This window comes from Capsicum annuum, chromosome 3, assembly GCF_002878395.1.
Source record: "Capsicum annuum cultivar UCD-10X-F1 chromosome 3, UCD10Xv1.1, whole genome shotgun sequence".
Classification (NCBI taxonomy): Eukaryota; Viridiplantae; Streptophyta; class Magnoliopsida; order Solanales; family Solanaceae; genus Capsicum; species Capsicum annuum.
In genome coordinates this window covers 119,828,822-119,973,000 of record NC_061113.1, presented here as the reverse complement: position 1 = coordinate 119,973,000, position 144,179 = coordinate 119,828,822, and positions in this window count along the sequence as shown.

The window sequence follows — 144,179 nt, the reverse complement described above, 5'->3', positions numbered from 1 at the left end:
ACTGTAATATCCTTCTACTACTATCTTCATTAATACATATATCTTCATTTCATGTTAAGGCTCTTCTTAAGAATAACTTTTCTTTGTTATATGTTAAGGTTAATTGTGTATGTTCTATATTATATTGTTTTACTTGTTCTAACCATTTTATTCCTAATATTATATCTGCTTTTTGCATTTCTTCCTTTACTTCGAATTTTATTTTTATTTTTCTAACTCCTATTATTATTTCTTTTTCTGCTATATTTTTACTATTTATTAAACTTCTTGGTAGATCTGGGCACATATCATTATCAGTCTTTATTTCTTCATTTTTTACTAGATATTTTGCTATATAATTTTCTTCTTGTCCTGTATTCAAAAGTATTAGATATTCTTTTTCATTTATTTTTCCTGTTATATAATATTGGTTTAAATTACTTATTGAATTTGTTTCATAACTTGTTCTTTTTTATGAGCCTGATGATTCTGGTTTTTCATTAGTTATTCTTTTCGTTGTACTTACTCTATCATTTACTATTTCTAAATTTTCTTCTATATCTATGTCTCTATAGCTATAATCATTATAATCTATTGTTTTTACAATTTGTTCGAATGGGCTTTCTATTTGTATTTTGTTAATCTTATTTTTTCCTGTTATTTTATGTTTTGTTGTTAATACATATAAATTTTTGCATCTTGCTGTAAATATTTTACTTCCTGGGGTTAATTCTGTTCCTGATATTTTCCAATCTAATACGAGTGATTTATCTATATTTTTATCTGTTACTACTACTGAATAATTTGCACTTATTATAAATTTAAATTTTTGATATATTAGATTTCCTTTTCCGACAGTTATTATGCTTTTTTCTATAGGTTTTATGATTCTATCATCTGCTAAATATAATTTTATTGGTGTATCTATTCCTTCTCTAAAACATGCTTTTATTAGTATCTCTGTACCTCCAAGGTGTACATATTTTATTGGATCTCCTTTTCTTTTTATATCATTTATCTCTTTATTAATTATTCTTTTTGTTACTAGGGGTATACTAGCTTTGCCTTTTGCATATCTGCAGTCTATTACATGTTCTTTTTGGTATACTACATAATATTCATCCTTTTTCCTAGTAAAAATATTTTTTATTGTTGGTATTTTAAATTTTTTCTCTACACTTAAATCTAATTCTTTTCCTTTTATTTCATCAAATATGTTACTGTCAAATATTATTTTTTGTTCCGTTCCTTCATCATTTAAATATTCTTCCTTTGTTATTATTTTTATATCTTCTTCAGTCATTTGATTCATCTATTTCACTATCTATTTCATTATCTGTTTCATTTTCTGAAATTTCATATATACTATCCTCACTTTCTAATTCATAATCTATATAATCTATCTGCATATATTCGGTATTATCTATTTTTATTTCTGATATTTGTTTATTTTTCGGATTTTTAGGTAATTTACAATTTCTAGCTAAATGTCCTAACTTTTCACAATTATAACAAGTACATTCTTTTATAGATTTCTTCTTTCTATATGGTCTTTTATATTTATAATTTTTTACATAATATCTTTTTCTTGGTTTCCTATATTTATATTTTGATTTTTTATATTTCTTATATTTCTTATGTCTTTTTTTTTTCTTATAATATCTCTCTTCACATCCAAATTGGGGTGCTATTTTATTTTTGCAACATGCTAAATTTCTTATTAATGTTTTTTTCATTTTTAATTCTTCTCTATATTTTTCACATAAGTTTGTATACCATTATTGTAAAAATTTTATTCTTGCTCCTAACGTATCTACTATTTTTGCTTCTTCCCAACTTTTTATTATTTTTGAACTAAATGGCTCGGGTAATTTATTAAAATATAATTTTCTTATCTCTTTACATTCTTCTATACTATATGCTCCTTTATAATAATATTCTTTAAACGCGCAAGTATATTCATCTATATAACACATATTACATATTGCTAATTTTAACATTAAATTTCTATTTGTATCTTTTTCTTCATCTTGTTCTTCTTCTATTGTTGTCGTACTACCAAATTCATCTTTTATAGTTGTTTCATATTTTTTTAATAGTTCTATAGGTATTAGTTTAGTTGTTGTTGATGATGTTCCTTCTATAGGTTTATTAGTTCTTAATACTTTCTTGCTATTTTCAGTTAAATTTGAAAACCATAATTTTACTGATCCTATTAGTGTTCTTTCTACATATTTCGGTGCATCTGTTATGTTTATATTATTATCTAATAATTGTTTTGTCATATATCCTATCCATAATTGTATTATTTTTTCTGTATCTATTACACAGTCTAGGTCTAAAAAGTTATAATTTTTATTAACTATTTGTTTTGGTATCCATTTGTCATATTCATTATATTTTTTAAACTTATTCTTATAATATATAGGTTTTCTTATTTCTGTTGTTTTAGGTATTATATTTTCATCTTCTTTTTTATCAAGAGTATTTATTTCTGTGTGGGTACTTTCTAAGTTTTCCTCATTAATTTCTTTTTGTTTTTCATTGATTTCTAAATTTTTTGTATTTGTTAATATTTCTGTATATGTTTCACTATCTTCTGAATCATAATTATCTGTCTTTGTCTCTTCAACATCTATATTATTTATTTCTAATTCTTTGTTTTTTATTTTCAATTTTTCCTTAAATTGATTTATCTCGTTCAGTAATTTTTGTTCTCTATCTTTTTCTTCTTTTTCTTTTTGCCTCTGTTCATACAGCTCTTTTAACATTTGTAGTTCTTTTTCTAATTCAGCAATCCTACTATTTTTAATTTCTTCTATTTTTCGTATTTCTTCCGTAGTTTGTTGTTTTATTTTTTCTATTTTCTTTTTTCTATCTATCTCTTCATTTTCTTTTTCTATTCTTACCATTGCTGTCAATTTATCTTCTAATTTTAATTCTTCTTTTTCTAACATTAGATATAAATGTTCACATATTTTCTTATATCTTCTTCCTAAATTAGAAAATACTATTTTTATTTTTGATCTTTCGTGGTTTTCATATATTTTTTCATCTATTATAAATTCTTCTTTGTTCATTTTATTGTGAATAGTTCATGTTGATATATATATATTCTAAACTATCTATTTGTGATTCTAATTTTGATATTTCATCTTTTTGTGTATTTATTGAGTTTTTACTAACTCCGGCAAATATATTATAATGTAGTCTTTTTATTCTTATTTTTAATTCTTTACTTTTTTTAGAAATAATTTATTTTAATTCTTTGTATTGTTGTACTTTATTCATTTTAAATTATATTTATAATATCTTGGCGGATATCTAAATCTAATTTTATTATAATTAGGTGGTATGTGTTTCATTCTCCTAGATTTTAAATAGATTATTAATTTTGATTCAATACTAGATATTAATGTAATTAAGCAGGCTAATCTTTGTGGGTTTTCTTTTGTTTTATTTAGACTTATATATTCTGAATAATTACTAATTAAAGATTCTTTAATTTTTCTAAAAGCTTCTCTATTTTTAAAAGGTCTTCGCATGATTAATTTAATAATTTATAGGTTAATTCTAATAATAACTCTAACATAAGATATTCACCACCTACAAAAGAATAACAAAAGGAAATCTATTTTACATAAAGTGTTATACTGCACCGGCAGAGATACTATATGACGAAAGGTTTGTACTCTGTAGATATTTTCTATGTATTTCTGGGCTGTGTAGTTGTAAACTTTTTTATCTTGGTTTAGGCTATCTCGGTATGTGCTAACTTGTGGGGGTATGAACAAGTGGTCTTTTTGTGTTTTTGGTGTAAATGGTTATTCAAATATTTTATTCATATTCATATTCTGGTATCTTGGTCGATTAACTCCTTTGCTTGTACCTGCAGAAGTAGATTGATAAATGTTATGGGTTTTATGGAGTGTCCCAACGTCTCCTTCTAGCTCTGGAACTTTGATGTCTTCTGATCGACATAGCTCTGCACACTGCTGAGTTAGCTGATTTGTAGCTATAGACTTCAATTTATCTTCATTAGTCTTTAGCTTTTCTATCTCATTACCCATACTGTCCACTTTCATTGAAAGCGTAGTTAGGGTATTAAATATTTTTTCTAGAGTATCTTCTTCTATTATTTCAGTCTGTATAGCTTTGTCTTGATATGTAATCTGCAATAACATTTTTGTTAGTACTGATCACTTCAATTGTAAATGTAAAATTTAATATATTCAAGACTAGTCTCCGAATTTCTTTTGTTGTAACTGAATTTTGTATTTTCTTTGTTAACCACCAGCGTACCTGTGTATTATATGTTCGTACAATAAATTTGTTATATACAATATATGGCTCAAATACTAACAAACATTTATATAATGAGCATAATTCTTTTCTATTTATTTCCCATTTTATTTCTGTCTCGTTGAACGTACCTGAGTAGTATCTACAATGGTGTTCTATTTTTTTTGCTTCATATTGATATTTAAGTACTCCTCCATAACTATATTCACTAGCATCTGCTTCTACTATATATATAAATTTTCTATTTTCATCTGAAAAATTGTAATTTTGATAATTCTTTACAAAGTAATTTTATTTTTTGAACTTGTTTTTTATCTTCTTAATTATAGTTATATTCTACATCCTTTTTTAATTTTTTCTGTAGTGGTTTTAAAGTTTCTGTTAATTTTGGAATATATTCTCTTACTTAGTTTACTAATCCTAAAAATGATTGTAATTTCTTCTTTGTATCTAATTCTTCTTTCGAATTTATTATTTTTTGTACTATATGTTGTTGCATTTTTACTCCATTTTTATCTATTTGTATTCCTAAAAATTCTATCTGATTTTTCATAATTTCAGCTTTCTTTTCGCTTAGACTTATTCCTGATTTTTCTATTATATCTGTAAACTATTCTAATAATTTTAAATGTTCTTCTTTGGTTTTTGTATATAATAATATATCATCTATGTATACTATACAATTAGATAATTGTTTAAAGTAACTATCCATAAAATGTTGATATCTACCTGGTGTATTTTTATATCCAAATGGTAATACGTTCCATTTATAAAATCCTTGTGGTACTGTAAATGCGGTTAATTCTTTAGATTCTTCTTCTAGCTTTAGGTGGTAAAATCCTGATTTACAATCGAATTTGCTAAAATAATTATATCCTTGTATTAGGGCATTCCATTGCACAACTATCACCTTCATTTTGCAGTTAATTTTATCAAATTCTTCCAGAATCTGTGGCCATTCCATGGGAAAATCCACATCTGGCTTTCTGACTTTCAGTAACAACCTCAAGTTCCTTGTAATATTATAGATTATTCTAAACTCAAAGGTATACTTATTATCATGTTTTCTGTTATTTCTTCTCTTCCAAATCTCCTATAGGATGATACTGGGTAAAGCTTGGAAGTAAGGTAACTCTCTCATATTAACTCTTGTATTCCACAATTTAAGGATAGTACTCTTTAGTGTTAGCCCTTGGATAGATATACCTGCAAAAGAAGAAAAATAGGACCAGGTCCTGTTAACACAAAATGATCTTCTGAATACATGAGACATTGTCTCCATTGTTGGTTTAACACAGCACCAACACTTTGATGAACCCTGCAACCCCCATATTTTAGCATTGTCATCAACTGAGATTTTTACTCTTCCATAGCCTCCACATGAAGAAACCAATTTTAAAATACAAACCCTTAACCCGTATGCAACTGTATATATCACTGTTTTGACCTTTATCTCTGATATATTGCCATATTGAACTCACAGTGAAACCACCTTTAGCTTCCAAAGATCACACTGGTCTATCATCTTCATTTTCTGTTGGTGGTTTTACTTTAGCTATTATATGGTCAACCAAATCTGAGTTGAACATTCTTGTAAGAGTTTGTTCATCCCACCTTCCCTCAATCACTAAATCTCTGACCTGCTGATACTTGTCTGTCATCTCACATGAACCTTCTATCAGAGCATAAAGTTCACCTTATCCTGTCCAATTATCTAGCCATATATCTGAATTTCCACCCCTTATCTACCATACAATAAGATGTTCCACTAAGTCTCTAGTAATCAGTATTTTCTTCCAGATCCATGACCCTCCTGAACCTATTCTCCACATAATCATTGTTGGATGCTCCTTTTTACAATATTTATTCTTCATGTACCTACTCCACATAGAATTAGTTGTCCTAAAGTTCCACCAAAGTTTGGAAAATAGTGCCATTGAAATATCAGTCATTTTTCTAAACCCAAGCCCTCCTTCATCCTTAGGCATACACATATCTTTCCATCTCACCCAATATTTGCCTTTTCTCCTATTTTGCTGCTCCAGAAAAACTGTGCTAATGCTCTTTCAATAGTGTTCAATACATTTAGAGGTGGATTTATTACTGATAAGCAGTAAATTGGTATACTCTGTAGCACATGTTGGATCAACACAGCTCTACCCCCATAAGATAACAGTTTGCCTTTCCATGCCTGAATTTTATTTGTTATCTTCCTCATCAATTGCTGGTAATAATATTTCTTCTTCCTCATATAGAAAATAGGACAACCTAGGTAATTAAAAGGAAATTCACCTCTTAAAATACCTGTAGCTACTTCAGACATCACCATTATTCCATTTGATACTCCTTTATGCAAGTATATTGCACTTTTTCCTTTGTTAATCTTCTGCCCTGAGATTTCTTCATATCTTTCTAGAGTTGTTGTAACCAGCTGCAGATTTTTCAACTTAGCTTTGCATAATATAATCATGTCATCAGCAAAGGCTAAGTGATTTAGTTTTGGACTCCCTCTAGGCATTCCAAATAGCTTAAACTCTTTATTCACCATTAATTTCTTCATATTTCTTGATAGAACTTCAGCAGCAATGATGAACAAAGTTGGTGATAAAGGATCACCTTGCTTTAAACCTCTTGAAGATTTTAAAAATCCCTTAGGCTGCCCGTTGATTAGAATAGAGTACCAGTTGTTTTCCACCAGCCTGAACACCATGTCTATTAGTATTTCAGAAAAACCCATCTTCCTCAGTACCTTTGTCAAGAACAACCATTCTACCCTATCATAAGCCTTCATCATGACCATATTAGGCGGCTTTCCTCTTCTGATTTCTGATACTATTTCTTGTACTATCAGCACATTCTCAGCAATACCCCCCTGTACAAAACCAGTTTGCTCTGGTGAGATCAACTTAGGAAGTAGACCCTTTAATCTTTCATGAACTATTCTTGAAAAAATTTTGTTGACAAAATTTCTCAAAGAGATAGGTCTCAGGTCTGAAAAGGAATTCACCACCAGTTTTTTTGGTAATAAAATTAAATTGGTGTGAGTAATAAATCTTGGCAAATTATGACCACAAAAAAAAGCTACCACTATATTTTGAATGTCCATCTTTATGATTTCCTATGCATCTTGAAAAAATGCACCAGTCATTCCATTTGGTCCTCCAACACTATTCCTATTCAACCCCATAACAGCTCCTTTAATCTCCTCTTCTGAGCGCATTTTCAATATCTTCATATTCTGTTCTCCAATTACCATTTTTGGTATTTCTTCAAGCATTGAAAAATCCTCTGCATTCCTTTATTTGGTAAATTGATTCTGCAAAAAATCAACAGCTGATTGTACAATCTTATTTGCCTCTTTCATCCATTCCCCATCTTTATTTTGTATTCTTAATGTTGAGTCTGTTTCTCCTTCCTTTAACAATATTATGGAAAAATTTGGTATTCCTTTCACCATCTAAAACCAATCATACCCAGCTTTCTGCCTCCAATATTCTTCTTCTCTTTTCAGTTGCATATTCAACTCATCATGTGCCTTAAAAAGCTGTTCTCTATTAAATCCATTTGGATTTTGTTCAAACTGCCTTTCCCTAACCTTAATAATATCTTCCATTGTTGCAATTTCCTGGAAAATATTACCAAAGGGTTCCCTACTCCACTTTGTCAATGCAGACTTAGTATTCTTCAATTTCTGATGAAAAACTATGAAAGGGATCTCCTGTTAGCTCAGTTACCCAGTTTTCCTTGATAACATTTAAGCATGATTCTTCTTTTAACCAAAGATTCAGGAATCTGAATACTTTGATTACTTGCACCTTTTCCCTTCTGCATTATATAAATAATGGTGCATGATTCGACCCACTCCTAGGAAGATGTTCAACTTCCATTATCTGGAAAACGCTGCGCATTCTATCATTGCAGAAGATTCTATCAAGACTTGAAAATACAACCATCATCAGTTCTTCCATTTCACCAAGTATATTTGCTCCCCTTAAATTGAAGTTCTTCCAAATTACATAAACTAATACACTGATTGAAATCATGTATTTCAGTTAGTGTAACTGGTAAACCCTCTAATTTCCCCTCTTCATTTCTTATCACATTGAAATCACTCCCTATTAACCATGGAAGCTGATAGGTATCTGCCATGTCCACTAAGGAATCCCATAAACCTTGTCTTTCTGTGGTATTACATTTTGCATATATGAGAGTAACTATCAATGATACTTCAACACTATCTAGTTTTACTGATAATTGTTGCTCGTCATCCTTGAGAATATTCACTTTCATTGCCTCATGTATAAATGCCCATATTTTACCAGAAACATTCACCAAAGAATGCTTCAATCCTAATCTCCTCTTATAATCATCAATTTGTTGTCTATCCTAGAAAGGTTCCATGAGCCCTATGAAATAAAATTGATATCTCCTCTGCATTGTGACTAATCTTGTGAAGGCTTGTTGAGTGTTAACTGACCTTATATTCCATATTATTGCATTCATACTGATCTGATCTTAGCTGCCTGACTTCTAGTATTCATTGTTACTGAACTTACACTAGTGCCTTTGGTTTTCTTTTTTTGTTTTTTTCTATTTATCTTTTAAAGCTTCTAGTTGTTTTGGAGATGAATCAGCTTCCTTAGCTAACTGATCAATGTTAGCTAACTGATCAATGTTCTTCTCCAATTCATTCACATCTAAATCTTTCTTTTCTTTATTATATACTTCCATCAAACTATGAGATTGTATTGCCAGTGGTACAATCCCTTCCAACACCATCAGCTCCCTATTCTCTGCCTCATACACTTGCATTTGCTGATCTGCATCTTTTTGTTCCTCTTGCTTTCTATTTTGCTGAGTTTGTTATTCTCCCCTGTTATTCTGGATTTCTTCTGATATGGCCTTCTCATTTTGTCCCTCCATGCTATGTGTTGATTTTACTGCTTGCTGAACCTCTGCTTGTTCTGTATCTGAATGAGATATTTCTGAATTTGTGCCAAATGTTTGATTGACCCATTCCTTTGTACTGATTTTTTGATTGTCTGCTTGTTTATTAATCTTCTCATGTTGTTCTCCTCCATTAGTACGCAACTCCTCCACATTTTCTTCTAGTTCTCCAAAGGAATTGGAAATTTTCAACTGTTCCTCCTTATTTTCTTTCACTTCTCCCAGAACATGACCATATCTGTCTCTCCTATACCTATTTCTTCTTTGCATCCATTGTTAATTATCAGTTGTTCCTTTTTTATCTGTGTAATTGTTGTGGTAATTGCTCCTTTGTTTAGCTTTTGCAATGTCTTCTGCCTTTGATAACTCTTTCTTCTTTTCCTCTCTTTGCTTTTCATATAATTCTGGATGCGTAGTCCAGTAATTGTCTGCATTATAACCTTGTAAACAACAATCTTTACAATATTTGGGCATATAGTCATACTGAATTTGTACCCATTTTGATTTTATTTCTCCTGTCTTATCATTCTCCTCATTTATTCTTATTCTTTGTGGCAGCTCAGCAACAAAATCTACCTCCACCTTCACACGAGCGCAGCTAGGTCTTATATGGTTCTTAGTTTCCAGATCAACAGTAAGTGGTTTCCCAACTGCTGATGCAATGAAGAAGCTTGCATCCATTGCGAAGAAATTTGGTGGTAGATTCGGTAGAGATATCCATGCAACTCCAATTGTGGTTTCTACGTCTGGCTCAAACCACGGATCCCACTTCAGCATCCTCATCGTCCAATACCTAACATTTGCATTGATGTAAAAAGCTGCTGAGGATAGGAGTTGAACATAATCTTCTAAATTTTCTAATCTTATCAACACGTCTCTCATCCAACACCTCGATATATTACATTGGCCTTTAATACTACATTGATTTGGAATAACTTTTCGCAAAATATCAATATGAGGCTTCCCATATGAGAACTTGACTACTATAGCAAATTGTAGCTTTTTTTTGCATGATAAGATTCTGAATTTTTGATGACTTCCATTTAATTGTTGGTTCTCCATGCAACAGTATCACGGGTTTACGCGGAACCCTTATGCTACTATTGTCCATTGCTTTTGGTTACACAATATCGACGTACTTCATGTTACCACTACTCTTTTGTTCCTCCGTAATCTGAACGTTACTGTTCCCGTTACTGTTACTGTTATCCGGTGGGATATTCCCACCGAAATTGGTGACCATATTGGCCGGAATTAAAGATTAGACGGCGGCTAGGTTGCTTTTATAAGATTTAAGATTAAAGTCCTAAGATATGTTAAGAGGTATTAAAAGATTTAATAATTCAGTAGTATTAAAATGAAGGTAAAAAATATATATGGTAAGAGTTCTAAAATTTCTTGGAGATGAATACTATTATTACTATGTATAAGAAGTTGTTGACACTTCTAAATAAACTAGACACAAAAGCCCGTGCTTACATGGACCCAACTTATAAATTTTTGAAAGTCAGTTAAATTTTTTTTCATGGTTTTAAAATGTTTTTAATTATTAATTATAATGATATATAATACTCTTTTTTATAGGTTTTATATAATGAATGTTACTCTCATCGTTTCAATTTATGTAACACTGATAAAATTTGGAGTGTCAACCAAATTTTTTATATAATTTTAAGATTTTTGTATGATTTTAAATATTTAAAGTTGTTAATGATTGTGATTTATAATATTTCTACATAACTTTCAAATAATTTATGACACTCTGTTTCTCCCAATTTGTGTGACACTGAGAGAATTGTACATAACTATATAAAAATATATATATGTAGTTTTTACATATTTTCAATTGTTAATTATTGTGATTTATAGTACTTGCTACTAATTAATTTTCAAAAAATATATGTTACTTCCTCTATCTTATATAACTGTGATAGTATTTAAAGAATAAATTAAAAATTTTATAAGTTGTTAAACATTTTAAGCCATTAATTATTGTAATTTAAAATAATTTTACGTAGTTTTTAAATACATATCAAATTAAAAATAAAATAAATAAATTAAAATGGAGAAAATAAGAAATTAATTATAAAGAAGAGACGACGGAAGCTAGCAGGAAGACCTCTACCTGCTTCCACCCTCTTCTATATAAGGAATAAATTTAAATATCACCTTAAATAAATATTTATTTAAAAAATATAATAAATAAAAGTCTAACGAATATTTTACCTTCTTAGATGTTGTGTCATCATTCTTCTGTGCTGGAAGAGTCTCTTTATGATTTTCTTTTTTAGCTTCTTATTTCTTTATCGTTTATTTAGTTTTTGATTCATGTGTTTTTTCTGATGTAACATATTTTTTTCGGTTTTGAATTTCATCTAAAGAGTTAGACTACTGTGTTTTTGCTTTTACTTCGAATAGTTATGAACCTTTTTTCTACTTTGAGTTATTAATAATATATACATATTGTTATTAATATATGAATAAATCTGTATAATTCAATAGTTATTGATTTTTCAATATTTTGTGCAGGAGATGAAGATTCATGTACAACATGTACTTGAGACTTAATGTTGATTAAGCGCGAATCTGAAGACATGTGTTTCTGAGTTTTATTTCTCATTCAGATTGATCTATTTAAGTTGAACAATGTTTATTATATATTTGTACACTATTTTTCTCCAATTATTGGCATTTAATAATTCTCCTAATATTTAAAAATATGAAATTAATTAAAATCCTTATTTGATCTGAATAAGAAATCATAATATTTAATAATTCTATATCAATTAGAATTTTACCTTATGTATAAAAATATTCTACTGAAATTTTATCTTACTAGTTTAGTGTACGCGTTTTGCGCGTGTACCTACTTCAATAAATAGATAATTAATAAAAAACTAATAAATAGATTAAATAATCTATTTAAATTAAATGAAAAGTGCTCAATCTTGAAAATGGTAAAAGGTGATCTTAGCTAGATAAATTTTGAAATTTTTCCATAAGATAATGAAGTTTTGTTAAAATAATACACTCGAAAATTCGAATGGGAATTTCCTTTTTTTTTAACTACAATAAAACTAAGAAAAGAAAAGGTTGATTGGTCATATATAAATCTATCCCAACTTTGACTTCTTCTATAATAGGTTGTGTGTCCTAAAATATATGAGTCTCCTAAAATATATGAAAGGAGAATCAATTAATATTTTTCTTTATACTGCTCAATTAGAAAAATAATCTTAAAATAAGACCCCATTAAGAAAATACTTCTATGAATATTGAGATGTACGTAATTATTTTGACCTTTGATAATTCTCACATAGATAGTCACAATTTTGGTGCAGGAACACTGTCTAAGACTCAAGACTTTTAGAACTCTTCGCACCATGTATTTTAGGACTCTTTAATTTTTTTAAAACTCCTTTATTTATTTTCTTAATAATTCTTACCATAAAGTACCTATTGAATGAGTATATGATTAAAAAATAAATATATATTATTAATAATGCATCTAAGTTATGAAATTAAAAAAAGATTTTTTTTTTAAATGAATAATATTGATCATATTTAGTTAGCGCCTCTATTCTGTTTACTCTCCTATCACGACTTCTTTGCCTCACCGATTTCACCTTTGTCTCTTTCGTTCTTGTCATTGGTCCATCTAGGATGTAGAAATAGTAGATATAAGGAAAATTATACACGAAAAGGTATTTCATTTTAATGAAGAGTTATTAAGTTCATCTTGCTGTAAATATTTTACTTCCTGGGGTTAGTTCTATTCCTGATATCTGGATATTTGTGTCCTATCATTTTGCAATATCTTGTTAATAATTCTTCTGAAATAAATTCATTCTTAATTGCTCTTACAGTTGGTTGTTTTTCAAGATTGAGTAGTGTCAAAATCCATTGTCAAGCTTCTTCCATATCTGACTGTCGTAGCTCCCTTGAATTTGAATAAATCATTTGATAATCTCTTGAATAATAACTCTATATTGGGTTCCCATTTAGATAGTAATTTGCTAATAAGTACATTTCTTTCTCCTAGATGGTCTTTTATATTTATAATTTTTTACATAATATCTTTTTCTTGGTTTCTTATACTTATATTTTGATTTTTTGTATTTCTTATATTTCTTATGTCTTTTTCTTTTCTTATAATATTTTTCTTCACATCCAAATTGAGGTGCTATTTTATCTTTGCAGCATGCTAAATTTCTTATTAATGTTTTTTCCATTTTCATTTCTTCTCTATATTTTTCACATATATTCCTATGCCATTGTTGTAGAAATTTTATTCTTGCTCCTAGAGTATCTACTATGTTTGCTTCATCCCAACTCTTTATTATTTTTGAACTAAATGATTCAGGTAATTTACTAAAATATAATCTTCTCACTTCTTTACTTTCTTTTGTATTATATGCTCCCTTATAGTAGTATTCTTAAAATGCACATGTATATTCATCTATATAGCACATATTACATATTGCTAGTTCTAACATTAAATTTCTATTTGTATCTTTTTCTTTGTTTTGTTCTTCTTCTTCTTCTTCTTCTTCTTCTTCTGTTGCCATACTGCTAAATTCATCTCTTATAGCCATTTCATATTTTTTCAATATGTCTATAGGTGTTAGTTTAGTTATTGTTGTTCCTTCTGTTTCTTTATCATTTCTTAATACCTTTTTACTATTTTCAGTTAAATTTAAAAACCATAATTTTGCTGTTCCTAAAGACCCAAAAAAGAAACAAATATCAGAAATAAAGATAGAAAATGCAGAATATATGCAAATAGATTATATAGATTATAAATTAGAAAGTGAAGATAGTATATATGAAATTTCAGATAATGAAACAGATAATGAAATAGATAGTGAATTAGATGAATCAAATGACTGAAGAAGATATAAAAATAATAACAAAGAAAGAATATTTAAATGAAGAAGGAACAAATCAGAAAATAATATCTGGTAATAATATATTTGACGAGATTAAAGGAAAAGAATTAGATTTAAGTGTAGAAAAAATATTTAAAATACCAACAATAAAAAACATATTTAGTAGACGAAAAGAAGAATACTACGTAGTAAGCCAGAAAGAACATGTAATAGACTGTAGATATGCAAAAGGTAGAGCTAGTATACCACTAGTAACAAAAAGAATAATTAATAGAGAAATAAACGATATAAAAAGTAAAGACCCAATAAAATACGTACATCTTGGAGGAACAGAAATATTAATAAAAGCATGTTAGATTTTTATTGTAGACTTGGACACTGATTTTTCTAATAGTGTTTACCATATATTTCTCTTTGCAATACCATATATTTTAGGAGTCCTTTAAGTTCTTTCCATATATTTTAGGATACAATATTATTAAAAAATATTATAAATATAATTAATTAATAATTTGAGAAAATAAGTCAAAAAGACGATTTTATCTATTGCGAAGATTTTTAATGAAGGACAAAAAGTTCAAATCACTCTTCCAAGGGTCTTCACACTTTTAATATATTATAGATTATAGATATAGATTATAGATATATTAAAACAACGAATTCTAGAATTCTATTTAACTATACAACTTCTTCTACCTAGAAACATATGCCTTCATCTGATTTTTCGGTTTTCTTCTTTACTTTTGCTTTTGATTCAAGTCATTTTCTTACATTTACTATCATCATTCTTTCTTTCTGTCTTTGTTTATTTTATCTTAAAAGAAATTCCCGTGTCTAGTCGATTTCTTTGACAAAGCCAAGGTTCAGCACCCAGGAAAAAAAACTTATATACAATACATTACGGACCTCTAAATATTCTCATTTTTCTAGCTTTTGGGAGGTATTGACACAATTTTTTGTCTCATTGAGTCGCAATGAACGGTCCAAGAAAAACAATAATACTATTGCTTTTTTGAATCTAGAACTCTTCCCGAAATATTAAGAACCAAAATTGCAAGAAAAGAACAATAGTTATAATATAGAACAAGATAACAAGAGAACAATATAAGATAAATTTCTTTAAAGCATGTAAAACATCTTCCTCAAGACCTCTATTTATATTATTACATAGAGAGACTTCAAGAGGTGTCATAAACATGACATTAACTCATGAGAAGATGGGGAAGAATGTGGGGGAGTGGATGATCAATGGGGAGGTAGTGCCAGTGTGAGAATTACTATACTTAAAGAAGGAACTACACCAAGAAGCTATGGACATTCACAATTAATATAATTATTTACAACGCTCCCCCTTAAATGTCAATTGATAGACAGTTTGCCTCATTAAAACCTTACTAGCAAAAAACTCTGTGAAAAAAAAATTCTAATGAAGGAAAAAGAGTACACATATATTCTGATACACATTATTTCCTGCCTCGTTACAAATCTAGCTAGGAAAAATCCATTGGGATAAAACCTAGGCCAAGAAAAAAAGTGTAGTGTGTACTTTACTCTCCTTAATGCAACCATCATTTCATTTCTCGGAGACAATGCATCCCAATCTTGAATACCAGCTTCTCAAATGTTGAGGTTGAGAATGTTTTACTAAACAGATCCACCAAAATTATCGACCGAGTGAATTTGTTGAAGATCAATTTCATATTTCTTCTCAAGATCATAAGTGAAAAAGAATTTTGGTGAACTGTGTTGTAACCTCCCTTCAACTGAGCTATACATCCAACATTATCTTCATACAATGTAGATGGAATAACCTTATTAAAAGAAAATCCACGCATTTCCTGAATATGTTGAGTCATTGATCTTAACCAAACACACTCTCGGCTTGCTTCATGAATGACAATGATTTCTTGCATGATTTAAAGAAGTTGCAGCTAATATTTGCTTCATTGAACGTCATGACATAGTTGTGCCACCATATGTAAATAAATAACCCGTCTGAGACTAAGTCTTATATAGATCAGACAAGTATCCTGCGTCTGGATAATCAATCATATCTGACTTGGATTCATTAGAATAAAATAATTCCAAGTCAGTGATTCTCAAAGATATCTGAATATATGCTTGACACTATTTTAATGTCTTTTTGTCACAACCCAAAATTCAAAAATAATGATGGCACTTGTCGCGACAAATCTTGACAAGTAATCCTATCACCCATATCGATACACGAAGGGTAAAAGACAATCATAACCCCACGGTAAGACTTCTAGAACGAAGTCGAATCATACAAGTATAATAAATGTGGAAGAAAACATAACAATGCATACATAACTCCCAAAACTAGGTGTCAACAGTATAAGAATGTATCTGGTACAACTCGAATTCAAGGAAATACATAAGATATCCAAATACAAGAGAAATTCTATCTATGAATTAAAATAAATACATAGTTTATAAAGAAAGGTAATAGAAGACATCCGGATACAAGAACGTTGATCACTACCTCGACAGCTCCAGATATTGCCTGAATCAAGCAATGTGGGGCACTCCTAAACTTGAATCTACACCAGAAGGGTATAGTAGGGGTGAGTGCAGTCTACTTGTACTCAATAAGTATCATAGGCCGAACAAACAAATTAGAAAATAAATCATACAAAATATATACTAAGGGAATGTCATCTGCAAGCAGAAAATGTCCCACAATGGTAGCTCACACCACTTTCACTAACAGTTCTAACACATATGTAGCAACACCACCACCAGGGAGAAAACAAATACACATTTTATCATATACAAGTAGGAACAAGGGAGAACATGCATATACAAGATAGTTAGGTACAATTAATGAAAAATAGAACAAATAAATGTATGACAAGTCAATATGGCAGTTCAGCCATAACACAAATACAATAAAGAAGTGCAATGTATAAGATGATGATGCACGATGCTATCACACAAACTCCTTATACACCCACGGAGGTAAACCTCCCGATGTGGGATCTATGGGGGTTCATCAACCCATATACAATCCATATATCCATATCTCCATATCTCCTTTCCAGCACATCCCTTGGGAAGAGTTTTATAAGGTGTTACAATTTCTCCTCCTCGGCACATACCTCAGGAAGGGTTTTAAAAAGGTGTTACCAGTGTTTCTCAGATATTACCATGACGGTATCAATATTTCATGAATGAGTATGATATGAGGATATAATACTCACAACCAATCACATGATATAATTTCACAACCAACTACAATGATATATTTTCACAACCACATGAGCCAATATTCACTCATTATTTACACCATCCATGAATTTTCACATGTTTCATAAGCCAATAAAGTATGAATATAATCACAATACACCAATATTACCACATTAGGCATTTTCAACAACACATATAATTATTCACACGTATTCAAGGCTATCAATATTGCATGGAACCCCACACGGTCACACATATCACATAATATCTCAATTTCAATAATTACATCACATATAGCCCCCCACACGGCACAACATATAGATAGTCATTTTTCATGATTAGTTCTCATCCTTAAAATACATTTTGTACCAATATTTACTACTTAGACCAGTCTAAAAAAGTTAAGCCATAATCTACATCAAAAGTCGAAATCGATCTGCTACACTTCAAACCCACGACCTTACTTTCCAAGAACGATCTCGAAATCAACTAAAATTAAGAAATATAGAATCTACACGTCAAAACAAAGCCAGTGATACACATATTGCCTACATATGGTTTGGGGTCAAAAAGAATCCCCAAAATAGATTTTTGAAAAAGAAGAGCAAAATTAAAACTTCATTGTAAAAACGTATTATCTATATTTTAGAAATCTACAACTGAAAACCCAAGTCAAATCAAGTCAAAAACTAGGTTCAAATTAAAGAAAAACTATTTTTGAGCTATACTGGGTAGAATCTTTGAAATCTGTGTTAAAATCAAGGGTCGAAGTTGTTTCGAAGGTTAAGTTGATGAAACATTGGTAATTATGAGATTAAGACATTATTCAAGTGAAGAGGAGAAAAATTGATGTTAAAAATCAAGCTCTAAGATTTTTTGGGTTTTTGAGAAATTAATCAAGGAATTAGAGTAAGAAAAAGATGAAATCTCACCTTAAATCCGTAACGAAATCAAGAAATAGATGTTAATCTAGCTTCCCAAGCTCCCACAGACTTCACTTTTAAGCTCTCACACTATTTTAGGGTTTAACTCTCAAGAGTCAAGGTGGAGAATGAGCAAATAGGGTAAAAGGGCTACTTCTATACTGCACCAGGTTACTTGGTACAAAAGGACATAAATCACACCTCCCAAATGCAATTTACCCTTGTGCACTAGTTAACCTGGTGCACCAGATTATTAAGTCTTAAACGAACTTCGACGGAGTTTTCGAGATTCATTAAGAGTTTGATATGCACAAATAAACTATGTAATCACACAAAATTCAATGCTCTGGACTCAATAGCGGTATCAAATTTTTTTAAAAATATCATTTTCACAGAGTTGACCCCCGAAATAAAAATTTTTTAAACCGAGGGTCGAAATGAGATTTAGAAGTCGTAAAACCCAACCAAACATGTTACCACCCTAAAATTGATGTTTTGGATGTTGGAAAAGCCAGATTTTCTATCCAAGATCATTTCAATCAAATGTGGGTCCCATACCCATATGTTTAATTTTCTAACTTTTCAACCAACAGGTTGAAATGAGCTCGGGTGCATTAGAACCCAAACTAAAGGTCTACCTAGCCTAAAATCGATATTCTGGAGCTACTAGCACCGTCCATTCAACTATCCATCGTACGGATCAAAAAATAACCAACAGCTTAATAATAAGGTTCTCGAAGACTCCCCAAAACCACAATGTCACACAAATGGTATCAAAATGCATCGAGAACTGTGCCAATCACTCCCACACCTAAAAAATACCCCAATGCAATTATGGGGAAGGGTGAAATAGTCAAATCACACAAAATCACAAATTTCACATATTTCATCAAATTTTCAGGTTGTTACATCATCCACCACTAAAAATCTAGTTTATCCTCAAACTAAGGCAAAGAAATACCTGAATTAATAAAGATCTGGAGATAAGAAATACGCATATTAGCCTCGATCTCCTAAGTAGCCTCATCTACTGGTCGATGTCTCCACTAAACCTTAATCACAGAGGTAACTCTAGAGCACAACTATCTAACATCCTTAGCCAAAATGGAGACTGGCTACTCAACGAATGAAAACCGCCCATCTAACTGAATCGACTCCCAACAGATGACATGAGACTCATAAAAAATGTAATGGTGAAGCATAAAAATGTGAAAAAATGGATGAACAATTGGCAAATCTGGGGGCAAAGCAAACTATAGGCCATATCACCAATCGTCCAAAAAATCTCAAATGGACCAATTTACCTGGGGCTAAGCTTGCCTCTTTTCTCAAATCTCATCACACCCTTCATGGATGAAACTCGAAGTAAAACACGATCACTAATGCCAAAACTCAAGGACCGAAGCCTAAAATCTGGATAGCACTTCCTCCTACTCTGAGCCATCCTAAATCTATCCTGAATAACTCAAACTCTATCCAAAATCAAGTAAGGCTTTCTTAGCCTCGCCATTCAACACCTTATCTCGAATCAACCTTAATCAAACATCATCAAACTAATGAGCTCGAATCTTCTCCATCAAAGAAGATCTAGCCTCCACAAATGTCAAAATACGCTCAGGTGTCAAAATATCAAGCCTAACTATCTGGTTAGCTAAAGACTGAACCTCTAAGGCTAAAGGCTTTTCTTAGGTCAAAAGATGCGCCAAGATACCCATGCTAGTCGACTTCTCGCTTAAGGCATTCACAACTATATTAGCCTTGCTCGGATGATAGAGAATAGTCAAGTCATAATACTTAAGCAACTCAAGCCAACGCCGCTGCCTCATATTAAGATCTCGCTAGGTGAAGAAGTACTGAAGGATATAATGATTCGAGAAAATCTCACAATGGACTCCATACAAGTAGTACCTCTATAACTTCAAAGCAAAAATAACCGTGCACAACTCTAAATCATGGGTAGGATAGTTCCACTCATGAGATTTCAACTGACGAGATGCATACGTAATCACCTTACCCTCCTACATCAATATATCACCTAACCCAATAATTGAAGCATCATAAAAGATGACAAACCCGATGCCCTCCTTGGACAAAGTCAAGATTGGAGTTGAAGTCAACAAATCCTTGAGCTTTTGAAAGCTCGCCTCACAAGTATCAAACCATTGAAAGGAAATCTTCTTCTAAGTTAATTTAGTTAAACAAGTTGTAATAGAAGAGACCCTCAGCAAAACGCTGATAATACCTGATCAAGCCAATAAAACTCTGAATCTCGGTGGGCGAAATAGGTCTAGCCCAGTCACGAATTGCTGCAATCTTGGCTGGATAAACTATAATACCTTTTTCAGTCACTACATGACCTAAGAAAGAAATAGACTCTAACCAAAATTCTCATTTAGAGAACGTGGTATACAATTTCTCATCCCTAAATCTCTGAAGCAAAATCCACAAATGCTCCTTATGCTCAGCCTCACTCTTGGAATACACCAAGATATCATCTATAAATACAATAAAAAAAGAGTTGAGTTATGGTCGAAAAACCTAATTCATCAACTCCATTAATGCGATAGGGGGATTGGTCAACCTAAAGGACATGACTAAGAACTCATAATGACCATACCGAGCTTGAAAAACTATCTTTGAAATATATGACGCTCTAATCCTTAATTGGTGATAACCAGACATCAAATCAATCTTTGAAAACATCACAATACCTTGAAGTTGATCAAATAAATTATCAATGCAAGGAAGAGGATACTTATTCTTAACCTTCACCTTGTTCAACTGCCGATAATTAATACACATATGTATAGACCCATCTTTGTTCTTCACAAACAATACAGGCGTACCCTAAGGTGATATACTAGGTCGAATAAATCCCTTATCCAATAACTCTTACAACTGATCATTTAATTTCTTCAACTCGGCTGAGTCCACCCTATAAGGAAGAATAGAAATAGGCTTGGTGCCCGACTCAATATCAATAGCAAAATCAACATCATGATCTGAAGGCATACTAGGCAAATCCGTAGAAAACACATCCATAAATTCATAAACAAGACGAACAAAATCCAAGGAAGGAGGTAAAACAACACCAGTATTGTAAATATAATCCAAATAAGATAAACATCCCCTCTCAACCAATCTATGAGCCTGAACATAAGATATGACTATCTTGGGTCCGAAATAAAGCGCACCCTTCCAAGATATCTATGGCACACACGGCAAAGCTAAAGTCACAGTCTTAGCAAAATAATCTAAGAAAAATGATAGGGAGCCAATCAATCCATACCCAAAACAACATCAAAGTTCAACCATATCTAACACAAATAAGTCTACCCCAGTCTTACGGCCAGAGAAGGTCACAACACAAGATCGAAAAACTCGATCCACCACCAAGGAATCACCTACTGGGGTAGATACATGATTATACATAGCAAGAGGCTCACTAATAGAATAAAAAACCAAAGATAAATACATAGTCGCATATGAGAAAGTCGATCTGGGATCAAATAACACAGATGCAGGTCTGAAACAAATAGGGACAATACCTATGATCACAAAGTCAGAAGTCTTTGCCTCAGGTCTGGCTGGTATAGTATAATAGTACCCATAACTACTAACTGCTTGAGTGACCCCACAACCACCCCCACGAGCTCCACTACCTCTATTCCTCATACCTTTGGTAGCACCCCTACCCCCACAGCTAAAATAGAAGTAGCCCTAATGACACAATAAAGACAGTCCTTGGCAAAATAGACAACCTCATCACACACAAAGAAACCTCTATTATCTGACTCCATCAAAAAAGGTATAATTGGGCTCGTACAGCCACCCTAAATGGCTGAACCAAAAGATCCACCACCATAAATCTGCAAATCCATTTGCACCAGCCTACCCTGATATCTATGAGATCTCTACCATGAGAAGCATGACCTCTGAACTCACCAAAATGGCATACCTTTTTGGTGACATCGTGAGATACTTAAAGAATACCCTCTATCATCATGGCATAATCCATAATACTTTTAAAAAATGCCTCGATTACAACCATCTGAGGTGTAGACAACTTAAGGGAAACGTCTAAACCCTTCACAAACTTTTGAATCTTCTTAAATTTAGTGGAAATACTAGCATAGGAATATCTAGGCAAGGCATGAAAGTATGCCTCATACTTTGCTACAGTCATGGAGTGCTGCTCCAGATGGTCAAACTCATCATGCGTCTAATCTCTTAAACTATAAGGCACAAATCTCTCTAAAAAGGCATCAAAAAACTGATCCCAAGATATCTTAGGAGTATCAATAGGTCGATAAACAACAATAAATCTTCACCAATCTCTAGCCACATCTCTCAACTGCTAGGTAGCATAAGCCACTACATGCGACTCCAGCAAACCCAAATTATACAACTTCTCTAAAAAATCAATCAAAACCTCATAGGCATCCTCGTCTACAACATCACTGAACCTAGGAGAACCTAAATAAGTAAATCTCTCAAACCTTTTCTGATCCTCAAAAGACATCATAGAACTAGCGATAAGAAGAGACATGATAAATCTAACAAGTTGAGATCTCGACTGAGGAGGTAATATGGATAAAGGCTAAACCCTTGATCCCAATGCTAAATACTCAGGTGTCGACACTGATGGAGGAATAGTCTTGGGGTTTGAAGAGTACCTAAAATAGAAGCAGGTGCAACAGGAAGATCCGCACTCTAAATTAGAGGAACACCCGGCATAACCAAAGGAGAACCCTCTAAATGGGTCAACAAATGCACCAACAATTTCTCCAACACGAGGGTAGATGAACTCTAAAGAACTGGGGTAGAACCTACACCTCTAACTTGCTCAACACGAGGTTCAAAGAAGAATCCCATAGAACTCTTCATAGACGGGGATAAACCATGGACCTGTCCTCTCCCTCAAGTCCGTCCATAACTCGAGGATCTCCCTCTGGGAGAAGGCTCTATATCTCTACTCTTATGGGACCTATTCAACACCATCTATGTAGAAAGAGTAAAAAATAACTCAGAACATAAGATATGAGAGAAATTCACATGGTAAGAAATTAAATAAGGAAAGTTTCCTAAAGACATCTTGTAGCCTATAGAAGATAGATATAGACGTCTACATACTGATCCAAGAGACCCTATCAGACATTTTATTCTTACATCATTGAGACCAATGAACCTTGGTTGCTTTGATATCAAATTATCATGACCCAAAATCCATAGGGCATGATGGCATTTGTCGCGGTGAACCTTGACAAGTAAGACTATCACCCAAATCGATACACAAAGGGTAAAAGACAATCATAACCCTACGGTAAGGCCTCAAGAACGAGGCCGAAGCTTACAAGTATAATAAATGCGAAAGAAAACATAACAATGCAGCCATAACTCCCAAAACTAGGTGTCAATAGCATAAGAACGTATCTAGTATAACTAGAACCCAAGAAAATGCATAAGATATCCAAATATAAGAAAAAATCTATCCGTGAAGTGAAAATAGTGACATAGTTATAAAGAAAGGTAATAGAAGACATCCGAACGCCAGAACATCGACCACCACCTTGAAAGACCCAGATATCACTCGAATTAAGTAGGCACACAAACCTGAATATGCACTAGAAGGGTATGGTAGGGGTGAGTATGATCCACTTGTACTTAGTACGTATCATAGGCCGATCGAGCAAAGTAGAAATTAAAGCATACAAAATATATACTAAGGGCATGTCACTTGCAATCAGAAAATATCCCACAATAGTAGCTCACATCGCTTGCACTAACAATTCTAACATATATATAACACATATATAGCAACAACAACACCAGGTAGAACACAAGTAAATATTTTATCACATACAAGTACGAACAAGGGAGATCATGCATATACAAGATAGTTATGTACAATTAATGAAAAATAGAACAAATAAATGTATGACAAGTTAATATGTTAATTCAACCACAACACAAAAACAATAAAGAAGTGCAATATATAAGATGATGATGATGATGCACGGGGCTGTCACACAACCTCCGTATACACGCATGGAGGCAAGCCTCCCAACGTGGGACTCATGGGGGACTCGTCAACCCATATAAAAATCATATATTCATATCTCCATATCTCATTCTCGGCACATCCCTCAGGAAGGATTTTATAAAATGTTACAATATCTCCTTCCCGACATATTTCTCCGAGAGGATTTTAAAAAGGTATTGCTAGTATTTCTCTCAGATGTTGCCACAGTGGTACTAATATTTCATGAGTGAGTATGATTTGAGGATGTAATTCTCACAAACAATCACATGATGTATTTTCTCAACAAACCACAATGGTATATTTCCACAACAACGTGAGCTAAATTCACTCACTATATCCACTATTCATGAATTTTCACATGTTTCATATGCCAATAAAGTATGAATATGATCATAATACACCAATGATACGACATTAGATATTTTCAACAACACATACAATTATTCACACGTATTTAAGGCTATCAATATCGTATGAGACCCCACATGGTCACGCATACCACATAACATCTGATTTCAATAATTACATCACATATAAGCCCCCGCCCAAGCACAATACATAGATAGCCATTTTTCATGATTACTTCTCACCTTTTACATACATTTTGTATCAATATTTACTATCTATCTCAATCTAAAAGAGTTAACCTATAACCTACCTCAAAAGTTAAATTCGTATGCTAAACTTTAAACCTACGCCCTTACTTTTCGTGAATGATTCTAAAATCAACTAAAACTAAGAAATATATAATCTATGCATTAAAACAAAATCAATGATATCCATATTATCTACTTTTGATTCGGGATCAAAATGGACGCTCGAAACAAGTTCTTGAAAAAGAAGGGCAACATAGGAACTTTATTGCAAAAATGTATTCCACATATTTTTTAAGAATCTACAACTAAAAACCCAAGCAAATCGAGTAAAAACGAGGTCCAAATTGAAGAAAAATTATTTTTGAGATATCCCAATTAAAATCTTTGAAATTCGAGTTAAAATCAATAATCAAAGTTGTTTTGAAGGTTAAATTGATAAAAAAAACTTTATGAGATTAAAATATTATTCAAGTGAAGAGGAGTCAAATTGAGGTTAAAATCACGCCCTAAAATTTTTTGGGGTTTTGAGAAATTAATCAAGGAATTAGAGTAAGAAACAGATGAAATCTTACTTAAATCCGTAGTGGAATCAATAAATAGATATTAATCTAGCTTTCCAATCTCCTATAGGCTTTACTTTTAAGCTTTCACACAATTTTAGGATTTAAATCTCAAGAGACAAGGTGGAGAATGAGCAAATTGGGTAAAAGAGCTATTTTTATACTTCACCGGGTCCCTAGCCAAAAGGTCATAAATCGCACCTGCAAAATATGATTTACCCTTTTTGCAACGTTAACCTGGTGCACCAGATTATTAAGTCCCCAACAGACTTCGATGAGGTGCCCAAAATTCGTTCGAAGTTCAATACTTGCAAATAAACTATGTAGCCATACTAAATTCGATGCTACGGACTCAATGGAATTATCAAATTTTTGAACAAATTTCATTTTCAGCGAGTTGACCCTCGAAATTTGAAATTACTATTTTTTAAACCGTGGGGCAAAATAAGATTTAGAAGTCGTAAAACCCAACCAAATATGTTACCATCCTAAAATCGACATTCCAGACATGTTGGCAGAGTTGAATTTTCCATTTGAGGTTGTTTTGACCAAATATAGGTCCCACACTCATATTTTTTATTTTTTAACTTTTCGATCAATTGGTCGAAATAAGCTCAGGTGTATTGGGACTAGAATCAAAGGTCTAACTAGCCTATAATCGATATTCTAGAGCTGTTGGCATAGTCCATTTAACCATTCATCACACAAATCAAAAGATAACCACACAGGTCCATAATAAGACTCTTGAAGCCACCATTAACCACAATATCACACAAGTGGTACCAAAATTCATCAGGAATCGTGTCAATCACTCCAACACCCCAAAAATATCATAATGCAATTATGGATAGAGTTAAAATAGTCAAATCATATAAAATCATAAATTTCACATATTTTATCAAATTTTTAGGTCATTATACTTTTTATTGGGAAAGAGCTAAATCTTACCAATAAACTTACCCTAAAACAATTATTTAGTCATGTATTATTGGAAAGATACATTAGTGCCCCGATTTTACTAAGATATGGAGTTTCATCACCAAGAAGCCCATCATTATTTTCTTAAGGTCTGAATAGATCTTTATTTATATCAAGCAACCTCACAATCATTGGGGTACTCAATGGATGTGATTTATTCATATAAAATCACTTTAAAATCTTTTCAATGTTTGTTGATTGATGGAAAAAAAATTATTTTTTAAATGCTCAATCTATAGGCTGAGACAAAATTTTATCTTTCTCAGATCTTTCATTTCAAATTCTTTCTTCGAACACTCAACAACTTTTGAAAGCTGTTTAGGAGTGCTAGTGATACTCAAGTCATCAACGTACACCATTATTATAGAAAATTAAGATCCAGATCTTCTTATAAAAATATAAGGACAAATAGGGTCATTTTTGTATTATTTTTTTAGCAAATATTAGCTAAGATAATTGTACCACATCTACCCTGATTATTTCATCCATATAAGGATTTTTGAAGCTTTATTGAGCAAGTTTCTTGCGACCTATTTTTATGCTTAGGCACTTTGAAGGCTTCTAGAGTTTTTATAAAAATATTATTGTTCAATGAGCCATACAACTAGTTTGTGACAATATTCATTAGGTTCATATGAAGCTTTTTATGAACTGTAATATTTATTATATGTTTGAAGGTAATTTTAGACACCATGGGAGAATATGTGTTCGTATAGTCAATGTCAGGCCTTTACAAAAAACCATATGCCAAAAGTCATGCTTTATATCTTACGATGTCACCTTTTTTATTTTGTTTTTGCAAAAATTCCCCCCTTTTTACCGCACTATCTTGACACCTCAGGTGTTCGAACTATTGGTTCAAAAACTTCACATGTTTCAAGGAAGTCAATTCAGCTTGAACTACATCCTTCTATTTTGGTCAATTATTTTTTTGTTTACATTCATTGATAGATTTTGGTTTCAAATCCTCATGTTGTTGCATTATTTTAGTAGTAACATTGTAAGTAGAAATATTGTCAACTACAATATTATTTTGATTCCACTTGTTTCTCATTGAGACATAACTTATTGCTATTTCTTCATTCTTATTAGTTTCAGGTATTTTAACCTCCTCAGTTGTCTTTATCATTTATTAGATATCGATCTTTTTTTGTGCAATTGCCACCATATCGTGATCATTCTGATCATTTATTTCTTTTCTTATTTAAGGATTTTTATTCTTGGAATCAATTGGTCTACCACATTTCAAATGTGGCCTAGACTCATTTGAATTAATCACTTGTCCTATCGATACATCAACTCGAACTGAAGCATTTGTAGCTAGAATATAAGATTTAGTGATCCTTGAAAGGTTAGTAAATGCATCTGGCAGCTGATTTGCAATATTTTGCAAGCAAATCATCTTCTAAACCCTTGATCACATTGATTTGTGTAAGGATCTAAATGATATAGTGATAATGCATTTTAATCTATCTCATATTTCAGTTGCTTATGTTCTCTCCTAATATTGGGTATACTGATTCATCAAAATGACAATCAACAAATCTTGTCGTAAATAAATCTCCTGTCATAGATTCCAAATATTTTATAATGGAAGGGATTCATATCCAATATATATCCCTAACCTTCTTTGGAATCCCATCTTTATGCGTTATGATGGAGAAATTAGAACATATACCGCACACTCAAAAATTTTAAGATGAAAAATATTTGGTTCTTGACCAAAAACCAATTGTAATGGGGAGAATTCATAATAACTGGCTGACCTTATATGCGCAAGTGCTGCTGCATGCAAAATAGCATGCCTCCATATTGAAACAGAAAGTTTTCCTTATTAACATTGGTTTAGCTATCAATTGAAGACATTTGATCAATAATTCTGCTAGACCATTTTGAGTATGAACATGAGCAATTGAATGTTCAACTTTTATTCCAGTAAACATACAATAGTCATTCGAGGACTGAGATGCAAATTCACCAGCATTATCAAGATGAATAGTCTTTATCGCATAATCTAAAAATTATGCTCTTAAATTTATTATTTGAGCTAACAATCTCACCAAAGCCATATTGCGAATTGATAATAAGCACATATGCGATCATTTTGTAGATGCATCTATCAAGATCATATAATATTTGAAAGTTCTATATGGAGGGTAAATTGATTCACATATATCACCCTGTATACATTCAAGAAATGCAGGGGATTCAATCCCAATCTTAGCTACTGATGGTTTAATAATCAACTTTTTGTGAGAACAAGCAGTACAAATGAATTCCTTTGGTTGAAGAATATTTTTATTCTTCAAAATATGTCCATGTGAATTCTCAATAATTCTGCATATTATATTAAAATTGGGATGACCCAACCGGTCATGCTGAATAATAAAATCATTAGAACCTTTAAACTTTTTGTTTACTACGACATGTGATTCAACCATACAAATACTTGTATAGTACAATCCATAAGAAAGTGCAGATAGTTTTTCATGCATAAATTTTTCTTCCGCCTTTATTGTAGTAATATAATGGTATTCAACTTTTCGTATATTTGCAGTCTCAATATGATAGTCATTTTGGCAAATAACCTTAAAACTTAACAAGTTTCTTTGAGACTTACTACAATATAATGAATTATCAGTGGTCAATATTATTCCTCGTGTAGTAATAAGATCGCTCGTCCTGAGTTCTCAATTAAATTTATACCACTGGATATTGTATTAACATTAGCCTTTTTCATAGCCAAATTAAAGAAATATTTCTTTTCTCTTAATATAGTGTGAGTTGTATTACTATCAAGAAGACACATATCTCAATTACTCATCTTGGATCCAATTAAAGATTAGAAAATTTTTATTATATTCATAAAATAAAAATACATGATAAGAAATGTGAAATCTCATAATCTTACAATGAAACTTAAATACTCTTTTCCTTAAAAATAAAACAACATAATGGAAAAATATGATACCTAAAAAAAACTACATAAATAAAACAACATAATTTATTTCTCCAATAAATTAATGATGATATAATTTTGATCTCCAAAGAACTCTTCAACTTCCAAACGAGTAATATCATCAAGGCCATCAAAATCATCATCTTTCAAAATCAAGTTTTCCTCAATATTATCATCATATTTTTGTGAAAGTCCTGCCTCATCATCATTTTGAAAGTCAAGTATGACTCCATTCAGACATTAGGAGAGGTCTAACCTTCATTTCTCTTTCTTTTGAAAGAATCTTGATAAAGCGTAGCAAAATGCTTTGGCGATCAACATTCATTCTTCCAATGGCCTTTCATTCCACAATGATGACAATTGCCTCTTGAAGGATTATTTTGAGAACCCATTTGGTTCTTCCTTTTCTAATTATTAACACCACGATGATTGTAATATCTTTCCTTGGCATTGTTAAGCCCAGACATATTATTATGACCTCGATATTTACGTTCTTCAGGCGGGCCATATGATTATACCACATTTACTTCCGGTAATGAAGCAACTCCAGTGGCACGAGCTTCATGATTTTTTATAAAAAAGGACATTATGTTGCTAACCACCAGAAGGCATGAGACTAATTTAGAATACTTCTGAAAGCCATTTTCATTGTATTGCTTCTACAATATCACATTTGAGGCATAAAAAGTAGTAAGTGTCTTTTTCATCATGTCCTCGTCATTATAGATTTCCCACATAATTTTAATTGGGAAATGATCCTGAATATAGCAGAGTTATATTCAACAACGATTTTAAAAATTTGAAATTATCGTGCATCCACTTATAACGAGCTCTAGACAGTACCGTGGCCTTTAGGTGGCCATTTTTTTCCTTCAAATCAGTCCACAATTCAAGTGAATCTTTCACTATCAAGTATTCAAACTTCAGTCCTTTACCCAGATGATGACGAAGATAAATCATATCCTTGGCCTTGGCATGGATTGACGTTGCATTATCCTAAGTAATAGTAGAACTAAGACCCTTAGTAGGTAGGTGAATTTTATCATCGAGAATCCATGACAAATAATTTTTTCGGAGATGTCAAATGCCACAAACTCAAGCTTTGACAAATTCAATATGATGAAAAGTATCATAAAAATAATGACTTTAGACAAAAATACAATAACATAATCTCAAAATAATGGTGTAATTAAATAATCCAAACAAATTGTGTTAGGGTTTTTGCCCTGATTTTCTTACCAAAATTAAGTTTTACTTTTTCTTAGAAAGAAAATAAAAGTAATACCATAATTACTTTTATTTTTTTAAAAGAAAAATATAAAACACTTTCATATTTGGCAAACCTCATTCTTAGAGGAAAGGTTTTAGAACTCTATAAATAGAAGACCCCCTTCTCATACCATAACATAGTAGCATCCACAATGTAGTCCTGAAAAGAGTCTTGTTTAGGGGGAGATTTCTCCCTATAGGTTTTATATTTTTCAATTTTAGCTTTGTAACATGTAGGTCTTTTGACCAAACAATATCAATAATATATTTTTAGTATTTGTTTTTCATTGTCATCTGAATTATCATCACGATGGTTTGCAACTAATAGCTTCTGCATGACACACTCTCGATTTCGAATCCAACAAGTGGTATCAGAGCTCATGGTCCTACGGTTCAATAATCCAATGGTGTAATGAGACATGATTAAACAGGTTTGATAGTGGTTTCAAATCAAGATGCAACCAATTTGATGATAATGAAGATATATGTGTAGACACGTGATTTTTTACCCTCTCTGAGTATAATATATATATTTTTTAATATTAAATATTTATATTTGATCTGATATTATTTTAAATTTTATTTCATTTTTAATAAGTTTTAGTTGAAAATAAATAAATAAATAAAGTTACATTTTAAGTTATTTTATTTTTTATTTTTAAAATAATATGAATTTTTTTTAAAAAAATATTTTTTTTTAATTTAGATTTTTATAAATAAGTTAGTGATTTTATTTTCTCTTAATTATATTTTATTTTATTATAAGTTAGTTATATATTTATTTATATTTTTCTTAAGTATAAAAATTAATTAGTTAATATTTTATTATTATTATTATTATTATTATTATTATTATTTATTTTATATATAATTTATTTATTTATTATAAAAAAAGAAAGGGATTATTATCATAAAAAAAATTTATTTCAAAATTTGAATCCTAAACTACCCTAACTACTCCCCCCAAATCCCCCTATTTAAGGACTCTTCCCCACCCCCAAAACCGGCGTACATTCTGCCTACATTATCAGACACAGAGAACAAACGTACACTATCATAAGACACTACAACATCAATATTGCATCAGTTAAAAAAAAATCAGAGTGAACATCAAAGAGAGTGAAAATCAATCAGAGAAGAAAATCAGAGAACACCCTAAAAAAGGGAAGAGAATCAAGTTTGGTTTTCATTGAGTTTCCGGTGAAGGCATCCTTATTTCTACTTTAGTTATTCTACCACACAGGTTTTTATCCAATCTTGTACTGCTATTTTTATAAACGTTATTGTGAATAGAAATAGGAACAAAATGTTGTTTGAAATGATTTTATTTTATTTTTTATTTAGAATATGTTTTGGATTACTTTTGTTGGATCTTGGTTTGAAGTAGTGTTATTTTTTTTATCCCGTTTAGTACATCTTATAAGTATATCGTTGTGTTTCTTGGCACTCCATATAGTATTTTGAAACTTAATCAATTTTAGTTGAAACTTAATCAGTTTGGTTGAATGATTAAGTGAGTATGGTGTTTTCTCGGCACTTCACATAGTGTGTTCTTAAAATAATTTTTATTCATGAATTAAGCATTCTAAAAATCATGAAAAATAAGTAGTATCTTAGGCAAAACATTCATGTATAGCTTTGGGTAATTTGATTTTTAATATGTTAGTCTTTAGTGCTTGTTAATAATTGAATAACTGAAGGTTGATATTTTATCTTATTAGTTACATTAAATTTTATATGGATTTAAGTTAGTCACTAGTAGCATAATTTGGGATTAAACTAAATGAATCATTTCTCATAGCAAAAAATAATTTATTTTCCATTAGGTAGTGTATTTAAGGTTCTTTCTACATGAATTTAATGCTAATTTCAAGTTTGGTGCATACTGTACATATCTATTAGAAAAAATGTGTTTTATGAATTCATTAATTACGCCACGGTTTAGTAATGTTACTAGTGATGGTCATAATTTTTTTTTTCTGTTAGAATTGTTTGAAGATACTCCAAACATTTTTTTATTATTTATTTTATTTTATTTAAGTAAGACTTGGCTCATCAAACATATATTTAACTTTGATAAAGATAACCCGGGCTTCTAATTGTTTGGACTTTAATATTATTCTATAAATTAACTACGCTTAAGGTCTAAATAAATTAACTAGATGGAGTTTAATTAAGATGAGTTGTGGATTTTTTCAAAACCCATCGCAGAAAAGAAAAGCAAAAAAAGAGAGAAACTCATTTGTAAGGGAGCAAGACGAGTTGCAGAACAATCCAAAATTCATTGCAAAATAAAGAGAGAAAAGGAATAAAAATAGATAATGTAAAATTGTTTCGAGTTTACAAGAGACGAAATAAATGTCTTCTAACGCTAGATAAAATTTACGCATGTTTGATATTTTTATCTCAATGGAGAATGCGGTATACGTATCTTTTCGAGTCATTTTAAAATTCAAGGATGCTATAATGTAACTTGGCTTATATTTTCTAAAAATTTATTTTCACGGTTTATTTAATATAAGATAATACACAAGTTTTTGGTATAATAAAAATGAGCGATTTTAGGTATTAACATAATTTATCAAAATAGTTTAAGTTGAGATAAGTCAATAAAAGCGACCTTACTAAAACCGCGGGACTCGAGGGGTGCCTCACACCTTCCCCTCAGTCAACAGAATTCCTTACTCGATCTTTTATTTTTGCAAACCAATAAAAGAGTTATATCCTTTTGATTAGGGATTTAAAAAGGTGACTTGGAACACCATAACTCAATTTCAAGTGACGACTCTGTAAATAAAATAATACTTTTTCAAAACCGTCACTTTAATTGGAAAAATCCTTCAACCTCGATCTCCTCGAGCGAAAAAGGGGTGTGACATCTTTGGCGACTCTACTGGGGAGTAATAAGAATTTGAGCTTTTTATATTAACTTATACTTGCTTTAATTATTGTTGATATTGTGTTTGTTGGCCTTATGTGATACTTGTATCTTATTTACCGCTTTGATATTGATTGAACTGTATTATATACTGTCTTCTCTTGCGCACCCCCTCTGAGTTTTTGAAATAGGATAGAAGGAATGCAGCGCATGCATCCTACTTTCTTTTTGAGATAGCCGGAGTGTCAAGGAACCTGGTGAAGGATTATAGTCACACATGTTAGGAGGGGTTCGGATCGGAAACAAAGGCGCTGTTGCCCTGCTACCGACCATATTGTCCCTCCCCGGCTCGATTGTCCGCTCAGGTAAGCTAGTCTAGATACCTATCCCTATTAGGCTTAAACTTAGAAGAACTGAAAACTCAGAATTTGGTTATCCCTATTAGGTGTCACTTTATTTGCATCATATGCATTTGACTTAGCGGGACTCGGCACAGGGGCTGGGTCTGTCTAGGACAGATGACCTACTTTATAAAGACCAACATGTGCATCCTATGTGCTCTTTGACATTTGTTTGGAAGGCTGTTTGTTTGTTGACCGGCTTTAGACAACTTTAAAATGCAAGAGATTATATTATCCTCAAATTTAGTGAATTATTTTTCAAAAAAAAAAAAATATTTTTAAAAGAAAGAAATCTTTTTAAATATATAGTCATATAATTTTATGGTTTTCATGAACTACAAGGGTCTGATTCTCACTCTTAATTGAGATACGTAGAAAACCCTTTTTTGGGGTACGACCCTATCTTTTGAAAAATTATTCATAGATTTATTGGGAAATATTTTGAAAATATGATTACTTTCATAAATATTTTTCTAATTCTCGGGTCTAATTTTTATATATATATCTTAATAACCCTGAATCTTTAGGGATCATGAGACTAATGTTTTCCAAAAAAAATAATAATAAAAATATATATTTCAATAGCCTAGAATCTTTAAGAATCATGAGGCTAAGTTTTTACAAAATAAATAAAAATATATAAATCTTAACAGCCCTAAATCTTTAGGGATCATGAGGCTAAGTTTTTACAAAATAAATAAAAATATATAAATCTTAACAGCCCTAAATCTTTAGGGATCATGAGGCTAAGTTTTTACAAATATATATATATATATATATATATACATATACATATATATATATATATATATATATATCTAAACCTTTAGGGGTCTTAAGGCTGAATTTTGTATGGCGTATATTTCAAGAACTATGCACACCTGATTCTCATTTTATTGAGATACGTAGGCAGTCCTTAATGGATTCGATGATCTTTTACAAAATGGTTGTCTTTCCTTTTAAACTAAAAATAATAAAAAAAGTTATTTTCAAAAATGAAAAAAATATATTATTTAATAAATAAATAAATTTCTCATTATTCTAAAAAAAAGAAAAGAAAAAATAGGTATATTTCTTTGTATCTCCAATTTTCAAGAACTACGCACACCTGATTCTCATTTTATTGAGATACGTAGGCAGTCCTTAATGGATTCGGTGATCTTTTAAAAAAATGGTTGTCTTTCCTTTTAAACTAAAATAAAAAGTTGTTTTCAAAAATGAAAAAAAAAGTATTTAATAAATAAATAAATTTCTCATTATTAAAAAAAGAAAAGAAAAGAAAAGGTATATTTCTTCGTATCTCTAATTTTCGAGAACTACGCACACCTGATTCTCATTTTAGTGAGATACGTAGGCAAACCTTAGAGGGTTCGGTGATCTTTTCAAAAAGAAGATAAAAGAAAAAGAGTTTTTGAAAAAATATTGCATTCTGACGCCTTTGTTATTTCTTACCCAGTTAGTTTAAGGTAGTTGATTTGTGGTATTTTGGCTGGTCCTCCGCATCATACCAAATCTAAAGAAGGTTTAACTTTGCCCAATAAGGATATAGAGAGTGACCTTATGGATCAAACAAAGAGTTATGAAAATGAGAGTTTAAAGGAAGAGAATTTGAGTCTAAGGCAACAAATGATGGAAATGTATCGAGCTTGGGCCAGTGGGCATCCTCCTCCTCCGTTCCTTACTATTAAAGACTGGGGCATGTCTTCAAGTGTCAATCTTCTTCAAAGCTTTGAGATATTGAAATTTAAGGAACATGATGGACATGAGGATTATGTGAAGCATTTGGGATGATACTGCAATCGATCAAGGAAAATTGAAAAAGGAAAGAAGAAGGAAAACACATTTACTGTCATGTCAGGGAAAAAGCAGAATTTGAGAGGTCCAACCCACCAATACTGACAGTATCAATCTCGATCTTACATATTAGATCCACACAACCACATGCAACAAGGTTCCTTTCTCCAAAATCCAAGAAATCCCATTCCACTTCCTCGATATCCTTTGAACAATATAAAGTCGTATGCTCATCCATCTTCCTATCCACAATGGCATTCTCTGGTCCCTCAACTTCGTCCTCGACCCTCAAAAATTTACCAAGAAACCTTTAAATCCAAGTTTCATCCGAGGCCAGAGTTTGCAATGAGGAGAAAGGCAAAAGATAATTTCACGTCAATTAGCGAGTCCTATACCAGTTTGTTCTAGACATTGAGGCTATGGGGCATGATTACTCCCATCCCTGGGTATATTGCCGATCCACATTCAAAATATTTTGATCCTAATGTACAATGTGCTTATCATTTTAATATGCAAGGTCACAGTGCTGAAGATTATCGTATTTTGAAAAGAGAAATAGATAAAATAATTCAAAAAAAAATTGATTGTGGTGCAAAACATTGGCACCACAACCATCCCACAGAGTTCTTCACCAGCACATGGTACTGCACGATATGTGGGAAACAATGAGTCAAGTATGGGGACCCAGAACTTATTTGTTGAAGGAAATGTGTCTGATCATGGTGGAAGCTCTAGTCATGTTGATATGCAAATTAGTGGCTAAATTGTTAGGCTAAGAAATTGAGAAGTCACCCCTCTTCCTACTAGGAATAGGTCTAGTAGTTTGTTTTATTTTCTTTTCTGTTATCCGAATTATTTTAGGGTTGTAGTTTAGGATCTATCTTTTCTGATTTTCTTATCGTTTTTGTTCAAACCCTTCTATCTTTCTATCAACAAAATGTGTGTCCCTTTTGTTTTATTTCTCAATATATATTTTTTTTTCTCTTTTCTTCTTCAAAGAGCTCTTTCTATAGTGATTCTGGTAATATAATAAGTATGTTGAATTTTCAGTCATATCTTAAAACCCAATCTAATGCTGAAACATTCGATCAAGAACCGAGAGTTGAAAAAAATGTAAGAAAAATAAGTAAAGTGTTGAGATGTTTTGGGGGACCTAGTTACATCCTCACTTGAATGTTTTGAGGCAATCACTTTGCAAATTAAAAATGACTTGATCTTCAAGGAGAGGGTTCAACTCAAGCATTTTTGAATGAGATCAACCAGAGGATATATAGTTTCTATTGTCAGAAGAAGCAAAAGGAAGTTAGCTAAAAAAAAGAGTCATCTGTTATGAGGAAAGTACAGTACAAGGACCTGTATGGTTTACAAGTTTAAAAGAAGTGACACACGTGCATGTGTTTAGTCACGGTCAATATTGAAATGATGCGTATGATTTTCATGTTTCATTCCTAGATTGTATGTTATGTACTTGTATTTTTAAGGATTGATATGACGTAGGCATTTTATTTTGCTATCCAAATATTGTGTCATCCTTTGTTATCCCTTTTGAGATTTTATTTTATTTCTTTTATATCCCTCTTTTGGAATCGAAATAGAGTATGAAAAAAATTCAAAAAAAATAGTGTCAAGAAAAAAATAGAGTTAGAAAAGTGTCAAGAAAAAATAGATTCGGAAAAAATATCTCTCTCTAAAAAAAGAAGAAGAAAAAGAGAGAAAATTCAAGAAAAAAATTAAAAAAAGGCAAAAGAATGATATTTCGAAACTACATTTGACCTGATTCTTGCTATGACAAGATACGTAGGCAGCCTTACTCTGGGGTTCGGTCCAACTAAAAAAAAATTCAAGTTACCCAGAATGAAATAAAACTAGGGAAAAATTTATTTTCTTAAAAGAGTCAATTCCAAAAGTTGTATTCTTCACCAAATGTTATGTAAATTTTTGAGCCTCATGCCTCCCTTTCTTTATAACCTTTTCGAAAAGCCAAGTTACAACCAAAGAAAGACCTTCAGATCGTTCTTTGAGAATGTCAAGGCTAAACATGTTATGAGTGCATGATGTTTCGTATGTTGGGCATTATTTTCAAAAAAAATTATGAAAAAATGAATGAGTAAAAATGAGAGTCTTATTGGTGAAAACCCTTTTGGGCACCATAAGGCAACAGTGAGTTAAGAAAGAAATGAAAATGAGATAGCCGTTGGCAAAAATCCATTGAGGTGCCACTAGCCAAAGGAGGATTGTGATGTAGAGGGAACATATTCAAGATTGATTCCATTTCAAACTCAATAAGTGGATAAGAGCTGTAATGATTAGTGTGGGTAGATCAGGTTGTTTAATTCAAAATGCATGTCATGATTTCTGGAATCGGCTACCACACCCAAATAAGTTTACTTCTGTCTTTTCAAAAAAAATGCCAATTGTTTTTTTCCTTTTTTTCTTTTTCTATTTTTGATTTTGGTATCTTTGTCATCAAATAAAAATTATTGTCATTTTTATCGTGTCTCTGAGTTGAGTCCGTGTCATAACAAGTGAGAAAAGATTTCAAAACTGGCTACCAGCTTCTTCAATTGCACAAAACAAAACAAAAAGCCAACATATGAAAGAGACATGATTGTGAGCCAAAATAAGGCATGCAGAAAAGTTTTGTCAACAGACGAGTCTGGAAACTCATGAAAATACCAAGGTTTAAAGGGTTTATTTGACGAGCATGGCAAAGCAAAGATACTGTGTTTATTTCAGAGTCACTTCTAATAATCTGAGTTTGGGTCAACGATGTAGCAAGTCGGTGACATATGCTAATGGTTGGAAATAAGGTTAAATATGACAAGAGCAAGAGTTATTGCCACGGAAGCTAAAGCCACAAACCTGCCACCATATTTTTGAACTCACAAGTTTTCTTTGATGAAACAGGAAACATGTTACCTTCAAATTAAGGACTTCAAAGCATAAATATCAAGGGCTGCAATGCCTCATTTCTACAGATGCAGGAAGCAGTGTTGCTGCACAGGTTTGATAATCAAATTATGGTAAAAATTCAACCCCTAGGAGATGAACTTCCTAATCTGGATAATTCAAGTTTCATTTGTTAGGTGAAGCACTTCCTAATTTGAACCATCACTCCTAGAAGAAGTACTTTCTAGTCGAGTAATTTCATTCAACCCCTAAAAGACACACTTCCTAGTCTAAATAAGTCAGTTTTCATTTGTTAGGTGAAGCACTTCCTAAATTGAATATTCACTCCTAGATGATATACCTTTTAGTCGAGTCATTCCCCTTGATTCCTATAAGATGAACCTTTTAGTCGAGTCATCCCCTTGATTCCTATAAGACGTACCTTTTAGTCGAGTCATCCTCCGCGATTCCTATAAGATGAACATTTTATTTGAGTCACTCCTTGTGATTTCTATAAGACTTACCTTTTAGTCGAGTCATCCCATTGATTCCTATAAGATGAACCTTTAAGTCGAGTCACTCCCCGTGATTCCTATATGACGTACCTTTTAGTCGAGTCATCCCCTTGATTCCTATAAAATGAACCTTTTAGTTGAGTCACTCCCTTGATTCCTATAATACGTACCTTTTAGTCGAGTCATCCCCTTGATTCCTATAAGACGTACCTTTTAGTCGAGTCATGTCCCTTGATTCCTATAATACGTACCTTTTAGTCGAGTCATTCCCCTTGATTCCTATAAGACGTACCTTTTAGTCGAGTCATTCCCCTTGATTCCTATAAGACATACCTTTTAGTCGAGTTAACCTCCTTGATTCCTATAAGACATACCTTTTAGTCGAGTTAATCCCCTTGATTCCTATAAGGCGTACCTTTTAGTCGAGTCATTTTCCTTGATTCCTATAAGATGTACCTTCTAGTCATGTCATCCCCCTTGATTCCTATTAGATGTACCTTTTGGTCGAGTCATCCCCTTGATTCCTATAAGACATACCTTTTAGTCGAGTTATTCCCCTTGATTACTATAAGGCGTACCTTTTAGTCGAGTCATTTTCCTTTATTCTTATAAGACGTACCTTATAGTCATGTCATCCCCCTTGATTCCTATTAGACGTACCTTTTAGTCGAGTCATCCCCCTTGATTCCTATAAGACGTACCTTTTAGTCAAGTCACTCCTCGTGATTTTTATAAGATGTATCTTTTAGTCAAGTCATCCCCGTGATTCCTATAAGACGTACCTTTTAGTCGAGTCATTCCCCTTGATTCTTATAAGATGTACCTTTTAGTCGAGTCATCCCCCTTGATTCCTATAAGACTTACTTTTTAGTCGAGTCATCCCCTTGATTCCTATAAGACGTACCTTTTAGTCGAGTCATCCCCTTGATTCCTATAAGATGTACCTTTTAGTCAAGTCATCCCCTTGATTGCTATAAGATGTACCTTTTAGTCGAGTCATCCCTTGATTCCTATAAGACGTACCTTTTAGTCGAGTCATCCCCTTGATTCTTACAAGACGTACCTTTTACTCGAGTCATTCCTCTTGATTCCTGTGAGACATACCTTTTAGTCGAGTCATCCCTCTTGATTCCTATAAGATGTATCTTTTAGTCGAGTTATTTTCTAAGTATAAACTGGGGCAAAAATTTTGTTTGTGTTCATTGAATTTTATGTTCTGCTCAGGACCCTCCTGAAGAATGGGATGTTATTTTTCTGTTTGACCTTTTATTTTGAGTTTAGGAACATATTTTGAAAAATCAGAAATTATTAATCCAGGAGACCGCCTGAAGAATAGGGTGAAGAAAAGAGAAAGTACAGGAGGCGGCTGAAGAACAATGTGAAGATATTGTAAGCCTAGGAGCCCACCTGAAGAACAGGGTGAAAAAATTATAAGTCTAGGAGCCCCCTGAAGAACAGGGTGAAGAAAAAAGAAAGTCCAGGAGCCCGCCTAAAGAACAGAGTAAAGAATGTCAGGAGCCCGCCTGAATAAAAGGGTGAAAAAATTAGAAGTCCAGGAGCCCACCTGAAGAACAGGGTGAAGAAAAAAGGAAGTCTAGGAACCCGCCTAAAGAACAGGGTGAAGAAAAAGAGAAGTCTTGGAGCCCGCCTAAAGAACAGGGTGAAGAAAAATGGAAGTCCAGGAGCCTGCACAAAGAACAGGGTGAAGAAAATCAAGTTCAAGAGTCCACTTGAAGAACAGGGCGAAGGAAAAGCAAGCCAGGAGCCTGCCTAAAGAATAAAATGAAGATTTTCAAGTTCAAACCAGAATAAAATCTGAAAAATAAATCAATTGTCAAGTTCCTCTCTAATGTCAAAAATCAACGAGGAGGCATATTTTATGTTTCAAGTTCAACTCAGAATAAATACTATCTCACCATTTGAGAAGTCATGAAGATTCAAGTCAAGATTCCAGAATAGCTGAATAGATATGATCTTTCACTTTTATCTTCAAATTTATATATTTTATTGATGTAAATGTAAAAGGAGAAGTCGTCAACCGGAAACTCGATGGAACCTCACTTGATATCTAACTCTTTCTCTCACCATTTTACCTTTGAACTACACGTGTCCTGATTCTCTTATAACCCGAAATATGTAGGCGGTCCAAAACCAGGACTCGGTCACATCTCTTTTTTCTTTTTATATTCTTTTTGAATAATCGGAGGATCAAAAATCATATCTTTGTCTACTTCTTTGTATGAAAATTCTTTGAGGTTTCAAACAAAGAGGGGAAAAATGTAGACACGTGATTTTTGACCATCCCCGAGTGTAATATATATATTTTTTGATATTAAATATTTATAATTGATCCGATATTATTTTAACTCTTATTTCATTTTTAATAAGTTTTAGTTGAAAATAAATAAATAAACTTACATTTTAAGATATTTTATTTTTTATTTTCAAAATAATATGAATTTTTTTTTAAAAAATATTTTCTTTTAATTTAGATTTTTATAAATAAGTTAGTTATTTTATTTTCTCTTAATTATATTTTATTTTAATTTAAGTTATTTATATTTTTCTTAAGTATAAAAATTAATTCGTTAATATTCTTTTATTATTATTATTTATTTTATATATAATTTATTTATTTATTTTAAAAAAAGAAGAAGGAGATCATTATCGTAAAAAGAAAAAAAAATTATTTCAAAATTTGAATCCTAAACTACCCTAACTACTCCCCCAAATCCCCCTATTTAAGGACTCTTCCCCACCCCCAAAATAGACGTACATTCTGCCTACATTATCAGACATAAAGAACAAACGTACAATATCATCAGACACTACAACATCGATATTGCATCAGTAAAAAAAATAATCAGAGTGAACATCAAAGAGAGCGAAAATCAATCAGAGAAGAAAATCAGAGAACACCCTAAAAAGGGGAAGAGAATCAAGTTTGGTTTCCGTTGAGTTTCCGGTGAAGGCATCTTTATTTCTACTTTAGTTATTCTACCATACAGGTTTTTATCCAATCTTGTACTGCTATTTTTATAAATGTTATTGTGAATAGGAGCAGGAACAAAATGTTGTTTGAAACGTTTTTATTTTATTTTTTATTTAGAATATGTTTTGGATTACTTTTGTTGGATCTTGGTTTGAAGTAGTGTTATTTTTTCATCTCGTTTAGTACATCTTATAAGTATATCGTTGTATTTCTTGGCATTCCATATAGTATTTTGAAACTTAATCAGTTTTAGTTGAAACTTAATCATTTTGGTTGAATGATTAAGTGAGTATGGTGTTTTCTCGGCACTTCACATAGTGTGTTCTTAAAATAATTTTTATTCATGAATTAAGCATTCTAAAAATCATGGGAAATAAGTAGTATCTCAGGCAAAACATTCATATATAGCTTTGGGTAATTTGATTTTTAATATGTTAGTCTTTAGTGCTTGTTAATAATTCAATAGCTGAAGGTTGATATTTTATCTTGTTAGTTACATTAAATTTTATATGGATTTAAGTTAGTCACTAGAAGTGCAATTTGAGATTAAACTAATTGAATCATTGCTCATAGCAAAAAATGCAATTTATTTTCCGTTAGGTAGAGTATTTAAGGTTCTTTCTACATGAATTTAATGCTAATTTCAAGTTTGGTGCATACTGTACATATCAATTAGAAAAATTGTGTTTTATGAATTCATTAATTATGCCACGGTTTAGTAACGTTACTAGTGATGGTAATAATTTCTTTTTCTGTTAGAACTTTTTGAAGATACTCCAAATATTTTTTTTATTATTTATTTTATTTTATTTAAGTAAGACTTGGCTCATCAAACGTATATTTAACTTTGATAAAGATAACCCTAGCTTCTAATTATTTGGACTTTAATATTATTCTATAAATTAACTACACTTAAGGTCTAAATGAATTAACTAGATGGAGTTTAATTGAGATGAGTTGTGGATTTATTCAAAACCCATCGCGGAAAAGAAAAACAAAAAAAGAGAGAAACTCATTTGTAAGGGAAAGAGATGAGTTGCGGAATAATCCAAAATTCATTGTACAATAAAGAGAGAAAAAGAATAAAAATAGATAATGTAAAATTATTTCGAGTTTACAAGAGACGAAATAAGTGTCTTTTAACGCTAGATAAACTTCACGCACGTTTGATATTCTTATCTCTATTAAGAATGTGGTATACACATCTTTTCGAGTCATTTTAAAATTCAAGGATGCTATAATGTAACTTGGCTTATATTTTCTAAAAATTTATTTTCACGGTTTATTTAATATAAGATAATACACAAGTTTTTGGTATAATAAAAATGAGCGATTTTAGGTATTAACATAATTTATCAAAATAGTTTAAGTTGAGATAAGTCAATAAAAGCGACCTTACTAAAACCGCGGGACTCGAGGGGTGCCTCACACCTTCCCCTCAGTCAACAGAATTCCTTACTCGATCTTTTATTTTTGCAAACCAATAAAAGAGTTATATCCTTTTGATTAGGGATTTAAAAAGGTGACTTGGAACACCATAACTCAATTTCAAGTGGCGACTCTGTAAATAAAATAATCCCTTTTCAAAACCATCACTTTAATTGGAAAAATCCTTCGACCTCGATCTCCTCGAGCGAAAAAGGGGTGTGACAATATGTCCAAAAGCTACATGTGGAGACAATTGTCAATCATATTTTCAACCTGAAAAGGGCTGCTATATTTTAACCTCAGAAGGCTCAATTTTTAAAGCATGTCAAACAACAGTGATATATGAAGAATATGTGAAGAATGAAGATCATGCACAAGGAGAAGGAGGATCATGAATATTTTGTAGAAAATCAGGCCAAAATGGAGAGATTTGTTAGGGTTTTTGCCCTGATTTTCTTACCAAAATGAAGTTTTAGTTTTTCTTAGAAGGAAAATAAAAGCAATACCATAATTACTTTTATTTTTTCTAAAAGGAAAATATAAAACTCTTTCATATTTGGCAAACTTCTTTTTTAGAGGAAAGGTTTTGGAACTCTATAAATAGAAGACCCCCTTCTCATACCATAACACAGTAGCATCCACACTGTAGTCCTGAAATGAGTCTTGTTTAGGAGGAGATTTCTCCCAATAGGTTTTATGTTTTTCAATTTTTGTTTGTTAACATGTAGGCCGTTTGACCAAACAATATCAATAATATGTTTTTAGAATTTATTTTTCATTGTCATCTGAATTATCATCACGATGGTTTGCAACTAATAGCTTCCGCATGACAACCTTTCGATTTTTAACCCAACAAATTGCACATTAACAGGAACCCAAACCCGTGGTCTTATTAAAATATTTAACAAATCCAAAGTTTAAGCTGCTATTTCTGGTATCTTACTATTAAGGGTCGTTTGGTTTGAAAACAAGTTATACCGGGATTAGTTATGTTGGGATAAGTTATGCTGGGATTAGTTGTGCTGGGATAAGTTATGCTGGTATTATTTTTTAGTGATTGTTTGGTTTATGGTACTAAAAATAATATATAGTGCATTGTTCGTAAAAATATATTGTTTGTTTACAAAAATAACCCTCACTTTAGTTAATTATTTTTATGTTTGTATTTATATGGTTTTTGTTTATATTTATATGATTCTTTTTTCTCATCAAATTAGAAATTCATATGTCTCTTTTACATAGCTAGAATATGTCTCTTTTACATAGCTAGAAATTCATATGTCTCTTTTCCCATCAATATATTGTTTGTATATATATATATATATTTTATTTTTTTTTTCTCTTTTTCCCATCCGTAACTATGGCCATTGGTTCTCATCGCCTATCTTAGCTGGTGTGTTGAGTCCATGATTCAGTCTATCAATTTAGTAGATATCAAGAGCCTAGCAGCAGCAAGCAGAAGCGACATAAATTTTACTGCATTATATATATATATATATATAATCTATATCTATATCTATAATCTATAATCTATATCTATAATATATTAAAAGTGTAAAAACCCTTAGAAAAGTGATTTGAACTTTTTACCCTTCATTAAAAGATTGTCCTTTAGATAAAAAAGTCTTTTTACTATTTACCTAATAATATTTAATTAATTTTAGGACTTCAAACCCAACTAAAATCGAATTCTCCCCCCCCCCCCCCCCCCTCTTTTTTAGGACTACGCATATTTTTTTTTTTTAAAAATGAACTCTATTTTGTATTAAATAAAAGGAAAGTAAAAGTCTATTAAAAATTAAAAAGGGTTTAAAAAAATCACTCTTATTTGTGTTAGTTTAGTTTATTTAAAATTTAAAATATTCTATTATTGATAAATAATTAATGAAAAAAGTAAAAATCAATCATAGTTATATAATTTATTTATTGAAGAAAAAAGTTTTGAACTTCTATAAATTGAGAATTCTTTTAGAAAAATACAATAATATCTAATATGAACATATGGAACAAGATATATTTATTTTTGTTCTTAAATGATTCTTTATTATTTGATTTGAATTTTTTTCTTTTTTTTGGTCGCCAAGATACTAATAACAATATAGAACAAGATATCAATAGAACAATATAAGATAAATTTCTTTCAAGTGTGTAAAACATCTTCTCCAAAACCTCTTTTTATGCTATTTCATAGAGGGACTTCAAGAGGCGTTATAAACATGACATTAACTCATGAGAAGGTGGGTAAGAATATGAAGGAGTGGATGATCAATGAGGAGGTAGTAGAGGTGTGAGAATCACTACACTTAAAGGAGAAATTACACCAAGAAGTTATGGACATCCACAATTAATATAATATATTTACAACAAATTTATTTATTAAAATATGGGAGATAAGTGTAACATTATAAAATATTAGAATGATTAGTATTACGAACTCAAATCTGAGAAGACATCTCTAAAATTATTTTTTAACTTTAATTATAAATAATTTGAATAATTTTTGAAATTAAACGTGAGGAAGAAACTCACAAGAAGAGATATCATGACTTCAATTGTTGTACCTTTTTTTCAAAATTAGTTGTGTTTTATGCATAAAATATATTTCTTTGAAAAACACTCTCTAATATCTTCTTTAATAAAAACCTTAAATAACATACTATCTTCTGTGTTAGTGTTTCTAATATTTAAAATTTTTAAATCAATGAAAAATTATATATTAAAATACAGGAGGTAAGTGTAACATTATAAAACATTTGAAAGATTAGTATTATGAAGTCAACCTAAGAAGACATTTCTAAATTAATTTTGACTTTATTATAAATAATTTGAACAATTTTTGAAATTAAACGCGAGGAAGAAACTCACGAAAAGAGAGATCATAACTTCAATTGTTGTACCTTTTATCAAGATTTGTGTGTTTTATGCATAAATTTATTTCTTTGAAAAACAATCGCTGATGTCTTCTTAAATAAATTTCCTTTATCTTTATTTTTCGCATAATGTTTCTTACTCTTTTTTAAAAGTTAAACATATATGAATTGGCGACTATAATTTGGCCTCTTTTAAAGATATTTTAGGAATTTTAATGTGAAAATTTTGTAGAAAAAAATATGTGGTGTGGGTATATGTTTCTCAAGTTATTTACTTTTGATTTTGTACTATTCGATTATCAATTTAATTTTATTATACCATGTATATTTTGCTAACTAATTTTCAAAGAAGAGGGAAGATAATCGGATAAATTTAGTAATTGAACACAAAATCAAAAACCATAAAATAGTTGATTCTAAGACTCCGGTTAGATTGATTATGTTTTATGGGACGACATGATATCGAGGACATGACCTTAACAGAAAATTATGGAGGACTCGGATTAGTGTATAAAGGTAGATAGTTAAACTGGCCTTCTCTCGTTTATTCTTATTACTATTAGTTGTACTATATATTAATCATAGTATTACTCTTGTTGATTTTGTACCTTTGAGTTTGGTTATTATAAATTATTTTTGTACTTCGATCATCGTTTGTCTAAAGTATCTATAATAAACACCTTTTCCAATAACATAGGAAAATGTACTCACTTATGTTGTCTATTCTCTTACACTGGAATTATTTGGAATATCTCAAAACTAAGTTCAGTATAAATTAGTCTCGGAATAAACTTATACCAACAATCAAATATGGTATAATTTTAATATCGAACTTAATTATGGGATTCCCACCTTATGCCACATACCAAATAATAAAGAACTTAGTATGATTGGCAAAAAGGGCAAGTAACAAGTTGATGTTTAAGAGGTACATGAAACAACTTGAACAATATGATGGAGATACAAGAAAATGATTTGATCATCCTAAAAGGTTTTTTTAGTCATGAACCAGAGTCTAGAGCACTGTTCGAGATACATAGCAAATGTGATATACTCTTGAATAACCTTTTGTGAAAGTTTCAATAGATACTTATTAACTTGAATATTTTATTTAATGACTTAGCCATTATTACTATTGACAGTGTTACAATTTACATGTACATGATTTAAGAGACAAAGCAATTATAGCTATGCTTGAAATGATAAACAAAAACTTCATGAAAATTTTGTACAACAAGGAATGAATTGGTAAGTATCCAAAAATTATATAGAATGCACAAAATAGGATTGTAAGCAATATTTTTCAAACATAATTATTCTAATAGATCAAAGGTGTCCATTGACAATAGGACAAGAGAGCCTTATATCATGAATATGTTAAAAAAGAGTTGCACTTGTAGGAGATGGGATCTAACAGGACTACCTTATCCTTGTGCTATGGTGAGTATTCATGGCAATAATGAAATGATGAAAGCTTATTTCCATTAAACACAACCAACTCGGACGATCTTTGGTCAGAAGTTCTGTATGGTGGTGAGGTGTTCCTACCTCAAGTAGTAAAGGAGAAGATGGGGAGGAAACCTAAAGCAAGTCAAAAGAAGGCTGATGGATTGAATGTTGTAGTTACGTGTAAAAAATCTATATTTAATTCACAAGAGCTTCAAGTACAAGTTCAACAAACTTATGAACTCTCAAAATGAAGTTTCAATAACTTCAACCACAAGTTAAAACAGTTGAAGAACTATCAATATGAAGCTCAAACTATTTTTCGAAAAAATATTAAAACCAACTTTATGTAAGAGATGAAAACAGAAAGAATCAAGTCCACCAAATTTACGTTGTATCCTTAAGGAATTTATTCCCCTTAAGTACCCAAAGTTAATGAAATATATCCTCCCAGTATAAAATAATTCACTTCAGCAAATAGTGGTACCTCAAATTTGCTGAACAATAATCTCACTTAATAGTTTGTTAATCACACTAGATGTCACGACTCGATCCTGAACCCATTCATGATAGATATCTCGAGTCCATCGAGGACCAGAGACCACTCCCATAGCTTGTTCAACCGATAAAAATACAACTAACAATAAAACAGAAGACAACTAGAAAATAAAGATAAAACAGTTAATACAACTCAAGGACAAGCTCTAAGAGTCAACAACTCTATCCAACCCACATATGCTCACAAAATCCTCTAAACCAGTTCGAACATCTAACTAGGTCAGAACATGCACCCAACCATGAGAGTAACAATGACAATGACAATGTTGATGTTAACACTTCAATTCTAAAATACGGAAGAAAACTGATGTAATGACCAAACTTTCTAAAAGATGGAAGCTCATCTCTTCACCGCAAACTCGATAGATGACTGCACCACCTAACACTAAACAAGCCAATAGAAAAAACTCCTACGGCCCTACATCATGAAAGGATGTAACGTCCGGGGATGGTTAGCAGGGTGAGCGCTAGCATATAACTCAGGAAAGGGATAAAATAATGTCATTTCAAAATCAAATCCAAACTCAATGTACATGTTCATATATATGTGTGTGTATATATATATATATAAATATTTAATGTTGGGACATGGAACAAGGTTTATCATGAGATTTAAAACCATTAACCTAGAATGTGTAGCATCAAACCATCCTAAGGACACTGCGGGCTATATGAGTCTGACTTCCCCTACCAAACGAGCTCCAGTGCGAGTTAGCCACACGAACTAGAGAAATCCATGGAAAGGCCAGAGAATGCCTCGACCCCAGCCAAACCAAAGTATGTATAAAGTGTGAACTATACACACTATCATAAAGACCCCCACACCAGCAAATATAGTTTCCAGTATTGGTACCCCCGGGACCTAACCTTATATGGCAAGCTACACAACTCTCTTTAAGTCCAATTAAAATATTTACACATAACCCTTTTTATTAAATCAAGGAACCTTCCATTAAGGCATCACCAAATGGCATCGTTATACTAATATGCTTGCAAGCATATAGAATTATGCCATTCCAATTATCCACCAACCCGGGTAAATCTTGACCCCAAGTTCTAATTTAAAAGTCATACCACGGCCACCAAGGCCTTATAAAACCATTTAAAATCAATCTATGGACACCAAGGCCTTTTCAGAACCATTTATGTCCCATTAACCTTTTAGACAATGCAATAGTTTAAAAGTGTGTTAAAGCATGCATATTTCCATGTTCCAAAGCCAATTTACAGAGTGGGTTGAGGTTAATGCCAATTCCAAACCAAATTCAACAATTTTAGGGGAATGCCATGACTTCCTTTCCTTTCACCATACCCATGCACAAATTTAGTTTCAAGACCATGAGATAAAGCATGAATTACAGTTCTAAAACTATAGGGAAAATAAACAAGTAATAACCCATCATTCAAATCCTAATAATTAAATTCACATAAACCATGATTAAATACATTCTTTTATATAAAACCAATTAGGAAAGAGATACATGCCTGAAAATACCATGAATTTGGAGAAGAAACCATACTTTGAGTCCTAGATGACTAACCCTTAGAAACCCTAGCTTTGTTCTTAACTTGGGAATTTTAGAGAGAAGAGAGTGTTTATGTTATGTTAAATAGGTGGAAATAGGGCTAAGGGAATATTCTATGTCATAGAATAGTAGTGGGGTAAGAGGAAAAGACCACCAAGCGGTTAATGAAATTGTGTAGGAATTTTAACTCCTAGTCGCTACGGGTCGCGTAACGACTCGTGGTCACTGGCCACAAGTCATCACCACTACTTATAGTCTGAGCAGTGAATCAGGGCCACCTCACTAGTTTGGTCATGAGTCCTACCTACGATTCATAAGGTCCTAGTCGTACTCAAGACAGAAACATAGATAATCCTTACTGGTTTGACTATGACAGGCATTGGACGACTTATATAGAGTGACTATGACTCGTAGGGTCTTATTCATTGCCTAAATAGTGAGCTCAAGACACATGGAAATTTTCAAAGTCTAAACCCTGGGGTATTATATTAACCCTCTGCCCTAGGATCATTTGTCCTTGAATGAGGAGTTAAGGCACCCATTAGCACAAGTACAAGCTATTACGCAACCACAAAACCATACACAAATGCTAAAAGCGACAAAAAGAAAGGGAATCCATAACTCAAACACTTGTATCCAACGCGGGGAATAAGAATAAATATTTGGACTTCGTGTCCTCTTCGGCTTCTCAAGTAGCTTCCTCTACCTTTTGATTCCTCCAAAGGACTTGTACAGAAACCACATCCCTTGTCCTCAATCTACGAACTTGCCTATCCAAAATCTCAAATGGGTCCTTATAAGACAATGAAGTCGAAATACCAACATCTTTCACAGGAATAACTTAAGAAGGATCACCTCCACACTTCTTTAACATTAGTATATGGAAAACCAGATGAATAGAACCCAAGCTCGCAGGCAACTCCAACTCATATGAAATATTTCCAACTCTTCTAAAAAATTAATATGGACTAACATAATGGGGACTGAGCTTCCCCTTCTTCTCAAACCGCATCACTTCCTTTAGAAAGGAGACTTTCAAAAACACCCAATCTCCTACATCAAACTCTAACTCTCTTTGCCTTACATCTGCATAATACTTTTGACAACTCTGAGAAGTCTCTTTCTCTAATCACCTTCACCTTCTCACATGGCTTAGTGAACCAAGTCAAGACTAAACAACCGAATCTCACCAACCTTAAACCCCCCAATAGGAGACCTACACCTCCTACTATAAAAAGCCTGAAAAGGAGCCATTTGAATACTTTAATAATATCTATTATTTTAGACGAACTCTATGAAAGGAAAATAATTCACCCAACTATCTCTAAAATCAATCACATAAGCTCTTAGCATATTCTCCAAGGTCTGAATAGTACACTTTGCTTATCCATCCATTTAAGAATGAAAGTGGTAATAAGGTTCACCTTTGTCCCCAAACCTTTCTGAAATAAACGCTAAAAATGAGTAGAGAATTGCATACCTCAATCTAAAATAATGGAAATAGGAGCAACATGTAATCTAACTATCTCCTCAATAAATAATTTGGCATAGTCTTTGCCAGAATAAGTAGTCCTCACAGGCAAAAAGTGAGCAGACTTAATCATCCTATCCACAATGACCCAAATTGAATTTTACTATTACAAGACCATGGAGGACCCATACTGAAATCCGTATTGATCATCTCCTACTTTCATATGGGCAACTCAATATCTTGAGACATGCCACCATGCCTCAAGTTCTCAACCTTTACTTGCTGACAAACTATACTCTTAGCCACGAAGTTAGATAGATATCTCTTCATTTTGTTCCACCAATAAATCTCTTTCAAATCATGATGCATCTTTCTCAAACCTGGATAAACTATATACCTAGACTCATGCACTTCAGTTAAAATCCTTTCCCACAGACCATAAATATAAAGAATACACAACCTACCATGATACTTCAGAATACCATCACCAGCAATCTAAAAGGCCATTACCCTTTGTTGACCTACATAATTCTCAATCTACATAAGGATGAGATCTAAAACCTGCTTCTCTTTTACCTCAGCACCAAAATATTATTTGACCATTTCTTAAACAATTAACCCTCCATCCTTGGAATCCAAAAGATAGACTCCCAAGTTACCCATCCAATGAATATCCTTCACCAATCCTCTCGTCTCCTCATCTACATGAGATAAGCTCCCCATGAATAATTTTCTAAGAGCATCAACAACCATATTAGATTTACCTGGATGGTTGTGAATACTTATACCATAATCCTTGAGCAACTCAAGCCACCTCCTTTATCGGAGATTCAACTTCTTCTGGGTATACACATACTGCAAGCTCTTATGATCAAAATAAATATCCACATGTACCCCATACAAATAATGGCACCAAATTTTCAAAGAAAAAATCACAGCCGCCAACTCTAAATAGTGAGTCAAATACTTCTTCTCATGGACCTTAAGCTGCCTCGAAGCATAGGACACAACCTTACCTTGCTGTATCAAGACATAACCCAGTTTTATGTGGGATGCATCACAATCAACATCAAACCTATCAGTACCCTCGGGTAGGGTCAAGACCAGAGCAGAAGTCAACTTATCCTTCAACTTCACAAAAATAACCCTCATAAGCATCTGACCACAAAAACTTCCCCATTTTCTAAGTCAACTTAGTCAATAGAGCAATAATAGAAGAGAAACTTTCCATAAACCTCCTATAATACTCATCCAAGACCAAGAAGCTCCTAATGTCGATTGGAGTCGTGGGTTTAGGCCATTTCTTATTTGCCTCAACCTTCTGTGGATCCATCTTAATCCCCGCACTAGAAACAACATACCCCAAAAATGTCATAACATTCAACCAGAACTCACACTTAGAAAATTTTACATACAACGTCTGATCCTTAAGGGTCTCCAACATAATTCGGAGGTTACTGGCATGATACTCCTCACTCTTAGAATACACTAAAATATCATCAATGAAGACAATAACAAACAAGTCCAAAAACTACCTAAAAACCTAATTCATAAGATCCTTAAAGGCAGTCAGAGCATTAGTCAACCCAAATGACATAACCAAAAACTCATAGTGACTATACCAGGTTCAAAAAGTAGTCTTAGGGATATCAGTCTCCCTAATATTAAACTGATGATAAACCAAATGAAGATCAATCTTAGAGAAACATCTAGCATCTCGAAGACAATCCATCACCAAGATCAACTGAAATCTACCATATAAAGCTCTACCAAATACACCAATGTATCCCTATGAAATATAGGCACCACACCCCCGATAGATCTTCTTAGTTATTAAAAAGTCACCCACCAAAGTAAACACGAAGAAGGGATCAAAATAATTTTAACCAAAACCAAAGTACACAACCACATAACAGGTTACATAAGAGAGGGTAAACCCCGAATCAAGCAAGCAATACACATCATAAGAGAAGAGTTGTAATATACCAGTAACAATGTCAGGAGATGGATGAGATTCCTAAAGGTGGCAAGAGCATAAAGATGATTTTGGTAGTGTCGGTACCATAAGTAACACTCTTTAGTACAGTAGCCAAAAATATAGCAATCAGAACCTCATTAGATCCAGTAGCCACTTTAGCTAAAGGGAAGTTCCTCTGAATATGACCTGGCTAGACATATTTAAAACAGAAGTTCCTCCCCACATCATAATACCTATGGTAAAGCTAACCATAAAATTAATATAGAGGTTAGGGTGGGGCTAACTGAGCTCCACTAGATTGAGATTGGGTGCCCTGTGTCATATGGCCAACTCTAGTCTAAAAATGACGATCACCAGATGACTTAAGAAAAGGAGCACTAGCCGAAGAATATGAACTAGAATTTCCCTAAGTCTTCTTCCTACTCCACTACCGACCATCTCTTCCGCTAGCTTGTGGACCTCTACCCTGTTCTGAATACCTGAACTTCTTATTCTACCTCTCCTCTATCTCCACATATCTCTTATTTTTATCCTCTGCCTATTGCATATAAACTACAAGCCTGGAGATATCATTATTATTATTCAACATTGCAGCCTTGCACTCCAACACTAAGTCACAAGACAAACCCAAACAAATTTCTCATTCTAGTCCGTATACTAGACACCAACTCCAAAGCATAACGAGACAACTGATGGAACTTCAAGGCATATTCCTTCACACTCATCTTGCCTTGCCTCAGGTTCGGAAATTCTTCTGCCTTAGCTTCCCTCAACTCCCGAGGAAAGAAATGATTAAGAAAGGCACCAAAAAACTCCTCCCACATAGCCTGCTCAGTATTTTCACCCCTCGACTACTCCTACTCCTCATAATACTGGTATGCAATATTTTTCAAATAATAAGCAGCAAACTTTACACCTTTTCTATCAATAGCATGCATCACTCTGAAAATCTTCTCCATATCATCAATGAGCCTTTAAGGATCCTCCTCAACCTTAAAGCTTATAAAGGTTAGGGGATTTAACCTCATAAGTTTCCCAACTCAAGTAACCTCAGAAGAACTTATAGCAATACCAATAGTACTATGTTAACAAGACTTATATATCACCAACTGAGTAAGCAGGTGAATCAACTGACAAAACTATGCGTTAGACATATCTCATTAAGGTGACTGAGCATGAGTGTCAACAACCAGAGAAAGACTAGTTGGGACCAGAAGGACCCCAGGTGGAGCAGCATAATCAGGAGCAGGGACCCTAGATCGGGTCTGCACTCTATAGGTGGGTCGAGTCCTCTCCATATTACCCTCAAGTCCTAATCTCAGTCGTATGACCATTCCCCCTATCATGACATGTATCCAAGAAATCTGTTCAGTTTATGTATCATGATTCAGAATTAGTTATGTCCTCATATTCCTGTTCATGCATATTCAGTCACGTATTCATTAATCTGTTCAGACATGTTCTCATGCATATTCAGAATGTAAGTTCAGTCTATCAGACTAGTCATGTAATCATGATTCAGTTGTGCATGTCTAGTTTAGTACATAAACTTATTCTGTCCATACTCTCTCAGCTTAACTAGCCACATTTGAGGATGAACCTTTCCAAAGGGGAGATATTGTAATACCCCATATTCCCCTAGCCTAGATTAACCATAGTACATAGCTTATCCTAATTTTTTTTTTGAAATACTTAATAATTTATATATTTGAGCCAGCCATTGTATAGGAAATTCAATTAGCTTTCACACGATATAAAATTCACCTAAATCCAACAACCGGGTAAGAAGTTATGACGATTTTAAGTTTCAGTCGTTAAACATCGTTATTCAGGACAGTAGCGCATCATGGAGTGCGTTAAAATAGGAATTGTCAGTTTCTAGTGTTGCTCTGTGATGTTGGCACATTACATCAGTGAGCTAGTTCACAATTGTCATATTCCAGTATACCAATGCAATTCCACCACATCACGGTGCACTTCAAGCTCATAAACAAAGTGACAATGCGATACCACAACGTCGTGCCACCATGCAATTTCCTAGTTGTCATTTTCCAGTGGCCTGGCGCGATAGTGGCGCGTTGCACCAGGGGTCCAAATCAAAAAAATTTCATAAAAAATCTAAGTTATGCCTAGGGTTAAAATAGTCTTCTCCCGTGATTTTATTCCGCCCAGATGTGAAATTTAAGCCCTAAAACATGTAAAACCCTTCATTATTGACTTTTTCCCAAAATTAAAAGGTAGTTCTCTCTCAATTAAACAAATCCTAGCTCTCAAGAATCAAGGCCAATCCCAAGAATCTCTCTAAGATCTCATCAAATTGAGGTATGTTAGATGTTCATCCATGGATCTTTACCTTTCATGGAGGCTAAGAACCTTTTTTCAATATACAAAATTTTTGATTTATGATTTATATGTTTGAATTAAATTTAATTCATGTTCATGATGTTTTTTGAGTTTTAATCTATGATTTGGATTATGAATTCAAAGAATTGATTCTAGCATATGTTCAATTACATGATATTCATGATAAACCCTTCAATTTGCAAGTTAACTGTTGTAATCATGTTAACCCTAAGTGTTTATGATTAATGAACCAAGTATGCATCTTATATGTTTGATAAATTATTTATGAGAATTAAATAATACCATTATAACATGCTAATATGTATTCCCCATTCATGTACAAGTTAATGTATTACAAGAGTTTGATGGAATGTCTCTATAAATAAATTATGACCAAGTGAACATTGTTATATTATTCAAGATTATGCTTTGCTTTAATTTTCATGCTATCGAGTCTTGGGGGTATTTAATACTCGACAATTTAGCTATTTACCTAGAGCCAGTGTCAATTACAGAATGTTATCAGCCATGTCACGATCAGTAGTACTCTCAGTTCGTTACAGTACTCAGTAGGATTCAGTTAGTTACAGAACTTAGGAAAACTTTGTAATCTCAGTGAATTCAGTCCAGTTCAATCCAGTATAACAGTTCAGTGTCTTTAACTTGGGAGTAGAATTAAGCACCGAGTAAACCCAAGGATGCGGGCTCACCTGTCAGCAGAGGGTGTGATCCTTAGAATCAATTCTTGCTTTCCAAAACTACATAGCCAGCATAGAGTGAGACATCACACCTGCTAGTTGAGGGTTGATGAGGTGCTCTACCTTTTAGTGAAAGGGTACCACCATTCTCATTTAGGAAACCTACCAGTAGAGGGTTACTCTTCAGCTTGTCTTTACCCGTTGCACGGTATTGACACCCTTCCAATTATGGTTATAGATTGGACCCGTATTAGTTTAGATTGTGGAGGTCAGTTAGATGATTACCTCCCACAGTTTCAGTTTCAATCTCAGTCTTCAGAATAGAACTCAGTTCAGTTCTACAAAATCAGGACTGTCAGATACAATCCCTCAGTTAACAGTAATTTAGATTATCAGTGATCCTAGATTATCAGTATATTCAGTTATTAGTTATCAGATTCAGTTCCAGTATACTTAGTCACAATATGCACAGTATGTTCAATAGTTACAAATCCTCCATGTATGCTAATCCAGCTCTTGCGTATCATTTAGTTAGTTTATGATCATGTATATGAACCTATGCATTCAGCCTTACCTCATTTAGCATACCAGTACATTCTCGCATACTGACTGCATACCCATTTCTTGCACTATGATGTTTAATATCATAGGTTCAAATGCTCAGCTTCCTGACCGTGCTTAGCCAGATTCAGCCAGCAGTAGTAGATTTAGTAGTGAGTCCTCATCTGTCGAGGATATACTTTTATTTTAGTACTTTAGCTTAGCAGTAATTTAGTAGATGGAGTTAGTTGGGGGATTGTCCCATTAACTTCACTTTATGACAGATTCAGTTTGAAGTTTTTCAAATTAGATTTTTAGATAGTATTCAGTCTTGCAGATGTTATATATTTTATCAGTATTTAAGATATTTTGAACCTTATGGCATTTAAGCCCATTGTGCTGTAATTATTTTAGTATTATTGTTCTGTGCTCACAGCAGATATCATTCATGGGTTAGCTTATGGTCCTTCGAGGTCGTAAGCACCGTGTGATGACTAGGGGGTAGTCTTGGGTCGTTACATACACATATTAGCATGACTATGAATCCCTCCATACGATTTGTAGTAACAAATTATGAGTTATATTAAGGTATCGTAGTCACTGGGCTCAAGGCGAAAGGATTCACTATAGGGTTATGTGTAATGCCCTAAATCTAGTACCTAGAATGCTACATGGTGCTCATGATCCTGAAGGACCACAAGCTAACCCATGTTTGATATCTATAACCAGGCACTGCATAATATACTATATAAATATGGGAAAAGGGCTGAAAGGCTATAAGGTTAAAATATCTGATAAAGCATAACATCTAGAAAATATGATATATCAATACCAAAATTATTGACATAACTGTCAGAACATGCTATAGTTTGGAAGCCTCTAAATTGTCTAAATATTATGGAGTTGATGGGACATGTCCCCAAGTAACTCCGAACTTCTAAAATGATAAAGTAATAAAATAATCATGCTATCCTCGAATGATGAAGACTCACTACTAGTATGGCTACTGAGCATCTGATCTACTAAGGATGCTCTGGAGCTCGTGCTTCTAAACCTAAGGTATAAAACACCATAGCACAAAAGAAAAGTATGCATTAGTACGATTGAATATACTGGTATACAAGTGAGGTAAGTTGAATGCAAGGGTTCATATGTATGAACAATACTGACTGACTGAGTAACATAAACATGGAAATAGATGCATGAATACATAACTGTAAATCAACACTTGACATACCTTGATTGTGAGTTTCTTAAAGTTCTTAGACTTGAAGAACTTGAATCTCTTAGTTTTTTGAAGAAGTGTTGGGATCTTGTTTTTGGGGATTGATCTTTGAGAGAATCCCTACATTGGTGTTGTGGATGAATAATGAAGTTATGAGCTCTGGTCTGGTATAATTAGGGGTCAAAATGGGTTGAAAAAGACCCAAATATCCTTTTGGACAGAACTTAAACCTCTTGCCTCGTCTACGATGGCTTGGGCAACGGTCTGTCGCTAGCTCGACGATCCGCCGGCCTGACCGTTGCTTCTGGGCAGTTCTGACAGTTCTCTGTAAAATTTCCATAACTTTTTACTCCGATATCGAATTTGGACGAAATTGGTATTGTTAGAAAGCTAATTCAATTTTCCACATGATAAAAGTCAAAATTGGGCAAAGTTTATCTGATTTAAACATTAATCATTTAGAAAGTCATCACTAACTCTTCTGGAGACTAGATTTGACTTCAAGAAAGTTTGGAGTATTATATTAAGGCTCACTCGTGATGAATCATTATGAGTTGTAACAATTCATTACCCTAAGTCGTAACCATGGAAGTTTTTCCAGTCTTTCAAGTATGAATTTCCACTGCTTCTTGCCATGGCCTCGGACTGAGATGAGGCTTAATGCATTGGAAAGCTAACCTCATGGGCTATTTCTTAGGAGGTTTAGAACATGAAAACTCGGGGTATTACAATATGTCCCCCTTAGGATCATTTGTCCTCAAATGAAATTGGTTAGGCTGAGAATTCTAAGGAAATTGAGTTCATATACTGAATATTTATGAACAAAAATATAATTAAAACAACTAAGTTTTAGATATGATACATGGACTGGACTAAATTCATGAATACATGCAAGGACATGAGGATGGTTTTAACGCTGAGATAGAAGATGAGAGAGAGTGAATTTTAGAGAAACTATTACCTCAAGTTAGATCTGAATTCATGGAGAAAAGATGAGGATACTTGGCTTACAGATCTGCTTTTGCTTCCCAAGTAGCTCTTTTAACGGATTGATTTTGACAAAAAATTTTGACCAGGGAAACTTTTTTATTCCCCAACCTACGAACCTGGCAGTCAAGGATCTCAAGGGGAACTTCTTTATACAAGATACAATCTTTCACATCCATACTTTTCAAAGAAACCACAGAAGCTTAATCACCAATGCATTTCTTTAGTAAAGAGACATGAAACAACGGATGCACTGATGCAAATTTGCAGGAACCTCTAACTCATAAGCTACCTTGCCAAAATGACTCAAAATCCTATATGAGCCAACATAATGGGGATTGAGTGTAACACCCCGAAAGTATACCCTGGACGTCATACGGTGCTCAAGACTAGGAATAATCTCAAGCTAATCCTTTTAGGCCTACTTAACTTGGAACTCATGAGAAAAGTAAACTGATATATAAAATCTGAAGATAACTGAATTAATATCTTAATAAAAAGTCTATATCTTGTAAATCTTAAAAACAAACACTTTTGAATCTAAATTAGAAAACAGTCGGACAAGCCTCAACTTCTAACTAGAGAGCCACTGAGACAGACCATAGTTGACCCAAACTTAACAGAAATCAAATAACTGAAACACTTCATCAATATCAAAGTCTGATAAAATGGGTCCTCAAACTATGAGGACTCACCAAAAGTTGGAATGTAGGTGGTGATGCCCGTAGTCAATTACGCTACTTGAATTGAGCACCAGAACTACGTTATGAGACAATATAGCACATAGACATATATGTGGTTCAGTGCCTATGGAATGTACTGAGTATATGGGGGTGAATGCAAAAGTAAAACAATAACTCAATATGCACATAGACTTTCAAATAATGCATGCTAAGTGTAAATGACTCACCTTGAGCTTGAATAAAACAAAGACTGCAAAATCATAAAAATGAGTAATGAAACATAAGTATAAACTTTGTAAGCCATAACACTTAGTTCTAAAATCTTTACTTTTATTCTTTCTTAGGAAGGTTCTTCTAACCGACTTAAACCATGTGAGCTATCAAAAATTCCAATGTCTTAACCACGTTAGGGAGAGTTGTTCTACCCTTGTCATCAGAATAGAACCTTAACTTAAGTATCACTGTACTTAACCCATATTGGGACTTGAACCTATGGTGGAGCACAATTCTAGGGCATAGGACCTCAGACTCATACCCATTTGATTCGAAATACCACTCCCATATTATTTATATGCTCATACTTTAGGAAATCCACCTTAAAATAGCATAAGGGTTTATAGAATGAAAACTAGTTATACGTCTTTTTATTTAAATCATAATCAAGATGAACAAATGTGGATTCCATATCTTAGCTTAAGATCAAAAGATCAATCTTTTCTTTAAACCATGAGGATAATAAATGATTATGGATTTCAAGCCATGTCTTGGAATCAAAAGATTCAAACTCTTCTTGTAAACTTAGTGCTTAAACTTAAGCCTTAAATCTCATGATTTCTTTCATATAACTTGTAATACAATATAATGCTTAAAAACTTACATAGAAATACTTCATCAATTTAACAAACATCAAGACAAGATATTGGAATCATCTCATAGTAGTAATAATGTAAATCAAAATATGCATAAAAGGGATATTGCTTGTGCAAATAAATCTTTGATTAACAAGATAATATTATAACTCAAGAATATAAAGGTTGGGTATGAACTCTAATTGCAATTTATGTAAATTAAACTTTAAAACAAGTTTTGGGCATAAGGATGAAAGAGTATCCTTGTTCATAAACCCTACATACCTTGATTGGACGAATCCTTGGAGAGAACTTTGAATTTGGAACTTAACTCCTTGACTCTTGAGAGATGACACTTAGATTTTGTTCTTTGGAAGATGGGACAGGTTTTTAAGTCGTATACTAATTTTTTAGGGTTAAGAGAGTGGAGTTAACGTGTTTAAAACTCCCTTAATTCATTTTGGAGTTATTAGGGACGGTTTAGGGGTGTGAAAAGACTTCAACGCCCTTAGTTTAAGTCAAAATGGAGTAAGTTTTGGCACTGTGCCATAACTATGTGGTGCATACCAATAGCACACCTAGGGTTGTACGGCGCACACCAATAGCACACCTGGGGGTTGTGCGTTGCACGCCAATAGAACACTTGGGGGTGTGCGATGCATGCTTATAGCACACCTCATCCAGTGGCTATTTGCGATTGCCATGCAACACACGACCTTAGTACAAGGTCTACCATACTACACGCACTTATTTTTAAGTCTTAAAAGCACCCCCAACTCACCCCAGAATATATATAACACGGTATACTATTAAAATGGGGGTCCTAAAGGTCATTTTGAATGCAATATTTGAGCATTACAACCACGAGGTGTTACATTATCTCCCCCTTGGAAAATTATTTTTCCTCGAATGAAGCTATTTAAGCTGAAACTCTAAGAAGGCTGAGATTGTACACTGAACACTCATACAATGAACCTTAATTAAGTAACTAAATTTTAAACATGTTACATAGACTAAGCTAAGTTTCATGAATACGTGATATGATGTGAGGATAGTTATATAGCTAAGATAGAGAATAAAAGAGTCGATTCAAGAGAAACCATTACCTCAAGCTGAGTCTGAATTCGTAAGGAAAAGATAGGGATACATGGATCATATATCTACTTCTATCTCCCAAGTGGCTCCCCCAACGGACTGATTTCTCCATAGGACCTCAACCAAAGGAACTTCTTCATTTCTTAGCCTACGAATTTGATGATCAACGATCTCAACAGGACTTCTTCATAGGAAAGGCTATCCTTAATATCCAAACAATCTAAAGGAACAACAAAAGATGAATCACCAATATATTTCCTTAACAAAGAAACATGTAACGTCGGATGCACTGATGTAAAATCTATAAGCAACTCTAATTGATAAGCTACCTTCCCAAAACGACTCAAACTTTGGTAGGGATCAACATAGCGGGGACTAAGCTTCCCCTTCTTGCCAAATATCTTTACTCCTTTCATAGGCAAAATTTTTAAATAAACTAAGTCACCAGCCTCAAACTCAAGATCCCTTCTCTTCACATCTACATATGATATCTGACAACTTTGGGTTGTCTTTAGCCTCTCAAATTAACTGAACTTTCTCCATCGCCTCAAACACAGAATTTGGTCCTATCAAAGCAACCTCACCCACTTTAAACCAACCAATAGGGGATATATATCTCCTCCCATAGAGAGCCTCAAAAGAATCCATTTAAATACTGGAGTGATAGCTATTTTGTAGGAAAACTCAATCAAAGGTAAGTAGTCATCCCAACTACCCTTAAAGTCAATAAAACACTCCCTTAAAATGTTTTTTAAAGTCTGAATGGTCCTCTTTACTAGACCATCCATATGAGGATAAAAGGTTGTACTGAGGTTAAATTAGGTACCAAGACCCATCTGGAAAGCCTTCCAAAAGTGAGAGGTAAACTGAGTGCCTCTATTTGAAATGATAGACAATGGAACCCCATGCAACTTCACTAACTCCCTAAGATAAATCCTAGCATAATCCTCAGCTGAGTACGAAATATGAAATGGGAATAAATGGGCTGACTTGGTCATTCTATCAATAATGACCCAAATTGAATTATACTGATGATGCGTATGAGGCAACCCTATCACAAAATCCATATTTACCACCTTCCACTTCCAAGTGGGGATGATAAACTCCTAAAGTGTTCCACTAGGCCTTTGAGGCTCAATCTTAACCTGCTGATAATTTGCACACTTAGCCACAAACTCTGCAATATCTTTCTTCATACCACTTTACTAATAGATTTCCCATAGATCACGGTATATCTTAGTAGCTCCCGAGTGGATAAAGTATCGCGCACCATGCACCTCTTCCAATATTTGCTGTCTCAAAACATCAATGTACGAAACACATAGACTGCCTTAACATTGAAGCACTCCATCTCCCCCTTGGGAGAAAACTTCCACCTTTTGATCTCTAACTACCTCATTTAATTTAACCAAACTAGGATCCCTATCCTATTTTTCTTTCACTTTAGTAATTAATAAAGATTTCGAACTATTTTTAACCACGTACTACCTGCAGTCAAATCAACTAACCAAATTCCTAACTTAGATAGCTTATGGACCTCTCGAACTAACTCCTTCTTAGCATTCTCAACATGGGCAACACTATCCGTAGATAATCTGATAAGGGCATCCATCACTATGTTGGCCTTACCTGAATGATACAACACACTCATAGCATAGTCTTTTAATAACTCAAGCTATTTTCTCTGATGAAGATTTAGGTATTTCTACACAAATACATACTGTAAACTCTTGTGATCCATGAACACATCATCATGAACCCTATAAATATAATGCCTCTAAATTTTCAAGGTAAATATGACAGCTACCAACTCAAGATCATAGGTCAGATAATTCTTTTCATAAGGTTTAAGCTATCTAGAGGCATAGGCTATGACCTTACCTCTCTACATCAAAACACAACCCAGACCCACTCAAGAAGCATCATAATATACTACGAACCCATCAGGGCTATATAGCAAAGTCAAGAGTAGAGAGGAAGTAAGTCGAGTCTTTAACTCCTAAAAACTCTTCTCACAAGAATTTGACCACTATAATTTGACCTTTTTCTGGGTTAGCCAAGACATAGGGAAAAATAAAAAGAAAACCCTTCAATAAACTTTCGATAATATCCAGCCAAACCCAAGAAACTCCTGATATCATTGGAGAGATGGGTCTAGGCTAGTTTCTCACTACTTCGGTCTTTTAAGAATCAAATCGAATGCCACCACAAAAAATAATATGTCCGAGGAAAGATACTGATCTCAACCAAAATTCACACTTATTGAACTTAGCAAATAACTAATGATCTCTAAGGGTCTGCAAAACAACCCTTAGATGGTATGCATGATCATTCTCACTATGGGAATAGATAAGGATGTCATCAATAAAGACTATGACAAACATGTACGAGTACGATTTAAATACCCTATTCATCAAGTCCATGAAAGCTGCAGAGGCATTTGTTAGTCCAAAAGACATAACTAAAAATTCGAAGTGGCCATACCGAGTTTTGAAGGTTGTCTTTCAAATTTCATATTCTCTGACTCTAAGCTGATGATAGCCGAATCTATGATCTATCTTAGAGAAATAACTTGCACCTTAAAGCTAGTCGAATAAGTCATCAATCTGGGGAAAAGGATATTTGTTCTTGACTGTGACTTTGTTCAACTGGTGGTAGTTGATGCACATTTGGAGAGAACCATCTTTCTTGCACACAAAATAAGCTGAAGCACCCACAGAGAGACACTGGGCCTTATGAAACCTTTATCTTAGAGGTCTTTAAGCTGCTCTTATAACTCTTTAAGCTTGGTGAAAGCCATATGATAAGGAGGAATAAAGATGGGCTGAGTACCAAGGAGAAGGTCAATAATGAATTCTATTTCTCTATCTGGAGGTACCCCTGGTAACTCTTTGGGGAAAAGCTTGAGAAACTCATTGACTACACGGACTGAGTGAACTATTGGAGCTTAAGACTTAGTATCCTTGACTCGAACTAAATAATAGATGCACCTTTTTGATATCAACTTTTTGGCCTTGATATAAGATATGAAACGACCTTTAGAACACACAAAACTACCTTTTAATTTGAAAACTGCCTCATCAGGAAACTAAATATTTCACCACACGGGTACGATAATATATTAATGCATAACATGAATGGAGTCAATCCATGCCTAGAATAACATCGAAATCCATTATTTATAACTCTATTAGGTCTGCTAGAATGGTCTTATAGAAAATAGTGATAGGACACTTCTTATAGACTCGTCTAAAATAACTGACTCACTACCGGGGTAGAAACTGAGAAGGGCTTAGAAAGCTTGTCTGGTCTTATCCCAAAACTTATTGTAACTAATGGAGTCATATAAGAGAGATGTGATCTGAGATCTAACAACATATATGCATCAAGATAAAATACATGAAGTATACCAGTAACAACATCTGGTGAACTCTCCTGCTCCTGTCGGGATGGTAAAGCATAAAACCAATTTTGGCACAGCCCGCCATCGGTACTGGATAATGCAACCTAAGGAGGAATTGGATGACCTAGATAAGCTAGTGTGTTAGTAATGTTTGTCTGGGGACGAACATCCCTCCTTCCCTGCTTAGCATATGGACACTCCTTGATATCTTGGCCCAACTTTCCACACCCATAACAACCCTTTTTACCTAGAAAACACTCACCTAGATGAATCCTCCACACTTTGCACATGTCAAAAGTGGCTCTTCCACCCACACTGCTTTGAGACCTGGAATTAGAAGTCCTTCCCCACTGCTCCTACTTGGTCCTAGGTGCAGGGAGAATGGCTGAAGGTAGCACTGGCACTAATGAATGAACATGAAACTACAAACAGCTTCCCCCTACAAACCTTGGTTTACCATACTCAAACTGTCCAATTCTAGCCTTCTTATTTCTTCTTTTTTTTCTTTAACTTTTCTGCCTCAATCTGTTGAGCATGAGTCACTAACCTAGCAATATCTATATCCCCAATAAGCATGGCAGTCCTATACTTCTTGACTACCAAATCAGACACTCCAGTAACAAACTTACTCATACGAGATCTAGGGTCAGCTACCAACTTAGGAGCATACTTAGACAACTGAGTGAACTTAAGGCAGTACTCTTTCACTATCATAGATCCTAGCCTTAGGTTCATAAACTTCTCCACCTTATATTTCCTTATCTCACGCAAAAAGAACCTATTTAAAAGCATATTCTAGAATACCTGCCATCTCACAGTAGCTGCATTGACACCTCTACCTTCCTTTCACATAATAACCCAATCATAAGAAGCATCCTTTAGCCTATATAATTATAATTCTATACTCTCCTCCTCAGTAATATGCATAATCTGAGTTATCTTTCTCACCTCATCAATGAAGAGTTGTGGATCCTCATCCATCTTTGACCCATGGAACTCAGGTGGATTCATCACCATGAAATCATGAATCTTGGCTGAAGCTATATTACTATTTTGCTGAAGTAGGACTATTACCTGTTGGTTGCCCTAAATATTAGCATTCACAGCTTCGGCCAATTCATGAAAGGTGGCCCAAAATTCAGCATGAGACACGTTCTCATTCAGAGGGTCAACATTAGGAGTGGTTGGTCACTATTTCTGTGTGCATTAGGTCGGCGAGGAGGCATATTATATCACATAAAATCATGAGTTAAAGTAGATAGAGACACTGGTAAACATGATAGATCATGAAAGAAATGATGATTCCTAACTCGTTCCATAACCTTTTACTAAAAAATGTGGCGGACTTCTCATCCATGATCAAGACTCTATATAACACGGCTTTTATGAATCCTTAAGACTCTTTAAAACTTTAAGCTCTAATATCAAATCTGTAATGCCTCGAAAGTACACCGTGTATGTCACACGATGCTCAAGACTAGGAATAGTCCAATTTAACCCTTTTAGGCCTACTTAACTTAGAACTTATGAGAAAAGTAAACTGATATATAAAATATGTAGATAACCGAATTAATATCTTAACTAAAATTCTTTAAATTGTAAATCTTAAAAACAAACACTTTTGAATCTAAAACAAAAAACAATCGGACAAGCCTCTACTTCTAACTGGAGAGCCACTGGGGCAGACCCTAACTGACACGAACTTAATAGAAAATAAATAACAAAAACACTTCATCAATATCAAAGTCTGATAAAATGGGTCCTTAAACTATAAGGACTCACCAAAAGTCAGGATATGGGTGGTGATGCCTGTTGTTCATCACGTTGCTAGAATTAAGCACTAGAGCCTATATTATGAGACAATATAGCTCAAAGACATATATATGGGTCAGTATCTCTGGAATGTACTGAGTAGGTGGGGGTGAATGCATAAGTAAAACAATAACTCAATATGCACATAGACTTTCAAATAATGTATGTTAAGCATAAATGACTCACTTTGATCTTGAATAAAACAAAGACTACAAAATCATAAACATGAGTAATCAGGCATAAGTATAAACTTTGTAGTCCGTAACACTTAGTTCTAAAAGCTTTACTTTTATTCTTTCTTAGGGAAGTTCTTATAACCAACATAAACCATGTGAGCTACCCTGGAGTCCAATGTATTAGCCACGTTGGGGAGAGCTGTTCTACCCTTGCCATCAAAATAGAACTTTAACTTAAGTGATCACTATACATAACCCATATTGGGACTTGAACCTGCGGTGGCTCATAGTTCTGGGGAATGTGACATCGAACTCATACCCAAGTCGATGCTAAATACTATTCCCATATTACTTATATGTTCATACTTTAGGAAATCCACCTTAAAATAGCATAAGGGTTTATAGAATGAAAACCAGTTATGCTTCTCTTTCTTTAAATTTAGGATAAACAAATGTGGATTCCATATATTATCTTAAGATCAAAAGATCACTCTTTTCTTTAAACCATGTTGATAATAAATGATTGTGGATTTCAAGCCTTATCTTGGAATCAAAAGATTCAAACTTTTCTTGTAAACTTAGTGCTTAAACTTAAGCCTTAAATCTCATGATTTCTTTCATAAAACTTGTAATACAATGTCATGCTTAAAAAATAAATAGAAATACTTCATCAATTTAATAAACTTCAAGCCAAGATATTGGAATCATCTCATAGTAGTAATAATGTAAATCAAAACATGCATAAAAGGGATATTGCTTATGCAACTCAATCTTTGAATCACATGATAATATTATAACTCAAGAATATGAAGGTTGGGTATGAACCCTAATTGTAATTTATGTAAATTGAACTTTAAAATAAGTTTTGAGCATAAGTATGACAGAGTATCCTTGTTCATAAACCCCACATACCTTGATTGGACGAATCCTTAGAGAGAACTTTGAATTTGGAGCATAAATCTTTGCCTCTTGAGAGATGACACTTGGATTTTGTTCTTGGGAAGATGGGGAAGGTTTTTAAGTCGTATACTAATTGTATAGGGTGAAGAGAGTGGAGTTAACGAGTTTAAAACTCCCTTAATTCATTTTGGAGTGATTAGGGATGGTTTAGGGGTGTAAAAAGAGTTCAACGCTCTTAGTTTAAGTCAAAACGGAGCAAATTTTAGTACTGTGCCATAGTTGTGCAGTGCATGCCAATAGTAAACCTGGGTGTATGCGGCGCATAGCAATATCACACCTGGGGGTTGTGCAGCGCACGCCAATAGCACACTCGGGGGGTGTGCGACGCACGACAATAGCACACCTTATCCATTGGCCATTTGTGATTGCCATGGGATGAACAACCTTAGAACAAGGTCTACCATGTGATGCACACTCATTTTTAAGGCCTAAAAGCACCCCCAACTTAACCCACAACATCTAAACATGGTCTACTATTGAAATGAGAGTCCTAAAGGTTATTTTAAATGCATTATTTAAGCGTTACAACCACGGGGTGTTACACTAAGCTTCCCCTTCTTGCAAAATCTCTTCACCCCTTTTATGTGCGAAGTTTTTTAATAAACCTAGTCACTAACCTCAATAATCAACTGAACTTTTTCCATCACCTCAAACACTGAAAATGGTCCTATTACCACAGCCTCTCCTACTCAAACAAACCAATAGGAGATCTACATCTCCTCCCATAGAGTACTTCAAACAAAGCCATCCAAATACTAGAATAATAACTGTTACTGTAGGCAAACTCAATCAAAGGTAAGTGGTTATCCCAGCTACCCTAAAAAGTCAATAACACAAGACCTTAATATGTCCTCTAAGGTCTGAATGGTCCTCTCTACCTGACTATCTTTTTGAGGTTGAAAAGTTATACTGAGATGAACTAGGTACTAAGGCCTTTCTGAAAAGGCTTCTAAAAATGAGAGGTAAACTGAGTGCCTCTATCTGAAATGATAGACAACGGAACCCCATACAACTTTACTAACTCCCTAAAATAGAGTCTAGCATAATCCTCAGTTGAATATGAAGTATGAACTGGAAAAAAATGAGCTGAGTTGGTCATTCTATCTATAATAACCCATATCGAGTCATACTAGCAACGCGTACGAGCCAATCCAATCACAAAATCGATGTTCATCGCCTCCCACTTCCAAGTGGGGATACTAAACTCCTGAAGTGTACCACTAGGCCTTTGGTACTCAACCTTAACTTACTGATAATTTGAACACTTAGCCACAAACTCTGTAATAGCTTTCTTCATACCATTCTACTAATAGATTTCCCACAAATTCTGATACATCTTTGGTATCTCTTGGGTTGATAGATTATCACGCACCATGCATCTCAGCTAATATATGCTACCTTAAACCATCAATACATGGAACACACAATCTATCCTGACAACAAAGTATACTATCTCCCCCTTGGAAGAAAACCTCTACCTTCTAATCCTTGACTACCTCCATCAACTTGACTAAACTAGGATCCCTATCCTATTTTTGTTTTACTTCAGCACCCAATGAAGATTCCTAACCATTCTTAACCCACATACTATGTTCTTCCTAATTAACCAACCAAACTTCTCATATAGAAAGTTGATAAACCTTACGGACTAACTCCTTCTCATCATCCTCAACATAAGTAACACTACCCATGGATAATCTACTAAGGGCATCTGCTACTACATTGGCCTTGCCCAGATGATATAACACACTTATATCATAATCTTTTAATAACTCAAGCCATCTTCTCTGACGAAGATTCAGGTATTTTGGCATGAACACATACTATAGAATTTTTTGATCCATGAACAAATCAACATGAACTCAAAAAAGGTAATTCCTCCAAATATTTAAGGTAAAGACAACATCTACCAACTCAAGATCATGGGTTTGATAATTCCTTTCAAGGGGTTTAAGTTGTCTAGAGGAATAAGCTATGACCTTACCCCTTTATATTAATAAAAAACCAAGACCAACTCTAAAACCATTATAATACACCTAAAACCCATTTGTTCCATCTGGCAAAGTCAATACTGGAGCGAAAGTGAGTCGAGTCTTCAACTCCTGAAAAACTCTTCTTACATGAATCTGACCACTAAAATTTGACTTTCTTCTAAATTAGTCGGGACATGGGAGAATCTATAGAAGAAAACCCTACAACAAACCGTCTATAATAGCCAATTACCCTAGAAACTCCTGATATTTGATGGGGAGATAGGTCTAGGCCAATTTATTACTGCTTTGATCTTTTGAGGATCGATTCGAATACCATCACCAAAAAAGATGTGACCAAGAATGGATACCGACCTCAACTAAAATTTGCACTTACTGAACTTAGCAAATAACTGATGATCTTAAAGAGTCTACAACACAACCCTTAGATGGCCTACATGATCATTCTCACTACAGGAATAGACAAGGATTTCATCAATGAAGGCTATAACAAACATATCCAAGTACTGATTGAACCCCCTGTTCATCAAGTCCATGAAAGCTGTAGGGGAATTCATTTTTCCAAACACATGATTACGTATTTGAAGTGACCATATCAAGTTCTAAAAGCTGTCTTCAAAATGTCATAATCTCTGACTCTAAGCTTATGATAGCCAGATCTGGGGTCTATCTTAGAGAAATAACTTGCAACCTAAAGTTAGTCAAATAAGTCATCAATCCTGGGAAGAGAATACTTATTCTTGATTGTGAGATTGTTCAACTGATGGTAGTTTATGAATATTCTAAGGGAACCATCTTTCTTACGCACGAATAGAATTGGAGCATCCCACGGGGAAACACTAGGCCTAATGAAATATTTATCCAAGAGATCTTTCAATTGCTTTTTTAATTCCTTAAGATCAACTAGAGTCATTTTGTAATATGGAATAGAGATAGGTTGGGTCTTTGGAAGGAGATCTATTCCAAACTCAATTTCTCTTTCAAGAGGAACTCCGAGAAGATCTTCTGGGAATACATCAGGAATTTTTTTTACTATTGGAACTGACTCGATACTTAGAGTTTTAGAATTTGAGTCCTTGATTCAGATGAGATGGTAAACACACCCCTTGGATATCATTTTTCTCGCCTTGAGATAGGAAAGAAACCGACCCTAAAGCACTAAAGTACTACCCCTCCATTCAATAACAGGTTTATTTGTAAAATGGAACTGGATAATTGTATTTCTACAGTCAACTGAGGCATAGCATAAGTAGAGCCAATCCATTCCGAGAATGACATCAAAATTAATCATCTCTAACTCTACAAGATCAACTAGAGTAACATTTTGAGACATTATAACCGGGTAGTTTTTGTATACCCATCTTTCTAAAATAGACTTATCCACTTAGTAGACACTAAGAAAGGGTCTACTAATATTTTATGACTGACACTGAAGTGTACGGCTATATAAGGAATCACAAAAAAGTGAAGCTTCGGGGTCTAATAATGCATATACGTAAAGATGAAAAACTTGGATCATAACCATAACCACATTAGGAGAGCTTTCCTGATCATGCTAAGTCTATATAGCATATATTTTATTCTAGCATTGCCTACTGGTGGCACTAGAGGTGGCACCCTGTTGGTTAGGGCGACCTACTAGAGCTGATGAAAAATTAGACTGGCCTTGTTAGCGTGAATCCTTCCCCTAATGAGAAATTATTGGACATTCCTTGATATTGTGGCCTGGCTTGCCACACCCAAAGTACATATTACTACCTGCTCTATATTCACCTTGATGATTCCTACCACACGTCTTACAGAGTATATTAGTACGATCATTATTTATTCTACCCTAGGCCTTAGAGCCTGGTGTTTTATCCCTACTATCTTGCCTGAACTTGACATTGGTGCACTGGCTGAAGATAGGGTTCGATCTAAGAAATTTTAGTAGAGCTGAGAATAGTTACGGCCTTCTCACTTTGATTGTTAAAAGTTGAAGCTACCTATTTTTTCCCTCTTATTCTCTCTTTCCTTATCCTTAATATTTTCCTCCTCAATATACTGAGAATGAAGCATAAGCCTAGAAAGGTCCTTCTACTTGATCAACATAGCTATCCTATACTCTTTGACCATACTATTAGATACACCAAATAAAAATTTACTTATCTTGGAGTTATAGTCAGCCTCGATAGTAGGAGAATACCTCTCCAATTGAGTGAACTTGAGTGAGTACTCCTTCACACTTATGTTACCTTGCTTCAAGTTAATAAACTCCTGAACCTTAGCTTTCGTCAACTTTAGTGGTAATATTCGGTCTAAGAAAGTCGTGGCATACTCCTCCCACTAAATAGTCCCTACATCAACACCTCTGTCTTCCTTCCATTGATTGAAACAGGTGTGAGCTACTCCTTGAAATTGATACATAGATAAGTCTGAACTTTTACTAGATGTGACACCCATGGTATCTGTCACTTTCTAGACAATATTCAAAAACTCCTATGGATCTTCCTGTGACTTGGATCCAAAAAACAAAAGGGGATTCATTCGAGTGAAATCTCAGATTCTAGCTGCAGCTATATTCAATACTGGATTGGCTAAAGCAACATCCTCCTGGTTGTTCTGCTTAGAAATAGAGTGGGCCAAGGCTATGAAAGCGGCCTTGAACTCAGCATAAGAAACATGGTTATTTAAGGGATCTTCCTAAATAAGTGATGTAGGCTAATCCCCGTTCCTTCTTCCTTTATTTCTTATGGAAGGCATTGTCTATAAACAGAATGAAGGACGAGTTAGAAAGAAATGACATGAACACTGAAAGAAAGGAAAATTTCCTAAAATTCCTGGTAGCCTCTTTCCCATAAGTGTGGCGTTCTTGACACCCATGCATAAGACTCTACTCAATGCGGCTTTCAGACTCTCTAAGATACTTTAATACCATAGGCACTCTGATACCAAGTTTGTCATAACCCAAGGCTATTCTCTGGTCGTAACACGGTGCTTAAGGACATAAGTGACCCCAAGCTAACCCATGTACTGATACCTGCTGAGAGAACTAAATAAAATGGATACTAAAATAGCATGTATGAAAGATAAAGTACTAAAATATGATCTGAAAATGGAATACTAATCTAAATATAGATTACATGTCTAAAAGACAACTGTTAACATCTAAAACATAAATTAATTATCTGAACATCTAGTCTGAATGCCTGAAAGCCTCTAACATGAGGAGTTGATGGGACAGGACTCCAACTAACTTTGAGTGACTGACATAAAAGTAGCTACTGTAAAGGACTGAAATAAAAATATCATCCTCGATGGATGAGGCTCACCACTACTACTACTGGGAGAATACTAATCTGTCTAAAGATGCTCAGTGAACTATGCCTTTAAACCTATGTTATAAGACAACATAGCATAGAGAAAAGTATGTGATTAATACTTTGAATGTACTAGTATGTGAGGCAATAAACACTGAAATACATGTGAAATTTAAACATGGATGCATTAATATGTAAAATTGAGAATTTAAGACTAAGTATAGTATATATTGACATGATCTGAATAATTGAATAACCGTTATCTGAATAACTAAAATAATATGTAAAACTAATTGAATAAATACCAAAGTCTGTCTACTTGGTCAAGCAAACCTAAACTAAGATAAACTGAGTATTGACTGAAACTGTGGGAGCTATCATGTAACCGACATAAACCATGTGAGCTATCATGGAGTCCAACGTATGAACCACGTTGAGAAGGGTTGTTCTATCCTTACCATCAGAGTAGAACCTAAGTTGGAGTGATCGCTAAAATGAGCCCATATTGGGAAAAAGAAAAACTCTCTTTAGCGAGGCCCCCTAAACCTATGGTAGCATGTAGTTTTTAGGAAGTAGTATGCTTTGAAACCACACTTCCCACTCGATTATAAATTGTACTCCCAACTGAAGGACACTAAAATACTAACTGATGCAGACACTGATAACTAATTTGCTCATATATGGTATATTAAAACTGATAGTGCATGTCTAATCTGAAGAAATCATGAACATGTAAAACTAATAACTCAACATGAAATAATACTGGTATAATATCATGAGTTGACTGACTCATTACTTGAAAATTCTGTAACATAAATAAACATATAGGTATCGAGTGTTCATAACCCTAAAAAAAGTCATAATTCAAAGACCCAAATATGAGACATTTCAATAGTCTGATAAATTTCATGAATGTAAATATGGGAATGAGTTAACCTTGGGAAAATATCATGTTTACATAGTTTAAAGCATAATTTGAGAATTTGAAATAGTATTGATCAAACATGACACGGGATTTTGGAACTTCAAGCATGTAAGAGCATGATTCTCATGGAGTAAAACTATTAACATGTCATGAATATAAAGCTGATGAGGAAACATGGAAGGATTTCATAATTTGCATTAAACTTGACCATAAGTAGAGTAAATTCATACGTCGACCGAAAAAAGGATTTTGGGCACAATGGGTGAAAGGAACCCATTGATGAACACCCTACATACCTGAAGTAGAAGATTTAGAGAAATCCTTGATATTGATCTTGTTCTTGAGAAACCCTAATTGCTTGAGAAAGAAGAGAAAATTGTCCCTCTTGACTCTCTTTGGTGAAATTGAGGATTATGTCGTGATTGGGGCTTTTGGGGTCTAATATACCACCCATTGTAAATCCAAAATGACATGGGTTTGTCTTTTAAGAGAGGGGTAAAAGACATAAAAGCCCTTAGAAAAACATGCAAGAAAACATAACCCCAGTCATTACAACTCAACTTGTGACTCATAACTACTGGTTACGACTCGTGGTCTGAGTCGAAGCTTAGGATTCTGGGATTCTAGGTACATTTTGATTTGACTATGCTTGCCACCTAAATACTCATCATGACTAATTATGAGTCGCTTAATGGAGTTTTAGTTAAAAACTGAGGCCTTAGGTTATACACTGGTCAGGTTACAGGTCCATATAAAGACTCGTAAGGTCTGGTTTTGAGTCGTATACTAGACCCATAACCACTGGAGAGGGTTCTTGGCCACACACACTGGAGTGTCTATGATTCCCTCCATACGATTTATATGCACTGATTATTATTTGAATTAAGGTATCATAGTCACTGGTCTTAAAGCAAAGGGATTCACTAGTTACTTTGACCCTCACATTGGAAAATGCGGTTTTTATTATGGGTAACTCGAACCTCCACTTTCACAACTCAGCAACACAACCCTTAATAGAGACCAATTAAACCAATCATCATACATTTCTATTCATTTAACCACATTCCATATTAAGGCATACATTATCGGTATCGTCATACCAACTACACTTGCAAGGTAACACATCATGCCCAAAATAATTTTCATTAACTTGGGGAGAACAACTCCCTTTGTTCATTAATACATAGTGGAAGGCACTGACTCTCTTTGATTATTAAATCATACCATTGTATTTCACATACCTCTTTATATCATGTAATAGTTCAGGACTAGTTTAATTTAGAAATTTCCATAGTTCTCATAATTATAATCAATTTCACATTATGGGGTTAGGGTCATAACCACTTCAAAAGTCACAAGTTTGGGAAAAATCACAATTCCCTAGTTCATTCACCATACCCATGTACCCACAAGTTCAAAACCATATTTAAAACATGAAAATCATATATAAATAAGGAGAAACATTATTTAATTCATAAACATTCAAAACCAGTAACACTTGTTTCAAAACCATCATAATAATATCATGAACAATACTTTAAATTGCGTTCTTTCACAAAATTAACAATGAGGGAAGAGTAGCATGCCTATAATAAGATGTATGGAGAGAAATCACCTTTGAGAGCCCTAATTAATCAACCTCTTGAAAAACCTAAGTGTTATTAACCTTTAGGAGTATTTGAGACGTTACTTAGATTGTTTCTAAGAGCCAATGTCACCCTAAAGAGGTTATAAGACGTGAGTTTCAAGTTGGGTAAGAGGGGAATGTCTAAAATGCCCACAACTTAAAAGCTGATAAAGTGTCGCCTTTAACTACGATACAACCCCTTGACTCTTGACCACTCTTTATGAATCGTCACCATGAGTCATAATCAGGGCAGTAACACCAAGGCACCCTACACTATTATCCTTACAAATTAATGGCACCACTCAAAATAGGACCCTATGACTCGTAGAATCCAGTTGTAGTCAACACAGAACCTAATTTAGGACTTAAATTGGATGCCCTAAAATTACACCTAACGACTCTTAACATATACTTATGGATCTTGGTGAACCACTCGTACTCAGAGCAGAATCAAACCACAAACTTTTTGGTTTGGTTATGACTCATCCCAATGACTCATCAGGATACCCTACGATTCATAGGGTTAAATCATAACTAGGGAAGTAAGATCAAAGATTAAGAAATTTTTAAGGGCCAAAATCTAGGGTGTTTAACCTACCTCTTGCACCCCAAAAAAAGACTATGATAAGTTTTTAAAAGATCAGAAGAAGTAAGGGGCCTATATTTTAAGATTAAAAAGGGTGTACACTATCTTAGCTAAGTCACATAGAGAGTTGAGTGAGTCCCATGAAAAGATAAAGAAGATAGAAAAAAAGCAAGATAAATTCTTCACCCGGATGTGGAAGGGTGTAAAAGTGTTATGGAAGGTTATGAAGTCTAAGGATCGACTCCCATTTTCAAGGCAAGTAGAGGATGATGATGTTCCTATACAGTGATTTGATGATGATGATGTTGATGCTAAGGATGCAAATGATGAGGATATCGAGAGTGATGGTAGTCAATAATGAAAATTCAAGAAGTTCCTCTGCTTTCTTATACTTTGAAGTTATGTAGTGAGGACACTGTGATTTATTTAAGTTGGGGGTATTCCTTGTGTTTGGATCTATGTTATATTTTATTTGGATATTTGTGTTTTTTATTTGGATATTTATGTACCCTTTTGAGAATTTGGATTATGTTTATTTGTATATTTATATGCCCTTATTGGGCTTGACTTTTATTGTTATAGATATCGTGTGCCCTTGTAATGCTTGAGCTTTATTTATATTTTATTGGATTAGTCATTTTGTTTTTTTTTTTATTTCTAGATTATTTTTTATTTTGATAGCCATTTTGGGCGATTGAATATTGTCATTCTTTAGGGAAAATCATCATTCATGGGTGTTGGTATCATTTGTGTAAGGAAATTCTGAGTACCCGGATCATTGTGAATTGGGGTTGTGATTGTGATTATGTTTAAGTAAGTGTAGCTAATTATTATAGGAAAGTGTGAGTAGTCGAGGCATTATTTCTCTTTTTGGAGCTGAAATGAGACATAGCGACTTATTTGGTACTAATATAGTTAGTTTTGTATTGTGAGATGTGAAATGAGCATACCCCTCCATCTAAAATTTTTGTAAAAAATAAGCGCTTGGAAGTGAATGATGTTGTGACAAGTCTTTAACTCTTTTTATGACTCTTAATTCTTTAGGTAGTGGTGATGTGAAATATGAATTCTTTTGTTCTTATTTAGGGAATGAAAAGGATCATTCTAGAATAGTTTTATAACGCCCCGAGATCTCATCTCGAGACGTCACACAGTGCTTATGACCCCGAAGGACCACAAGCTAACCATTTATTGATATCTGTACCTGTACACTGCAAAATGTCTAAAATAAATGCTAAAACTAGCCATAAGGTTCAACACATCCATGAATACTCATAATACAGAAAATTGAATACTAATACATCCATCTGAAGAGCCTCTAAACTGTCTGAACTGTGGAGTTGATAGGACATGTCCCCAACTAACTCCGTCAACTAAAAATAAACAAAGTCTTAAGCAATAATAGTACACTGAAATTCATCATCGGAGGAAGAGGACTCACTGCTACTGTTGCTGACTGGGACTGAATTGTTGAGGAAAAACTGGATCATGTGCCTCTGAACTTATGGTGTCAAATAAAACACTATAGAAGAAATTCGTCAGTACAAAAATATACCGAGTATGTAGAAGGGGTAGGCTAATACAAGGGCTCATGCATGTACAATATCTAAACTAAATAATCATGAAGATACCACAAGAGAACACATACATAAATGCACAAAACAGAACACAATCATCGCAACTCTAGATATTGAAACTCTCAAACCACTTTACTATTGACTGAACTCACTACTGACACTGAGATACTGAATTATTGACTCATCTGATATTGATAACTGAGGATCTGGATGTGCTAACATCAAGGAATGAACTCTGAGCTTACTTCTTTCGAATGACAAAATTAGAGATCAATTTTACCAACAGATTATTCTGGAAGAGATTATCAATGATAAGAAGTATGATTATATCTAAATCTGACGATAAGAATATTTAATAGGAATTTGATACTGTGATTAATCCTGTCTGGCGGCATATCTATTAGTATGATATCAATCAACTGTATATGTGACCAAGCCTATCTGCCAGGATGGTCCATGAATCAATGGAACTATCTAAGTTCCTCATAAAGATAGATGACTGTATGTAACAGTCCTGATTTCTGAAGACTGATTTTGAAATTGAGACTGAATCTGAAACTGAAACTATGGGAAGAGTCACTTAACTGACATGCCCCGACCTACCATAGGTGGGGTACAACCTGTGCCCCAGTTGGAAGGGTGTCATTACCGCACCACTGGTAAAGACAACTCTATGTGACCCTCATCTAGTAGGTCCTCAAATGAGAATGGTGGAGCCCTCATCTAGCAGGTCAAGACACCTCATCTACCCTCATCTAGCAGGTATAATGTCTCTCATCCACCCTCAACTAATAGGTATGATGTCTCAACCTACGCTGGCTACGTAGTTCTGGAGCACAAGGATTACTTCTAAGAATCACACCCTCTACTAGTAGGTGAGATCCCATCCTTGAGCTTGCTTGGTGCTAGTTTCTACTCCCAACTGAAAGACTCAGAACTGAATTCTCAACTGAACACTGGCTGAACTGAATCTGACACTGATCATATTACTCAAAAGGTCTGACTGAGTTATACTAAGATCATTTGTTTCTGTATCTGACGGAAAAGATATCGAATCATTGCATCTGACTGACGATATAGAGCTTGAATGGATTACTCGAATTGCTTCTGAGATTAGGACTAAATCACTTGAATACTATTAGAACTGAGCTGATTACAGATCTGAGGCTAGGTTACTAACGATACAGAGATTATAGAGATAACTGAGATTACCGAGCTTTATTAAGCTTCACAGTTATCTGAGGAAATAGAGTTTTATAGTTCATTGAGTTATGAGAATCATGGCTCGATTAGAATTATTGAGAAACTGACACATAATTCATTCGTTATTACAACCATTTATTCATCATTACAATCATTCATATATTATCACAATCGTTAAAGAATCACTTCAAGTAGTTAGGTATCACAACATACTTTCCCTATCAAGATCCGTGGACATCGCATTAAGCATTTAGGAAACATTGACCTCTATTTATCATCATATACTAGCCTAGGGAAGACATCCTATTAGATTATACCCCATTTAATGAGATCTTACATCAAGTACTATATACCTATATCGGTCTTGTCGTGTATTTGGATATCACTTGATTTGGTTGAAACTTCATACTAACACGTCACTATTTACTTGCTAACCACTTGACATGTATTAAAAGCTTAGCATATATCAAAGAGCACAAAATTGGGGAATTTACAACCATCATATCTCGACTTGTTCCTTTGTTCCCTAGGGTCTTTCAACAACCACTAGACACGACCGAATTTACACCTACTTGGGGATTTCATGATATCTTGGCACATTTCACTCACTAAGGCATTTTATCAAACACTAGGCATGCATGGACTAGCTCACAATTTGAAGTTTCCTATTCAACATACTATAGCGGCCCTTATGCTTCACCTAAGCTCTTTATCAAACCTATGGGGAACGTTCTTCACTTATTCAACCATTTTTACACCCAAAAGTCATGAACACATCACATGAAAAAACAACTTCAAGAGGGTCTATCACAAACATCACATGAATTCCACATACTAGGGTCAAAGCTCATAAATTTGTAGGCAAACATAAATCAAAACTCAACAACACATTAAACATCCATTTCAACTCATAGAAATCATTAACAACTTATAAATATAAAAATCTTTTTGTTTTAAAAAGGGTTCTTGAGCTTCTTGGATGAAAGGGACCCAAGAATCAACATCTACATACCTTCACCTTTGAAATTGGATGAAATTTAGTTCTAGAAACTTTATCCACACTTGAAATAAATAAATTCTAGAAGCCCACACTATGAGGAACTTGATTCTTGAAGAAACCTTGAAGATTTATGGATAAGTTTAGGAAGATTAGGGTTCTTGATTGAAACCCTAGTTATACTCTCTTGAGAGAGTTGAAAAAGAAAATGATTGAATTTGAATAAGGATTCCTCATATTTATAGAGGCTCAAAAAGGGTGGGAAATAACCAAAATACCCTTGTAAAAACTCCCTTGAATTGCTTGAAAAATATACTTGACGCCATCTGTGACAGGCCGTCAGGTTCGTGATAGGCCGTCACGAATGGTCGTCACAAAAGGGGTTCAAATTCTTCATTTTCTATCGTCATAATGTGACGACGTCATTAAAAAGGGCATCAAAAACGTGATAGCCCGTCAGAAATGTTGTCACCATTTTTCAGCTTGATATGCTGGAGTAAAATGGGCATAACTCTTCGCTTCGATATAGGATTTAGGCGAAATTAGTATCGTTGGAAAGATAATTCAAAGATATTTCATTTGATATATATAAAACTACCCTGATCTTAATATACAATGAGTTATGGTCAATTGAAGTTGATCCAAATTTTGACGGTCACTAAAACTTGAACGATAGGAAAGTTTTCAACTCGTTCATGAGTTAGGGGACCTCTATGATCTTAATTCATGCTCAAATAGATTCCCACACAATTTCAAAGTATTTCATACTTGGGATTATATTTCTTAAATATTTTGACTCAGATTTTTGCTTTACCAACTACGCTCTAAGGCTCAGACTGAAAGAGAATTTTGCGGGGCATTACATTATCTCCCCCTTGAGAACATTCGTCGTCAAATGTCATTTGATAAATTGAGAATACGGATCAACAAAACTTACTCAAGAAATAGAAATATCTCAGATCAGGACTACGCAACTGGAATGACTGACATACAGAGTTCTCACACTGGGCATGCATATATGATGTATGGAATACTCGACTGATGATACTCATAGCTGAATTCTCATAATACACGTGCATATCTGATGAATGGACTCATAACTGGGATGATCTCATGAATACACGACTGAACACACGCTGACAAGCTAAACTTTTTCTACTGAATATGCATATCTAATGCATGAATGTCTGGCTAAGCTGACTTTTGAAAGCACGACTTGACAATGCAACCATGATTGATGCTAACTTTATAAGGAAAATATAAACATGCATCGAGATGAATCTGATCGAATGCAACATCATAATACCATGGGGTATCTCCCCCTTGGGACTCTATGTCCCTCTAAACACACTTCGCTAAAAAATTGAAATGGTGCGCGAGGAACCTACAACTGGGTCATTATTGACCGATCAAGATTTGAAACTTATGCATGACTCATGCTAACATATAAGCTCAAAATGAGAGCAAAGGATCTATCAATGCATAACATAAATATGAAGGGCTCATAACATACCCAGGTCAATTTCAGGGGATCTTTCCCGATCAAGGAGAGCCTGAAGTGCATATAATCTATTATGAGCCGAAGGATGACTACACTGACTTTGGGGACCTGGCTTAGGACAGTCTCAAACTTTGTGACCGTTCTTGCTACATCCAAAGCACATATCACTACCAGCTCTACACATACCCTTATTATTTTACCACATTCTTCACACAATGGGTAGGTACGAACACCACTAGTACTACTCTGGGCATTGGAGCTTGGCGCTCCCTCAAATCTGACACCCCCAAATGTAGGTGCGAGTACACTAGCTGAAGATGGATTTGTAACTAAGAATCTCCAACCATACTGAGAACTACTGCCACCTTGAGACCCCGATTTCGAGCAACCAAGACTACCTGTCTTAGCTCTCTTACTCACTCTCCCTCTCTCCTTCATCTTATCTGCCTTAATCTGTTGCATATGAATTATTAGCCTAGAAAGATCCATATCTCTATTGAGCATGGCAGCTCTACACTCTTTCAACACATCACTTGATACCCTAGTCAAAAACTTACTCATGCTCGCTCTAGGGTCAGCTATCAACTCGGGAGCATACTTAGCTAATTGGTTAAACTTAAGTCAATACTCTTTCACTGTCATGGAGCCTTGCCTTAGGTTCATAAAATCTTCACCTTAGCTTCTCTCATTTCTAGCTTGAAAAACCTATCTAGAAAGGCACTCTGAAACTCTAGCCAAGTCACGAGAGCTGCATTCACCCCTCTACTTTTCTCCCACATCACTAACTAATCATAAGCAATATCTTTCAACTTATAAGATGCTAACTCAACACTCTCCTCCTCTGACACATGTATAATCTGGGTGATCTTCTTCACCTCCTCAAGAAACAACTGCGGATCCTCAACTACTACTGACCCAAAGAATTTGGGCGAGTTTATTTTCATGAAGCTTCTAATCCTGGCTGTGGCAGAATTTCCATCTTCCTAAGGTGGGACTGTAGCCTAAAGATTACCATGAACATTAGTCACTGCCTAGGCTAGCGCTTGAAAAGCTTCCCGAACTCTGCATATGACACACTCTTATTTTCAGGATCTACTGACTGAGGGGGCTGATCATCAACCCTATGGACAAAGTATCTACGTGGAGGCATACTTTATAAATAAAAGAATGAAGTGGATTAGACTGAGGACCAACTTGAGCTCATGCTCACTCGCATGAAATGATCACTAAAAGAAGAGGAACTGCTCCAAAGAACATCCTGTAGCCTCTTGTACATAAATATGGCGCGCTACAGACCCATGTACAAGAATCTACTAGATATGGTTTTTTAGACTCCCTAGGATACTCTTGAACCTTAGGCTCTGATACCAAGTTTGTAACACCCTGAGATCTCATCCCGAGACGTCACACGGTGCTTATGACCCCGAAGGACAACAAGCTAACCCTTTACTGATATCTATACCTGTACACTGCACATGTCTAAAATAAATATGAAAACTAGCCATAAGGTTCAACACATCCATGAATACTCATAATATAGAAAACTGAATACTAATATATCCGTCTGAAAAGCCTCTAAACTGTTTGAACTGTAGAGTCGATAGGATATGTCCCCAACTAACTCCGTCAACTAAAAATAAACAAAGTCTTAAGCAATAATAGTGCAATGAAATTCATCCTCGAAGGAAGAGGACTCACTACTACTGCTGCTGATTAGGACTGAACTGCTAAGGAAAAATTAGATCATGTGCCTCTGAACCTATGGTGTCAAATAAAATACCATAGCGCAAATGCGCCAGTATAAAAATATACCGAGTATGTAGATGGGGTAGGCTAATACAAGGGCTCATGCATGCACAATATCTAAATTGAATAATCATGAAGATACTACATGAGAACACATACATCAATGCACAGAACAGAACACAATCATCGCAACTCTAGATACTGAAACTCGCATACCACTTTACTACTGACGGAACTCACTACTGATACTAATATACTAAATTATTGACTTATCTGATACTGATAACTGAGGATCTGGATGTGCTTACATCAAGGACTAAACTTTGAGCTTACTGCTTTTAACTGACAGAATTAGAGATCAACTTTGCTAATAGATTATTCTGGAAGAGATTATCAATGATAAGAAGTATGATTATATCTGAATCTGATGATAAGAATATTCAATAGGAATCTGATACTGTGGTCAAGCCTGTCTAACGGCATATCTCTTAATATGATATCAATCAACTGTATATGTGACCAAGCCTATCTGTCGGGATGGTCCATGAATCAACGAAACTATCTAAGTTCCTCATAAAGAGAGATGACTATATTTGACAGTCCTGATTTTCGAAGACTAATTCTGAAACTGAAACTGAATCTGAAATTGAAACTATGAGAAATAGTCACTTAACCTATATGCCCCAACCTACCACAGGTGGGGTCCAACCTGTGCCCCAGTTGGAAAGGTGTCATTACCGCTCCATTGGTAAAAACAACTCTAAGTGACCCTTATCTAGCAGGTCCTCAAACTAGAATGGTGGAGCCCTCATCTAGCAGGTCAAGCCACCTTATGTAACCTCATCTAGTAGGTATGATGTCACTCATCCACCCTCAACTAATAGGTGTGATGTCTTACCCTACGCTGGCTACGTAGTTCTGGAGCATAAGGATTGCTTTTAAGAATCACACCCTCTACTAGTAGGTAAGATCCCATCCTTGAGCTTGCTCGGTGCTAGTTTCTACTCCTAACCAAAAGACTCAGAGCTGAATTCTCAACTGAACACTGGCTAAACTAAAGCTAACACTAATCATATTACTCTAAAGGTCTGACTGAGTTATGCTGAGATCACTTATTTCTGTATCTGATGGAAAAGATATCGAATCATGGTATCTGACTGACGATACAGAGCTTAAATGGATTACTCGAATCACTTCTGTGATCAGGATTGAATCACTTGAATACTATTATAACTGAGTTGATTACAGGTCTGAGGCTAGGTTACTAGCGATACAGAGACTACAGAGATAACTGAGATTACCAAGCTTTACTAAGCTTCGAACTTGTCTAAGGAAACAGAGTTCTATAGTTCACTGAGTTCTGAGAATCATGGCTCGATTGGAATTATCGAGAAACTAACACAGGCTCTAGACAACAACTCTATTTTTAGTTATAAATACCTTCAGGACTCGATAACACAAAAGTAAGACATAATCATTCTTCATCACAAATCATTCATGCATCATCACAGTCATCCATTCATCACTACCATCATTTATTCATCATTACAAGCATTCATTCATCATTACAATCATCCATGTATTATCACAATCATTAAAGAATCACTTCAAGTAGTTGGCCATCACAACATACTTTCCCTCTCAAGATCCTTCGGACATCGCATTAAGCATTTAGGAAACATAGACCTCTATTCATCATCATATACTAGCCTAGGGAAAACATGATATTAGATTATACCCCATTCAACGAGATCTTACATCAAGTACTTCATACCTATATCGGTCTTGTCATGTATTTGGATATCACTTGATTTGGGTGAAACTTCATACTAATACGTCACTATTTACTTGCTAACCACTTGACATGTATTAAAAGCTTAGCATATATCAAAGAGCAAAAAATTAGGGAATTTACAACCATCATATCTCGACTTGTTCCTTTGTTCCCTAGGGTCTTTCAACAACCATTAGACACGACCGAATTTACACCTACTTGGGGATTTTATGCTATCTTGGCACATTTCACTCACTAAGGCATTTTATCAAACACTAGGCATGCATGGACTAGCTCACAATTTGGAGTTTCCTATTCAACATACTATAGCGGCCCTTATGCTTCACCTAAGCTCTTTATCAAACCTATTGGGAATGTTCTTCACTTATTCAACCATTTCTATACCCAAAAGTCATGAACACATCACATGGAAAAATAACTTTAAGAGGGTCTATCACAAACATCACATGAATTCCATATACTAGGGTCAAAGCTCATAAATTTTGTAGGCAAACATAGATCAAAACTCAACAGCACATCAAACATCTATTTCAACTCATACAAATCATTAACAACTCATAAACATTAAAATCTTTTAGTCTTCAAAAGGGTTCTTGAGCTTCTTGGATGAAAGGGACCTAAGAATAAACATCTAAATTCCTTAACCTATGAAATTGGATGAAATTTAGTGCCTAAAACTTTATCCACACTTGAAATAAATAAATTCTTGAAGCCCACACTATGAGGAACTTGATTCTTAAAGAAACCTTGAAGATTTATGGATGATTTTTAGAAGATTAGGGTTCTTGATTGAAACCCTAGTTATACTCTCTTGAGAGAGTTGAAAAAGAAAATGATTGAATTAAGGTTTGAATGAGGGTTTCTCATATTTATAGAGGCTCAAAAAGGGTGGAAAATGACCAAAATACCCTTGCAAAAACTCCCTTGAATTGCTGGAAAAATATACTTGACGCCATCCAGGACAGCCGTCAGGTTCGTGATAGGCCGTCATGAATGGTCATCACAAAAGGGGTCAAAATTCTTGATTTTCATCCCAGGGTTGACAATGTTGTCAAAAATTTTGTCACAATGTAATGACGTCATCAAAAAGGGCATCAGAAACGTGATAGCCCGTCAGAAACGTCGTCACCATTTTCCAGCTTGACATGCTGGAGTAAAATGGGCATAACTCTTTGTTCTGTTATTGGATTTAGGAAAAATTGGTATCTTTTGAAAGATAATTCAAAGATATTTCATTTGATATATATAAAACCACCCAGTTCTTAATATACAATGATATATGATCGATTGAAGTTGACCCAAATTTTGACGATCACTAAAACTTGAATGATAGGAAAGTTTTCAACTCATTCATGATTTAGGGGACCTCTATGATCTTAATTCATGCTCAAATAAATTCCCACACGATTTCAAAGTATTTCATACTTGGGAGGATATTTCTTAAACATTTTGACTCGGATTTTCGCTTTACCAAATAAGCTCTAAGGCTCAGACTGGAAGAGAATTTTGTGGGGCATTACAAGTTTGCATGCCCTATGTGGTGAGTGTTTGTTGAATAATGCTTATGACTACTTGTGCCATCTAGAACTTTTTCCCGTTTGTCTTTCAATGCTAGTGTTAATTATACTCGATTGGTGAAATGATCTTAGGCCTTCTTTGTGACTTTTGGAAGACACTTTAGCCCTAAGATCCTACCCGTGTGTGAATGGTATCACTAGTTATTCTATTTGAGCCTAATAACCTTTCTTTGGCAGCTGCATTACAAGTCTTGGACCTTTTGAAATTTGTCCTGCTCTTGAACCCTACCCTCCTTGAATTTGGAATTGCAAACTTGAGGCTAAAAGCCTAAGTTGGGTGTGTGGTAGAATTTGGAGAGTGATCATTTGTCATGATTTTGTAAGTGAGTTCCTTAAAAGTAAATCAATGATTGAAAATGAAAGTGGAAAATAATGGAAATAAAATGAGATAAAAAATAAAAGATAAAGTGAAAGTTTTTAATAAGTGAGTAAACTAGAATGAAGAAGATAGGCACTTGTGTTGTATAAAAATAAAGTGGCCAATGATCCTTCGAGATCTCCAACAAAGTGCTTTTTGATTTAGTAGAAAAAAATAAGGGCAAGATTATGGTATGATACTTTTTCCATTAGAATTCTTTGTGAGTGTTAGTGTTTGAGAATTTTTCCTTTGCTAAATATTGTGTGATTTTGGAATTTCCTTTTGTGTGAGGAAATGTAAACTAGGATAGAATGGTAAAGTTGATATATTCCAAAAATGAGGCAAAGGAGTATGTTTGATTTACTATTGATTGTGAGTCACTTCTTGAGAATTAGTTGTTGTTACTTGATCATTCTTGAAATTCCATTATGCTCTCGAAAAGGTGCCTGAATTTAAGGGAGTTGTTTGGTTAGAAATGCACATGCTTGTTATTGTTAGTACTAACCAAAGTCATAGTCATTGTGCTCGTGTGAAGTAAAAGTGGTAACTTTAGTGTTAAGCTTAAAATTGATAGCCTCATTGAGTTTTGATGTTGTTATGCTTAGGACAAGAAAAGCCTTTAAGTGGGGATGTTGATGAGGGGAAACTTTACCACTCATTTATATCTTGTTTCTTATGATTTGATGTCATTAATTGATAATATGAGAATAATTATCCTTTGAATTACACTAGTTTCAGATTTTTTGGATTTCCAAGGAATTCTAATAAAAGGGAGTGAAATCAAAGCTAAAAGGGGAGAAAGAGCTGAAAAGGAAGAACCGAAAGAAAAATCTCATGAATGTCCCGCTTAAGCAAAGGTCAAAGATAGTCTGTGAGCACTTAAAATCTATGTTGATCGATTTAAAATCTATGTTTGATCGCTTAAGTGATCCGATCAATCCAGTCAAGGGAATCTCTTAAGTGATCTAGTCTAAGTCAAGGGAGTATCTTAAGCTATCATTTGTATTACTTAAATGATTCGGCCAAAGTCAATAGAGTTTCTTAAGCAACCAATTGGATCGTTTAAGTGATCATCGGGGAAAATTTCATTGGCAAAACTAGAGTTACACAATTTTGGATCCAAATTCATCAAATACTCGATCCCAAGACATCTTTGGCATAATTTACAACTTTGGAGGCTAGGGTTCTTGACCAACACCCTTGAAATTGAAGATTCGAGATTTGTATCGTTAATTTCTTTAATCGTCCTTCTTTTCCTCATTTTTTTAGAGTATTTGGGTGTAATTTAACCTTGATATTTGAGTATTTGTAGTTAGAGATAATGCAATCCTGAGTATTAAGTTTGTGTTTTATGTCTATCTTATGCTTTCATAGTGATTGATTACTTTTGATTTTAAAATGGGTTTTTCTATCTAAATCAATCTCGTTCTTTATCATTCCAATTCTAGTTGAGCTCGAAATAGGAGATTGGAGCGGGTGTTGCCCATCTACCTCAATTAGCTACCTCAATTAATGATTGAAAGAGCTAATTGAGGTTGATAAAGATTAATTTAGCATGATTTGGGTTGTATGACATATCTTATGGAATTTGTTGCTAGACATAGCCAAATCCTATTGTAGCCTAAAGTATGTTTTGTGATTCATGCTTCTAAACTTTGTTTGAAAGAGCAAGTGAGGACTAAATCCTCGATGGTCGAAAGACGTTAGGGGGTGATCTTGAATCCAAGGTTAATTTACTAAAATTCAAGATTAAATTGGGATTAGTTAACTAAATATAAGGTCTCATTGATAAATTTGACTCCCCGTGTTAGGTGCCTTGCTTTCCATCGTTGTGATAGTCATTGATCACTTGGTCATATTTTAAATTGATTTTATCCATGTTTCGCTTTTATTATTGAAAACCCCCCAAAATACTTGTATCTTAGGTTTAAATTTAGCAAGTTACTTTTATTTTGAACTTTCTTGATCATCAGTATCGTTGTTCCCTATGAATTCGACCCTAACTCCTTTTTGGGTAAAATCTATTGACAACGTCCGCTACACTTATTCAAAGTATAATTTGTCATGACCCAAGCCGGGTCTTAGCCATAATGGGTATCTCAAGTCCACCTAAGATTGATACCAAGCCCGTCACTTAGTCAACCAGAACACAATATAATATTACAGTAAAATTCCAAACCTAAAACAATGTTGATAAGTATGTCTCAAAAGAAGTCTAAGAATTCAACAACCAACCCTAAGTTCACAGTAATCCATAAATCCTCTATACAAAGCAAAAATCAATCTAAGTCGGACATACCCCCAACAATAGCCAAAACTAGACCAAAGAAAAGTATATGACATAAGGAAACCAAATCATGAATGGGGTCTTCCGAAATATGGAAGCTCGCCACTTAAAGCTGTCTCACAAACTTATCTAATGATCACCTATCACTTTGCAGGAAAAGTAAAAATATTTTTGATTCCTATGTCGTGTGGGGATACCATATCCGAAGATGGTTAGTTGGTTGAGCGCTAGCATATAACTCAGGGATACAAGATAAAATAATGTCATTAATCCAAAACCAAGTCAAACCAATGCACGTGTGCACATATAAGCATATCGATATGTGTGTATGTATATATATATATATAAGATGTTGGAGGAGGGAACAGGGCTTAGCATTAAATTTAGAACTTTCACCTGGATTGTATAGCTTGACCATTCTAAAACAACGCACGGGCTAAATAGACCCAGTTGTAACCCCCTGGTCAGGCCCTGGTGAGTGTTAGTCGTACGAACTAGAGATATCATAAAAGGTCGGGTATTCTGATGTACCCTTCACTAACTATTATACAATTATATATATAATTGGGGGATTCCTCTATACCCCATAAGCACATGGTCATTAAGACCAACTCTCACGTCAACAAACATGAGTTTCCAGTATCAATCCTTTGGGACTCACACCTTCACGACTATCTAACACAACCACCATTAAGCCCAATTAAAACATATAATGCCTAACCTTTCAACCAATTCCAGGAGTTAATTATTAAGGCTTTATTAAGCGGTATCGTCATACCGACTATATCTTGCAAGAAATGTCATCAGCCAACACTTTGGGGATTCATTCGTACCCTGTAAACTCCATTATTAAAATCACTTGGGGAATTTCTTCGTATCCGGTAAGGTTTTCAAGAAATTAATTCACTTGGGAGAGTTCATTGTACCCCACAAGGTTTCCAAGATTATTCTTATCCATTAGCCACTTATGCAATGCATTAGTTTTCAATGAGCATAAACCAAACCAAATAATAATTTGCATTCCAAAATCAATTATGCAAGTGGGTTGAGGTTATAATCAATTTCCACACCAAAACCCATTATATGGGGAATCCGTTGTATCCTTATTGCCATAGATTACAAATTTGGGGAGCCATTATACCCCTATTCTGTCAACTATTCCCATGCATCACAATGAGTGTACAAACCAACAATTTAATGCATAATAGTTCAACAGAAATAATGAGAAAACATTCAAACAATTTATACCTAAAACCCTCACCATTGTTAAAAACCCAACATCAAAATCATATGAATAATAAACATATTTTATGCCCTTAAGAAAACACAAGTGTAAGGAGATAGATACATGCCCTAGACACACGAGAATTGGAAAGTAAGTTGGAACTTAGAACTCGAAAGATTAACGTACGAGGAAACCCTTGCGCCTTTCTTAGGTTTTGTGTTTTAGGAGGAATAATAGCTTTTGTGTCGTGAAAATTGGTGGAAATAAGTCCATATAGTGTTTAAAGGTCGTTCATAGGTGAAAAGACCTCATTACCCCTCATCTTGAAGGAAATAAAACATGACAACATGAATTTTACATTGCATTATGGCACGAACCTTCTCACGGAGCATAACTTCCGTCCGTGACACGCTGAAATCGCGGACCCTCATTGGTTCCTCATAAAAAGACTCATTACTTTTTTCTCGGGTATCATATCAAGGCAAAATCAGATGCATTGGAAAGAAGACTTTGTTATCTTTAATTTGGTGGGTCTTGAGCCCCAAAATTCAATATATTTCCAAATTCATACACGTTCAAAGTTGACCCTTGTAGGATCGAATACCAAAATATGGTTGAATCAAAAGTTCTTAAATCCACTTCACTCTAAGTATTTTCTATGAACATTCTTCACCTTAAAAGCATTTTACCCACTAGGTAAATGATCATGAAAGTTATATTTATATAGAAATAATTGGATTTGAGTTAGAACACGTAGGAATAATGGTTAGAATTCTAGTCTAAAAATGTAGGGTGTTACATTATCTCCCCATTGGAATCATTCATCCTCAAATAATGGATAGGAATATTTTGAGGCTTTATAAGTATGACAAAGTTTATTTCTCATTAATAATTCTCCCTCAACAAAACACGTACAGGAATCAAAAGGAAAGGGCTTCATGACATCACCAAGTAAATTATCTAAGTAAGAATCGTGAGGTTACAAGACTAAATTACTACAAAGGGTAAAAGACACAAAGCCCCTCACCCCAAGTGAGAAAATCAAAACTGGACAAGATTTTACACCTCAGCGTGGCACGTTGCCTATTGTGGAGGCTAACCTCTGTGCCATCCCACTTATCATAGGGAGTAGACTCCATGACACGTTGATATCGCAGAGTCTTATTGCCTCCGTGCTCCAAAATTAATCCAAACCCCATTCAAAAATTCTAAAACTCTACCGGGACACCCCATTCACATGCCTAAACACAATTTAAGTTAAAAATTGGCATTTTGAACATGGGAGGGTCAAAAATAAAATAATGGAAATTTTTTAGGGTCTTATACTAATAGCCCTTAAATATCTCAATACTTCTCAACTATGAATTCAACTATGAATAACACACTTCACCATTTCAATCTTACAATTTCCCCATAAGGCACATCACCACAGGAGCCTGAGTCTAACTACACATTGCTTCGATATTGAAGCCTACTCCTGAGTTAAAAGGTGCTAACTTAAGTTGCAAGGTAGTATACCTTACATCCATCCAAGAATACTACTCCAACCTATCACTATAGTCAAACAACATAATGTTTCTCAAGAGTACTAGCCACATAACACAACGGTTTGTGTATCTATCAATCAAAACATTCAAGCCTATCTTTACAACACCTACTTTACTGATCTCCCCACCAAAAACCCAACAACTTTAATTACCTTCACAAAAATTTTCACCACATATTCCTCTCCTTACTATTTCACATAACAAAAGTTCCATCCACTCTTCCTGCCTCATCTATAACCTTAGTTCAAGTAGTTACACCAAAATTTTACAGTAAAGATCAACCACTCTCTAATATAAAAGATTACTATGCTTTCATAACTACTACCATCCCGACCCAAGGAGAGTAACTGAGGAAATAGAATACGAGCTTTGGAGATAGAGTGATAGTATTTAATTATAGCATATATTTATTTCACTACTCAAGCTGGGGTCTGTGACGTAAGATATGATCCAATAAGCGTGAAGGGCTTCACATATAAAGACACTCAAATTATGATTAGAGGGTCAAAACATAGGTGTAGATTGTATGAAGAACTAAAAACTTACTGTAACGCCCCAAAAAATGGGTCTTGGAGTGTCACATGGTACTTGAGGCTACGAGTAGCCCCAAGCTAACCCTTTGAGCCATTTTCATTTAGTTCAACACAAATCAATGGGGTTTCCATAAATAACCTTCAAATATTAACAGAGTAATCATCATCTAAGAATAAAAAAATTTTAGAAAGATAACAAAATACGACTTATTAGTCAACTCCCAACATCTATACTAGTCTGACAAGCCTCTAAGAAAATCAATAAAACCAGCAAGCCATTGAGACATGCCCCAACTGACTCATACTAAGTTATCAAATGTAAATAATTCCGTGAAACCAACACCAGACATCACGTCCTAGGAACATGAGGACTCACCACAACAGAGGATGTAGAACAGCGTGCTTAAAGAATCACTGTTGAACCTGGAACTGAGCACCTGAACCAACATTTCAAGAAAATGCATCCCACATCTGAAAATGTAGGTCAGTACCATGGAAAGGAATCGAGTATATGAGAGTGTATGCAGTTGTATAAATATCATCATCATAAATATTTATAAGAAATATGCAAGATGTATGAAAGACTCACATATCCCAAAGAAAATTATCATAATCATGAGAGGATGAAATAAGTACAATAACACATGTGAGTCATCATATAATTTGTCAATCACTTTCAGTTCATCAAGAATATCAATTCTCATAATGTAAATATCATTTAAACCTTTTGAAAGAATAACTTTCACAATTCCACTTTCAAATCACTTCACCATTCACCATAGACACAAGAAAACACACACACACTTGGAGATCCTATAACCGACATAAATCATGTGAGCTACATGGAGTCCAACGTACAACCCACATTGGGGAGAGCCATCCTATCCTTGCTATCGGAGTAGGACTATCGATATCAAATCCACACAAACTAGTGATCACTATATAAATCAGCCTCAGGCTCACTCCTACGAGGGCACGTAGTTCTAGGGAAGTAAGTTCACTGTATACCTCCCACTCGGTGCTAAAGATTTCTCCCAGACTTAGCTCAGATCATTTTAAAGATAATCCATAGTAAAACAATTTCAGTAATATATAAATATACATCGGGAGCCATCATGCTTCCCATCTATCAAAATCAACCACGTTGTGGATTTCTTTCACACTCGAGTTCAAAACAACTCCATTAAGACCAAAAGGTCAAATCATTCAAAATATCTCAAATATTCAACATCAATGTGCTTATAACACACACTTTCTCAAAAAAAACACAATTTCCAATGGGGATTCACGACCAAAATATCAAAATCATGATAAATATCATTCAAGATTCATGCTTTATATCTCCACACATGTAAATTCATCTTTCAAAATCATAAACATCAAGATTTCATAATAATCATCATAAGGTATGGGTTCATGCTTCAAATTCGTAAAAAATCAAATAAAAATCATGCCTTTGTAAAGAAAAGTACTTTTGGGCACAAGAACGAAAGAGAGTTCTTGTTGAAAAACCTCACATACCTTGAATGATGAACTTTAGATCAATACTAGTTTTTGAGATGTTAATCGTTCCTTTGAATAATGGTTCTTGGAGTTCTTGAAATAGGAATTTGGAATCTTGAATAAATTTGCAGAATTAATGGTGAACTTTGGAGGTTCTTGATGTTGGATGTAGGAGCTTAGGGTTTTCTTTTTGAGGTAATTTAATGAAATATAACATATAATGCTTCTAATAGGCTTTAATATAGGGTTTGGACAGATTTTGGGTGAGGAGAAATGACCAAAACGCCCCTAAAAATCAAATAATTCTTGAATCTATCCTTTTGTGGACTGTTTTGATAGTCTGAAGTAGATCAACCATAACATTTTACTCCGATATCCAAATTGGATGAAACTAATTTCATTGCAAAGAGGACTCTTATATCTTTCCACTGATATATATTATCTCACCCAGATCATTGTGTATGAGCATTTATGATCGTTTGAAATTGACCCAAAAATTCTCTTTTGATAGGCTAAAGTAGATCGACCATAACTTTTTCCTCCGATAGAAAAATTGGATGAAACCAATGCCATTGGAAAGAGGACTTGCAGAGCTTTCCGTTGATATATATTAGATCACCCAGATCATTATGTACAAGGATTTATGATCATTTAAAGTTGGAGCAAAAATACGCCAGGCCTCAGTACTTTTTTTCCTGCATGTTTTACGGTTCACTACTATTCACGGTTCGATCGGAATGTTCATAACTCATCGCTCGGGTGTCCGTTTTGGATGATACATATATCATTGGAAAGATTATTCAATAATCTACGCAATGGTGGGTCCTAATCTAAGACATTCCACACGAAAAATTTATAATTCATTCTAGAAGATAGAACCCAACACGTTTACGCACAAAATTTCAACAAAATATTTCCCCGGGTATTACATCATCCCCCCTTGGAAACATTCATCCTCGAATGACGCTAGACATGCAAAGATTAGATAGGGAATAGAGCATACAGCTGAAACCATTCGTTAGACTCATCACCACATCGTTTCTCACTCGAATACAACATAGAATGCATAAATTCAAGAAACTACAGCTGAACACATAATAAATGACAGCTGAACTGTTGCAACTTTTATCAAAAGTGTATGATTTAGGAAAGAGAGGTACCTTCGGCTTGATTGGTGTTCGCAGAAAATAGGTGCGGGTACTTGGATCGCATATCCGCCTCAGCTTCCCATGTTGCCCCCTCAACAGATTGGTTTCGCCACAACACCTTGACCAAGGGAACTTCTTTGTTCCTTAGTCTTCGGACACTGAAATCAAGAATCTTAACAGGAATCTCATCAAAAGAAAGATTTTCTTGAATGTCAGCACTCATAGAGGAATCCACTACCACAGCATCGCTAATATGCTTTTTAAGCATGGAGAAATGGAATATTGGATGAACAGAGGACAACTCGGAAGGCAAATCGACCTCATAAGCTACCTTACCAACACGGCTAAGAATTTTGTAAGGACCAACATAACGGGGACTAAGCTTCCCCTTCTTTCCGAATCTCTTCACCCCCCTCATGGGTGAAATTTTCAGATACACTAGGTCACCAACTTCAAACTCAAGGTCTCTTCTTCTAACATCCGCATATGACTTCTGACGACTCTGTACAGTTTTCAACCTTTCCCTAATCAACTTAACTTTTTCCATAGCCTTAAATACCGAATCAGAACCACTCACAACCGCTTCACCCACCTCGAACCAACCTATGGGTGATCTACACTTCCTCCTATATAAGGCGTCAAACAGAGCCATACCAATACTAGAGTGAAAACTGTTATTGTAAGCAAACTCTATCAACGGTAAGTGATCATCCCAACTTTTCTTAAAGTCAAGTGCACAAGCTCTCAACATATCCTCTAAGGTCTAGATAGTCCGCTCAACCTGATCATCGGTCTACAGATGAAAAGAAGAACTCAAAAGCACTTGGGTACCAAGACCCTTCTGAAAAGATGTCCAAAATAGCAAAGTGAACTGAGTGCCCCTATCCGAAATGATAGACAAGGGAACTCCATGCAGTCTGACTATCTCTCGGATATACAATCTAGCATAATCCTCAGTAGTATATGAAGTATGAACAGGCAAGAAATTAGCAGACTTAGTCAACCTATCAACCACAACCCAAATGGAATCATGATGGCATCGGGAAGGAGGTAAACCAATCACGAAGTCCATATTTATCTCTTCCCACTTCCAAGTGGGAATACTAAACTCTTGCATCATACCACCAGGTCTTTGGTGTTCAACCTTAACCTGTTGGCATGTTGCACACTTAGCTACAAACTCTGCTATATCTTTCTTCATGCCACTCCAGCAATAGATTTCCCGCAAGTCTTATTACATCTTGGTGGCACCAGGATGAATAGAATATCGTGCCCCATGCGCTTCAGCCATAATCCTCTGTCTCAGATCATCAACATTCGGGACACACAATCTACCCTGCAATCTCAACACACCATCTCCCCCTTAGGAGAAAACCTCTACTTTTTGGTCCTTGACTGACTCCTTCAGTCTGACCAAACTAGCATCTAAGTATTCCTTTTCCTTCACTTCCAAAACCAAGAAGGATTCGGAACTACCTGAACCCCTATACTACCTTCAGCAGAGTCAAACAACCGAACCCCCAATCTAGCCAAATGATGTACATCACGAGCCAACTCTTTCTTACCTTCTACTACATGCGAAACACTACCCATGTACACTCTACTTAGGGCATCCGCTACAACATTGGCCTTGCATGGATGGTACAGCACACTTATATCATAGTCCTTTAACAATTCTAACCATCGTCTCTGCCTAAGATTCAATTCTGTCTGGGTAAACACCTACTGCAGACTCTTATGATCAGTGAAAATATCAACATGGACACCATACAAATTGTGTCTCCAGATTTTCAAAGTAAACACAACAGCAGCCAACTCAAGGTCATGGGTGGGGTAATTTTTCTCATGGGGTTTCAACTGTCTAGAAGCATAAGTTATCACCTTACCCTTCTGTATCAATACGCAACCCAACCCAACTCTCTAAGCATCACAGTACACCACAAAACCATCAACACCATCAGGCAAAGTCAAAATAGGGGCTGAAGTAAGTCGAGTCTTCAACTCCTGAAAATTCTTCTCACAAGATTCGGACCACAAGAACTTCACTTTCTTTTGGGTCAACCGAGTCATAGGAGATGCTATAGAGGAGAAACCCTAAACAAAACGACGGTAATATCCAGCTAAACCCAAGAAACTTTGGATATCAGTCGGAGAAATAGGTCTAGGCCAATTTCTAACAGCTTCGGTCTTTTGGGGATCAATTCTAATACCCTCGGAAGAAATGATATGACCCAGAAAAGCAACTGACCTTAGCCAAAACTCACACTTACTGAACTTGGCAAACAATTTGTGATCTCTAAGGGTTTGCAAGACAGTTCAAAGATGATCAGAATATTCATCCTCACTACGGGAGTACACCAGTATATCATCGATGAACACTATGACAAACAATCCAGATATGGTCTGAACACTGGATTCATGAGGTCCATGAAAGTGCCTAGGGCATTAGTTAACCCAAAAGACATAACAAGAAACTAAAAATGTCCATAACGAGTTCGTAAAGTGGTTTTTGGGATGTCACACTCCCTAACTTTGAGTTGATGATAGCCGGAACGAAGGTCTATCTTTGAGAAATAACTTGCACCTTGCAATTGGTCAAACAAATCATCTATTCTCGGAAGAGGGTACTTATTTTTTACGGTGACTTTATTCAGTTGGCAGTAATCAATGCACATACGCAAAGAGCCATCTTTCTTTCTCACAAACAACACAGGAGCACCCCAAGGAGAAACACTGGCCCTTATGAAACCCTTATCTAGTAGATTTTTGAGTTGCTCTTTCAACTCCTTAAGTTCTACAGGGCCCATACAGTAAGGAGAAATAAAAATGGGCTGAGGATCGGGAAGAAGATCAATCCTGAACTCTATCTCTCTATCAAGAGGTATCCCTGGGAGATCATCCGAAAAGACATTAAAAAACTCATTGACGACGTTAACAGACTAGAGAGTTGGAGTCTCAGACTTAGTGTCTTTGACTCTAACCAAATGGTAAATACACCCCTTGGAAATAAACTTTCTAGCTTTGAGGTAAGAGATAAAATGACTCTTGGGTGACACAGAATTCCCAGACCACTCAAACACTGATGCACTCAAAAACTAAAACTTGACCACTCGGGTCCTACAATCAATAGAGGCATAAAAAGAATACTGCCAGTCCATACCCAGAATCACATCAAAATCTACCATGTCTAACTCAATCAGATCAGCCAATAAGACTCTATGAAGAACGGTAACAGGACACTTTTTATACACTTTCTGGGCAACAATCGAATCACCCATTGGGGTAGAAACTAGGATAGGCTCAGGAATAATCTCAGGACTCATTTCAGAATTCAAAGCAATCAAAGGTCCAACATATGAGAAATTGGATCCAGGATCTAACAAAGTATACACATCAAACTGAAATATATGAAGCATACCAGTAACAATATCGGGAGAGTCCTCCTATTCCTGGCGGGACGGTAAAGCATAGAATCTATTCTGGCGATGCCCTCCAGCATTGCTAGAAAAGCTGCCCTGAGCTGGGGCTTGGCGAGTCGCTAGAACTGGAGCACTAACAGTCTGAGTCTGGGTCTGAGAGCGATACTCACGATGCCTTTGTCCATTCTGTGGACAATCTCTAACTTTGTGAACCATGTCACCACATCGGAAACAACCCTTCTTCTCACCCCAACACTCACCTGAATGAGCCCTACCACACTTAGGACACAGGGGACGATTTGGCTTACTGCTAGCACTGTACTGGGACCTAGATGCATATGAACTGCTACCTTGCTCCTGCCTACCTCTAGGCACAGGAGCACTAGCAGATGACGGTGCTGGTATAGACGAACGATCCAAATACTGAGGGCGACTCCCTCCCTGTGATCTAATCTGACCCTGTCCGTGCTGCTCAGACTTAGCTCTCTTATTCCCTCTCATTATATCTCTCTCCTTAATCTTGTCTGCCTCAATCTATTGGGCATGAGTCATCAGCCTAGAAAGATTCATCTCACTATTCAGCATAGCAGACCTACACTCCTTAACCACATAACTAGACACTCCAGTCACAAACTTACTCATACTAGCCCGATTATCAGCCACTAAGTCAGGATCATACTTAGCCAACTGATTAAACTTTAGACAATACTCTCTAACAGTCATAGAGCCCTGTCGCAGGTTCATAAACTCTTCCACCTTCGCCTCCCTCATCTCCAAAGGGAAAAACTTATCTAAGAATATATCCTGGAACTCTTGCCAAGTTGTAGGGATAGCTCCCTCACCTCTATCTTTCCTCCAAGCAACAACCCAATCATAATCAAGATCTTTTAACCTATACGTAGCCAACTCCACACTATGTTCCTCAGATACATGCCTCACCTGAGTAATCTTCTGCACCTCCTCTAAAAATAACTGTGGATCCTCATCAGACTTGGACCCATAGAATTTCAGCGGATTCATCCGCATGAAGTCACGGATCCTGGCAGCAGCTGAATCACCTCCCAGCTGCTGTGGAGCCGGGGCCAGGTTGGCCTGAATATTTGCAGGAACAGCTTGGGCCAGCTCCTGAAAGGCTGCCCAAAATTCAGCATGAGACACATTTTTTTTCAATGGGTCAACGGGTTGAGGTTACTGACCATCATTATTTCTTCTTGCTCGACGTGGAGGCATATTTCTAAAAGAGGAGAGCATGAATCAATAGCAGAGAGAGACACTTTAAGCATGATACACTTTTGAAAGAAAGAATCACACTTTTTCCTAAAATGTCTTGTAGTCTCTTGCTCATAAATGTGGCACGTTACACACTGATGATCAAGACTCTACTTAACGAGGCTTGTCAGACTCCCTAGGACACCTTAAAACCTTAGGCTCTGATACCAAGTTTGTAACACCCCAAAAAATGGGTCCCGAAGCGTCACACAGTGCTTGAGGCTACGAGTAGCCCCAAGCTAACCCTTTGAGCCATTTTCATTCAGTTCAGCACAAAACAACGGGGTTTTCATAAATAACCCTCAAATATCAACAGAGTAATCATCATCTAAGAATTAAAGAATTTCAAAAAGATAACAAAATACGACTTATTAGTCAACTCCCAACATCTATACTAGTTTGACAAGCCTCTAACAAAATCAATAAAACCAGCGAGCCATTGAGACATGCCCCAACTGACACATACTAAGTTATCAAATGTAAACAATTCCGTGAAACCAACATCAGACATCACATCCTCGGAACATAAGGACTCACCACAACAGAGGATGTAGAACAGCGTGCCCAAAGAATCACTGTCGAACCTAGAACTGAGCACCTAAACCTAATTTTGAGAAAATACAGCCCACATCTAAAGATGTGGGTCAGTACCATGGAAAGGAATCGAGTATATGGGGGTGTATGCAGTTGTATAAACATCATCATCATAAATATTTATAAGAAATATTCAAGCTGTATGAAAGACTCACATAGCTCGAAGAAAATCATCATAATCATGAGAGGATAAATAAGTACAATAACACATGTGAGTCATCATATAATTTGTCAATCACTTTCAGTTCATCAAGAATATCAATTCTCATAATGTAAATATCATTTAAACCTTTTGAAAGAATAACTTTCACAATTCCACTTTCAAATCACTTCACCATTCACCATAGACACAAGAAAACACACACACATTGGGAGATCCTATAACCGACATAAACCATGTGAGCTACATGGAGTCCAATGTACAACCCATGTTAGGGAGAGTCGTCCTATCCTTGCCATCAGAGTAGGACTATCGATATCAAATCTATACAAACTAGTGATCACTATATAAATCAGCCTTAGGCTCACTCCTATAGGGGCACGTAGTTCTAGAAAAGTAAGGTCGCTTTATACCTCCCACTCGGTACTAAAGATTTCTCCCAGACTTAGCTTAGATCATTTCAAAGACATTCCACAACAAAAAAATTTTAGTAATATATAAATATACATCGGGAGCCATCATGCTTCCCATCTATCAAAATCAACCACGTTGTGGATTTCTTTCACACTTGAGTTCAAAACAACTCCATTAAGACCAAAAGGTCAAATCATTTAAAATATCTCAAATATTCAACATCAACATGCTTATAACACACACTTTCTCAAAAAAACATAATTTCCAATGGGGATTCACGACCAAAATATCAAAATCATGATAAATATCGTTCAAGATTCATGCTTTATATCTCCACACATGTAAATTCATCTTTCAAAATCATAAACATCAAGATTTCATAATAATTATCATAAGATATGGGTTCATGCTTCAAATTCATAAAAAATCAAATAAAAATCATGCCTTTGTAAAGAAAAGTACTTTTGGGCACAAGAACGAAAGAGAGTTCTTGTTGAAAAACTCCACATACCTTGAATGATGAACTTTAGATCGATACTCATTTTTGAGATGTTAATCGCGCCTTTGAATGATGGTTCTTGGAGTTCTTGAACTAGGAACTTGGAATCTTGAATAAATTTGCAGAATTAATGGTGAACTTTTGAGGTTCTTGAAGTTGGATGTAGGAGCTTAGGGTTTTCTTTTTGAGGGAATTTGATAAAATATAACATATAATGCTTCTAATAGGATTTAATATAGGGTTTTGGATGGATTTTGGGTGAGATAAATGACCAAAACGCCCCTAAAAATCAAATAATTCTTGAATCTGTCCTTTGGTGGACTGTTTTGATAGTCTGAAGTAGATCAACCATAACATTTTACTCCAACATCCAAATTGGATGAAACCAATTTCATTAGAAAGAGGACTCTCATATCTTTCCATTGATATATAGTATCAAACCTAGATCATTGTGTACGAGGAGTTATGATTGTTTGAAGTTGACTCAAAAATTTGCTTTTGATAGGCTGAAGTAGATCGACCATAACTTTTTGCTCCGATAGACAAATTGGATGAAACTAATTTCATTACAAAGACGACTCGCAGAGCTTTCCGTTGATATATAGTAAATTACCCAAATCATTATGTACAAGGAGTTATGATTGTTTAAAGTTGGCGCAAAAATACACCAGGTCTCAGTACTATTTTTCCTGCACGTTTTGCAGAGCTTTCCGTTGATATATAGTAGATTACCCAGATCATTATGTACAAGGAATTATGATCGTTTAAAGTTGGAGAAAAAATACGCCAGGCCTCAGTACTTTTTTTCCTGCACGTTTTACTATTCACTACTATTCATGGTTTGATCGGAATGTTCATAACTTGTCACTCGGGTGTCCGTTTTGGATGATCCACATATCATTGGAAATCTTATTCGATACTCTACGCAATGGTGCGTCATAATCTAAGACATTCCGCATGAAAAATTTACAATTCATTCTAGAAGATAGAACCCAACATGTTTATGCACAAAATTTCAACAAAAAATTTCCCAGGGTATTACACTTACGCATAGACACCATTTGAATACGTAGAATGTTGGTAGAATGTCCCTTTAAACCGAAATAGGAGGAATTTGCATGAGTAAGAATAGATTTATCCTAACCCATCCCTGAAACTCACCACCATGAGAAAATTCAAGATTTGTATTATCTCCCCCTTAGTTCAAAGGTCACTATCCCAATCTTGAAAGTATATACTCTCATTAAATCTATATGCACAACACTCCGCATAAGAATACCAAACTCCCTTGACAACTTTAATATGAAGACACTAATTTCTTTCTAGGACACCTCCTTCAGGGATACTAATCTTAACTTCCTCCAAACTCCAAAGCTATCGCCTTATAACTAACATTCTCATGGTCATAGACATCCATTCTTTTAAACATTTAACACTCGACTTTAAACTCCTTAGAATACTAGCATTACACCTCTAATATCACAACCTCATAACTTAACAAGTTTTAAAACTATACCAAGCATTCACATATTCTATCTACTTCTCTCTCAATTTAGCTCTACAAACACCATAAAAAAAACTTCCTAAACTTTTCCATACTAAGGAATTTAAGGACATAAGCTAGGTACACACGACACTTATAACTCAAGACCGAGTACAATTTAATCTTATAACTTAGGGATTTTATCCATTTAATGATTTAGCCACCATTTCTACTTCAACACTAGACCTCATGCATATATCACAATTACCCACTCCAATATTTCATAAGTCATCAAGATAAGCTCTTTGACACATTGTATCAAACCTACTAATTCACTCCCACAAATCTTGCATCACAATTCTTGAGCTAACATTCTTATCACCACAATTAACATCTAAAGTTCAAACTTAGTGTCTAGAAATAATCATGTACCACCATTGAAATATCCCACATAATATACTAGTCCACCCAATAAGGAGGTCACCCTAAATCCCTCATCCCAGTACAGATAGCCTATACACCTCTTAAGAGTCCCATCTTTCTTATGCACGAACAATGCAGGAGCACTCTACAGAGACACACTAAGGTGGATAAAATCCTTGTCAAGAAGATCTTTTAACTGCTTCTTAAGTTACTTTAACTCAGTTGGAGCCAAAATAGGGAGGGATAGAGATACGATGAGTGTCCGGAAGAAAATTAATCCCAAAATCAATTTCTCTATCAGGAGGGATACCATGAAGATCATCTGGGAAAATCTCAAGAAAATCACTAACCATGAGAATGAATTGTAAAGAAGGACCCCCTCCTCCCTCACCCCCTCCCCCTCTCTCGAGTTAGAATCTTTAACCCAGACCAAATGATAAGGACACCCCTTGGAAATCAATTTTTAGGTTCTAAGATATGATATAAACCTTCCCTTAGGCATAAGGGAACTCCCTTCCCACTGGATAACTGGCTCATTTAGAAATTTGAAAATGACCCTACGGGTCCGACAATCTAAAGAGGCATAGCACAAATGCAACAAATCCATCCCCAAGATGACATCAAAATCTAGCATGTCTAATTCAATCAAATCCACTAAAGTTTCCTACCACCAATAGATACTACCTAACCCCTATAGACTCGTCTAGCAACCATTGAATCGCCCACTGGGGTAGGAATAAAAAAGGGGTCCAAAATACACTCGAGGCCAAAACCAAAATGCATAGCCACAAATAGGGTCACATAAGAAATGGTAGACCCCAGATCAAGTAATCAGTACACATCATGAGAGAAGAGTTTTAAAATACCAGTGACGACATCAGGAGATGCCTCGAACTCTTGATGGGTAGCGAGAGCATAGACCAATGTCGGAACTAGAAGTGGCACTCTTTAGTTTAGGTTTGGTGCAAGAGCAAATGACGTGGCAAACAAAATCCTATTCACCCCAGTGACAACTCTTGTGGGACACTCCCGCTACAGGTAACCCAACTGACCACAACTAAAACACTGATTCCTCTTTTTATCACAATAACCATAGTGTTACAGACCACAAAACTGGTAGAGATGATAAGGTGGGACTGATTGATCTTCATTAGTCCAAAAATGATGTTCACCAGAAGACTAAGGATAAGAAGCACTGACAACTGCATGGAAATCCCCCCCGATTTCTCTATTTAGCCTACTATTTACCCCACCTACCATAATTTTGTTGACCCCTCCCCTACTCTGAATATTAAAAAATCTTGTCATATCTGCCTCTCACCTTTGCCTAAGTCCTTCTTGCACTAACAGGATCGGACTGGCATGACAAAGAGGCCATTATTTGGGTTAACAAATGAATAGAACAACAGAAATCAGCATTGGTAATATATCCTTCAGGCGATTGAGTATGGGTGTCACCATCTGGAGAAAGATCAGTGGAGACCGGTGGATCCCCATGGGGGAAATCAAAAACAGCGACCTAGATCGGGTCTGTATCTCATAAGTAGGAAGAGTTTCATCCACATTATCCCCAAGTGGGACAGAAGAGCTTCTACAAATATCAGATCTTCGAGGAGACATGATCTAAAGTGTGATTAACCAGAGGTTAGAGATTTTTCAAGACCTTAGACTCTATAGCAAAAAAGTAGAACATCAAGAAAAGGAAATATTTCAAAATGCCTCATAGCCCCTCCCTTATAAGTGTAGCGCACTACATACCCATAGAAAAGACTCTACTTGATATGGCTTTGTGGACACCTAATTGACCATGAACCTAGGCTCTGATACCAACTTTATCATGATCCAAACCAAGGCCTATCCATAATGGGTATCTCAAGTCCACCTAGGATCGAAGACCACCCCCTTTACCTAGTTAACCAGAGTACAATATAATATTACAATGGAATTCCAAATACAAAACAAGATATATAAGTATGACTCAAAAGAAGTCTAAGAATTCAACAACCAATTCCAAGCCTACAGTAATCCACAAAGCCTCTATACAGAACCAAAATCAATATAAGTCGAGACATGCCCCCTACGATAGCCAAAACTAAACCAAAGAAAAGTTTATGACATAAGGAAACCAAATCATGAAATGATGTCTTCCGAAATATGGAAGAACATCACTTCAAGCTAACTCATAAACTTATCCAACGATCACCTGTCACTGCACAAAAAATGTAAAAATATTTTTGATTCCTACATCGGATGGGGATATAGTGTCCGAAGATAGTTAGCGGGTTGAGCGCTAGCATGTAACTCAGGAATACAGGATAAAATAATGTGATCAATCCAAAACCAATTCAAACCAATGCACATATGCACATCCATGCTTATCCATAAGTGTGTATGTGTGTATATATGTAAAATATGCTGGAGGGGGGGAATAGAGCTTAGCATGAACTTTAAAACTTTTGCCTGGGTTGTATAGCTTGACCATCATAAAACCACCCATGGGCTATATGGGTCCAGTTGTTATCCTCTAATCGGGACCAAGTTCATGTTATTCACACGAACTGGAGATATCATAGAAGGTCGGGGATTTTGATGTACCCTTTGACAACTATGATACAATTCTATATACACACTTGGGGGATATATTCATACCATACAAGAACATGGTCATCAAGACCAACCCTCACGTCAGCAAACATGATTTTTCAGTATCAGTCCTTTGGGATTCACACCTTCACATCCAGCTAACACAACCCTTATTAAACCCAATTAAAATATTTAACACATAACCTTTCCACTAATTTTAGGAGTTAATTATTAACTCTTTATTGAGTGGTATTATCATATCGACTATAGCTTGTAAGTAATGTCATTAACCAATACTTTGGGGATTTTTCGTACCCCGCAGACTCCAATATTAAAATTACTTGGGGGATTTCTTCGTACCCCACAAGGTTTTCAAGAAAATCATTCACATGGGGGAGTCCATTGTACCCCACAAGGTTTTCAATATCATTCTTATCCGTTAGCCATTTATGCAATGCATTAGTTTTCAAATAGTATAAGCCAAACTAAATAATTTACATTTCAAAATCAATTATGCAAGTGGGTTGAGGTTATTATCAATTTTCATACCAAAACTAATTATTTAGGGACTGCGTTGTACCCTTATTGCCATAGTTTACAAATTTAGGAGTCCATTATACCCCTATTTCGTCCACCATTCCCGTGTACCCTAATGAGTGTACAAACCAACAATTTAATACATATTAGTTTAATAGAAATCATGAGAAAATATTCAAATAATTTATATCCAAAACCCTCAACCCATAGTTCAAAACCCAACATCAAAATCATATGAATAATAAACCAATTTCATGCCCTTAAGAAAACACAAGTGTAAGGAGAGAGCTACATACCTTAGACACACGAGAATTAGAAAGTAATTTGGAACTTGGAGCCCTAAAGATGAAAGTGAGATGAAACCTATAAGCTTTTCTTGGGTTTTGAGTTTGAGGGTGGAATAATAGCTTTTATGTTGTGAAAACTGATGGAAATAGGTTCATATAGTGTTTAAAGGTCATTCATAGGTGAAAAGACCTCATTACCCCTCATCCTGAAGGAAATAAAATAAGACAACACAAATTTTATATAGCGACATGGCATGAACATTATCACGGAGGCTAACCTACGGGCCACATTACTTATCGCGGAGATTATCTTCCGTGACATGCTGAAATCGTGGACCCTCACTAGTTCCTCATAAAAATGCTTATAACATTTTCTTGGGTATTGTATTAAGGCAAAATTGGATGCGTTGGAAAGAGAACTCAGTTATATTTAATTTGGTGGGTATTGATCCCCAAAATTCAATATATTCCAGAATGTATACACGTTCAAAGTTGACCTTTGTAGGATCAAATACAAAAATTTGGTTGAATCAAAAGTTCTTAACTCCACTTCACTCTAAGTGTTTTCTATGAACATTCTTCACCTCAAAAGCACTTTACACACTAGATAAATGATCACGACACTTATATTTATATAGAAATAATTGGATTCGAGTTTGTTTACGTAGGAATAACGGTTTGAATTCTAGCCCGAAAATGTGGGGTGTTACATAATTCGAGTGTTATTAATCATATGACAAGTCCACATTCAAATACGAAGTCAATCAGAGTTAGTGACGACGACGACATCATGAGGCTTGTCTTATTCTTGCTTCACTATCCACATGAAGGAATGCTTCTCAATATAAGCATAAGATAGATTCTTTTTTCCACAAATATGGGAGAACTTTACCTCCTTAAAGTGAAATATAATTCACTTTTTCCTCTATTTGTTTCCTCTATTTTTCATTCTCATTTCACTTAGAACCCAACATTGAACAAATCGAGGCACAAAAATATGGTGAAAGGATGCAGAGAAATAGGTAAAGAACAACTCGTACAATATTGTCCAAAAAGGGGCTTGTTCATATGAGGTGTTAAATATGAAAAATGAATTTTATTTTATTTATTTTATTTTATTTTGGAGGTTTTTAGATTACGAATTTCATTTATGCAAGCAAGTGATTCCTTTTAATGATGTCACAATAAACTCATTATCGAAATTATTCATCATATTGAACAAATAAAAATTGCTACTTGTAGTACTCTTCATATAGCTTTTAAATATCTAATTTTAATTCTAAAATTTTGAATCAATCTAATCTAATTAAACTTTGAAAATTACTCAAACTGGATTGAGAGAAATAGAGGGAGTGCTAGACAAAACTATAATTTGATTGTTTTTATACGTTTCGACATGTGGATATGTGCAATTCACAATTGAGAGACGAATTTTATTATTTGATAACAAGAAAGTTTAAACATTATGAAGTAACCAAAAACAACATAATATCGCCTACTTAAAAATATTAGGAATAATTTTACACAAGTGTGAAGGTCCATATATATAGAGTTTCTTCAAAAGTTGAAGTATAAATTAAAATAACAAAAGTAGTGTATTTTAACTTGTAAATTCTAATTATTTTTTTAATTTACAAAAAAAAAGTCTTGAATTTCATTTTTCATGGTTGAAACTAACGAACAAAATATTATATTTTGTTTCAACGTAATTGCTATTTTCAATAATTTATTCTTTCATATATTTTATAGATCGACGGCTTGACGTGACATGCACGAACAACACACATACCCTAAACTAGTAATATAAAGTACGAAAAGGGGTCCAATATACTCAGTATTATAAAAAAATTATTTAAATATATTTTTTGTTATACTTTCGTCCCAAAATATCCCTCTTATTATATTTTCACTCTAAAATATACCCCTATCATTATATTTTGGCACAAATTACTCTTTATTTTGGCGAAGAACATGTGACAAACTCATATTCAAATTACTTACCTCCAATCTTAAATAACCAATTCATTTAGAAACCTATCTTATCCCAACCATTCTCTCCACTGATAAGGCAAACGGTTAAAAATTTGAGAATTCAAAAATGTATGCATTTGTCTGCATTTTTAGAATTTAGGAAAACTTTTATGGAAACACAAAGCAAGCTAATTATACCAACATAAGTAAAAAAAAAAAAAGGAGAAAAAATATGTATAATCAATTTTAGAGAATACACAAAAAAAAATTCTCTCTCTAGGACCCTCTAGAAAGAAATGCAACCCACCTGCAACCAACACTCTGTGCCCAACTACCCGACACCACTAGATCCATCACGTAAAGAAAATGTCTCTATAGAGAAAGAAGCACCACCAAATAGTCCTTCAAAGGCATTTTGACGAACAAACAAGATAATTTAAATAGATCTTACCACCCAAATAACTGGGTGATACAAGAAAATAACAAGCAAAACAAAGACCCTATAATTCTATCGGAATAAGATAAAACACACATTTATCAACCATGAAAATTTTCAGTAATAGTGAAATTTATGGGAAGGAAAGTCTCACACCAGTTTCTAAAAACAAAAATCACAACATTGTGAAAGCCATTTGAAACCCTCATTCTCATTGATTTGGGGCATGACTTCTACATTGCAAAATTCAACAAAGAAGAAAATATGAACAAATCGCTACACAAAGGACCTTGGTTCATAGTGAGGGTTTTCTTTCAGTTATACGATGGAAACCAAACTTCGTACCCTAAGATTCTAAGATAAGGCACCCTTCTATTTGGATCAGGCTCCCCCAGTTACTCACTAAATTCTATGATAAATAAGTTCTATAAAAATAATTAGCAAAAACTGAGAGCATTGCTTAAAATTGACTCGTGCACCTTATCTACACTAAGAGGGAGATATGCTCGCATCTACATTCAAGTACCTCTTGAAATCCCTATCAAAAGATTTGTCACCATTGGAAACATATCCAAGAGGTGCTATATGAGGGAGAAGGAACACTATGTACTGGTTGTGGGTGAGTAGGCTACGCCCTCAAAAGTTGTACATCCACCCCTACCCCATAAATCTTACAAACACCTGCCTCTTCAGAAATCATTAATTCATAAAAATCACTATTGGAAAGTATGTGAAAAATAGTGAATTTCCTAAAGAAAGGAGCAGCGACGAACACGAGAAAGAAAACCTCCCTCAAGATAGCAGAACCTAAAAGCACATCCCCACCAAGTAAAGGCCTTCAATGCTCAATCAGGTAAGTTCATCAACTATACTACACCCCATCCCCCAAATCAAAATAATAATGAGAATCAAAAAACCTGAAGCTCCCTTCTAATATCCAAACTATCAAGACAACTATTGTCGGTAACCTAGTCAATAGGGTGGGCCCTACTAATTCTATACCGTAAACCACCACTAGAAAAAAGAAAACTTGTCTCTGTCTCTGGCCTGAGGTTTTTTTTCCCCCTACAACACATAATCCCAAAGAAAATCTCCCCAGGGCCCCATAACAATACCTAAACTCTAGTTGTAATATTGTTTTGTCAACTCCTAGGAATAAACTATTCCCCATCCCTAACAGAAACATCCTTGAGATAGGGAATAATTATCATAGTATTGTTGATGATACAACCATAGAAGTATGTCAATTAGTTCCTCTGCTAATAATGATCATCCCAAAATTAAAAATGGTACTCAAAATAATAATGAGGTAGGAGATATTCATCTCAACTCCGTAGTTGACATGACCATAGAAGCCGTGTCAGTTAAATCCTCCCAAACAAACTACTATTTTATAATTAAAAATGGTAATTCTCAACCTCACAACAGTTAAGCTCCTTCTTCTCTCAAAACCAATAGAAAACTTCCATACCATAAATCAAACTCCTGCAGCCCCTAAAACACTGATCTTTCTGATAGCAACCCCACCACCACTAGCTCAAACTCCAAGATTATGGCTGGAGCTCTTCCTTCAAGACTTTCCACTGACATTAAATGCCAATATTAACGATCAACTAATTGCCCTACTTTTTCAGGACCCACATTACTTGGACAATGTGGTAAAAGAATTAATCAATCACTTGGCCTACCAACTAGGGAATCAGTTGTGTATTTAAATGGTCCTTTAGGTCTACTTCATAAAGGATACAGTGCACCTCTCCACATAGGAACACAACCTTCTACTAAGCCATCCCTTTTAAAGCCTACCCTTCTTTCCTCCTTACCGCTCTAATGTAACACTAGTAAGCCCTACCTTCCTTTCATGAAACCCAATAAGAACCTTTCTCCACCAGCACCAAACCTTAATTCCAAAGAACATAGAAGAAGACCTAAGAGATGGAGAAAGCTCAATCTTTGGAACTCTAATGCAATATAATTAGGAACTAAAAGGAATATTAGAAAATCTTAGGGATCAAAAGACAAAAGCCTTTTCCTCAGAGGACACATTCTAAAAAAAGTTCAAAAGTCCTCGAGGGAAGTAGTTATTATGTTCTATCCCAAGAGATTGAAGAAATGCTCCCTGAAATTGAGGAACAAGATAGACTATTTTCCCTCAACTTTATTCCTGAATATAACCCTAATGACCAACCCCATTCTCCACTTCATAAAAGAGAAGAATGTGAACCCCACACCACCATATCAAGTGAACATAATGCTAAACTTCATCATTTGGAAGGTTAGAGGATCTAATAGTGATACCTTTAGGAGACTATACACTACCATAGTTATTCTACATAATCCTTTTATGTTTTTCTTGCTTGAGATGAGAATTCTGAACATAAAGGGATCACTATTGAGTTAGTGTTTAATGATTAAATCCATTTCCCTATTGTAGGAAGGTCTAGAGGAATTCTCACTATCCGAAAAGAAAATATCCTTAAGTTGGAAGACATTTCCATCACTCCTTTGGCTATTCATGCTATGGTCAAGGCACTCTCTACCTCTCATTCTTGGCTTTTCTCTGCCATCTATGCTAGTAATAATTTTTCTATTAGAAGTCTTCTTTGGGAAAATCTCATTAGCATATCCCAAAGCCACTACTATTAGTGGATTATTGGGGGGGCTTCAATGAAGTCCTCCATGCCAGAGAAAAATTTAGGGAAAACTATATAAATAACAAAAGAGTAAACCTTTTTTGAGACTGCGTCAACCAATGTGGCATAGTCGACTTAGGGTACAAAGGCAGAAAATACACTTGGAGTAATAAGAGGTATAGGAACAGGCATAGCCTTATCTTGGAAAGACTGGACAGATGTCTTACAAATAACCTCTGGATTTAAAAATACCCTAAAACAAATATTATCCACCTGCCTCGTACTCACTCTGACCATTGTCTATTACTTGTCAACCTATCCAATCACAGTTTTTTTTAGGTACAGTAGGCCCATTAGAATGGAACTTATGTGGTGTGGGTATCCTAATTTTGATAGTATGGTATACTCTTCTTTTGATCCTCCCAACACTATTCTTAATGTTATCCTTAGCTTCCAAAAAACCTCTTCTATATAGAACAAGGATTCTTTTTTGCAACATATTTCATAATATGAGGAAAATCCTTAATAGAATAAAAGGTATCTAAAACTCCACTCGATATCCTCACTATCATTCTTTTGTGAAAACTTAAGTCTAAGCTCATTCTAGAATATGACAACCTCCATGAGTTTAAAAAAGACTTTTAGAGAACAAAGTCTAGAATAAATTGGCTCCTCCATAGAGACTGAAATACTAAATTCTTCCATGCATCCACCCTCAACAAAAGTAAAAGAAACAAAATTTTTACTCTAAAGGATGATGTTGGAAACTAGTTATGTGATCGGACAGAAATTAGTAACCATATCATTGACTTCTTTTCAAATCTTTATAGTAATGATCAGCTTTTCTCTCCTAACAGCAATCATCCCCAACCCCTTCACCGAAATTCACCCTCCTTGGATATGTCTGATGTTGGACCTTATTTGTTCTCTCCTAAGGAATAGGGAAATCACCTCAACCATCAAGTCCTTCAAGCCTCTCAAGGATCCAGATACTGATGGCATACACCCTATTTTTTACCAAAATTATTAGAGCATTGTGGAAAGTAAAGTCACTACTTTCTGCAGAGAGACTTTTCAAAGCTGCATAATGGATCCTACTATGAATAAGACTCTTTTGTGATTAATCCGTAAGTGTACTAATGCTTTTAAAGTTAAAAGTTCCAGACCTATTGGTCTATGCAATACTCTCTACAAGCTAGTCACTAAAATCATTGTCAATAGAATCAAACCCTTTCACCCTAAAATCATTGGTCCTAGCCAAGCCAACTTTATTGCTAATCGGAGAGCCTCTAACAATGCTCTCATAGTCCAAGAATTCAACACCTATTTTAATAAGGTGAAGGGTAAAAAGGGAAACATGATCCAAAAATTGACCTAAAAAAAGCCTTTGATAGGCTTGAATGGTCCTTTTATTAGAGACTCCCTCAACTACTCCCAGTTTTCTCCCACTATCATTGAGCTCATCATGTCCTATGTATCCACTAATTCTATCTCGATCCTTATGAATAAGATTAGAACCACAAGCGTTAAATACTAAAGGAATTAGGTAGGGGACCCTATCTCCCCTTACCCCTTTATCATTTGCATAGAAATACTATTTAGGGACATTGACACAAAAACCACTACAAAGGTCTAGAATCCCATCATTATTTCTTTTCGGACCCAAAATCTCTCATTTCTTTTGTTGATAACATGATAACTTAAGTCTATTCTCCAGAGATAGCCCTAAAGGCTGCCTAGTCATAAACTCCACCTTACTAAGTTTTGCTCTAAGTCTTGCCAAAAGCTCAATAGGTCCAAGTCAAAAGTGATCTTCTCTTCCAATTTCAATGCTGAAACAATTTTATCTTACTCTAACCTGCTCAACATTAGAGCTAGTGAAATTATTGGAAAATACATTGGTTTTCCTATATTTCATACCAAACCTGCTACCAATGACTTTCAATTCATCATAGATAACTGCAGCCTAGGTTGGCTGGGTAGAAAACAAAAATGCTCAATATATTTGTGAGAACTGTTCTTGTAAAATCCACCCTTAGCAGCATCCTATCTTATGCCATACATTACATTAAGCTTCCTCAAAAAGTAACTAGCACTATTAACCAAATTTAAAGAAACTTCATCTAGTAGAGCATAACAGAGAAGAAGAAAATCTATCTCTTTAGCTGGGATAAGGTCACTACCTCAAAAAAGTTTAGGGGGATTGGGCATCCCAAAAGTGAGCTAAAAATCAAAGCCTTGCATACTAGTCTCTCTTAGAGAATATATAAAAATACTCAAGTAGTCTAGGCCAAAATCCTTTATAACAAGTATTGTAGACCTTACTCTATAGAACCCTATAAGTGGATCATTTTCAGAACCTGGAAATGCATCAAGAAAGGGTGGGATGTCTACCTTCAAATCAAGAGATGGATTGTGCATAAAGGCAATAAGGTAAAGTTCTTTGAGAATAAATAGATCATAAACCACAGAACCATTAGGAGTCTTATAGAAGGCCCCATAAATAAGGGAGAAGATCACTTAAGAGTCAGCACCATCCATAACAAGGTAATTATTAGCTTCTTAGCTCCATCTCCTTCACCATACCTCCTGATCTTTTAGAAATCATAACCCATTTCTATATCCCTATCCACACCAGTTTTGAGGATAAGCTCATCTGAGACTATTTCTAGGATGAGAAGTTTACCCTCAGCAGTGCCTACAAAATCCTTAAAGCCAAGAGTGTTATTTAGGAGGAAACCACTGACCAAGACTTCCTACGCGTCCAGAAACTCCATACCCCTAACAAAATCAAAACTTTCCTTTGGCTACTCCTTCATAAAAGATTGCCTACTGGTAGTTACTTCTATTACATAGGCCTAATATGTCCCCTTTCTGTCGCCACATTAACACTCACTAGGAAGATATATCCCACATCTTCTTCAAGTGCCCTGAAGTTGTGACTTTTTGGAACAAAATAGCCCTGCACAACACCACCATAGGAACCCTGGACTCTTCCTCTTAATATTGATAACTGGGACAGCACTTGGAAAGCCCTCAATGGAAAAGCCTTCAATAATGGGTACTCTAGGGATACCATGCTCCCTTTTTTCCTATGGAATATCTAGCTCAATAGTAATGAAAATCTCTTTAAAAACAGGGACACTGATATCCCTGTGGAGCACACTATAACTTTTGCCACTGAGTATGCCCTCCTTGTGGAAGGCTTAGAAGCCAAAAAGAGGCCTATAACCACCATCTACCTTAAATACGAAGCTCCTATCCAGGACACCTATAAGCTCAACACTAATGGTAGTGTCAAAAAACAACCTAGACCGGGTAGGGTGGGTGGAGTCATTAGGGATCATAATGGAAATTGGATCCTAGGGTACTTAAAAACCTACCCTATGTTAATACACAACGAGCTAAGCTCCTCCCCATTCTTAAGGGCCTTAGATTAGTAGTATCTAGACAACTCACTCCTCTTGAAATTAATTGTGACTCCATCACTAATTAAAACATGATTTCCACTAACCATTTTGTATATAGCAACGTATTCCTTGAGTGCAGGTTCTTATTGCAGAAACTGGGAGCCCCAATTCTGAAACACACATGTCGGGAACAAAATAAGGTCACAGATGCACTAGCCAGGTCAGAGAATGGGGACATCTTTTTTGATCAATTTCAAACTTTGACATTTCTTCCAATGCGCGTAGCTGAAACTTTAGCAACGGATAATTTGGGAAATGCTTTCCATTGGAAAGTTGTAATTTGTAATATTAATTCTTACATTCATGTACTAACTCAAAATCATATGAGGGGCCTCCTCGAACCTATTTTTATGCTTGCTCATGCTCCAAGTTAATTTATGAATGAAATATCCACTTTTCAACTAAAAAAAAGGAGAAAATAGAAGGTGCGTGCTTAAAATTTACGTAAGAATTGGTCAGTGAAAGAAGAGGAAATGGAAGATAAAAATTATTTTTATTTTGATTAGAAATAAATGAGATGAAGATCTTTTATCCTATTTTTAAATCTGTGATATGCAAAATCAAAAATCAGGATCTTATTAGTAAGAAAAGAAGTAGTAAAGTATTCAAAGTGGAGGAAATTAGTTCGAGATGTGTTCAATGAGTGAGTTTCTAAAGGAATTGAATAATCAAAATTGGACGTGACTCTAGGGTAAAGGTTGCTAACCATTTTTTTTTGGTCAAAATTAAGGATAAATTTATATCAAAATATAATGAAGGGATATATTTATTTTAAAAGTATATTTTAAATCAAAAATATAATAAGGGATATATTTAAACTATAGGACATATTTGACCCTTTAAATAATAAACAATGTGTGTGTAAAAATTCATTGCAAGAGCAAAATGGTTAATCAATTTTATTTGACTTTTTCAATTTAAAGCTCTAGAATATTACAAATCCTTTGTTATACTTGATTTTTTTTGGATCAAGTTAAAAAATGACAGATCATGATACTTTTCTCTCATTACTACATATTATAAGGGAGGATGGCCAAGTTTGGTTGTCCTCACACCACATATGGACAATTAGTTATGGGCCTCATGAATTGTAAAACGATTAATGAATTCATAAAAATTTTAAAGATTATGTCCAAAATATTTGCAATTAATTATGAGGCCCATGAATTCTAACCACATGTGATAGCATGTGATTTTCTGCATTATTCACCCTTCTTTCCAAAACCTTTATTTTGAAACTACTACCTATCATTCTGCGGTGTACAAACTCTTTTCACAGATCATCACAGATGTATTTCTATTCTTATCTTATCTTGTACTTTGTAGCATGATTAATCACTGTAAATGTGAAATATCTTGTACTTACTAAATGATTCATCACTGTAAATTAGGAATAAGTCATAATTATGTATGACTCATCAATTTATCATTAAAAAGTTGGTAATTAACTCTTCATAAAGCTCCTAATAGGTCGATGATTTCTTCTTTAAGAGCTTTGAAGTTGTATTTTCCTTATCAATTTTGTTCATCTTGCTGAGGTAATTTTTTTTAGGCATAAATTGATGAGTAAAACTTGATTGTTTTTAAATTCTATATCTTGAATCATAAGGTGCTAATTATTGTTTTGAGTATACAATCAAATAATTTACACACCAGTTGCCAAGTTCGTTGTTTGTTGTTGTATTGCTGAACCAAAGCTCCTAACAATTATCAAACCTGAAAATTACTAGAATTTGGGGTTTTCTTAACCTTCTTAGTTATCAGTACGTAGTTATCAAAACATTCAAGTAAAATTAATGTCTTGTGGCCATTTTTGTTACATATCTATGTCAAAAGCTATGCCTTATTGATATATTTTTGTGTATTTGAGTACTGATAGATTTATCGTAGCAACACGGAGGCGGGATGTTCGAAGAAAAGGGAAACCAGTAGTACTCCTTCCCAAACCCATAGCAACCAACTTCATAGCTCATCTTATCTACACATTTATGTAATTTTTCCTAAAATTAGGAGTTGAATGAAGTATTTCTAGGTTGTACATACAATAATAAATATAACATAAGAATGCACTAATGAAGTTATTAGTAATGGTGTTGTTGTTCTTTTTATATGTAGTTTCTACATATGTAAGTTCTATTTGATGAAGAAGATGAAAGCTTGAACTTCACTTAGTGGGTACTCCTAGCAACTTCAAACTTTTTAAAAAGGATTGAGGAAATGGAAGAATAGTGGGTGGCCGACTGTTTCAACGTGTTTGAGTAACAACAAAAGTTAGAAAGCTGAAAAAAGTGGTTTTTCTTCTAAAGCACCTTCTAAAAGCATGGTAAAGCATCTACTCTCTAAAATTGTTTTTTCGAAATATACTTGTGAAGTACTTTTCAAAATTAGCAAATTTTGGAAGCTTGATCAAATAGACTATTCACTGGAAACGCATCAAAGAGATGCAAATTACAAAAGATCAAAGTACAGAATTGTTAGCTCCTTCACAATGTGTCGGTAGGAATTAACAGAGTCCTAAAAATGGTCAATGTAATTAGTGGGAAGATTTCAAAATGTATCCGATTCACTAGAGTCTCAAAACACCCAAAAATAACTGCAGGTATCATCACCCATATTTTCTTGAGATCCTTATCAAATCTCCATATGTTCCAGCTTGTATATGCCTTAGAACTTTTGAACTACAGTCAGGATTCCAATGGTTGTTTGCCTAAATTCGTTCAACTTTGTTCATTTCTTAGATCATTGGTGGCCAAATTGTGATCCAATATTTAATAGATATGATTAAAAATAAAGAGGAAATATGTATAAAACACAGTAGATTTAATGATTTGCACAATAATTGCATCTATGGAGGTTACATAGATGCGAATTAAGCAACACTGGCAGATCAGTACCTCAATTTTGAAGCATTTGTCTAAGTGAGTTTCATCTCTGGCTGATAATTTAGTTGTCTATACGGATCACAATATAACAAGTGAATCAAAATAGGAAAATAAATGATGATCTATACATAGCAAAAATTAAATTAGTAAAGAGTTTGAGATAACTATAATTGAGCTATTTTGTTGTCGACCTTATTAGCAGATGCATCAAAATCACAATTGTTAATCTCCTGCTGCAACTAACATATCTAAGTGATCCTCACTCACCGAGATCATATTCTCTTTGAAAAGATAATCCAAATGACCATGGCTTTCATGGATTATCTCACAACTTCTACAATTATCCTTTATACTCTCACAATAATTTTTTTTAGGCATAAATTGATGAGTAAAAATTGATTGTTTTTAAATTCTATATCTTGAATCATAAGGTGCTAATTATTGTTTTGAGTATACAATCAAATAATTTACACACCAGTTGCCAAGTTCATTGTTTGTTGTTGTATTGCTGAACCAAAGTTCCTAACAATTATCAAACCCGAAAATTACTAGAATTTAGGGTTTTCTTAACCTTCTTAGTTATTAGTATGTAGTTATCAGAACATTCAAGTAAAATTAATGTCTTGTGGCCATTTCTGTTACATATCTGTGTCAAAAGCTATGCCTTATTGATATATTTTTGTGTATTTGAGTACTGATAGATTTATCGTAGCAACACGGAGGTGGGATGTTTGAAGAGAAGGGAAACCGGTAGTACTCCTTCCCAAACTCATAGCAACCAACTTCACAGCTCTGCTTATCTGCACATTTATGTAATTTTTCCCAAAATTAGGAGTTGAATGAAGTATTTCTAGGTTGTACATAAAATAATAAATATAACATAAGAATGCACTAACGAAGTTATTAGTAATGGTGTTGTTGTTCTTTTTATATGTAGTTTCTACATATGTAAGTTCTATTTGATGAAGAAGTTGAAAGCTTGAACTTCACTTAGTGGGTACTCCTAGCAACTTCAAACTTTTTAAAAAGGATTGAGGAAATGGAAAAACAGTGGGTGGCCGACTGTTTCAACATGTTTGAGTAACAACAAAAGTCAGAAAGCTGAAAAAAGTGGTTTTTCTTCTAAAGCACCTTCTAAAAGCATGGTCAAGCATCTACTCTCTAAAATTGTTTTTTCAAAAAATACTTGTGAAGTACTTTTCAAAATTAGCAAATTTTGGAAGCTTGATCAAACAGACTATTCACTGAAAACGTATCAAAGAGATGCAAATTACAAAAGATCAAAGTACAGAATTGTTAGCTCCTTTATAATGTGTCGGTAGAAATTAACAGAGTCCTAAAAATGGCCAATGTAATTAGTGGGAAGATTTCAAAATGTATCCGATTCACTGGAGTCTCAAAACACCCAAAAATAACTGCAGGTATCATCACCCATATTTTCTTGAGATCCTTATCAAATCTACATATGTTCCAGCTTGTCTATGCCTTAGAACTTTTGAACTACAGTTAGGGTTCCAGTGGTTGTTTGCCTAAATTCGTACAACTTTGTTCATTTCTTAGATCATTGGTGGCCAAATTATGATCCAATATTTAATAGATATGATTGAAAATAAAGCAAAAATATGTATTAAATACAGTAGATTTAATGATTTGCACAATAATTGCATCTATGGAGGTTACATAGATGCGAATTAAGCAACACTGGTAGATCAGTACCTCAATTTTGAAGCATATGTCTAAGTGAGTTTCATCTCTAGCTGATAATTTAGTTGTCTATACGGATCACAATATAACAAGAGAATCAAAATAGAAAAATAAATGATGATCTATACATAGCAAAAATTAAATTAGTAAAGAGTTTGAGATAACTATAATTGAACTGTTTTGCTATCGACCTCATTAGCAGATGCATCAAAATTGCAACTATTAATCTCCTGCTGCAACTAACATATCTAAGTGATCCTCACTTACCGGGATCATATTCTCTTTGGGATAATCCAAATGACCATGGTTTTCGTGGATTATCTTACAACTTCTACAATTATATTTTATCCTCTCCCGGTGAGTATCATCCTACGGCGCTGGCTCACAAAATATTGATGTCAAAATAATGTTCACCGGTTATGTGCTCTGTTAATAGATCTGACAGCTCTATATTGTTGAAAGTTGAACAATTTGAAGTGGATTCTACAATTGAAATCATGTTAATGCAATGTTGGAGTAAACGAACAACTACTATGACAGCTACTAAGATTTAACACTACTACAGGAATTTTTATGTTGTAGCAACTTTTTTGCAAAATACCAAAACGTTTGCTCCCGAAGGGGCTAAATATAACAAATAAAAAACTGATGTCAACAAAGGCAAACAAAGTTCTACCTGTTGGAGCTTTAAGCGAAAAATGCAGAAAGTGAGATTTCAATAAAAGAAGAAAAAAATATAAAAAACTACATATCTAATTTAAGGCTAATACCCGCAAATGCAAAAATTGCTATGCGATAAAGAATTAAACAAATCCAAATTAAGTGATGTAGTTCCTTTTTTTGTGTATGTGTGGTGTCCTCTTCGAGGTAGAGACTGTAGGTGATATACGGTCGACTTAGGTCTTTGATTCTTGAATTGAAGTGTCAGTTTAGCAAGGCATGGCCTGTTTGCACATAACTTCAAAGTTTGAAGATTGCTCAAGCGATCTTTGACAAGATTGTATAAGAATTTTAAAAAATTTGTGCAAGAAAGAATTTAAAGGGATCAAATGTATTATGTTTGGTTATAGGTTCTAGGTATAAAGAGGTTTGGAGTAGTTTGACATAGGGTGAAAGAGTACATGAGATCATGTCCTAGCTGTAGCAACAATAACACTCCTGATAAAAATATGGCACTCCAGTTGTACATAACACAACACAAAGCTCACTAACATGTAACATCACTGGCTCTCAAAGCCATAAACTACTCTTTGCTGGAAGCAAAAGCAGGGTGTATTCCACACAAATCCCTAAGATTTTTATGTAAATCCAGAAGCAGCTTCAACATAACAGACCACCAGAAATTCTCGATATACTATTTTTATGCTTATTTCATATAAAGTTTAGTTGTGTTTGGTGATTTTTGTGAGTATATAAATAATTTTGAGAATCTGATTAGGGATGTATTGGCTTTTGTTGTTTGGAGTATTATTTATTCAAATTGAATTTGTAAATGTGATAGATTTTTTAATTTTTCTATTGGGTGTTTGACTACTAAATTTGATATAAGTTACTTTATATTTTAAGGACTGTTACTGCTACTTTTGGAGGAACAAAACAAAAGAAATAACAAAGGCCTTTCAGATAAGGAATTACCATTGTACATGTAAGTATATAAGTTTAGCATAATTTATTTTTTTCTATGTGAAGTAGTGTTTACTGTGTTTCTCATATGACGATAGAATATATCTTGAACATAATTTGACTGACATCTATTGGAATAATAAATTCTAACAGATCGTGAAAAGAAAAATAAACAATCACTTTCAATAATAAATAGAAACATGAAGCAATGTAAAAAATATAATAAATTGACAAGTGAAGGAAAACAAGCTATATTGGTGCACCGCAAATATAAATATCAAGAATCAAAGAGATATCGACTTTCTAAAAACACTTCCTCTCGACCAACTGAAATGGTACTATACACATATGAAAAAGGTGAGTACATTGTCTTGTTTTAGTTATACCAATGGCTTGTAGGTGTTGGTTAATATTAGTTTTTTTCATTCTAGGTTCAACTTAAAATGTATTTTATCAACATCCTCAATCAAATTATGTTTCACATAAAAGAGTACCAAACTGTAAATTTTGTTCTGCAAAGAGATTTCAATCTGAACCACCCGGATTTTGTTGTGCCAATGGTACCGTCAAGTTGACTTCACATAAAATGCCAATGAAATTATGAAATTTATATTTTGGAGAAGATGAAGAATCTTTACACTTTCGAACATACATAAGGACATATAATAATCTATTTGCATTTACATCACTTGGTGCAAAGTATGATAAAAAATTAGCTAAAAGAGATTGTGGTGTATACACATTCAAAGTTCAAGGACAAATGTATCATTTTATAAATGATTTGTATCCACAAAATGGAGAACCAAAAAATCTACAATTGTAATTCTATGATAATAATAACGAGTTAGCATATTGGATGGCTTGTTCCAACAAAGTTCATGAATCAGTAGTGAAGAAACTAATGTATATATTATCAAATAATCCATATTCTATTTTTATTCGATCCTTGGTAAACATTTCTAACTTGGAAGACTTTCACATTGCTCTTAGATGTGACTCAAGTTTAGACCAATGAGTATATAATTTACCTAGCTCATCTGATATTCCAGCAATATAGGTTGAGGAAAATGATGGGAATGCTATTCGGGCACCTCATATTCAAATATATACCCGCAGTAATTGTACAAGAAGAATAAATTATTATTATGGATGCTATGATTCCTTACAGTATCCACTGTTATTTCCATATGCTCAAAGTGGATGGCATTGTGCTATTAAAAGAGTTTGTGGAAGAGAAAATATTTCTAGGCATCCTAAAACTTTTGAAATTGATGATATACCAAATATATGAAATATTTGTTCTCTCGACGGATATCTTGAAATGGAACATGATATTCTAGATAAAGGAAAGCGAAAACGAAATACAGTATCTATTCATGAATATAATTGTTATAAGATACAAATTAGAGATGATGAGGGAGATGAAATTTTACACACGGGAAGAATATTTCAATAATATACTGTTGATGAATATATAAAACTTGAAACTCAATGATTGGACTTTTATTCATGTAATCAAGATTTGTTTAGAATGGATGTGTTGCAAGGAGCTATTGATATTTTGAGATTGGTGAAAGAGATGCTTTTAATATTGGAAAAAGAAGATTTCTTTCAAATTCTTTTATTGGGGGGCCAGAGATATGCGTCAATGATACATGGATGCTAGTGCATTTGTTCAACATTTTGATAAGCCTAATTTATTTATAACTACGACGTGTAACCCATCTTGGCCTGAAATAAAGGAGCATTTAGCATCTGTGGATGAAGCAAAAAATAGACCTGATCTTATTAGTAGAGTGTTTAGATCAAAAATTAAAGAGCTGGAAATAGATATCCTTAACCGAACTATTTTTGGAAAAGTCGCAGCCTTTATGTATACTATAGAGTTTAAAAAACGAGGCTTACCTCATAATCATTTTCATATTATACTAACTATTGAACACAAGTTTTTAACACCGAAAGCTTATGATAATATTATTAATATTGAAATACCTGACAAATATGCAGAACCATATTTATATTCATGTATTCTTAAACACAAGATGCATAGTCCTTGTGGCAATCTTAATTCTACAAGTCCTTGTATGAAGAAATATGGTTGTTGCGAATTCAACTATCCAAAGAGCTTCGCAAATCATACCTTGAAAGGATTTAATTCCTATCCAATTTATAAAAGACAAAATATAGGAGTAGCAGTAGAAATATGAGGACACTACTTGAACAATTCCTGGGTTGTTCCATACAATCCATTTTTGCTTGAAAAATTTGATTGCCATATGAATGTTGAAGTGTGCTCTGACATTAAAGTTGTTAAGTATCATTATAAATATATTTGTAAAGGACATGATAAAATTGCTTTTTTTTTCATGCTAATGAGAAAAATGTAGAAATAGATGAAATAAAATAATATCAATCCACTAGATAGGTATCACTACTAGAAGCTACATGACGTTTGTTTGGTTTTACGATTAGTGAAATGTCCCCAAGTGTATGTTCCCTTCAACTTCATCTTAAAGGACAACAATTTGTTTCATTTAGAAGCAATGCTAATATACACTCGATTTTAAACAATCTGATGATCAGAAAAACCATGCTAACTGAATTCTTTCATATGAATAGTGCTAATCAAGATGCTATATAACTTAATTTATTGTATCGAGAATTTTTTGAATATTTTGTATGGTATCCCAAAGACAAAATGTGGTCACGTTGAAAAAAAGGACGTACAATTGGACGTGTTGTAATGTGTCATCATACAGAAGGAGAATGCTATTGCCTAAGACTATTGCTGATGAATGTTAGATGTCCAAAATCTTATAAAGATTTACGAACTGTTGAAGGATAAGTATGTAGTACTTTCAGAGAATCTGTTAAAAAATAAGGTCTTCTACATTCTAATAACGATTTGATTGGATGCATGTTAGAAGCAACAAGTTATCAAATGTGACATAGTTTAAGGCATTTGTTTGCAACATTATTAGTATATTGTAATCTAGTGAACCCTAAAGAATAGTGGGAATAATTTGAAGAGCCCATGTCTGAAGAATTTAAAGCTAATACCAAATATTGAAAGAAAAGATATTCATTCAAGTTCTGAATCATATTAACGACATATTACATTCTATGGGAGCTGACTTGAATGAATATAAGCTTGTGCAAGAAACAATCAGGCCTTCTAAAACAACAAAAGAAGCAAAGGAAGTTCATTTTGAGAGAACAATCATTGTTAGTGAAGAGGATACTTTACTATATAAAAAGCTAAATAAAGATCAATTTAAGGCGTATAACACTATTATGGAGAGAATATTCTCACATAGAGCTAGGGCATTTTTTATTGATGGCCCAGGAGGAACAGGAAAAATATTCTTATATCGTGCTTTACTTGCAACTATACGATCGAAAGGTTATATGGCATTGGCAACAGCTACTTTTGGTGTTGCTGCTTTAATTCTTCCAAGTGGACGAACTACACATTCACACTTTGAAATTCCTATCAAAGTTGATGAACTTTCAGTTGCAATATTAGCAAACAAAGTGCGCTTGCATGCTTAATTAGAGATGCAAAATTGATTGTCTAGGACGAAGTGTCAATGGCCAAAAAAAATTAATTGAAGCTTTTGACTTGCTACTAAAAGATCTTATGAATGCAAATATACATTTTAGTAGAAAAGTGATCATTTTTAGGTGATTTTAGACAAACGCTTTCTGTCGTTAGGAATGGAAAAAAAGAAGATTTCATCAATGAAAGTTTATATATTCGGACATTTGGGAAGAACTTGAAAGATTATATTTGTCCGAAAATATGCGAGCAAAAGCAAATCCTTCATTCTGTGATTATTTAATGAGAATAGGAAATGGACAGGAAAAAGTTAATTCTACAAATAATATTGAAATTCCAAAATGTTTTACTATTCCCTTCACAACTGAAAAACAATCATTAGATAAATTGTTTACAATGACATATCCTAATATGTACATATTTTTGTCAACGTCATCTTCCACGGATTCACGCGTCATTTTGACAACAAAAAATAATTTTATAAATGAAATAAATGACATGCTTATCACTAAATTTACTGGGCTATCAAAAACATTCTGGTATTGATGAAACCATTAAACCAAATGATCAAGCACAATTTGAGGACTTGTTACATACTCTTAATCCTGCTATTTTTCCACCATATAAGTTATCTTTGAAAGAGAATTGTTCAATAATATTATTAAGAAATTTAAATCCATGTGAGGGCTTATGTAATGGTACACGATTAACTTGTTGTGACTTTAAAACACATGTTATAAGTGCTAAGATCTCATCTAGTGACTTCAAAGATGCACATGCCTTTATTCCAAGAATACCGTTAATAGCATCTCAAGATGAAAAAATGCATGTTCCTTTTAAAAGTACCCAATTTCCTATACTATTATGTTTTGCAATGACCATTAATAAAGCATAAGGTCAAACATTAGATTTTTTTGTAATTTATTTATGTGAGCCTGTCTTTTTACATGGTCAACTTTATGTTGCTTTATCAAGAGTAAAAAGTTCAAAATGTATGAAAATATTGATTCGACCCCCAGTAGTTACTAATCATGACGATCACTCAACATACAATGTAATTTACGATGAAATCATTCAAAAGGCTATTTACAAACATAAACATATACTGCTTTATCCTTTTCTTGTTCAATTTTTCCTTTAATTATTTTTATTGTTCAATATAATACTAACCATATCTTCTTTCCTCCTCTTCTTCTCTTGTGCAGCATCTATTACAGGATATGGAATATACACTTAATATTAGTAGGATAACTCCGCAGAAAAAAAGAGTGGACTTGTAAAGTCCAACTTATTGAAAAAGCAAGAGAAAAAAAGAGTAAGGACAGTGAACACGATTTCAAATCTCAATTGCATAAGATGAGACGGTAATTTTTTATTCAATGTACTCCTTAAATTTCTACCTCTCTATTTGTATTGTGTTTTTAACTTTCATTTTTTTAATCTTTTATTAACATATTTATAGTCGATGCATTGTAGGATAGCTCATAATTTTGTAATTTAGACTACTGAATAACTTAACATTTGCAAATGTAGGAAGAATAAATTGCGATTGTTTTGTATGGGGATGACATAGATAAATATCAAAACAAGCTCACTTCTTTCAGCACATACTTGATATCAACCGCAAAAGTTAGAGCACCACTGCCCTATGGACTTCCTGTCAATATATTTGAGTAGGTTATAGATAGATTCACTATTGTTGAATAAATCAAAGAAGACAACACAGATGATCCACCACTGCCAGCTTTAATAAGATTAAACACAATATCTTTGGTAAATTTAGAGCAAAAACTATGGCATGTAGAATTTGGTATGCAATACTTTACATATATTTCAAGCTATACTCAGATGTTATTTTATAAAATATTATCTAAAACATTTTTATAAACGGATGTGCTCGTTGTTGTTGTGAGTTGTGGTGCTATTAAGTTTGCTGGCATCCATGGAAATAAATATCAACAAATGGTTATCATGGATACAAAGTAAGTTAATTAACATTCGAGTTTCGATATCTAGACTAGCTAATTTTATATTAATATCACAACAAGATTAAAATGTCATGCTTATTGAATCTAACTTATTGAAATTTTGTTTCTACCAAATTGTTAACATTTATTTGCATCATTGTATTACTAATTATTTATTTCTTACAGTATGCACCATTATATTTTCACTTTATGGAAAGACTTTGTTGATACTGATAGACGTAAGTTAGCTGTACAAATTGAAAATCACCCAGTAATCCTAGTAAAATGAATTGCACGATCTTCATATGTTGGTATGAACAAAATTTTAATTTTTTATACTATATGTATGTTTTTTAACAATGTTAATTTTTTGTAACTTACAACTTTATGACACAGGGATATCTCTGACAACAAGATATAATTCTACAACATTGATAAATCTTGTGTACCCATAAGTTGCAGAACTGATAAATTGGTATGAAATAAAGCCAAAATAATAGAACTATAATCACGTATAAGACTAATTGTGCATGATCCAAAATGATATAACTATATGTATATAGGGTGAAAGACAATGAAGAAATGTTAAACACATATACACGAAGAAGCTCTGCTGAAATGTTGCTACATGATGACATTATACCCATAGAAAACATTGAAACACAATCTACGGTATGTATTTCGACATATTATATGTTTCAATTCAATAATATATTAATAGATTAAAAATAACTAATCTTTTCTATTTTTCTTTCTGAATAGATGGAATCCTTTCACGTTGAAGGTAAAACATCATTCTAGGATGATGAAGAGCAGATATTTTATGAGCTAATGTGTGCAAAATGCAAACATTGTCAGAACTAAGATAATAAAGGGTAGTGACTGCGGCAATTTCCAAGAACATACCATGTTAAAACCCAGGCATAACAAACTTCTCATGATTAATTGTGTTTTGCTTCTCTGTGACATGATGTTGTGTGTGCCAATTGAATTCCAGCCTACAGGTATATTGTGATCTCATTGAAAAGTTTGCCTATGTAAAATCAAAAACTGTTGTGGTTGATTGAACTCCTACATTGATTAATTATGAAGCGATTTTGTGTGACATAATGATGTGTCTGCTAATTGAATTCTAGCCTACAAGTGTATTGTCCTTTGTGGTTACATTAACCGTCTCTTTCGGCTATTTGTCTCCATTTATGGATTGCTTTAGACCTTTGTTGTTTAGTGTTTAAGACGTCTATTTCACTACTTCAACAGTAATTTTACTATATTACTCTTACGCATTTGGGCTTGTACTAAATATGATCAGAATAGTTGGATGGCTATTTTAGTACAACTTTAGCTAGCTTGTTGGTCTTTAAAGCATGTCATATACACCAGTGAGATACTTCCCAGGCACTAACAACTACTTTTACTGTGGGTGAGTGTGTGGCTAAAATTAGGGTCGAAGTTGATCTTCTAAAAGGTTATGTACAAAAAAGTGAATATGAATGCATATCTAAGTATTATAGAGAAGAGGCAAATGAGGACACAATATTATGAACTGTAAAGTCCTACAAAGGAAGAATTATATGGTTTCTACTGGTGGAAACTGTAAGGTTGATAGTATTGATAGAAATAATAATATGACAGCTAAGAAAATTGAAAATTCTCAGATTATTGAACCATTTGTTCAAAAGGAGAAAGCTATTCTAATACCAAAACATGAAGTTGGGGAGACATCGAAAAAGAATATAATGATATATAGAATACAGTTTTTTCCCGAACAATAAATGTATTGTTCTGCACTTGCGTCAACAATGTCTAAGATTCTGTAGCATCCATACAGCTACTTCCCAGCCACCAAAAACTACTTTTAGGGAGAAGGGTCATATTGTCTTTCATATCTAGGTTTTTCGACTTCTCTTTTGTTGAATTTAACCCTCCTCGATCCCTACTTTCTTTAAGTAGTTTGTTTTTGTTTCTCCAGCTGTTTGGTATAGCATATCTAGACTAGCCAATTTTCTATTAAGGATCACATGACCTTACATAATCATAAATAACTCTTTAGTGAAGTAATACAAAAAATATTAGATTCTTAACATACTAACAAACCAACTTCATCTACACAAAAATAGTAAGTTGTTGAGATCAGAACCCCTTTACTACTCTGCCCCTTCTCAACTACTTTATCAGAAAACATAATCTCTTTAAAGAACAACAAAAAGAGAAAGCTATTCTAGAGCAAAAAGAAAGTAAAGTGGATAAAAATACTGTTGGCAATCTGAATACTATTTGTGGTGATATACCAAAAAATCAAAATGAACTTAGCGAGACATCAAAAAGGAAAAACAACAAGAAGAACAAGACCAAAAAACTTCCCAAAAAGATAAGTATTGTGACATTCCGACCTACCTTGACTCAAAAGTATACTCGGAAATAGACTTCTATTAAAAAGAAACAACAAAAGCTCATCCGTTTTTTAGTTTTGAGCCAAAATAACCCATTTTATTTTCTAGATTATGTTAGTTTTGTTATTGTTTGTTTGTAGAGGGTTTTACGATTGGAATTTGATTAGCTTTACACTGTGTTGATGAAATATATTCATCATGTAGTTGATTTTGATCTGCTTAGAACCAATGAGTTCTAGATTATGTTATTTTTGTTATCATTTCGTGTTTCTTCCATAAACATTTTTGGTTTGGAATTTGATTAAATCATTTCAATGAAACTACAACAACAACGCGTAAAATTTTGTCGTTTTTGATATCGATTCACTTTTTTTCTACGAACGGTTTTAGATTTGGAATTTGATCAATGTTAGAATTGTTTCTATAATATATTCTTGTGTAGCAAGTTCTAGTCAAAATTCAGATACAATGACATTTAGGTTATATCACTTTTATTATCCTTTTTGAATTTGATCAATATTACAATTGTTTCAAGAAAATATACTTAGTCACCTAGATTTTCTTACTGTTGTTATCAATTCGCCTTTTGTTAATACTTCCTTTTTGGAATTTGATCAATGTTACACTTTTATCTGCAAAATATACTCCTTATGTAGTAGTTATTGATCAGTTTAGCTGCATTGAACATTACATTACTTTACTATTATCAAGGATTAGCCTGTTGTTGGACTTCTGGTACCTATTATGACTTCTGGTTTTGAATTTAATCAATGTTTTATTTTATCAACTAAGTTTACTCCTTATATAAAGTTCAGGAGACTATCAGCATATTAATGTTCTGTTATTTACATGTAAATGATGACAGCTTTGAGTTATGATTCTTAGATTTAAGATCAGGAAACATAGTTGGTTCTCTTAAGCTTGATTAAGTAGGATGGTTGCTCTAGGGTTAACAAATAGGAATAATCAATTATGCTCTGATTTTATTTGAAAAGTGAAGGGTAGGTAATTCAGTTAACTCATTGTCACTAGATGTATAGTGTATTGCACTTATTGGAAGATGTGGATAGGTTATATACAAGTTATATTCCTGTATCTTGATTGTTGACTTTATATGACAGGTGTCGTTTACAAGTTTAAATTACAGATGGAAGTGGATCAACAACTGCAACACTACTTGGTGAACTTGGGGAGAATCTTCTTTCAATAAGAGCTGAACAAATCTATGAAACAATTATATAAAGGTACAAAATTATAATTCAGTTGAATTCTAACTTCAACTGATATCTTACAACTTGATGACATTCTTTTTAAATGCAGAAGGATCCACTGCCCCTCCAGTGTATCGAGCAAGATCTTGCTAACAAAGTGTTCAAAATATAGTTGAGAAAATCATACTCTAGATATTCTGATGATGCACCAGCAAAACTATTCGTTTCATCATTTGTAGAGAAGCAGGATGCTCTTCAGTTACCAACATCATCAGCTTCTCTAGATGTTGGAGAAAGTAGTAAAAGAGAACTTGACAATGCGTCGTCGGCAGATGAACCAAAAAAGCCAACTATTGGAAGTACCTCATCTAGCCAGAGACAACAGCTTGAGCGCACAACTCCATAAAAAAAGAGTGGATCTTCCATCAAAAGAGAGGGTACTGAGCCAATCACTCCAGCTAAGATAAAGTAAAGGTTAGTAAACTTTAACATCAACTTTAAAAATTGGATTGAAATCAATTTTCTCTTCTATCGATTTTACTTATGTACATCGGATACTAATAAAAAATTCACCTTCTTATCACAGCTCACTCGGCTAAGTGCCTAACTTGTATATATGTCTTTTGTTGGCTTCTACATGCCAAGCTTTTGATGGAACAGATGCTTATGGATCAATACTTAATACTTAAAATATACAGGACTATTGGTGCTTACAACGTTTAGACTTGCGCATTTTAAATGTGTTTTTGGCCAGTAGCGCAAAACTTTAGTGTCCTGTAGTATTAGGCATTGTAAATATATTTTTGTCCAGTAGCGCACAACTTGATAGTTGTGTAGCCTTGTGCATTGTAAATTTATTTTTGTATACCAGCGCACAACTTGATAATCCTATATTATAATCTAACTTAGTTCCTCAAACCGTACATAGTATGTATTGTTTGGTTTAAATTATATTACTAGCTCCCGAGATATGTAAACTTCCTACAATTTGTACTTAAAAGACAAGGTGTGTCGAATTCTTCAACATGCATTACTTTTGGAATAGCCGACACATGCCTATTTGACATTTTTGAAAAGTCCAAGCAACATAGCTCTTAGTGGTTGAGCTTCTTTGTCTTTTCTTACTCTTTATAGAGCAGTTGATTTCGGAGTCAGTTCCGAAATTCTAGCTGATCCCTTTTTAAGTTACATTTATGTTATACTAAAAAATGAAATAGACCTATTGATGTATGATATTTTCCAACAGATAATGATTTTAAGTCCATGTTTAAGTTTGTTTATCAATTGCCAACCTTATAGAACTAGAATTTCGTTTTTGTGTCTTTCCATATAATACTTTAATAGTCAAATAACTATCATTCCATATATATTTACACTTAGGATAGTTTGATAGGTTGTATAATTAGTAATGTTGAGATTAAAAATATATGAATTACTTATGTTGATATTATTTTCTTATTCGAGGGTTAATTTGATATATTAAAAATAACAAGCATTGCATAAGTTCTAAGAGAAATAATTGCATAAGCTCTAAGAGAATTTGTTCGCTCACAAAAACACTCTCCACATACCATCTTTAGCTTTCTACATTTTCAAAGATAATTGTAATTACTAAAAATACTATTGGTAATAACACTCCACATAAAAGTGTTTTACATCAGTAATTTGGAAATCCGAATAGTTGGAAAACAAGTCAGACAAATTCTCTGCAGCTACTTATGTAAGATCAGCGAAACTTATAGGACACAAGTGCATTTGGGAGCTTTGAGTGTTGATGCTATACACTTCATTCTAGTGCAGTCTTTGAATCTTTCTCAAACCCGGGCCAACCACACTAGTTTTTTTATATGTGAAAATAACCTTTATGAAGGATAATTTTGATTTTATTTTTTTTTAGCTTTACTTAATATTAAAAAAAAAAATTGTCCATGATTCAAAATTTTTTAGCTTTACTTATAAAGAAGACATTCTCAAGTTCTGTCAACTTTACCTCATAAGAAAAAATAAAAATTATGCATGATGAGTAACATAATTTTTTGAGTTAATTTTTTTTATGTTAAGGCCATTTTCAAAAGAAATTTAACAAGGGGCACAAATTTAATATCAGACTTTTGAGAAATAAAAAGTTCAAGATGGCATGATTTGGTTGAAAAAAAATTGAAGAGCATCCGCTTTGTGTACACTGATATCCCAAAGGAAAAAGTACAGAAAATAACAAACTTAACTATATAATTAACCTAAATAATAATATTTTAAAAATATTAAGAGGGATAGCAAAATAATAATATTTTAATAGCTCCTTAGTTTTGTTAATTTTTCTTTCTCTTATATATTTATTTTTCTTTTTCGTTCTTTCATCTTTTTTTTTGGTTTTGTTTTTTTTCTCTATTTTTGTTTTTTCCACTTTTTTTCTCTCTTCTTTTTCAAATTTCTATTTTTCTTTCTTCTTCTTTTATGTTTTATATTTTCTTTATTGATTTTTTATTTTTTATTTTTTTGTTTCAATTTTTTTTCTTTTTCTTTTCCTATTTTCATTTTTTTATTTTTTTTATTTTTTTTTATTTTTTTAACTCTTATATCTGTAACTTCTATTTCACTTTCTTTTATTTCCTTTTTTATTTTTCTTTGTATTTTTTCCTCTCTTTTTTTCGGTTCTATTTTATATTTTTTGTATTTTTAACAAATATGGATACATCGATCACAAATCATGAATGATAATGAAAATACCATAATTATTTATTGTATTTGTATTCACATCATCATTTATATTTTTGTATTCGTTGGTACAGTTGTATTTGTATTTTATATTTTTCACTTGTATTTATATTTTATAATTCACATCATCATTTATATTTTATACAATTCACACCTGAATTTAAAGAATTATCTTATATTTATATTTTATAGTTGACTACATATTGTATTTGTATTTTGTAGTTTTTTTTTGTTTGTATTTGTATTTATATATTTTCATCGATACACTTGTATTTTTAAAGAACTGATTTGTATTTGTATGTTTAAGTTGACCGCATTGTATTTATATTTGTAATTTCATTTATTTATATTTAAATTTATAGTTGACTGTATCATTTGTATTTTTAAACAAGGAAAAAAATTGTTATTCTTCTTTCTATCAACACTTGTATTTATACTCAGTGATATGAAATGTATTGTATTGATACAAATTGAACAATACAAATACAAAAGATAAATTATACAAACACAAATATTATATTTGTAATTAAATGAGACATATTTATACAACTTGAATCGTACGTATGCAAATGATACATGTTTTTTATATACAAATACAAATTGAACAATAAAAATATAAATTATAAATTATACAAACACAAATATAGTATTTGTATTAAATGATACATATTTATACAACTTGAACCATAGGTATACAAATGACACATGTTTTATGTTCAAATACAAATACTAACGATATATTAGTATTAAATGATATATTACATATATATTTATATATTTTAGACTCAAGCAAATACAATTACTACATATACTTATTTGTATACCAATACAACTAATGTACATATTCATGGCAAAACTATTCAAATAAAAATAATATTTTTTAAATATAAAATTTGATACGAATAAATATAAAATATAAAAAATACATAAATATAAAATACAACAAAAAAAGAACGAAAAAATATAAAAAGTGAAAAAAAAATGGAAGAAAGAAAAAGTGAAACAATAAAGACAAAGAATATAAAAAAATGCAAAGAAAAAAGAAACAGTAAGAAAAAATGGAAAAAAAAAAAAGAAAGAAAGAAAGCGAAGGAGAAAACTAAAAAAGAAAAAAACAAGAGAGGGAAAAATAGAATATTTTTTTTGTTAATCATTCAAACCTATTTTGAGTTTTGAAACTTATTAATTTTTTTATTTTTTACAAATAAAATCTTTAATTAATTGGGTGAATGTGATTTAAAGAAGCTGAAATTCTTTTGACTCTTAATGTAATTAACTGTATTTATATTTATATTTGATGTTGTCTTAAACATTAATACATATACATATTTAGAATAACTAGTTTAACCGTACGTGCCTCGCACATGTAACTTTTGATTATTTAAAATTAAATAATTTTATCTATTGCGAAAATTTTAATAAAGTGTAAAAATTTAAATCGCTTTTCAAAGATCCTTCACACTTTAATACAACAATGTAAATCTAAATATATATTTTAGTATAAGCGTGTGTGTGCGTGCACACACACATAAAAACACACACACACACATATATATACCACTAAAAGTTTCAAGTGGTTGATGGATCATCAATTTTGTATTTGTCATGCAATACTTCTTCATCTTGTTGTCAGAGACTAAGAGACGTATCAATTTGAAATTTGATACTTCTTAAATTTTTCTTATTGTGACGTTTTTTATATTTATTCCTAGATTTTTCAAATCTTTCTTAAAATCAAATTTAGTTGATTTAGAATTCTTAAACTAATGAGAAAAAGATTAGTTATCTTTAATTCTGATGACTTTTAATAAAAAAAGATTTTGCCATAAATATATTTAATTAATTTTTAACTCTTATATATTAAAAAAATAGTGAAAACACGATTTTGTCTAAAGTGAAGACTTTTAATAAAAGACAAAAAGTTTAAACAATATTTGTAAGATCGTCACACTTTTAATATATTACTCCCTCCATTTAAGAATAAATGAATTCTTGGGGTATTTATTGGTGTTTCAAAATAAGTGAATCGTTGAATTTTTTTCAAAAATTACCTTTATAATTTGACAAGCAAAAGAGACTGCAACTTTTTCTTTTTTTGGGTAAAAGAAACTTCAAGGGTAAAAATGGAAATTTATGTTAAATTTATGTCTTTGATGCTTTTTTTTTAGTCTGTGTGCCGAAATTCAACAATTCATTTATTTCGAAATGGCGGAAGTACTAGTTTAAGGTACGTGCATTGCACGTGTATCAAATGTTAATTAATTTTAAGTGTATATAAAAAATAAATTATTGACTAAGTATAAAATTTTAAAAATATACGGAAACTTTTGAAGATAAAAAGTGTAACTAATTAAAGAGGAAGGATAAATAAGTGTCACGCTAACAATTAAGGAGTAAAATTAGATGTAGCCCAAAAATATATTTCTCGTTTATATTTATATTATTTAGTTCTTTGTATAAGTCAAGATGGTCTGAATTGACGACAATTAGAGTTTAGACGCTATAAATATTATTTAGTCATTATAATAATTCTTAATTCTAAAAATAACTTTTTTGAACATAGAGTTATTTTTATTCTTAGCATTCTATATTTTAATTAAAATTGAGGGAATTTTAGATGACTATTATACATCTTAAATATGTTCGGGGCTATTTGATTACTAAATAAAGTGAAGTTATTTATGTATTTAAACTGTGTATAACTTAGAGAAAATGGTCAAAAGCCCCCCGAACCTTTACCCCAAATCCCAACTATACACTTATACTTTGTTGAGGTCCTATACCCCCTTGAACTATTTTATAGTGGAATTATTATCCCCCCTGAACTATTTTAAAGTGAAATTATTACTCCCTCAAAAAATGACAACCAGTCATTTCGGCATGTGGTGTGATGCACGCGTTGCCACGTCATGCCACGTTATTTTTTATATTTTTTTTACTCTAAAAAAATTAATTATTTAACATTATTATTTCCTTTTTTCTTCCCCTTTCCCATTTTGCTCCATTTTCTTCTTCAATCCAATTTCATCTTCTTGGGTCAAAAATACAAAATGAGTGTAAATGTACCTCACACATACACGTGTATGTTCTTCTTCAACCCATTAATGGAGGATAAATACTCCTCAAAGCTTTTCATCTCTTTTCGCTCAAGATTGCCATTAATGGCGAATTCTTCTCCATTGTGAAAATTTAAAGCTTTGAGCTCGCCATTAATGGCGGATCTTGAGCAAAAATAGAGAAAATTAGAGAAATAGGTTGAAAATTATACGTGGGTTATGTTTGAAATTATATATGGCATTGTGGAAATTCAAAGCTTTGAACTCGCCATTAATGGCGATCTTGAGCAAAAAGAGAGGAAATCGAAGTTCTTGAATTTTTGCAAGTTTTTTGAATCGGAGTTCCTCATATTCCTCATTCAAAAATTCATTAATCGGAGAAATATTATTGTTTCCTTAGTTCAAGTGTTTCTTGGTTTCGGTAATAACTTTTTTCAAATTATCAAAAAACACCATTAATGAGAATTTAGAGATGAGAGAGATGCAGAACTCCATTAATGAGTTCTTGAATTTTTGTTTTGAAAAGAAGAAGAAGAAGAAGATATGATGTGGCAATTATAATGATGTGGCAATCAAAATATAAAGAATTTTAAGTGAAATGGACTCAATTGACGCGCTCATGGGCAGTGTAGTCACGTCCGTTGACACGTCAGCAATTGGGGGGTAATAAATTCGGTAAAAATAAGTTTAAGGAGGTAATAGGTCACCTTTAAAGGTTGAGTGTGTAGTTGGAATTTTGACTAAAGGTTGGGGGTGGGGGGTAATAGACCATTTTCTCTATAACTTATACAATGTTTGATAGGTGGGCAAAAAATAAGTTATTGATGTATAAAATTAATACAATGATTGACTTACCGTTAAAAGATTTCTCAAGTTATTTATGTGTAACTTATTTCACCTTCTGTGTTGCATCAAAAAATACAGAGATTTTCTCATAACGAATTCATATATTACAAGTTAGTTGTCTTTGCTTTCTTTTGACTACAATAAAAGAAACATCATCAAAATTGAAGAAGAAATAATTTTATAGATGAATAACTCAATTTCAAATAACACATCTTTTTTTTAACTCAATACCAAACAACAAATATATATTTTTTTCACTCTTCAAAATTAATGAAAACACAACAAAAACTATCATAGCATGAGATACCTACCTTTTTTCAATGTTGGTGATTGTGCATGTGATGTCCGAATAAGACCCTAGCCATTATAGCAGCCTACAACCCACATATGATATCTCTAACACCAACAACAATAACAACAACAATATATGTACACGTAGAACTTACCTTTATTTTAATACTATTACTTTTATGGACTAAGAGATTATTTTCGATGGATGCCCGACTCAAAAAAAAAATGATAATAATAATAATAATCAAATAAAAAACTAACCTAATAAAAGTTAATCCAAAATTATACTTATCTGAGATGGCCATACGCTGTAAAAATAAAATAAAATAAACACATTTTTTTCTCAAATCACAAAAACTAACAATTGAAAATAGGTGTGAAGTAAGTGTACAAGAAAGAATTTTACAACTGTGAAGTAAGTGCACAAGAAAGTATAGAGACAAAAGAAAAAGTACAGAGATAAACAATACCAATGTCAAAAACAAAATAAGAGATGTTTGATTGCATTTAGATAACATAAAATATGGCTTCATTAGAGAGTTAAAACATTTCAGAGTATAATGCAGAACAACTGCTACACGATTAGTTGAAAGAAAAAATTTCAGTTGCGCGTCTTTCTGCGAACTCAAATTTGTGTCCAGCTGAAAAATATGGGGGAAATCTAAGAAAGCCTTAAAAATTTACAGTGAAAAGAAAAGAACTAAGAAAAAGATCTAATATCGTGCGTGTAACATTTGATTATTTAAAATCAAATGATTTTATTTATAGAGGAGATTTTTAATGAAGTGTAAAAATTCAAATCACTTTTCAAACATCCTCCACACTTTAATATAATGATGTAAATATAAACATACTACTATATTTTAGTATAAGCACATATATATTTTACCACCAAAAGTTTCAAGTGGTTTATAGATCATCACTTTTGCATTTGTCATACAATAGAGAGACACATCAATTTAAATCATATTTCTAGTACAATTAATCTTTTTTTTATATTTAAAATTTTTTCTTAATTGTAAAGTCAAATTTTTATAGTAGCACCATCTACCGCAACTTCGCTACTTGCAAATTTTGCAATTACAATCACCATGACAACTACTACTGATCAAATCTTGTCTTTTTTTGCTCCATCTATGCATCCTACTATCACTATTCTATAATTTAGACTATAGGCCGCTTGATATGAGGTATAAGAGATAAATAATCCCGAAATAAAATCAAGGACTATTTTATCCCATATTTGGTGAGGTAATAATTAGTATCAGGATTATTCATCCCATCATTACACCATAGTGATGAGATAAGTTATCCATATACACGGTGAAATAACTAATTTTGGGATAACTCTTTCCCAATTAAATGACCCCTAAGTACAAATCTTGGCTCCATCTTTGCCACCTACTATTGCTATTCTATAATTATGAACCCATATATTCAAATCTTGGCTCCTATCCACCAAGATTCAGTAAAACAACAACATACCTAGTGTATCTCATGAGTGAAGTTTAGGGAGCGTAAAGTGTATACGGACCCTATCGCTCCTAGGAAAGGTATTCAAAATATTATGATGACTAGCAACACATAAAAAAAATTACCAAGAATAAAATAATTGATTTAAGCTTCACAATTTACAACTTAAAATCAAAATTCAAAAGGAGAATAGGAGTAAATAAAAGCACCTATAACCCATTGTAACATTCCATCTAGAACCACCATCAATATCCCCATTCTCTCCTTGTACTAATTTATCTCCTGCAACAATTTTATTACTTGCAAAATCTACAATTACTACAAACACCATGAAAACTTCTAAAAAAATTAATTTACCCATACTGCTAATTGACTAAGCTCTCTGAATACTCTCTAGATTATTAATGTTTATTTATTAGTTCACTTCTATTGCAAAATTTATAAGCCATCCTCATACGCATGGCAAGGATTTCTTGGGAATGAGGAAAATATTAGATAGATATCACTATAAAATATAAATCAAAACTGTAGAGGCAACAATGTTTTGTTTATGTAGTGGTTAATGAACGAATCGATGAAGTTCTTATTAATCACCTTATTTACAATGTTAGTATTAAAATCTTAAAAAATGTTTAATTGGGTAAAAGTTTCTATGTCTGGACATATTTTACATTAAAAACTTCTCAAATAGCCTGCTAAGTATACATGATAATTTATTATAGTAAACTTCAAGAACATATTCAAACACACACACACAAAATCCAAATAACAATTGTCTACCAAAATAGATGAGAATTTGTAAACATCAAGAACATACTAAAATTGCAGAAACCTGACCTCAATCATAAGCAAATTTGTCTCTTCAATCACAGATACTATTAAATTCCACACAAAAAAACTTCTCAATTAACAATTGTCTATCAAAAATACACAATAATTTATTATTGTAAACACCAAGTACATACTATAATCTTAGAAGACTTACCTCAAATCACAAATAAATTTATTTTTTCAATCATAGATACTATCAAGGTTTCAAAAAAATAAAAAAATAAATAACTTATCAATTAACAATGTTTAGTCTGGAGAGCAACTCAATCATAACTCTATAAAGTTCATGGTATATAAGTAATTCCATAAAAAAAATTCTTCGCTTCAAATACGTTACCAGTTTGAGCAGATTCTTCAAGCATCAAAAGAATGAAACTATTACTAATCTTTACAACCCATATCCCATAGTTCCTCAACCAGAACATACATGTTGTTTAAGAAAATCTAATGAGTAATCTGTATTAAGAAAAAAAAAAGCAGATAACAACAAAATAAAAACTACAACAAAATAATATGATGATCGAGATATCATAATAATATGGTTAAATCTACTCCTTACACAAAAATTTCTTAAAGTCCAACCGCATATCCATCTACCAACTGTATTAACCAACAAAAATAGCAAATAAAAATTATAATAAATGCGATATCGAAATATCATAATAATACGATACAAATTTGTGACAAAATTATTGATGAAAATTAAAAACTTTGAAACAAATCTAAGATAACATTACACTAATTCGAGAAGACATATAGATTTATTATGACAAAACCACAAGAGTAGTGAGACTTATTCTGATATAAAGAGCATGTTCTTTTCGCTATCAAACCTAATGATTTATTTTAAACTTATCGATTTTTATTTTAGCATATATTTTAAGACTCTTTTTTCACATACAAAACCTAATAATATTAACTGTTTATATTTATTTTAAAATTTTTCTATTTTAAACTTATCGATTTTTATTTTATCATATATTTTGAAACTCTTTTTCATTACAAAACCTAATAATATTAATTGTTTATATTTATTTTTAAAAAATTTAAATCTTCTTAAAATCAAATTGATTTAGAATTCTTAAACTAATGAAAAAAGTATTAGTTGTCATTAATTATCATGACTTCTAATAAAAAAAGGTTTTACCATAAATATATTTAATTAATTTTCAACTCTTAAATATTAGAAAAAAATTATGAAAAATACGATTTTGTCTAAAGTAAAGACTTTTAATGAAGGAAAAAAAGTTCAAACGAGATTTATAAGGCCCTTCACACTTTTAATATAATAGAGATATATTATAGATATTTTATATAATAGAAGAGAAGGTTTCGACATGCCTGCTTCAGCAGACTGCTTGCTCTGTGATTTTACTATATCACCCTAATTAATTATTATAAATTATTTATATACTAAAAAATTAATAATAGTTAATTAGAAATTAATAATGTTTAATTAAAAAGTAAAATAAACATTTATGACTTGTCTGCTTCAGCTACTTCAACCATGATTTTACTATATCACACCTAATTAATTATTATAAGTCATTTATGTATTAAAAAATTAATAATATTAAATTCATAATTTTAATATATCGCCCTTAATTAATTATTTTAAGTCAATTAGGTACTAAAAATTAATAATATTTAATTAAAAAAGGTAAAATAGACATTTATGATATGTCTGCTTCAAAAGAAATTTTACTATATCACCCCTAATTTATTATTATAAGTTATTTATGTATTAAAAACTAATAATATTTTATTAAAAAAAGTAAAATTTACATTTATAACATGTTTGCTTCAACTACTTCAATCATAATTTTATTAAATATCACCCCTAATTAATTATTATAAGTCATCTAAGTATTAAAAAATTAATAATATTTAATAAAGAAGGTAAAATCTATAAAATGATAATTAACTCTTGATGTTTTAAACTAACTCGATGTCTTATACGAGGTTCACTTAAATTTTTTTCACAAGTATTTTGTTTATAGTAGTTTTGCGATATCACTTTTAGTTAGTTGTTGTAAGTCATTTAAGACATGTTTGTTTTATTGCTTCAATCATGGTTTTACTAAATCACCCCTAATTAATTATTATGGCCATCAAAGCATGGTGCCGCTTAAATTGGAATAGAAAAAGTATTATAAATCACAATAATTAAAAATTTAAATTATTTTTAAAATATAATTGACTATCGATGACACAAAAAATTGGACAAGGAGAGTAACATATATTATTTGAAAATTACACAAAAAGTATTATAAATTACAATAGTTAACAACTTAAAATATTTAAAAATAATTTAATCTGTTATATATTTTTAAAAATATGTAAAAAAAAATACTATAAATCACAATACTTAATAACTTAAAAAATTTAAAATATATAAAATATTTGATTGACTCTCAAAATTATATTAGTGTCCTTTAAATTGGAATAGAAGAAAAGTATTATAAATCACAATAATTAAAAACTTTGGTTATTTGAAAAATAAAATTGGCTATCAATACCACAAAAGTTTGTACAAGGAAAGTAATGAATATTATTTGAAAATTACATAAAAAAATATGCATGACTAGATAACCCTTTATCATATGATTAAAGATCTAAACTTAAAAATGCACCAAATTTTATCCTTTATAGGAATAACATATACATAATTATCATGTGAGACTTGATTCCTTAAAAAATACTATCAAGTAGTTAATATGTGAATTTTGTGTATTCATGTTTTATAATTCATAATTCGAATTGACATTAATTTAACTTATCGTACATAATTAAAATATTTTAATATTGGGTTTGTGCTAACACGAGCCATGCTCCTCTAGTATAAATATAAATTATAGATGTAGATACAGCTATAGCTATAGATAGATAGATTATAGAATTAGTTATGGATGATAGATATAAATATAGATTAATGAAACATTACTATATATTGTTTAATTAATAGGATAGTTTGATATTTATGAACTTTTCCTTCTTCCTACAATTTTGTTGTCTTTCTGAAATCCCAAGCCCAACCAACCCCCCTTCTATTTTTCTTCAGGAGAATATAAAAAATAGGGCTAAATATAGGTGACTTTAAATTTTAGCGCCAAATAAAAAGACACTGTTAAAATAGCCCTTACTTATTAACTCATATTTTATTGGACAAAATTACCCCTCTAATATATTTGCTTTTAATCCCTTTCTTCAAAAACAAAACAATAGACTTTCTTCCCAAACAAAACGATCGATCACTTTTTCGTCCAAAATAAAACAATCGATTTTCAAACAAATTCGCAACCGTAAGGTTTCTTCAGGTAAGAATTTCATCATAAAAATTCTCTAATTCTTTGGGGGTGGTTGGGTGGATTTTAGTTCTGTATAAATTTTAGCTCATTATATAATTAGCATATTAATTTGATTTTTGGGGAGGTGAACGTAAGCTGAAGTTGGGTTATGCTATTGTTGTAGTAACATATTTTTCATTAAGGAATTGTGTCGAACAGGTTTTAAGGAGTTTGTTATTGCAGTTATAATTATATTTGACTAGTTGCGGGGGGTTGGTCTTAGAGGGAAAGGCCGTTAATATGGGAGTTAACGTTGATCACAATATTTTTTGATAAGGCCAAATATATAAGGTTAAGGTGGTACAAGAAATTAGTTCTACGTATTTCAAACTAGTGGTATAATTAGCATTAGAAAATGATGAGGAATTGTTAGAAGATGATGAGGATTTGTGCCATTGGTACTACTAGTGGTATTATTGGGGTTTATTATAGTTACTTTTCTATTAGTACTAGATGTTGTTCCTTGTACTTTCTTTACTTCTTTGTTAGGATGCTTTGGACTGTTTTCCT